General features: G+C 38.4%; 1 protein-coding gene across 3 annotated transcripts; it reads right to left on the bottom strand.

Moving 5' to 3' along the window:
- Positions 1-15,092: 15,092 nt before the first annotated feature.
- On the bottom strand, positions 15,093-106,433 carry GALNT1 (polypeptide N-acetylgalactosaminyltransferase 1). 3 transcript variants are annotated; one of them, XM_030810566.1, is made up of 12 exons: positions 106,415-106,433; positions 72,660-72,896; positions 63,670-63,844; positions 49,006-49,172; positions 43,244-43,451; positions 39,668-39,838; positions 37,553-37,670; positions 35,703-35,883; positions 34,578-34,717; positions 23,664-23,762; positions 23,012-23,146; positions 15,093-17,106 (listed from the first exon to the last, which is right to left on the bottom strand). In XM_030810566.1, the coding sequence occupies exons 2-12, from the start codon at positions 72,796-72,798 to the stop codon at positions 16,960-16,962; spliced, it is 1,680 nt and encodes a 559-aa protein (XP_030666426.1). In that variant the 5' UTR covers positions 72,799-72,896; positions 106,415-106,433; the 3' UTR covers positions 15,093-16,959. The 3 variants fall into 3 exon arrangements, with proteins under 3 accessions (XP_030666426.1, XP_030666425.1, XP_003261968.1); XM_030810565.1 differs by lacking the exon at positions 106,415-106,433 and adding an exon at positions 81,521-81,538; XM_003261920.3 differs by lacking the exon at positions 106,415-106,433 and adding an exon at positions 74,284-74,408.
- Positions 106,434-144,179: the final 37,746 nt, after the last annotated feature.

Below are 144,179 nucleotides of genomic sequence, written 5' to 3' on the forward strand. Positions count from 1 at the left end.
GAAGTGTTCATAATAATCTCTGAGGAGTTTTTCTTATTTCTGTGGGGTCAGTTGTAATGTCACCTTTGTCATTTCCAATTGTGCTTATTTGGATCTTCTCTTTTTTTCTTTGCTAATCTAGCTAGTAGTCTATCTTGTTTATTCTTTCAAAAAAACAACTTTTGCTTTCCTTGATCTTTTGTATGGATTTTTGCATCTAAATTTCTTTCAATTCTGCTCCGATTTTAGTTATTTCTTTTCTTCTGCTAGTTTTGGTGTTGGTTTTGTCTTGTTTATCTAATTCCTCTAGGTGTGGTGTTAGGTTGTTACTTTGAGATCTTTCCAACTTTTTGTTGCAGGCATTTGGCACTATAAACTTTCCTTTTAATGCTGCTTTAAGTGTATCCCAAAGATTCTACTATGTTGCATCGCTATTTCAATTAGTTTTAAATGATTTTTTTGATTTCTGCCTTAATTTCATTCTTTACCCAAAAGTCATTCAGGAGCAACTTGTTTAATTTCCATGTAATTGTGTAGTTTTGAGAGATCTTGGTATTGACTTCTATTTTTATTGCACTGTGGTCTGAGTCTGTGGTTGGTATGATTTCGATTTTTTTGAATTTATTGATACTTGCTTTATGGCATGTAGTCAGTCTTGGAGTATGTTCCATGTGCAGATGAGGAGAACGTATATTCTGTAGTTGTTGGATGGAGTATTCTCCAGATGTCTATTAGGTCCAACTGGTCAAGTATTGAGTTTAATTCCAGAATATCTTTATTAGTTTTCTGCCTCAATGATCTGTCTAATGCTGTCAGTGAGGCTTTGGGTTTCCCACTATTATTATGTGGCTAAGTCTCTTCATAGGTCTATAAGAATTTGTTATGAATCTAAGTGCTCCAATGTTGTGTGTGTATATATTTATGATAGTTAAGTACTGCTGTATTGAACCCTTTATCACTATGTAATGCCCTTATTTGTCCTTTTTTTTATCATTGCTGGCTTCAAGTCTGTTTTTCTGATATAAAAATAGAAACTTCTGCTCTTTTTTGTTTTCTGTTTGCATGATAGATCTTTCTCCATTCTTTTAATTTGAGCCTATGGGTGTTGTTACATGTGAGATGGGTCTCTTAAAGACAGCAGACACTTGGGTCTTTTTCTTTTATCCAACTTGCCACTCTATGCCTTTTAACTGGGGCATTTAGTCTGTTTACATTAAAGGTTAATATAGATATGTGAAGATTTGATCCTGTTATTGTTGTTAGCTTGTTGTTATATAGGCTTGCTTGTGTAGTTGCTTTATAATGTCTGTGGGCTATGTACTTAAGTGCGTTTTTGTGGTGGCAGGTATTGTTCTTTCATTTTCATGTTTAGCACTTCTTGACCTCTTGTAAGACAGGTCTAGCGATAATGAATTCCCTTAGCATTTGTGTGTCTGAAAATGGTTTTATTTCTCCTTCACTTAGGAAGCTTAGTTTGGTAAGATATGAAATTCTTGGTTGGAATTTCTTTTCTTTAAGGATGCTGAAAAGAGGCCCCCAACTCTTCTGGCCTGTAAGGTTTCTGCTGGAATGTCCACTGTTCACCTGAAGGGGGTCCCTTTGTAAGTGATCTGTTCCTTCTCTATAGCTGCCTGTAAGAATTTTTTCTGAGGTGTTGACCTTGGAGAATCTGATAACTATATATCTCAGGGCTGGTCATCTTATATAGTATCTCGCAGGGGTTCTCTAAATTTATTGAAGTTGCATGTTGACTTCTCTAGCAAGCTTAGGGAAGTTTTCATGGGCAATATCCTCAAACATGTGTTCCAAGTTGATTATTCTTTTTTCTCTTTCAGGAATGCCAATTAGTCGTAAGTTTGGTCCCTTTTTATAATCCTGTATTTCTCAGAGGTTTTGTTCATTTTTAAAAGTTCATTTTTTCTTTATTTTTGTCTACCTGAGTTTATTTGAAGGAGGAGTCTTTCAGCTGTGAGATTCTTTCCTCAGCTTCATCTATTCTGTTGTTAATGTTTCCAATTGTATTCTGAAATTCCTGTAGTCAATTTTTCAATTCCAGGAGTTCAGTTTGGTTCTTTCTTAAAAAGGTTATACCATCTTTCAACTCTTGTATTATTTTACTGTTCTCCTTGGATTAGGTTTCAACTTTCTCCTGTTTTTTTCTTTTTTCTTTCTCTTTTTAGCTTCAACTTTCTCTCCTTTTTTTTTTTTTTTTCTTTTAGCTTCCTTGCTATCTAGATTCTGAATTCTATGTCTGTCATTCCAGCCATTTCAATCTGGTTAAGAGCCACTGCTGGGGAGCTTGTGCAATTGTTTGGAGGTAAGAAAACACTGTGGCTTTTAGAATTGCCAGAGTCCTTGTGCTAGTTCCCTCTCATCTGTGAGGGCTGGTGTTCCTTTATCTTTTGAAGTTGCTGTCATTTGTATGGGGCTTTTAATGGTCTTTATTTCCCTTGAGGGTTTGACTGTAGTGTAAGTTGAGTATAGTTGATTGGCTTTGTTTCTGGATGCTTTCAGAGGGCCAAGGCTCTGTACAGGATTTTTATTTGTTGCTAGAATGCTGCATTGGGTTTCACAGGCAATGAAAGCAGGAAGAATTTTTTGGTGGTGTAATTCAGGCTGCAATCAGTAGATGATGCTTAAGAGTAAGGGCTTGTACATCCCCATCAAGCTACCAATGACTTTCTTCACAGAATTGGAAAAAAACTACTTTAAAGTTCATATGGAACCAAAAAAGAGCCCACATTGCCAAGACAATCCTAAGCAAAAAGAGCAAAGCTGGAGGCATCACGCTACCTGACTTCAAACTATATTACAAGGCTACAGTAACCAAAACAGCATGGTACTGGTACCAAAACAGAGATATAGATCAATGGAACAGAACAGAGCCCTCAGAAATAATACCACACACCTACAACCATCTGATCTTTGACAAACCTGACAAAAACAAGAAATGGGGAAATGATTCCCTATTTAATAAATGGTGCTGGGAAAACTGGCTAGCCATATGTAGAAAGCTGAAACTGGATCCCTTCCTTACATCTTATACAGAAGTTAATTCAAAAAGGATTAAATACTTAAATGTTAGACCTAAAACCATAAAAACCCTAGAATAAAGCCTAGGCAATACCATTCAGGACATAGGCATGGGCAAGGACTTCATGACTAAAACACCAAAAGCAATGGTAACAAAAGCCAAAATAGACAAATGGGATCTAATTGAACTAAAGAGCTTCTGCACAGCAAAAGAAACTACCATCAGAGTGAACAGGCAACCTACAGAATGGGAGAAAATTTTTGCATTCTACTCATCTGACAAAGGGCTAATATCCAGAATCTACAAAGAACTTATACAAACTTACAAGAGAAAATCAATCCCATCAAAAAGTGGGTGAAGGATATGAACAGACACTTCTCAAAAGAAGACATTTATGCAGCCAACAGACACATGAAAAAATGCTCATCATCACTGGCCATCAGAGAAATGCAAATCAAAACCACAATGAGATACCATCTCACACCAGTTAGAATGGCGATCATTAAAAGTCAGGAAACAACAGATGCTGGAGAGGATATGGAGAAATAGGAAGACTTTTACACTGTTGGTGGGACTGTAAACTAGTTCAACCATTGTGGAAGACAGTGTAGTGATTCCTCAAGGATCTAGAACTAGAAATACCATTTGACCCAGCAATCCCATTACTGGGTATATACCTAAAGGATTATAAATCATGCTACTATAAAGACACATGCACACGTATGTTTATTGCGGCACTATTCACAATAGCAAAGACTTGGAACCAACCTAAATGTCCAACAATGATAGACTGGATTAAGAAAACGTGGCACATATACACATGGAATAATATGCAACCATAAAAAACGACGAGTTCATGTCCTTTGTAGGGACATGGATGAAGCTAGAAACCATTATTCTGAGCAAACTATCGCAAGGACAGAAAATCAAACACCGCGTGTTCTCACTCATAGGCAGGAATTGAACAATGAGAACACTTGGACCCAAGGTGGGGAACATCACACACCAGGGCCCGTCGTGGGGTGGGGGGAAGAGGGGATAGCATTAGGAGAAATGCCTAATGTAAATGACGAGTCGATGGGTACAGCACACCAACATGGCACATGTATACATATGTAACAAACCTGCACGTTGTGCACGTGTACCCTAGAACTTAAAAGGTATAATAATAATAAAGAAAAACAAACAAAAAGAGTAAGGGCTTGTAGACAGACTCTAGCTGAGCCATGTGCCTCTCAATGTATTTCAATGCATTGGCAGCAGTGCTCTGTGGTGGGGCAGACAGGGTTGGGAGAGAGATGATCCCCTCACCAAGTCCATTCCTGGATCTTAAGGGAGCTCCCTCCAATCACTGGTGCCGTGCCTGCCTTTCCTTAGCTTCAAAGGCAGCTCTCGTGAGCTGTGCTCCTCCCTCCCTTTGAGGTGGTCCAAGCCAAAGATTAGGTCACCAGGAGACTCACAGCTCTCTGGAGGCCCACCGAGGTCCTCTGTGCTTGGCAGAGTAAGAGCAGGTTGTGGGGTATATCCGTGGGTGGTCTGTTGATGCAGTAGGTCAAGGGCGGGGCATCTGTGGGCAGGGCATTGTTGTTGTGGGTATGCAGCTGGTGTGGTGCCCATGCCTCAGGTTTTTTGCCAGCAGTCAGCTGTGGGACCTGCCCAGCTCCACCCTCAATAGGGTCTCCTGATGAGTGTCCCAGAATTTAGCCTGACCAGCTTTTGTCCCAAGCCTTTTGCATCCAGATTGCTGGGCTGTTAGGCATTCAGGGCCATGAGGCCCCCTGGGGAGAGGCTGTGGCTGCCAGACAGTCCACATCCCTCCCAGACTGGCCCAGCAGAAGCAGGCACACCCAGTTCCTGTGTCAGCCCACGAACCCATGCCTCACTCTTCCCAGCACTTTGAGAGTGAGGGTTCTTCCTTGACTTAAGTTCCATCCACAGATCTCAGCTCAGTACTCCTGGGCCTGCATGCTCTAACCCTGGGAGGTTAGGACTGGGTCCATGGCTTTGTCTTCTGGCCCCTCAAGGTTGAGCACCAGCCGTGCAGGGGCTGGGGGTGCTCAAAGTCCTCCCAGGACGCCAACAAAAATGCTCTAGTGGTAGTTGTTAGCAAAAGCACTCTGTTGGGGCAGTGTAGGCTGTGCTTTGTGCCCGCTCCTATGGGAGTGGCCAAAAAGGGAATCTGGGATCAGTCAGTGGACAGGTGGGTGCACAGGTCAGCTATGCCCTGCTCATGCAGGAAAGACAGCCCTGCTCTCTCCAGGTTCAGTAGTCAACAAAGGTTACAGCCTCATAGAGAAATATGTACAGGCTGGGATGAGCACCTATGGCCATGTTTTATTACAGCTGTCCCCATGCAAACCCCCCTGGGTTCCACAGAGGCTCAAACTCTATCTCTGCTGACTCTCCAGGCAGTTCTCCCTGCCAACTCTTATGTCCATGGGGGTCATAGGGTCTCCTGCAGCTAGGATCTTGGAGATCTGTAATGAGAATGGGCTGGTCTGCAGTTACTGCATCCATCCCTTTCTTAGGAGTTGTTCAGGGCCAGGAATACGTTTCAGAGCTTGGCAACCCCATGCAGCAACCCCAGCTTCCTCTCTCTTCAGCTCTGGTGTCTGCATCATCTCTCCATTGACTCTCAGTGCTTTCTCCCCAAAGATCTCTTCAAAGTATGATGGTTTACTCTATATTTTGGTCTCTCTTGGTGGAAGATGCTCTTCCTGGCTGCATCTAGTTGGCCATTTATCCCTCTCTTGTACTTTTTAATTAAATTTATTCCTAAATATTTTATTTTGACACTATTTTAAATGGAATTTTAAAAATTTTCATTTTTGAACTGTTCATTGATGGTGTATTTAAATACAACTGAGTTTTGTATTTGATCTTTTGTCCTGTAACCTTGCTGAACTCATTTATTAGTTCCGATAGTTTTTTAGTGGGTTCCCTGAGATTTTCTAGATACAAAATGATGTCATCTGCAAAAATAGTTTTATTTCTTCCTCTTCAATCTGGGTGCGTTTTCTTGACTAGTTGTTCTGGCTAGAACTTTCAGTACAATGCTGAATAGATGTGGCAAGAATAGACATCCTTGTCATGTTCCTGATCTTAGGGGAAAAGCGTCCAGTCTTTCACCATTAAATATGATGATAGCTGTGGACTTTTCATTGGGGCCCTTTATCAAATTGAGGAAGTTCCCTTTTAGTCCCAGTTTTGTTTGTTTTAACCATAAAAGGGTGTTGGATTTCCTATTCTTTATTAAGATGATCATGTGGCTTTTGTTCTTTATTCTATTAACATGGTGTATCATATGGATTGATTTTCAAATGTTAAAACAACTTTGCATCCATAGGATAAATACCACTTAATCATGTTGTATCATCCTTTTAATATGCTGCTGCATTTGATTTACTAGCATCCTGTAGAGGCTATTTGCATCTACAGGCACACCTCAGAGATATTGCAGGTTCAGTTCCAGACCACAGCAATAAAGTGAATATTGCAATAAAGTGCATCACACAATTTTTTGTTTCCCAGTGCATATAAAAGTTATGTTTACAGTATACTGTAGCCTACTAAGTGTGCAATACCATTATGTCTAAAAACAAATGTATATTCTTAATTAAAAATACTTTACTGCTAAAAAATGCTAGTGTTCACCTGAGTCTTTAGTGAGTCCCAATCTTTTTGCTAGTGGAGAGTCTTGCCTCAATGTTGATGGCTGTTGACTGATCAAGGTGGTGGTTGCTGAAGGTTGGGTGGTTGTAGAAATTTCTTAATATAAGACAACAATGAAATTTGCTACATCGATTGAGCCTTCCTTTCACAGAAGATTTTTCTGATGCTATATGATAGCATCTTACCCACAGCAGAAGTTCTTTCGAAATTGGAGTTGATTTTCTTAAACCCTGCCTCTGCTTTATCAACTAACTTTATGGAATATTACACATCTTTTGCTGTCATTTCTACTATGTTCACAGCATTTTCACCAGGAGGATTTCATCTCAAGAAAACATTTTCTTTGCTCATCCATAAGAAGCAACTCTTCATCAATTCAAGTTTTAGGATGAGATTTCAGTATTCAGACACATCTTCAGGATAATTCTAGTTCTCTTGCTATTTCTACATCTGCAGGTATTTCCTCTACTGAAGTTTTGGATCCCTCAAAGTCACCCATGAAGGTTTGAATCAACTTCTTCCAAACTCCTGTTTCTTGTTGTTATTTGACCCCCTCTCATGAATCATGAATGTTCTTAATGGAATTTAGAATAGTGGATCCTTTTCAGAAGGTTTTCGATTTACTTTGCCCAGGTCTATCAGAGAAATCACTATCCATGACAGCTATAGCCTTATGAAATCTTATGTCTTAAATAATAAGACTTGAAAGTCTGAATTAATCCTTGGTCATGGGCTGCAGAATGAATGTTGTGTTAGCAGGCCATGAAAATATTAATCTTGTTGTACATCTCCATCAGAGCTCTTTGGTAACTAGGTGCACTGTCAATGAGCAGTAATGTTTTGAAAGGAATCTTTTTTTCTGAGCAGTAGGCCTCAACAGTGGGCTTAAAATATTTAGTAAACCATGCTATAAACAGATATGCTGTCATCCAGGCTTTGTTGTTCTACTTGTAGAACACAGTCAGAGTAGATTTAGCATAATTCTTAAGGGCACAAAGATTTCTGGAATGGTGAATGAGCATTGGCTTCAACTTAAAGTCACCAACTGCAATAGCCCCTAACAAAAGAGTCAGTCTGTCCTTTGAAGACAGGTATTGACTTCTCCTCTCTACCCATTAAAGTCCTAGATGGCATCTTCTTCCATTTTAGGCTAGATGTCTAAAATCAACAGAAGGCTCTTTTGTCTACATTGAAAATCTGTTGTTTAGTGTAGCCACCTTCCTCAATGATCTTAGATTTTCTGGATAACTTGCTGCAGCTTCTGTATTAGCACTTGATGTTTCACCTTACACTTTTATGTTATGGAGATGTCTTCTTTCCTTATACCTCATGAACAACCTCTTATTTTCAAACTTTACTTCTGCAGCTTCCTCTCTGCTCTGTCTTCATAGAATTGGAGACAGCTATGGCTATGCTCTGAATTAGGATTTTGCTTAAGGAAATGTTGTAGTTGGTTTGATCTTCTATACAGACCATTAAAACTTTCTCCATATAAGCAATAAGGCTATTTTGCTTTCCTATCATGTGTGTGTTCACTGGAGCAGCATTTTAAATATCTTCCAGGCACTTTTCTTTTGCATTCACAACTTGACTAACTGGTGCAAGAAGCCTAGTTTTTGGACTATCTCAGCTTTCAACATGGCTTCCTCACTAAGCTTAATCATTTCTAGCTTTCAGTTTAAAATGAGAGATATGTGACTCTTCTTTTCACTCTAACACGTAAGAGACCAATGTAGGATTATTAATTGGCCTTATTTCAAAATTGTTGTGTCCCAGGGAATAAAGAGGGCTGAGGAGAGAGAGACAGCAGAAGGACCAATGAGTGTAACAGTCCACATGCACGCACACATGCATGCACACATACACAATTTATCACTTAAGTTCATCCTCTTATACGGGTATAGTTTGTGATGCCCCCAAACAATTACAATAGTATCATCAAATACCACTGAACCCTGTAACAGATATTCTAATAATAAAAAAGTTTGAAATATTGCAATAATTACCAAAATGTGACACAGAGACATGAAATTAGCACACACTGTTGGAAAAATGGCACTGTGAGACTTGCTTGATGCTGGGTTGTCACAAACCTTCAATTTATAAAAAACACAGTATCGGCAAAGTACAATAAGATGAGGTATACTTGTATATTCATCAGAAATATTGGTCTTTAGCTTGTTTTGTTTTCCCTTGTTATGTCTGTCTGGCTTTGGTATCAGGGTAATGCTGGCTTCATAGAATAAATTGAGAACTGTTCCCTCTTTTTGTAAGAGTTTGTGAATGATTGTTGTTAATTCTTCTTTAAACGTTTAGATGTATTAGGTTGAATAGTGTATCCGAATTTCATCTATTCAGAATATCAGCATGAGACTCAATTTAGAAATATGATTTATATTAATTTCCTGGGGCTGTTGTAACAAAGTAATATAAATTGAGTGGTTTAAACCACAATAATTTTTGACTGTTTTGGAGGCTAGATGCCTAAAATCAAGGTGTTGGCAGGGTTGGTTCTTTCTGAGGATTGTGAGGGGTTATCTGCTTCATGCCTCTCCTAGGTTGTGGTAGATTCAGACACCCTTTGGTTTGTGGATGGTGTTTCTCTGTATCTGCACATCATCTTCCTTCTCTATGTGTCTGTGTCATTTCCCCTTTTAATAAGGACATCAGTCATACTGGGCTAGCGTTCACTGTAATGATCTCATTTTAATTTGCTTACCTCTGTAAAGACCTGACTTTCAAATAATGTCACATTCTGATGTATTAGTGGGTAGGACTTAACATGTCTTTCTTACCAGTGGACACAATTCGACTCATTGCAGAGTCTATGCAGATCCAGTTAAGATAAGGTCATAATGGATTAAAGTGGGCTATAAATTCAGTGTAACTAGTGTCCTTATAAGAGGAGGCAGAGAAGAAAGACACAAAAACATGCAGAGAGTAATGCCAAGTGAAGACAATGGCAGAGATTGGAGTGAGGCATCTGACAAGCCAAGAATTACCAGCAACCACAGAATGGAGAAAATAAGAGTCTCCTTCAGAGCCTCCACTCTCTATCTTCTCTCCTTCCAGGTCAATGCATGTATTTGATCAAGGCTGTTTTTTTTTTTTTTAATCCCTTTATCTTTTTTCTCTGTGGTTTAGTTTGGACATTTTTTATTGACCTGTGCTCAAGTTCACTGATCCTTTCTTGTGTGTGTCCAATTTGCTGTAAATCCCATTCAATGAATTTTTGATTTTAGATACTTTTTTGGTTTTAGGATTTTTTTTCCCCGTTTCCAGACCTCTTCTGAAACTTCCCATCGTTTTACTTATTATATCCACATTTCTCTGTATACCTTTTTAAAACACTGATACTTATTTTGAAGAATTTGTCTGCCAGTTCCAACATCTAGGTCACTAGTGGGTCTGCTTTTTATTATTTTCAAAAATAATCAATAAAATAGCCACTTTATTAGATGTGGTCGATTTCCATTTTGTAGTTGGCTCTAGAAACAGCCCTAAGGTCTTAGAAATGGTCTTAGTTTCTACACATGCCCTTAATTGTATTTCAACATAAAGTTAACAGTGTTTACCAAGCCCCTCCAAATTTGAACTTCGATCTCTGTGTTTGTGGTGCTGGGCAACTGCTGAGATCGCTGCTCAGATCTTTCTGCCTTCCGGTGGATGTTTTTCTCTGACCATCTTTGGAGTTTCATCCTGTGCACACTATTTAATCAGCCAACCATCTGAGGAAAGTTGGTATGTAGATTTGGGGACTTCTTTTTCTGACTCCTTGCAGTCTAGGATTTCCTTCCTCAATTTCCAGCCTCTGTTTGCTCTCAAATAAGATCTGACTCCTCAGCCTAATATTATTCGTCACCATCTGCATGAACTCTACCTTCAGTGTGCTGAGTGCATGGTGGACGCTCTCTGGGGAAAAGCTGAGATCTTACCCAGTGAACAGCTTTTTAACAGGAGTCAAATGCCCTACAGTTTCTGTTCACTCACCTGGGGCATCATTCTTTAAATAATATTTCGTTCCAAATTATTAAGTTACTAAGCTTTAGTCTGATACAAGCTAGTCTCACATTGCCAGAAGCTAGAATTAATTTTTGTTAATATTCACACATGATGGCTTACTTCCTCTTTTTGATAGTAATTTCGTATCTGAATTTAGTTAGTGGGAGTATGGGGGTGAGGATTGACAATTTTGTTTTTTTTTTTCCCCAAAGGACTTTATTCTTTTTTTTAGACAGTCTTGCTCTTTTGTCCAGGCTGGACTGCAGTGTCGTGATCTCGGCTCACTGCAACCTCCACCTCCCAGATCCAAGTAATTCTCATGCCTCAGCCCCCGAAGTAGATAGGACTACGGGTGGGCACTACCACACTGGATAATTTTTGTATTTTAGTAGAGATGGAATTTTGCCATGTTAGCCAGGCTGGTCTCAAACCCTGGCCACAAGTGATCTACTCACCTTGGCCTCCCAAAGTGCTGGGATTAAAGGTGTGAGCCACTGTGCCCTGCCAAGACTTGTTTTATTCTGACGGTTTTCAGGAAGTGGTATAAATCTAAGACTCACTTTATTTTCTCGATCTGCAGACTTCATGAATGTGGCATTAAATCCCTGATCTCTGTAAAAGGAGGCCTATGATTACAGAGGCAGCACCATCATCTCATTTACTACCTGGAAAAGGGGCAGAGTCAGTCAGATTACCCTTTGGTTTCCTTTTCAAGGGCTGACTTCCCTATCCACCCTTCACTTGTAGGTGTTAACACCTATTAATATTCCAACTGAAGATGCAGAGATTTTTGGTTGTTTTTGTTGAGACAGAGTCTCACTCTGTCGCCCAGGCTGTAGTGTAGTGGTGTGGTCTCGACTCACTGCAACCTCCGCCTACAACCTCTGCCTCCTGGTTCAAGCGATTCTCCTGTCTCAGCCTCCTGAGTAGCTGGGATTATGGGCGTGCGCCACCACGCCCAGCTAATTTTTGTATTTTTAGTAGAAATGGGGTTTCACCATGTTGGCCAGGTGAAATTCTAATGCCTGACCTCAGGTGATCTACACACCTCGGCCTCCCAAACTGCTGGAATTACAAGCATGAGCCGCCATACCCAGCTGTTATATTTGGTTTAATTCCCCAACTTTGTTCAGGCCCAAGGCCTGAGCTCCCGTTCCCCAAACTCCAGGCATTATACTTTGTTCTTAGAAGAGGAAGGGCTTTCGTATATGAGTTACAATTATCACCCAAGTTCATGTTTATCATTTTTCAAATTTGGCATTTAGGAATTTTTCGTATTTTCTGCTGAGTTCAGCATTCCACTTTAAAGTATATTTGTGGTAACTTATTCAGCCTTTGGGTGTTTTGCAGCAGTGCAGGACTTTTCAGAAAACCTTGATGCCAGCAGGGTGAATACCTTCATCACTTTCCCCAGCACTTTATTGAGGCATAATTTACATATAGTAAAATGCATATACCCCAAGTATACAGCTCACTATATTTTAAAATATATACACACATACATATATATGTATATGTTACCACTACTGCAATCGAGATACAGAACATTCCATCATTCCAGAAAGTTCTCCTATGCTCTTCTTCAGTCTATACTCACCCCCAGAGATAGACACTCCATATTTGTTTTTGAGCTTCATATAAATGGAGTATGTCTAGCTTCTTTTGTTCAACAATGTTTTTAAAACTTATCTACATTGTTTTGCCAGTATGTCATTATTATTTTTAGAGACAAGGTCTGTCACTTAGGCTGGAGTGCAGTGGCATGATCACAACTCATTGCAGCCTTGAACTCTTGGGCTCAAGGGATCCTCCCACTTCAGCCTGCTGAGTAGGTGGGACTACAGGCGTGCACCACCATGTTCAGCTGATTTTTAAATTTTTCTGTCGAGATGGTGTCTTGCCATCTTGCCCAGGATGGTCTTGAACTCCTGGGCTCAAGTGATCCTGCCTTGGCCTCCCAAATTGTTAGGATCACAGGTGTTAGCCATTAAGCCCAGCCCATTCTTTCAATTGCAGACTAGTATCCAATGTATAAACATACCATTACTTGATTATTAGCTTGTGGGTGGATATTTGGGTAGTTTTCAGATTGGGAATATTATAAATAAAATTGCTATTCTTGTACAAGTCTTATTGTAAAAACACACCCTCATTTATCTTGGGTAGATCTTTAGAAGTGGAATCACTAAGTCACAGGGTAGGCATTATGTTTATCTTTATAAGCAACCAGCAAACTGTTTCCTGAGGTGATTAAACCATCTTGGACTTCTATCAGTTGTTCCACATTCTCACCATTTGGCGGGTATGCAGTGGTATTTCCTTGTGGTTTCATTCTACATTCCCTGATGGCTGTTTGAGTGCCATTTCCTATGCTACTCCTGCATCTGGAGAGCTTCTGTGAAGTATGTATTCAACTCACTCATTGTTAAACTGGGTCGCTGTTATAATGGTTTTAAAATGTTCTTTGCTTTCCTTTGTTAGTTCTGTGTATTGTGAATATTTTCTCTTAGGCCGTGGCTTCCCTTTTCACTTTAAAAGTATCTTTTTGATGAGAAGTATCTAATTTTGATGAAATCTGTCAGTTTTTTTGTTTAACCTTCCTATCTTCCCCTAAGATATCCTTGTCTACCCCAATGCCATGAAGATAGTCTGTGTTTCCTTTTACAAGATTTGCTGTTTTGCCATTCACATTTAGTTCTATAATCCATTTTGAATAAATTGTGCACGGTATGAAGAAGGCATTAACATTGCTTTTTTCCCAGACATCCAGTTACTTCAACTCCAACTGAAAAATCTTCCCTTTTTCTATTGAATAGTTTGTTTTTGTTGAAAAGCCAATAACCATATACATGTGGGTCTATTTCTGGACATGTCTATTTCTATCTGTTGTTTATCCTAACTCTAGTACCATACTCTCTTAACTGTTGTAGCTTTAGAGCAAGTCTTGACATTGGGTAGTACAAGTGCTCCAATTTTATTTTTCTTCTTCAAAATTATCTTGGCTACTTAGAATCTGTTGCATTTTCATATATGTATTTGCCAATTTCTACAAGACAGCCTTGTGGGATTTTGATTTCATTGAATCTAGATAACAAGTTATGGGGAACTGACATTTTACCATTATGCAGTCTTTCAATCCATAAGCATAGAATATCTATTTATTTTGGTACTCTGTAATTCTTCCCAGCACTGTTCTGTAGTTTTCACAGTAGAGGTCTTGTTGTTAACTTTCTTCCTACTTAGAAGTTTGACTTACTTGATGCTATTACAAATGGCATATTTTAACATTGAATTTTCAAGTGTTTGTTGCTAAGGTATAGATACACAACTGAATTTCATATATTTGCCTCATATTCCGCAAAATTATCAGACCTGTTAGATTATCAAGCAAATGCTTGGCAATCTTAAAGAAATCAGAGAATGAAGAAAATGTCATCTAATTAGAAACAGATCTAATTTTCCAAATGGCTTAAAAAGTGATTCATTCTTTGTATACAACCCCTCACAGTTATGACCTCAGAAACACTACCTTCTAAGTAAGTTTCTTTTTCCTTTGAAGAACAGGTAACTACAGAGTTAAATTTGCTCTTGGTATACTTCTTGGAAGATGAGAAGAGCATCAAATCCTTACAAAGAGGAACCTCTGTTTCTCAGCTAAATGTAGAAGGGGAGCAATGAGGACATGGCCTGCACGATGTCCTCCATCTGCAGAATGGATGAATATTCCCAACGTTCAATGGCAGCACTATTTCTCAAGAATGCCAATTAAGATAGAGAGATCCATTAAAATAGACTGGGACTGGGGTGGGGCGAATAGATTTGTGAGATTCAAATTATCCTTGTCACATTTATGAATTCTTCACTGGTTAAATAATAATCCCACTTTTTCATCCTTCATTTTCTTTTTCTTTTCTTTTTTTTTTTTTTTAGATACATGGTTTCTTCTCTGTTGCCCAGGCTGGAGTGCAGTGGCACCATCATAGCTCACTGCAACCTCAAACTCCTGCCCTCAAGTGGTCCTACCGTCTCACCTTCCCAAAATGCTAAAATTACAGGTATGAGCCAGTACCCAGCCATTGTTTTTTCATTCTTTTCTTCCCAATTTGATTTATAATAGAGTGATAAGCATCTGCCTAATTACAAATAATTATGATAAACAGGAATCCACTCTAACTTCAAATAAAACCAATGTAAGGCACAACTATCCAGGAATATTTTGTATTTTCAAAGTATTTAGGAATTCTTTAATTAGAAAAATAAAGGCAATGGGATTATCTATCAGGTTCTAAAAGTACCCATGAATTAAATCACTTACATCTCCCACTTAAAAAAACAAAACAAAACCTTAAATCACATTGCTGTTAAGCTTTCATACAGTAAGAAATAAGACCAAGCTATGCTGGAGTACAAAAACCTGAAATTCTGAGCATGAAAATAATTTATTGATTAGACATCTTGCTTATTCAAGCATTAGGCCTACTGGAGATAGAATAACACAGCTCATGGAAAAGGAAAAAAATTCCATTCAGCACCTGCTTCCTTTCAAATTTCCTGGGGACATGGTTTATACAATTTGTACTATAGGCTCACCCTAAAGCATCCCCATGTGCTTGATGTTGATTAACTTGAACAGGATATGAGAAACTTTGTGTGCACTCAACTTGGCAAGTATCATTAGCGATGCGACTTTTGGAAACATTCTTAGGTACAAGAAATAGCACTGCCTGCAGTGAAAGTCCTTGATAATCAAAGAAAAGAATTCCATTAAATATAATTTTACAAATATGAAAGAAAATATATGCATTTTTGCCAACAGACTGCTCTACATATCAGGAAAAATGTCTTAATGAGATTCCTCCTATGAGATTAAAAGGTTACCTTTTAATTGACAACTTTCAATTGACATTCAGGTGATTGTGGTATTAAAAAAAAATCAGAAAAATAAAACTGATTTAGCCTAAATAAGAGTTAGGAAAAGAAATGCAAGCCTATTAATATGGAATAATAGCTGCACTTCTTTGGCTAAGTCATTAAAAAATGCCAATAAAACATTTTCAGTCAAATTTTATTTAAAAAAAGCAGCAGATAAACATTACAATTCAATAATCTAATCTAAATATGCACTTGACAATGAAGCATATCTGAGTATGGAGTGAAAACGGTTTTCCAAAAAACCATCAAATATATTATCTCCAAATACCCAAATAATAAATCACTTCTGCAGGCCTTTTGTTAAGTGGAATCATAAACAAAGAACTGAAGATTTATTGCTGTGAAAACAAATCTGTGGTACAGTAGCATGAATCTTGGGTATTTCGCATAATCAGTTAGGTCAAGTGAAGAAGTTGAAAATGTGATAAGAAATTTGTGTGTGTGTGCACGTGTAAATCTATAAGCCAGTTGACCCAAGAGCAACTGAAACATCTAATTTGTTCAGTTGAGATCAGACATTGTTAAATTTCCATTTTTTAGAAGGCAATTAAAAATTACAATTCCAACAGCCCACAAACCAAACAAAAAAAACTGTAGAGAGAAATTAAAACTATATTCAAAGAGCCTTGTTTTTTCAGCTCAATTTCAGCACCCCAAGGAAAATAAAAGCATCCATGACTATCACAGATGGAAACAAAATGAATGTCATTGGAATCAGTTATTTTTCCCCACTGAGGTATAAAATCTATATAGAAATTTGATACTATACTATAACAAATTGTACTTCTCATAGTTCTGTTTTAATTTCCTTTAAACCCTGTTTAATATAGTTTTTTTGTTGTTGTTGTAAAAATGTTGTTTTCATGATTCTGAATCTGGTTCCAGTTCTTTTATTTTTATATCAATATTTAATATACTGGCTACCAGTTCTAATCAGGAAAAAAAATCTTGGAAATCTCTTCATTATGACAGCACGTTCAGCAGAAATTACTGATGTGCAAGCAAACCGTAAAAGGTACAGTTCTCCAGAAAGCATATTTTGTTGATTTTTTTCATTGTCTCAGTATTCTTTACCATGATTTTCGGAGAAAGACTCTTTCAATCTTGTAAACATCAGTGTGCACAGTCTCATTACTATGCAGTTTCACGTCCATGGACAGGAAGGCTGGTTCACAGCTAGTGAAAAGCTAGAGAAGTCTAAGTTTTAATGGCTGATAAACCTTACATCCTGCAGAGGAGGAAAGCACTTTTCCTTTTTTGCTACTTAAGAATGTGGCAGAAATGTATGCTGAGGTAGCCCAGTCAATTCTTATTTTTTTTGTTTTCTTGTAAATTTGGTCTCAGAATATTTCTGGCAGGGTGACGTTTCGAAGAAGCCACTGCTGGGACCGACTTCCATTGCAGTCTCTAATGCTGGGCACCTGGCTATCCTCTTCTGTGGCTTTATCCAGGCACTGATTACTGTTCACATGCTGAAGGGTTAATTTCTGAAATAGAAAAAATCTTAACATGAGAGTGGAAGAAAACAAAACACCTCAAGCATCAGTTTTGGTGATTATTAAGTTCCTCTGTAGAAAAGGTGTGTTTTTTGTAATACACATTATTTAAAAGACGATGGAGAAAAGGTAGGTAGGTGGATGGATGGATGGATCGATAGAGAAACAGAGATAGAGAGAGATAAGTAGGTAGATAGGTAGGTCGATAAAGAGGTATGAGGGAGGGAGAAAGGCACTGGGGTCCAGTAGGGTACACTTGACTTGCTGCAAGATGACCTAAATTCTAAGTCCTAATTCTGGCATAAGCTCTGTAACACTATGAGAAGCTTCTCTTTTTTGTGCTTCAGTTTCCTAAACAACAAAAAAAGACCAGATTAGTGGTTCCTAATTTAGGATCCTCAACCTATTTTCAAACAGCTATTTCAAAATTGTTTCATTTCTCTATGATAAGGCTGTTCAAGTTAATTCTGTGATTCCAAAGCTCAAGTTTTTAGAAACTCAGGTCTCTCTGATAACTCAAAATCATAAGAATGTTGGGACAGCTGATATTTAGTAAAATCAATCTTATGCCTATGTCCATAGCAAACCCAGAGGCTATCCTGATGGTTAAAGGAGATGGTGTGGTACAGAAAGAAAAGCACAGGAATGTGGAGTTGAGTTCACAGCCTGGGTAGCTTGAGGTTTCTCATTTTAAAAATTAGGATCGATCACATTACATATTTTGAGCAGATTTTGGGAAACTACATAGATAATGAAGATAAAGTACATAGTGCCTCACCTACAAAAGAGATTCTTAATAAATGGTTAACAGACATAGCTATATATTTTATCTACTTATTTAAGTTCTAGATTTGATGCGGCAACATGTTATTAGGATAATTCTGAAAGGGCAGGGCAGGTAAGAATTAACAGATAGATAGATAGTTAACAATGATCCACACCAATGATTGTGATAATACAGCTCTGGTCATGTTAAGGACTTCAAAGTAGTTAGTTGTATACAGGAATGTGCATTAAGCATTACTCTACAAATGTAAATTAACTCGAAGGAAATGTAAAATGTTTAACACATAGTTATCTGATTCTTTTACTCATGGCTCTATTTTAATGTAGTTCTTTTATCTGAAACATTTCATTTTCATGAGGCCTTTTTTGCACCTATTAGAACTTAAAATCTAATAATTGTATACAACTACTCAGGCTTCCAGTCATTTATTATTCTTCCGTGTTGTGGTCAAAGTAGGACCTGGCAGATGACAGTCTACCTTTGCAGATGTCACTATTGATACCGTCTTTAGGTTCAGGATTCTATCTTTAATGCTTCCAAATGTAAGACTAGAACCTAGAAGAGAGTCAGCATGGCTGTGGGAATTTTTTTTTCTTTTTTCTTTTTTTTAATGCAGACTTTGTGTAGTTTATTGAGAGGAGGGGCTTTGCAGTCAGATACTCCTGGGGTGATTTCCAGATTTGTCACACACCAACTATATGCTTCTGAGCAAAAACCTAAACTCTTTGAGATCCAGTTTCCTCATCTATAAAATGGGGACAAAAATACCTCACCGGATTTTTATGAGGAAACACTGAGATAATGTACATAAAGTGCTGTCTATCCCAGAGTAAATGCTTGATAAATGGTACAATGACATTTACATACAATGGTAATTTGCATTTATACAGTAATGCTTATTATTGGAAAACACAACATCCTGAGCAGTCATGGACACAATCCAGCAGCCAGAGCGCTGCGGCTCAGCGTGCACATTGCTGCCAATGGCTTCAGTCTCGGGAAAGACCAAAACAAGAGAACCTCTCAAACATTCCTGGAGTTCCCGCAAAGCTTATCCCAGTGGCCTCCCTCATCAGGCCCATGGTCACTATTACTAAAAACAAAAAACCCCCAACCAAGCACAACAAAAAATTTAGTTGGGAGAGTTGGTCTCTCTCAACCCAGTTTCTAAAAATGTGCATTTCACTCATCTAGATTCATTAAACCCAGCACAAAGACACAGGTTATTGCTCTGTGCTGAGTATTTAACTGTTCCACATCAGGACAGAATCCCCATAACTTGGAAGGTGAGCAGCACCCCCAGGGAGCCTAGACTGTGGTAGAGAACCCTGTTCTAGATACAACTCTGGCTGCTGACAGCAGGCACAGAGCCTTGTGGCTTGGAACCTTGTAGGTAGGATGCTGTCATCACAGCACTCCTCAGAGGACTCAGGCAACACCAACTCGTCTCTATTCATAGAGAGCTGGACTAAGGCATCAGGACAAGCAGGTGACAAGCATCTAACTAACCTTTGAAGGAGAGGATAAAAGCTATAATTAATCATTGAGTAAAGTCTACCTGCATCCTAGAAAAAATAATTTGCCAACCTCCTTCTCCTAATCTCTAGATGTAACTAGGTCTAAAATCTGCATTTTATTCCAGAAAGGACAGATACAAGTAGTCAAAGCAAAAGAACCCAGTGCCTTATTATAAATTTTATGTAATATGTAATATAAGCAAGACTCAAAACTATTAATCAAAAATAGCATGGTACTGTGCAAAGAAACCTGGATTGAGAATCAAGAATTCCAGATTTGAGATCTAGTCATACTATCTGGCTGCTCGGGGACCTTGGGAAATTAATTCTGAGTTTCAATTTCTACTTGTATAAAAAGTACCCTGGGTTTAATTTCTAGAGTTCCTTTGAAATCTACGAATTCATGATTTTAGATTACAGATAATTGACATAAGTATTCTGTTATTTTTCTAGACTCCTATGTTTTCAATGGATGGAGGCAGGACGATTCTGATGGGCTGTTCCCCTCCAGTGCTTTCCCTGTAGTCTGCTCAGGCTGTTGGACCTGCATTGCAACTCAACTTCTCCCTCTGCCCAGGGAGAGGGAGGTATTTGTTTTACAGGTATTGACCCCAAAAGTGCTCCCTAATAAACATCCTGAATGCTCAACTTTATCTTGGAGTCTACTTCTGGGAGAAATCAATCCCCAGCATTAATGTTTTATCTCAGCGGGAAAAAACCTTGCAAAGTGATCTAGAACTTTTAAAACTTCACACTCATAACTGGCTCTTTTTTTTTACTTTAATTTTTTGAGATGGAGTCTCACTCTGTCGCCCAGGCTGGAGTGCAGTGGCGCAATATTGGCTCACTGCAAACTCCGCCTCCTGGGTTCATGCCATTCTCCTGCCTCAGCCTCCTGAGTAGCTGGGACTACAGATGCCCGCCACCACGCTCAGCCAATTTTTTGTATTTTTAGTAGAGACGAGGTTTCACTGTGGTCTCAATCTCCTGACCTCGTGATCCGCCCGCCTCGGCCTCCCAAAGTGCTGGGATTACAGGCTTGAGCCACCGCACCCGGCCAGCTCTTTCTAAATACTCTATCTCCAGCTTCTTACCTGTTTCATCAAACATTTACTTTTGGAATACTGTTGTGGTAGACTGTGTAGGTTGGCTAGCCAACAGTCCTTCCCAATCCCTGTATCTCTTGGCCATCTCACACTCTTAACGACTAGAAAACCAAAGACTTGCTTTCCCAGCTTCCTTTGCAACTGGGGGTCACCATGGGATGTTCTGGTCCATAAGACATAAGCAGAGTCTGCTAAGGGGGTTCCAGAAAAACCTTTTGCTTTGCTAATAAAGAGCAACACATGTGGCAGTGTACCATTCCCCTTTCCCTTTTCTTTCTGCCTGGAGTTGGGATGTGATAGAGCTGCAGCAACCATCTTGTGGCCACAAGGAAAAGCTAAGAATATTACAACAACGTTATCCCTGACATCACTATGCCACTGAATTTACTTGTTTTAGCTATAATAAATAGGTTTCTAAAAATACTGCCTAATTAATATACTGTCATTTTCCAATAAACTTACTTAAGAGGTTTTTCATTTTTAAAATTTTGTGGTTGTCACAATGGCTATGGGGTGCCACTAGCACTTAATATCTGGAGCCAGAGATGCTACACACCCTGCAATGCATGGAGCAGTCACACCCAAAATGGCAGTAGCACATACCATGGGAAATCCTGGAACAGAACATTCAGGCCATTTCCAATGGCCATATTAACTGAGCTATTATTATAGGTAATATCATTTTTTCTATAGCCTGACATTGTGAAAGGAGACCCAGGATTTATAAAAGATGATCTCTGTCCTCTAGGATCTAACAATCTAATAGTGGAGAAAAGATTGCTAGATAAATAACTACAAACAAGTACAGCTTTTACAGAAGTCAGAGATGACTGTAATTAAGATTGACACAGTTAATTTCAGGTTAGGATTCATGGAAGTGATGTCAAAGCTGGGTTCTTAAGAATGGGTAAGGTGTGTCAGGCAGAGGGAAACATATTATCTTAGATGTGAACTAGGAAAGTACAAGGTATGTTCAGAGAACAGCATATTGATGATTAAAGTAGACCATGGTTGGTGTATGACTGACACAGTATAGGGAGGAAAGATGGCCAAAGTCAGTAACTTTGGACAACATTTCCATTTAAGGAGTAGGATGAAGAAGGAGAGAGAGCCAGGCCAACAAAAGGAACAGAGAAAAAACTAAGAGAATAACCTAAACAGTAGTGCATCTTATGGTCAAGGCATAAGAGGATATGAAAATATCAGGCCAGGCTGGGTGCAGTGGCTCATGCCTGTAATCCCAGCACTTTGGGAGGCTGAGGCGGGCAGATCACCTGAGATCAGGAGTTCAAGACCAGCCTGGCCAACATGGCGAAACTGTCTCTACTAAAAGTACAAAAATTAGCCAGGCATGGTGGCGGGCGCCTGTAATCCCAGCTACTCAGGAGGCTGAGGCAGGAGAATAGCTTGAACCAGGGAGGCGGAGGTTGCATGAGCCGAGATCGCACCACTGCACTCCAGCCTGGGCGATAAGAGCGAGACTCCACCTCAAAAAAATAAATAAATAATAAATAAAAATAGAAAATATCAGGCCAGGCATGATGGCTCATGCCTGTAATCCCAGCACTTTCAGAGGCTGAGGCAGGTGGATCGCTTGAGTCTAAGAGCTCAAGACAGCCTGGACAACATGGTGAAACTCCGTCTCCACAAAATTACAAAAATTAGCCGGGCATGATGGCATGTGCCTGTGGTCCCAGCTCCTCTAGAGGCTGAGGTGGGAGGATAGCTTGAGCCTGGGAGGTGGAGTTTGTGTGAGCTGTGATTGTACCACTGCACTCTAGCCTGGGTGACAGAGCAAGACCCTGCCTCAAAAAAAAAAAAAAAAATCTCTTTAGTGGCACTAAATGCCTTCAAGAAGTTAAGCCAAATTAAAAAGAACCAGAGAAGGAGATATTGAAGATGTTGGTGCTGGTCCCAGAACCTGGCAAAAGCACAAGTTGAAAAATTAGGCAAATAGGTGGAAAGAGGTTTACCATGGATGCTTTAATTTAACTAATACCTTTTAAGTACTTCCATGTGGGCCCATTTGATGGTGGTGGAGAGAAAGGTTCCAGACAAAAGGAAAGATAAATATGAAAGGTTCTGTTATATATGTCACTGAGAAATCATCACAAGCCAGAGAACTTTATTAAAACTTATATTTTACTTAAGTGTTTAATTAAGTAATTTTAAAAGCCTACTTTCTGCCTCATTTCTCCCAAACTACACTATAGAACTTGAAGACATACAGAAGGAACGGTGGCTGCTCAGTAAACAAGGACCCAGGGATTGGAGGCAACTGTGATTTTATAAGACTAAAATTTAATTATTAGGGAGATTAAAACACGTTTATTTTACTTATTTTTCCCACCTGTCAATATTTAGTGTATAAGACAAGTTTGATCCATATTCAAGGTCCACGAGAATTCATTCCTTTAGATATAAAGTATATAAATATACCCAGTGACACACATAATTCTATTACTATAGGCAACTGCATAACTTACCACTGGGTCATACTCCCAGAGTTGGTTGCCTTTTAGGTGGTGGCATTTGAGCATTGTAACTGGGCCATTAAGTTTGGAAACATCCAAGCAAAGGTCATCTGTTCTAATTTCTTTGTTGGCAGTATAAGAGAAAACCTGGAAATAAAAAAATGCACACACATAAACAGAAAAAATAAATTAGCCAGCATTTTAAATGCCCAATTAGCTGTCAGGGAAAATACAAGTATTTCAAGGCACATGATTTATGTACTTTATTAAAGTAATGAAGAATAAAGTGACGCAGAAAAGCTACCACTAATTTACACTGATGTTATGTTACTCATTTTCTTGCTTACAAGGTGAAGCAAAAATGACCTTGAGCTCTCTGTATACACTGAATGTATTGTCAAGGGTTGTCATCTGTTTGAATAAAAAGGGCAAAATAAATTTTGTGCTCAGCAATGTAAATACAGTTCTCACAATGGGCCTTTCACAAACGTTTCATTAAAAAAAAAAAAAATCACTGGATTGAAAGCTTCCTTCACCTAAAAGTCTTTATTATTTTCTCTTTAAAGGAAGGAAAACATTTCCTGAACGATGTCATGGTATAAAAAAGGCAAAGTAAAAACAAATCTGAAAATTATCCCTTTTAAGAGTTTTCTAAGATACTCACCTGATTACCCCCCATACCATGGCAATTAAAAATTCCAACTTTTTCATTCTCTTTTCTAGCCATGTTATCTAGACACTGATTTGTTTCCACATTTCGTATCTATGGGACAATAAATAATGAAAATATCAGGAGTTGGAGAAGTTAATTAGACAAACACACACACAGATACACTAAAAACCAACCTAAACTTTCCCTGGCACTACTCTGAAATGGCCTATTGGCCTATCACTGTCTAGGTATCTAAAATTCATTGGTCTAGAAAGGTCTTACAAACTGTTTATGTAATTTCTGTGTTTATGAGGGAAGATCCTTACAATTTCTTTTTTCATTTTTTTCAAGTTATTCCTTTCAAATTTGTATTGAGTTCAACAAACTCTACTTTGGTTAATGATTTAAAAAATTAACTCCCTGAGGACACTATTATCAATCAAGACAAGAACATTAATTCTGGTAACTACTCTGATGACTTAGGAGAGACTAAGATGACTCTAGTCAAAGAGCTTGGAACTTGTCTTACCTGGAAGCTTAAGCACAGTGTGGTACAAACTCTACCCTTTCACTAGACATTTGTGGATTACATAAAAGGAATTTAAGTCAGTCATCAGAATTAGGAGGAATATTTTAGGTAATGCCCCTTAATATTCTGTTTCCTCTAAACTGTTGCAGTTTTAAAAGCATATGGTAAATTAACAGACATTTGAAAGTCTTAAATCTATTCCCATGTATGGTACTGTCAGCAGGTTAAGCCAGAAGAGAAACTACATCTGTCATGTCATGTAGACTTTTTTAAAAAGGTAACTAATTTTGTGTGATAAAGTGGGGGTAAACTTAAAACCACAAAAAAGCCAGTTACTTCTATAAACAAATACACAGTCTGCATAAAGGGTGACATATTATTCCAATATTCCCAAGCAGCCAGGAATAAAAACTAGGGTTCTGACATAACAGACTCAGGTTTAAATACAAGTTACCTAAACCTTTTGAGATCAGGAACTTGGGGGTAATGTCAGTTCTATGCTGATGCTATGTAAGACAACGTATCCAGGCACCTAATTCAGAGTCCAGCACGAGCAGGCTCAGAGACAGTAATAATCTGCACTGTCACTTTACCACTAGTCACATCCATCTTGCTATTTCACCAAAATCTCAAACTCAGTTCATTCAAAACAGAATTTTTCAATTTTCTAATATGAACACTTAATCATCTTCACATTTTAATATGTCCCCACCCCATCCCCTCTTGAGAATTGCTACCTGAAACAAACCTCATTACCATTCCTCCAAAAATTTCCCGTTTTCCTGATATCCCTATTTTTATTAATATTCCCACAACTTGTCCAATTATTCAAGCTAGAAACTTCAAAATGTTTTTTTCTCAGGGTCCAATACATCATATCAGTTTCCAAGAGTTCTTTTACCACATAATTTACATCATCATTTTTTATCCATTATTTTAATTGTGAAACCTATTACCTCATAAATAGGTTGTATAAAAGATTTTATGGTTAAATATCGATTTGCATAAGGCACACCTTCCTTCATCCTGGTAGGTGATCAGTTAATACCAGATGATGATGGCTATCTCCCTTGAAAAAGAATTTAGTTCAGATTGGGCCAATCACAGTGACCCACATCTATAACCCGAGCACTTTAAGAGGCCAAGACAGTAGGATCGCCTGAGCCTAGGAGTTCGAGACCAGCCTGGGCAACATAGCAAGACTCTGTCCCTACAAAAAATAAAAATAAAAATCTTAGGCATGGTGGCTCACGCCTATAGTCCCAGTTATTCAGGAGGCTGAGGTGGGAGGATCACTTGAGCCCAAGAGTTCAAGGCTGCAGTGAGCTATAATTGTGCCACTGCACTTCAACTTAAGTGACAGAGCAAGGCCCTGTCTCTTAAAAAAAAAAATAGTTCATATTGTGATAAAGATGAGTCTTTATCTCATATATTCAAATAAAATATTTCCTTATACTTTTGATAAAAATTATAAACTCTCCAATCCTGTTTTCCTCTATTTCTTCCCCCAAATGCAGATGTAAAGGTTGCTAAAGAAAGATGATAAATGCCACAGGAATTATTCAATTAACACCAATGTTACCTTCAGCTTCTCTCGCTCTCATATGGAATGGCCATTTGCTTAAATAATTGCCTATCTTTTACCAAAACTCAAAACAAATTAAAAAATGCAATTCTTGGCGGGGCGTGGTGGCTCATGCATGTCGAATCCTAGCATTTTGGGAAGCCAAGGCAGGAGGATCCCTTGAGCTCCAGAGTTTGGGACCTGCCTGGCCAACATGATGAGACCCTGCCTCTATTTTTTAAGAGATTTGTACATAACAGCTTATACCATCCTTACAACTAATTCCTGACATGCAGGATCTGGGCCTCTATCCCTTGGGGTTACTACTAACCATTAGATGTTGAAAGTGGAGTTTCTCCAAGGACTGGAAACCATTGCTTCCCATTAGCTGTTAGAGTGAGGAGCAACTAAACTGCATCAACAACATGTGGTCAGTGAGGCCCAGGTGAGGTGGGTGGCGTGGTCAGAGACCCAGATTCAGGCTCCTGGTGGGGCCTGGAGGCACTCCTCCAATGTAAAGGGGAGAAACTGGAGATTACACTTCTGAAAGAGCACAGCTATGATGTTTTGAGTTCCTAAGTGAATTTCATATTAGAGGACAGAGGATTCTGTTTGGCTCAACAAATATGTGGCTTCTTTGTAGCTGAAGGGAAGGGACATCTGCTCTCCAGGTGGGTCCCTCTAAATATCACCTGGCTAGAGAATATAGAGTTTTCAGAGAATATTCTTCTTTTCTGTGTAGTGATACATGTGGACTACCTCATCTATGGGGTGTGTAAGATGCTTTTCTCAAGGACATGGAAAATTAGGATGACTATGGGTTAAGTTTTGTCCACTAGGATTCTAGGAGGGAGAGGACCACCTAATAGGTTTGTTTGCTGGGAGTTAAGTTTGAAGAGCCTTTGGAGAAGGAGAAAGTGAGGAACAAACATTTTCTAGGGATGCTGAATCAAATGTTCAAAATTGTAATTCCATATAGCTTTAGGACTATATAACCAATTACCAGCTTTCTAATGAGATGTGGAGGGCAGAAAGGGTGACAACACATACTTGTTTCAAGTTTATACTGGGAAGAAAACAGGTATTTGGGTTGGTTATTCAAAATCTGACATTTGAAAAAAGAATTTTAAAACAGCAGAATTTGGAAAATACAGAAGGAAGAGAAAATACATTCAAGAATTGAGGACTAGCTTTTAAGGATGTTCTACGCAAATGTCTTATTTGTTGGACTTCTAAAAATAGTGAGAACCTTCTGATAAGCAGTATTTTGAAGTTCAATCTAAGGAACGAATGGGCTAGATTCTTTCTGGAGTCTCCCACTCTTCAGAGGATTTTATCTCATTTCTTGGTGTACACACAGTCTACAGCTAACTGCTCAGTGGTCTTATTACACTACCAATTCCTTTTAGTTCACTCTTTTCAAGTCACCTCTTGACTATCTTGGAAAGAGAAAAGCAAGAGGTGAGCCTTGTTTGGTAACATATTCAGTAGTCATTAGGACATCTAACAGCAACTGAGATTCTAAATTATCAGGAACCCTTAAATAAAAGGCAGATTTGATATGGGAAAAGAAGGGAGCTTTTTGGCCAGGTGCGGTGACTCACGCCTGTAATCCCAGCACTTTGGGAGGCTGAGGCAGGCGGATCACGAGGTCAGGAGATCAAGACCATCCTGGCTAACATGGTGAAACCCCGTCTCTACTAAAAATACAAAAAATTAGCCGGGCGAGGTGGCGGGCGCCTGTAGTCCCAGCTACTCGGGAGGCTGAGGCAGGAGAATGGCGTGAACCCTGGGGGGCGGAGCCTGCAGTGAGCCGAAATCGCGCCACTGCACTCCAGCCTGGGCGACAGCGAGACTCCGTCTCAAAAAAAAAAAAAGGAGCTTTTCTTGGTTGAAGTATGAAGTAGATACTCCTGAATATCAATATGGTCCTGATATTCTCCTTAACCAAGTAGGAAGGTATCTACTGACAGGGTGGCTTGGGAATTTGATATGGTACATCCCTATGAATTATGATAATTCCAAATTATTTCAGAGTAGAGAGAATTAGAGGGGGGATACATTAGTTATAAGATTTGAAAACAATAGATTTGACATGACAAATACGGCCACTTCAACTTAGGACCTGGGAAGGAGAAATGAGTGAAATGATAGGGTAGCAGTACATGATACAGACAGATGGGTAACCTCCTGTGTTTGGCTTATTTTATTTTATTTTTGAGACAGAGTCTCACTCTGTTGCCCAGGCTGCAGTGCAATGGTGTGACATCGGCTCACTGCAACCTCTGCCTCCCGGGTTCAAGCAATTCTCTGCCTCAGCCTCCCGAGTAGCTGGGATTACAGGAGCCTGCCACCATGCCCGGCTAATTTTTTGTATTTTTTTTTTTTTTTTTTAAGTAGAGACGGGATTTCACCATCTTGGCCAGGCTGGTCTTGAAATTCTGACATCATGATCCACCCACCTCGGCCTCCTAAAGTGCTGGGATTACAGGCATGAGCCACCGGTGCCTGGCCGTGTTGGCTATTTTAAAACAGCAGTTGTTAATCTCTCCAGCACCATCCAGTAGAACTTTCTGAGATGATGGAAATGTCTATATTTGTGCTAATATGGTAGCAGCCACTAGTCATGTGTGGCTATTGAGCACTTCAAATGTGGCTATTGTGACTGAAAAACCAGGCTTTAAATTCTATTTACTTTTAATTAAATTTATTTTCATTTATTTTATTTTTTGAGACTCTCTTGCTCTGTCACCCAGGCTGGAATGCAGTGGCATGATCTTGGCTCACTGCAACCTCTACCCCCAAGGTTCAAGCAATTCTCGTGCCTCAGCCTCCCGAGTAGCTGGGACGACAGATGCGGGCCACCATGCCCAGCTAATTTTTCGTATTTTTAGTAGAGACGGGGTTTCAGCATGTTGGCCAGGCTGGTCTCGAACTCCTGATCTCAAGTGATCCACCCACCTCAGCTTCCCAAAGTACTGGCATTACAGGCGTGAGCCACCAGGCGTGGCCTAATTTTAATTAAATTCAGTGTAGCCAACACGTCGGATGTGCAGATCTAGATGCTGACACATTGGAGAAAATCTCACCATTTGTGAGGAGCTACTTGTCAATGATGGAAAAAGTTGTACAACATGCTAATAAACCCAAGTTCTCACACCCTTGGCCACCCTATGAAAGTCATGTGGAAAGTGCCCAAGTTTGGTTTGTACTTTCTGAAACAGTGTAAATCCTAGGAGATCTAAGTTATTTCAAGGGGAAAGATCAGTGGGTTAATGGTCCTCTTCATAGGAATTGTTTATGGCTGATTAACACATCTTTCCTTACGTGGCCAGGCACGCCACTGAGTCAAGCCAAAACAATCTAGAAACGACGTACAAACTGAGAGTATCATAAAGGGTGAGGAGCTGTTAGAAACAAACTTTTCTACTTGAATCATAGCAGTGTCTGACTTACAGTGTGTGAATATCCACACTTTCAAAGTGTCTGTAGGGCTGAGAGTTTAGGTTTTGGGGACATGCAGATGGGGCTTCATTCCTGACTAGCCATGAGACTTTGGGCAGGTTATTTACTCTAAGACTGATTCCAAAAACCACAATCTGAACCTTGCAAGGTGCCCCACTAAAAAAGGTGTTTTACGATCAGATATGTTTGGGAAATACTAGTTAAATAAATTTAAATAGGTTTCTTTGTTGAAGGACTTCTCATAGCCTTTTAATATACCATGACTGTTGGTAGGACCGGGGAATGGTGGTACAGATGGATGTAAGATGTAAAATAGTATTGCCCAAACATATTTGACCTGAAAATCTACCTTCTTCTCCCCAGTACCTCGCCTTTCTAATTGAGCACCTTGGGGACATCAGACATCAATATTATTTACAACACAGAATTAAAAACACTGCTATAAGAACCCTTTCTCATTGGTAAAGCAGGGATAAATCTCTCTCTCAGGTTTGTTAAGTGCTCTAAATGAGATAATACATACAGAGGCTCTAGCAGGGACAGACACACAGTAGGCACACAGTAACTTGGTTTTCTTTCCTTTATCCACAGACCCAGCAACTCTTCAACCCCCCTTTGGAAGCAGCAATTTAGCTGTACCTGACTGCCACTTTAAAAATACTATTTTTGACATTAGGAATTGAAAATAATTGTGAATGCACCCATTCTTATGAAACCACGCAAGAGGTTAGAGCTTAAGTTTCTTTGTTTCTACTATTAGTCTCCTCCAGAATCAGTATCTCCATTAGGGTGGACAATGTAAGAGCTTTGTTAAAGCATTTTTATAATCTAGTATTAGTGAATCTGGATTCACTTTTCTACTCTCTGCCGCAAGGGAAATATTGGTTAGATTTGAGAAAGAATACGGACATTAGGGGTTAACAGCACAGGCTCTCAAACCAGATGGTTATGAGTTTAGCCGTGTTTTTTAAACCATTTATTTGTTTCTCAATTTACTTATCTGTGAAGTGGGAATAACAGCACAATCCTATAGTGTTGTGCTATAATATTCAGAAAGCATTCAGATTTGTGCTTGACATAAGGTACATGCTCAGTAAATGTTAAGATTATTAGATCTGCCTGGAAAAGCAATTGGTCAGCCCCTAAAACTGACTAAACCAGTAAAGGTCTAGATTGTTTACTTTTTGTTGTTTAGAATACACAGCTCCTGGGTTAACAACTGTCAGATACCACAATGAAACACATTTATTCAGGTCCTACAGCAACTATGAAAGTCGGCGTTAGCTGAAGCCAGATGCTCTAAATTATATCTATTACCATAGTCATATTTACATTTTCTGATTTCCCTTTCTGCTCAAAAATCCTATGATTTCAGGTTTCCCTGGACCCTTGAAGCATGACAAGAGATCTATGAAAGGCTAAATTACTGTTGCTAGCAAAGGAAGGCTCACATGGGTGAAGCTGTGATCAGAAGCATAAGATCCCTGGCTGAACTATGGTGGGTACTCTTAAGAATGACCTCCAATCTAGAAATGACACCTTTAACCTGTAGGATGTGGCCTGGTATTAAGGGCGTACAAGGCTTAAGACCAGCTGCTAAGTTAATAAGGTGATAACAAGCAGGCCACAGAGGGTAAATGCTATGACTTGCCCAGAAGCCAGCTGGCAAGAGGCAGGTAAGACACAAGCTTGCCTTGGCAGTCATCTACCATGGAGCAGACAAGTGTTTCTTTGTCACACGCCCAAACTCTGGCCCAGCTAACAATGCCTAGGCGTTGTCCAAAATTGGGTCAGCTCAAAAAAACAAAAAACAAAAAACAAAAAAATCCTCATTTTTGGTTCTAAAGACAAGCTGCAGAGTGACTGCTAGAAATCTTTCCCTAGCGCACCACTCACCCTGGGCCTTCTTTGACCAGTACGAGGTCACAGCAAAGGAAAACACATTCCCATTAATGAGGCATTAGTGAGAATGAAAGGCTCAAGAAACTCAAAGTAGCCCTCACTTGTTTGAAAACAAATTCCTTAAATCACAACAAAGTTCAGAGGCAGGGAGCTCCAGTCAACCCTGAAGTAGCCTTAGTAATTGTTAGGATAAATGTGGAAGTCTGTGCCTGCCCTGGCAGTGGAGAAAACACCAGGCCAGATGGCTTCACCAGCTCTCCACTATCTAGCTTCCTTCGGTGATCTACTTGCTTTCCCTTATCTTACATTTCTATTTTACATCCTTTTCTCTTTCCCCAATTCCCCCTCACCAACACCTTCTTCACTCTCAGCCCATAATCTTGTGTTCAACCGAGGAAACAAGCCACCAGAAGAGAAGGTCCTCACACTTCCACCACAAACTGCCAGTTTCCACCTCCAAACCTACAGCTGCCCTGCACTTGTTCCCATTCCCCTACCTTCCTTCCTATGACAAGAGATGACCTCTCTTCTTCCCACCCCCAACCAACACCCTCTACTTGTGTACAGATTTCACCTCCTATCCACCCAAATACATGACTCCTATAACAACAGACCCCTTCTTTCTTTTTATTCTGGTATAGAAACACATAACATAAAATTTACCATCTAAATTGTTTTCAAGTGTACAGTTTGGTAGTGTTAAGTATATTCATGCTGTTGTGAAACAAATCTCCAGAACTTCTTCATCTTGCAAATGTGCAACTCTATACCCATGAAGTAACTCTTTTTTATGCCCTTCCTTCAGCCCTGGTAACCGCCATTCTACTTTCTGTTTCTATGAGTTTGACTATTCTAGCTGCCTTATATATAAGGGGAATCATACAGTATTTCTCTTTTGGTGACTGTCTTATTATGCTTAACATAATGTCCTCAAGGTTCATCCATGTTGTAGCATGTATCAGAATTTCCTTCCTGTTTAAGACTGAATAATATTCCATTATATGTTGTCTCAAGATTTATAGCAGTCACTCTGTAGCTTGTCTTTAGAACCAAGAAGGAGGAGTTTTTTCCTTTGAACTGACCCAATTTTGGACAATGCCTAGGCATTGCTAGCTGGACCAGAGTGAACGGACATGTGGGGTGCTTCCACTTCTTGGCTATTGTGAATAGTGCTGTTATAAACATATAAGTAAAAATAACTCTTCAGACCCTGTGTTCATTTCCTTTGGATACACACCCTGAGGTGGAATTGCTGGATAATATCGTAGTTCTCTTTTTTCAGCATTTTTTTGAGAAACCTCCATACTGTTTTTAAATAGCAGTTGTACCATTTTACATTCACACCAACAATGCACAAGGGTTCCAATTTTTCAGTATTCTTGCCAACATGTGTCATTCTCTGTTTTTTTGATAGTGGCCATTCTAATGGGTGTTACATTGGCTCTTTCTTTTGCATCTTTAAATTTTCTCTTTTGGGTTGCTCATATCAGCACAGTTTTATCTTAATAAAGAAATAAAATCCCCTTTAAGCCCATATTTTCCTCCAGCTACCACCCATTTATCTTCTTTTACAAGAAAATTCCTTGCAAGACTTGTACACGTTCATCTATGTTGCTTCTTCCCTTCTCTCTTCAAAACAGGGTTTTCAACAACTTCCATGGGAAACTCTCTCAACACTGTGAGACAGGCTACTGATAACATGTCCCTCGCCAAATGCAATAACCAATTCTAAGTACTCATCTTCCTTAACTTCTCTGCAGTATTCGATACAACTGATCACTTCCTCTTTCCTGAAACACGTCTTTCCCTTAGTCTTGGAGACACCACTCTCTAGGTTCTCCTATTTCACTGCCTACTCCTTCTCAATCTTTTTTGCTGATTCCTTCTCATCTCCATGATTTCTAAACTGTGGTGTTCCCTCTGGCATTGTCCTCGGTCTTCTCTCTCATACTTAACATTTTCTCCACCTCAGGTGACCTCATACAGTTTTGTGGCTTTAAAAACCATCCTATATGCTGACAACCTAAGTTTACATCTGTATCACAACCTCTCCCCCAGATATTCTTAAATGTAAAGACCTATTCATATCTTCACTTGGATCTCAAATTTAGTGCGTCCCAAACTACACTGTTGATTCCCTTGAGCATCTGCTCTTCCTGTAGGTTTTCCCATCTCAGTAATGGCAACTCTACAGTCAGTGTCTCAAGCTTGATAGAAACCTGACATAATCCTTTACTCTCTTCCTTTCAACAATACACCAGCTCTCCTCCTGTTTCCATATAGTTTTTCTCCACATAGCATACAATGTGATCCTTTTCTAGTGGAAGTTTGCTGGTATTTCTCGATAGCATCCATTTGATTCAGAATAAAATGCAAAATGCAAAGTTCTCACTATAACCTAAAAGCTTTATATGATTTGACCCTCACTATGTCTTTGACCTTATCTTCTACTACTCTCCACCTTGTTCACTCTATTCCAGACAACTGGTCTCCCTGCTTTTTCTGGAATGCACTAAGTACACTGTCATCTTAGAAACCTTTATACTTGTTCTTCCCTGTGCCCAGAATACTCTTTCCCTAAAAATTCATATGACCTGCCCATTCACTTTCTTCAGATCTCTGCTCAAAATCACCTTCACAGGACTCTTTCAACTTCCTTACATAAAACAGTACTACTACCCACGCTCAGTTGTCAGTCATTCTCTAACCCTTCTGCCTTTATCACCATGTGACATACTGTGTGCCTTTCATAATCTGTCTTACTCATGGACTGTAAGATCAACAAGAGCAGGATCTCTGCTTTACTTATTGCTGTATTCCTAGTACTTAAAATAGTTCTTGTCATATACTAGCTACTCAAATATTTGTTGAATGAATGGAAGGACTGAAGAAGTGACAACCTTCTTCAGTGTGGGAGGCCACTTTTCCTGAGATTTAATCCTGGGATAGGCCTGGTTGTGGCCTGTCTACACATATCATCATTTGCTGCTGTGACTTATAAAAGGAAATCTTGTCCTTCTATTGATTTCTATCACAAAAAGGTTGGATTTCTTTCCCTACTTGGTTTCATATTTTTTTATAAAAGCCATCTTGCAATTACAAGTTCACAAAGACCTGCAAATAAGTCTTTTTTTTAAAAATATATATACAGATTTTACAGATCCACAATTGCAGATGGTGCAGTCTGTTTAGGAAACACATCACTATAGACAGAATAGGGAAAAACAGACTCCACAGTACACAGCTTATCTCCAGGTGCATCAACTCAGTGGAAATCAACTTTTAGGGAGGAGGAATGGGAAAAAAAGAATATTGTTTAGACTTACGGGGTAAGAAGGAGGAAGAAAGCAAGAGACGTTAAACGTTAATATGAAGGTACTTTCCTTATTGGAAGTTTAACTTCTATTTTTGTTTTATAAAAAAGTAAGAACATAATAACCACACAGAATATATACATATTTCTTACCTCTCCCAATGAGAAGTAGTGACGAGGAATTTGAGAATCAGGATATATATTCTCTAGATACCAAGAAAAAGGTTTGCATTGTAGTTTGTGTCTTAGACCAACTCTTGATGATATATCTCCATAATCTACCTTTGTAACACCTGTTGAAAGAAATAATTGACTCAATTATTAGTGTTGTTTTAGGTAACACATGTTTATATATTGAATCTAATAAACCAGATGAATGAGAACAGTGGTATCAGCTGGGTGATATGTGACTATACAAGCGAGACACCATGAATCTACCAAAAGTATAAAGCAAGGAAAAGACATTAAAATGTGTTTTAATTTTTCAGAGAAAAATTACATTTATGTGAGAATGAAATACAAGTGTTATGGGATCAGTAAACTTCAATATACGTTAAGGCACAAACAAAAAAATCAAGGTCTATTTTGCTCAAATATTAAACAGAGCAATTGTTTGCAGTCAAGCTTCTCTCATGCAACTCACTGAATTGTGCACCCTGCCACTTGACAGTCTTGCAGTAACTAAAAAATAAGGATGGACTAGTAACAATGTCAGGCTGACTTATAGCTGATGGAACAACTGTTCCTACAAAACTCTGAAAAGCAAAGTTCCCGGAAAGAAGGCCCTGTGGCATGTTTTGGGCTCTCAATGGCCTTGTGATACTTGACGAAAGCCTCCTACAACAGCATCGAGGGCCTGCTTATAGAGAATGTTCATGACCCACTGCAAAAACAGTGGTTTTGTTATGCTGAATGAAACCTCCAAGAATCAAGAAAAACTCATATAAGCTAAAAAAATGGCTGAAAATTCAACAAGATGAAACTTCACAGGAATAAATACTAAATGTTGCAGTTAGGTTTTTAGAAAAATAGAACATCTGTAACACCTGGGCTAGCAACACTGACCTGGATAATTTATTACTGTTAATTATATATTATTCTAGGCATTCTGCCAAGCACTTTCTATACTGTGTGTGATTTCATTCATTCCTTACAATGACCTTATGAGGTAGGTGTTCACCTCTGCTCAAAGCTTCACTTCTACCCTTCTTACCTCTCCTCCAGGATCAGGGTCAAGAAAGGTATAGTCTTGTATTTCTAATGTAAAACAATGCTAACCTGGAGAAATTATATAGAAGAAATTCTTGAATTCATCCATCCACACTTCTGCAAGTCGTCTGTTATTTTTATTGATAATCTGCCCTGTGCCTCCTGGAAACGTGTAAGGTGTAGCTTTCCGAAACACATGTCCAACATGTGAGCATGTAACAATTTCCAAAGTTCCTCCACACTGCCAAATCTGAAAACAGCAGAGATGACCATGTAACATGTAGCTGAGTAATAAGGAAATGTTCACCTTAGTTTTCCCATAGTATTTTTCTTTTCAATTAAATAGGGGTTTGGCTTTTGTTTAAACTTAAATGGAACATATTGTAGTTACTGGTAAAAAGCTTCCAAAGTACCTCCATACTACCAAATCTGAAAATAACAGCAAAGACCATATAGGACATTGATAGTTTTTTAAAAAGTATTGACATCTATTGGGTTCCACAGTTGGAATTTCGCAAAATCAGCGGCACATGGTGGGCTCCAGCTGTACGGTTAGGTTACAAAGCCAGTGCTTCCTCAAGAGAAACGTTTCTCTAATTTGGGTTCTGATCAAACCAAAAGTTGAAGATTAAAATAAAGAAAACATAGGTTAAAGGCTAAATACAGAAAAGATATGAGATCTAGAGCAGTATTTTTCTAACTGCAGGCCATTATTGCTAAGAGAATCATAAATTCAAATTGATGAATTGTAAGCTGTACTTGTTAACAAGGACATACTGTTTCATAAAATGTTTAAATTTTATGTTTTGTGTGTGCAGAGCATATAATGTATTTACTAATGTGGTTCATGGTTAAAAACAACAACCAAACAAAACCTGACCATGGAGTAGCCAGCCAGCTGCGTCACGGCTTGTACATGAAACAGAACCTAGGAATCTAAACTAGATCCATTGTAAGTTCTTCAGTGAGACAGTAAAAGCATGTTTTGTTGTCTTTGTTATAACAATAAAAACAAAAAAAGTGGCAAAAGAAAGATAAGTATGGGCTTACATCCTTAATTTAATGAAATCCTTCTGTTTCTTTCAAAATACATTCCCCCCACCAAGTTAAAAATCTCGTTAACTCTTTATAATTAAAATAACATTTTGGAAAGTTCTGATTTTGTTAAATATTCAGTGTTCCTACCTTCAAGTTTTCCCAGGATTTTAAGTGTTAAAGCTGGATAGGATCTCCAAAATGATCTAGAGTCCAACCCTCTCTTTGATAAGAAGGCAAAGTGATTCACTGGGAACAAAGTGAGCTCGCTGGTTCAGAATACAGTACACGTCAGTGTGATTTCCACTATAATAAGCTATGTGTCTAAAGTTGGTTATTTTCAAAAATATGCAATGCATTTAAATGATATGTTGATTCTAGTGAACATGAAATGCAAAGACTTTATATGTAGACTGGGTTAAATTAATTTAGAGTCATTTTAGAATTCTTTTGTGTTTTTATTGAAAAATATAAAGCTGGTACAGTGACTAGGTTTTATATAAAAAAAATTTTCACACTAAAATAAAAAGCATATTATAAAATGTGAAATTTATGTTTTTGAGAGTAAAGTACCAAAGTAGCATATTCAAACTATATATTAGTTTTTAGAGCTTAAATTACTTCCTTGGAAATAATAAAAATTAAAAACAACTAGGGAATCTTGTGTAACTTTTATAGCTGGACTTCAAAGGTAACTAAATTATTTGCTTCAATAGTTTATAATGAACCCTTAATATGAGTCCTTTTTATGGACCGAAGGCTCTGAAGTTACATAAACTTGTATTAAATTCAATTTTTATTTTTTATGTAGAGATACATGAATAATCAAAGCACATCTATACTTGAGGTTAAATAAAAGATTAATTTTTTTGAAGGGAACTTACCCTAAAGGAAATTTCTAGGTTTTCTCCTCCCCAAATATCCATTCCAGCATCATATGTTCCAATTTCCTGAAAGTAATCTCTGTCTATTGAAAAAAGGCCTCCTGCCATGGTAGGTGTCCTGAAATTCAATAACGCTATACCATTAGCAATTTAAAATTTACTATCAGTTTTTGTTTTTAAAAGCTGTTTCATAACTATTTATAACTACTGAGTAAGTACTTCTTCTCACACTCTTCATAAACTTTCATAGGCCCCAGGGGCTTTCTGTGTTATATGCTGCGTTATTTGGTCTTCAGACATGATCTTCAGACCATGGTCATGCTGACTGCTAGACTTTGTCATGCTTCTGCCCAGACATCCCTCTCTCACAGTCCTAAGAGTATTTTCTATCTTTAGAAAGATAGTACTTTCTATCTTTCTTGGTCCTCAGGTCCTAACTGGGTTTAGATCTCAAACTCCTTAAATTCAAGCTATTCCTCACAATCCTCTCCATCTGATTGTGCACCCACTCCATGGATCCTAGCAACTTCAAGGCAGTTGACTATATTAACCAAGTAGATTGAGGTTAGAGTTACCATGCCAAGTTCTAAAGAGTGGCAAATAGTATAAACACATAAGATAAACTGGATGGAAACAATGAGGCCTTTTCCCAATACCCACTAGAGATCTTTAAGGAGAGGAGACAAAATATAGAATAAAATCAGTATGTTCCTTCCTGACTGTATGGCATATTTTCTGCAAAAGAGGAGTCTAATTCATCAAAATAGGGCTCAGGTATGCAAAGGGAATGGGAACATGTGAAATTAAGCAGAGAAATGATTAAGAAATGAAGGAAGATTTAAATAAATGAATATCAGCCCATTTGATTTTTATAAAGAACAAGTATGGAGAAAAAGTAAACTCCAACCAGGAGAAAAAAAAAATTAAGTTACAAGGACCAAAGATACCATGAAGTTTATATTTTAAGATGAACCCTAAAATGTACTCATTGCCTTTCCAGAGGAAATAGTTGTTTCCAAAAAAGGTTTGGACTTACTTTGATTTTAGAAGAAAAAAAGAATGAGAAAAGGATTTAAAAGAAACAGCCCAAAATTCAAAATTATCATTTAATACAGGGTTTTCTTGACCTGAGTTTTTTGTGTGCTAAATCTTCTGTATGTACATGTGCATTTTTCTCCATTAGAGAAGACCCATAGTTTTCACCAGATTTCCAAAAAAGTTTGTCATTTTTGAAATGTTTAGGAACCCGATTTAGATAGTGAATTGCACTAACAGCTAAAGAGAAGAAAAGTCCCTTGCACTACTAAGAACTCAGGCTAAGGAAAATAGCACACAGTCAGTGGAAAATCTCTTCAGTGTTGCCAGAACTGGACTTGAATTCAAGGGAAGGCAGATGCAGGAGGCCCAAAAACAGAAAAGCTGAAGCCTGGTTCTGAAGGAACTCTTAATACAGAAGTAGCAGGTCGATACAATTGGGATAAATTCTAGGATGGCTCAGAAGAGCTCAAAGGTCTCAATTTCATGTTCTAAAAAGAGCATGAATATTTTTATTCCATCCTGAAAAAAAAAATCTATATATGACCAAGTATAGAAAAAAAATCAGAAAATAAATGGATTAATGAATTTTTTTTATACTTTGTGTCAATTCTAGCTATTTTTATGTTTGATACAAGCTTTTCTAACTTTACCAGTCAATAACTGTCATCCAGATGGTACAAGTCTGAATTTAAAATCGTCCATTTTAATGCAAGTACCCAGTTTTAGGTAATATTTTCACATACTGACACAATCAATTAAGTATTATTATCCTTAATTGAATTAAAGTACAGATCTGACTTACACATTTGCAAAATGTTCATAAAGGAATGAAAAAACATGCATGTCATCATTTCTCATGTGCACTAGATTTATAGAATAAGCAAAAATTTCTAATTTTATTAGAGGAGAAATCCTTCTTTAAAATACTCAAATATGTGAAAGACGGCTCTTAACTACCATAAGGTATACGAATGCTTCATGTTTCTCAAAATATACTTATCCATTTGATATGATTCCCAAAGCTCCACAACCTTCTGCCAGTAACACTTTAGGGAAAATGTTTGACAAATTAATTACCTGACAGGAAGAGTCCGATCACCTTTCCTTCTGTCCATTTCTCTTTGGGGAACAGGATACCAGCGAAAATTGAGCTTCCAGTTGAACCCACCATAGGTCATATCAGAGCCCGCCATGTACTCAAAAGTATCATCGCTGATCACATCGATGATAGGACACACCACTGTTCTCCTGATGTCATAAAAGCAAGTTAAGAAATCTTTCAAAACATTCCTGTTTAATGCCAACTATAGAACAATTGTAAGTGTTTTTACTTTTTTTTTTTCCCTTGCGACAGGGTATCACTCTGTCACCCAGGCCAGAATGCAGTAGTGCAATCAGGGGCCACTGCAGCCTCGACCTCCTCAAGTGATCTTCCCGCCTCAGCTTCCTGAGTAGCTGGGACCACAGCTGGGATCACATAACACCACACTCAATTAATTTAAAAAAAATTTTTTTTATATTTAAGACTTTAATCCTCAAGGGACTGATTTTAACTATGACATACAGTAAGTATCCAACTTCATTTATTTCTTCTATGGATAACCAATTGTTCCACCACCTCTTATGTAATGGTCCCTTTTTCTTCTGCTGTAACTAATTGTGCCTGCTCTGTCATAAATCAAGATTACATACAAAAATGAGCTGGTTTCTAGATCCTACCCTGTTTCACTAGTCTATTTGTGAATTCCTGCACCAATATACCACTGCCGTAATTAACACAGCTTTAAAATAAGTCTTGATGCCTCGTAGGGCAAGCCCCCTTAGATCTGATTCTTCTTCAGAAGCATCCCAACTAATTTTTTTTCTTTTTACAGTTCCATATCAATGCTAGAATTGGCCTGTACAGTCTCTCAAAGAAAATTCTGTGGAGATTTCAATTGGAAATGCACTGAATTTATATATGAATTTGGGTAGAATTGATACTCTTATGATACTGACTTTCCTATCCATCTCTCTCTCAAGATTTTTTTGTGAATTTCAGTAAATATTTTGATAAACATATTCCTATATGTAGTCTATGACTTCCATTGCTATTACAAATGGTATCTTTTCTTCTTACATGATATTTTCTAAGTATTCCTTGTTGGTGTGAAATAAACTTTTCTTTCTTTTTTTGGAGTTGGAGTCTCACTCCTGTTGCCCAGGCTAGAGGGCAGTGGTGCACTCTTGGCTCACTGCAGCCTTGACTTCCTGAGTTCAAGTGATCCTCCCGCCTCAGCCTCCCAAGTAGTTGGGACTACAGGCATGCACCACCATGACTGGCTAATTTTTTGTATTTTTAGCAGAGATGGGGTTTTGCCATGTTGGCCAGGCTGGTCTCAAACTCCTGGGTTCAGGTGATCTGCCTGCCTTGGTCTCCCTAAGAGCTGGGATTACAGGCGTGAGCCACTGCTCTAGCCTGAACTTTTCTATAGTAATCTTGTGTTTGGCAACACTGCTAAATTCTTATTGTTTCTATTATTTTATGTATAGATTCGTTTTCTTCACAAACACATACACAATTGACAACAATGCTTTTCCTTTTTCCAATAAATAAATGTTCTTTATTTATTGTAGTACTGCAAAACCTAAGAAAGACTTCTAATAATACTAACTGGTGATTGAGGGCATTAACATCTTGTTCCACATCTTTTAAAAAACTGCTTTCAACATTTCTCCATTAACATGATTTCTGCTTGCAAAGGCTTTTTTTTTTTTTTTTTAAGCTGTCCTTTCTTGGATTAGTAAACTTCCACAGTATAATAGTTTGCTAAGTATTTTCTAATAATAAATTCATGTTAAATTTCAGTGAACCCTTTTTCAGTATCTATGGGAGTGATCAGAGGTGTTTAGTAAGTTTGTAATCACAGTTTTAAAAATACATTAATGGGATGTATTAAATGAATTACTTTTGTAATATTACGCTAAACCAAGCAGTCACGATATCATGATATGTTTCTTACGCGCACGCGCGCGCGTGTGTGTGTATACTGCTGGTTCAGTTTGCTGGTATTGTGAGATTTTTGTACTAGCATTCATGAACAGGTTTGCACTGTAATTTTCCTTGTAGTACTTTTCTGGTTTTCATATCACAGTTATACCAGCCTCATAAAAAGAGTTTGGTTTGTTCCCTCTTTTTCTATATTGTTTACAAATTCTTAGGGGAGATTTGTTTCCCCTCTGCCACCACATACCAAGGTTGAGACGGCAAGTTTTCTCTGATGTGGGATTTATTTTTCATTCTTGCTTTATACTAAGATACAGATTTCAAGATCCCAGCTTTATACAGGTGTTTGCTATTAACCTTCTCACCTGAGGCAGGACCTAGGTTTTGTCTCCTATCCTTCCATCTTATTTATCTCTCAAGGCAGAAGCTTAGTGACCCCAAGGTTCAGCAGAAACCCTACCATCGAAAGCTGGCTTTAGTGTTTGGACTGCACATTTGCTCTCACTTCTTTTCAAGATTTGCAAATTTCTTACTTTTGCACCAACTCAATGATAAAATTTAAAATTTGTTTTGCCTTTTATCCAGCTTTTTCAGTTGGAAAAGTTATTCAGAATATCGAATCCACCATACAGCCCAAACTGGAAGTCACTGTGGTTGCTATTTCAGCTGACTCCCTTCCATACTTCTGTCATCACCTCACCTTGCTTTCTCTCTATAGGTTACGTGTTATCTTCAGGCAAGCAAATATTCCCTAAAACAGTAATCTATTATTTAAAGAAAAGAATTTACAAAGATATCCTATTCTTTTGATTCTTCAGGGCAATGTTCTTTTTTCTAAAGCTGCTCTACTTTCCCATTGATTGGCCCAATGCTGTTTTCCTATTTATTCATCTTTGAAAGGGAAAAAATGTAGATCCAGCATTTGCTATCAAACAGAATAGATGCTGTGACTTTAGCTCCCACCGTGTTCCACTTGATTAGTAAAAGTTCACTCCACTAAAATCTAAACTTAAATGTTAACATGGACAGTCTCTACCTCAAATTACAATGACAAGCAGAAATTCAACCAACATAGGTCTAGCAGACTGAAGTCAGGTTCTCTCCTGATGCACAAGAACTAAGCCTGAAATAGGGCATTCTTTGAAAAATGTGTAACATGAAAAACTATAACCATAGGTGTTCATTACACCACTGTTCTTCCTGTATTATCTAAGATTATGGTGCTTTCCATATAAAATTAAGCATTTCAGGACACAATGTGCTTCTCTCCATTCTCTTCTACTTCTGGCTGCACTATAAGCTGAGAGGATCTGTCTGTTCCAGTATTAGCTTTAGAGAGCAAGGACAAGTGAAGGATTTTATGCTGTCTTCCCTGAGTTCACCAACTATCTGTTCTGCTCCAGCTTGGTAAACACAGCATATAGTATACATTCCAACGACATGCTTCCTAATCACTCCTCATTAGCACAACAGTTTGCAAACATTCCTGCCATGCTTCAGAATGTGGTCTTCTGGATATTTTCTTTAGAGTCCTCTTCACGGATATTTTAAAGCAAACTTGGGAGGAAATTACTTTTATATTTATTTAAAAAATATAGAATGTGGCAACTCACCATATAGTTTAGGACAAATGTACTAAAAACAAACTTAAGACACCAGAAAATTACCTGTCATGTTTGATCCTGGCCAAGAGAGGCTCCAGCCATCCCACTGTACACTCACAATGGGCATCCAGGAAGGTGATCACTTGGCCTTTAGACACAGCAGCTCCTTTTAATCTAGCTCTGATCAATCCAGAACGTTGTTCCATTCGAATTACATGAACTGGTACTTTCAGTTTTTTCACATAACTCTCTAAAGGCCTTTTCAAAAAGTCTGGAAAATGAACAAAACAAAACATGAAAACCAGTGTGGCCTGGCACTATTCAGATTAAAGTAATTTTGATTTGGAAAATTTATTCAATATACCCTTACTGAACACTCTCAGCAAGGCTCCCTGACTCACAAACCCATTTTGCTAAAGGAAGCCTTTATACTCCCCAAGAGAATGGACTAGAGCTGCCTCTATTTTATTACATGCAGAATTAGGAGAGTGCCTTTGGGCTTAGACTTAACCAAGGATAGGAATACTCCTCCTATGTTTTGCTAAGTAACTCGGTCAGACTCAATTCTTTTTCTAATCATGCTTAAGGATCAGCAATACAAAGAAAGCATTAAACCCAGACCTCAACAGAGAGAAGACACAGAATATGTAACAGCTGTAGAGTTCAGAAAACTGTGAAATTTCCTGAAAAGCAGAAACAAATTGTCTTGTTGATTACCACGGTCTTTGACTATACTTTATTTTTTTTGATCAGGAGGCAGAAAGTGAGGTCACACTTGGAAAAGAAATGCTGTACTGTTAACTGCAAAGCCAAATAGAGATCCTTAAACTGACAATCAGGTGTAAGAAAAAAAGTTTAAAAAGGAAAGGGCAATTGAAGAAGAAAAGAGAAAAAGCGGGCAAAAGGGGAAAGGGAGAGTATGTGGGTGTATGAAATCAATAGCTATCCTGGAGAGTTCAGATAAGAGGTTATGCTCCTCAGGACACAGGCAAGCATATAGGATAAGACAAACCTTACCTCCAAAGTTCACAACTGACTTTAAAAAGCAGAAAAGGTGCAACTTCCTCAAAGCAAAGAGAAAATATTTTTCAGATCAGGTTGGTTTACAGAATTTATGCTAGAGAAGCTATTGGTGGTAATATGGCCAAATGCCTTTCCAACTAGTTACTTATTATTTGAGATGGAACTACTGGGACCCCTAGAGACATTATCCTCATATCTATTAATTAAATACTAAAAGTAGAGATCCAAAAGGCTTCCTATATAGTGAGGTGGAAAAGACAAATGGGAGTACAACGATTCTTGCCTATTTGACTCAACAAGACAAAATGACTCAATAATGAAATAATTAGGGATATAAAAGCTGTAAAAGAGAAAGGCCTATGTGTCCCACTACACCAAAACACTGATCTTTCCCATTTCTGCTAATATATTTTCTAATATTTGAGCTAAAAAGTTATCTGAAAGATATCACTGTGATTTTATGAACCAAGTCCTAGGGTCAGAAGAATCTAACTTGATTCTGAGTAAAAAGGTAAGGGTAGTGCCAATCCCAGAGAAGAGCAACATTTTGTAGTAACTGTTAACATTTTGTGTCTGTTTAGCACAATGCTAACATATGTAATGCTAGTCTCATTATATATTTTATCTCATTTAATGCTCACAACGACCCTATGAAGTTAAGTGTTATTATGCATACTTTAGAAATGAAAATCTAAGGCTCAGCATATTACATGAATTTGATTAAGGTGATACAGCTTAAGGGATGGATCCAAGATTCAAACCCAGGTCTGCCTGACTTTAAAGCCCATCTTTTTATCTACAACAGGAGAATCCTAGAAGGGAACTCCATAGACAGAACAATTCAGGTCTGTGGAAACACCTGATCAAGCACAAATTTAAAATACTTTGTATCCAGAATTTGACAGAATTTCATGCAGTAGGGTATAAGATGCATTCTAGTACCTTAGATCAATCGAGACTGGATGTGTCATAAACAATGTGTCTCCCAACAAGTTTTTCCAAAAATATTAGTTTAAAATGTTTCTTCAGAACTAAAGCAATCTAATCCCCAAGTCCCGTGTGTCTTTGAAAGCTATAGTGTCTTGTTTATGAACCAAATTTTTTAAAAAATGCATGATTCTGTGGTCTGGTAACTCATAAAATCTGCTCTTCCACAAATTTTCTTGGCATCTTTGTTTGACATCTTTGTTGCTTTCACACAATAACATTAGGATATAGGTGTCTTCAGTCGATACAGAATTACGGACTCAGGGCTGGGTGGGGGATTAGGAACTATCCAAGTCTCATTTTACAAAAATGAAGCCATGAGTTAAGAGATTATAGTTAGAAGCTACTATTACATCTAAAAACAAGAGAGAATCTTATAAGGACATCTTTATAACTATTGGTCTATAAATGGATCCCTATGCATTTCTCAGAGTGTGAGGTTGTCAGAGAGTGTGAACATCAGGGAAAAATTTCACTATTCACAGCAATGTCTCAGAAATATTAGCCAAAACTCTAAAGAGTAGTAGGGAAGAATAAGGAATTCAGAATCTAATAAATCTAACTCCTAACCTCTACTAAATATAAACCTCTGCTTTTTGTATAAAATGAAAAAATAATAGTCTTCTCAGATTAGAAACATTACATAAATTCTAAGTCTTAAGATAACTTTCTGAGATGAAAATTACATAACTTCTGACATAAACTAGGGATTCGTCCAAATTCTGACTTTATTACAGATCCTGTAACAGTAAAGTTGCACCAGAAGCAATCAGAAGTGAGGTACACAGCAGTTAAGACGTGAGGCTCTGGATTTATACAGGGTTTGGATACTCCTCTACCATGCTAAGCCTCATTTTCCTCATCAATAAAACAGGAATAATTATAGCACCTACTTCATACTTCTTTAATAAATAGAGTTACTCAGCAGGTTAACTTGAAATCAAGTATTCAGAGGCCATGGGCACACTATCTATGCTACACAACCCAATTAGGAAGTTTGCACAGAGAAGTAAATGTGAAGATTAAATGTACCAGTGTATATTATTCTTTCACCCATTCATTATATAATTCTAGACTGTTCTTATACAACGGGCACTGTGGGAACTGAGGAGATAATGGTGAGCAAACAGACCTGACAAAGTATACAGTCTACTGGGGGAAGGTACCTATTAAACAGACAAATAAATAATTCAAACCCTGGTTAGAGCTGCAGAGGAGTAGAGTGTTATGAGATGTTTTCAGAGGGATGTGACAGGTCTGGAGAGGTCAAGAAAGGCCTCTCTAAATACATCACATCTGAGCTGAACTCTGATGGATGATTCAATGTTAACAATGCTGGGGGGATGGTGGAGACAAATGTTCCCTAGAGAACAATGTTCCAGGGAGAGGGAACAGAATCAGTGCAAATGAAGGCCCTGAGATAGGAAGAAGGATGATAACTCTTTAACAAACTGAAAGAAGAAAATTGGACAGAGTGAAGGAGTATGGGAATGGTTCGAGATGTGACTGGAGATGCCAGGTGGGGCCAGGTCATACAGGCCTTAGTGGAGGGGTTTTAATCATAGAAGCAAAATGATCAGATTTGCATGCTTTAAAAAAGCTCACTCTGGAGGCACCATGGTGAACAGATGGGAGGGGGTAAGAGTATGTGGGGACATTAGTTAGTCTATTTCCATATCCAGGTGAGAAATGATGGTGCCTTGGATGCGTCTCATGAATAGGAAAAAAAGCAGATGTAAAGAGTTACATAAAAACAAAGAGCTTGCTCTGGTTTCTGGGTCTAACAACTATGACTTAAACAATGGAGCCAAAGAAAAATACATTAGATGATTCTCAACCTGGAAAGCAAGACTGCAAATTATAACCACAAAAACAAAGATCTCGTGTCTCCCAGATATCAGAAATGGTAACCCGGATATTTGAGGCTTCCAAGGCAGGAAGATAAAGGAGAATCAGACCCCTGAGCAGGGACTCTGGAGCGGCACTCCAGGACCCTGCCTAGAGACTAAGCCTCAGGTGGAGCAGTGAGGTAGACACCTGCTCACACCAGTTTCCTCTCACAGATGTACACAGATTGGGGTGTTAGGTGAGGTCTGCATGAGGGAAAGGAAAGAGAGAACTGGTATAGGTGAGTTTCTCTGTCACTTGTTGTGGGACCCTGCACCTTTTAAATTAGGCCATATCCTACAAAAACTTATTATTCTACACAGCCTTCTTGGGCATTCACCAAACGAGAGAAAAACAAAGGAGGAAATGAAAAAATAATTCATTTTATCTCAGGTTAAGTATCTCTTCTGGAAGAATATATTTAATCTGGCAAATATTAACATATAAGTAAACCAAGCACAAGTCATTTGCAAGATAAATGTTTGTATATATTCCTCCTTATATTAACTTAGGTTAATTTTCTTACAGAGGGATTAACTCCTAGCAAATAGATTATCCACATGAGGTTTATACTTCTGTTGTCAACAATTATTTCTTTACGTGTGGTATTCTTAACAGCTCTCATTTCTTTTGACATGTAATTATATAATGTATTATACTATTTAAATGTCTTGTGTGATTATAAACTAGCTCTTTGATTAAAAAGGTAAGATATAAGTTACTTTAAAAGGTAGGATTTATCTTATTCTTCATTTGCACCTGTATAATCTGGCAAAGTAATAAGATTTAAATTGTTTTTATTGCATTAATTACTCCAAATAATTGATATTTGATGTGAATAAACTTAATTTCGGTTAAATGCATGTATTCAGTGTGGGCACGGGAAGGAGAAAGTATGATACTTAACTGAATCATAGCAGATGCAATGGAAGAATAGGCAAGAAAGTTGAAGATACTAGCAAAAGAGGTTAAAATGGTAGATCATTTAAGGCTGATGAAGGAAGAAAAGAAGTAGGAAATTATTTTCTGTAGCTCTAAATTTTTCTCATACGAACACAGGAACATTGGTGGAACACAAGACATCAATGATTCCTAAACAGATGAAATGAATAAGAAAATTAGGAAATACTGGGTATCTAAGTTAAGCAAGTTTCTTTACTGATGGACTAAGCGGAGCCTTTTCTATATGGTACTCTGTAATGTGAAATCTCTAGTAAGGATTCAGAATAAATAATATTGACCAAGCCACCTTTAATTAATATGTCCTTTCCCAAAGAGTATTTCATGAAACTGTTTGGGAGATTTTAAGCTTGTGAAAAATTCTGAGACTCCTAGAATGACATGTGGGCAAGAGTCTGTACAGATTTATTATGAGAGTCATATTACATCCTACCTTTTCATCCTTCCTAATCCTTTTATGCACCTAGCTATAGATCATTTCTGAAACTTAGAAATGGAGAAAATAGGGAAACCTAAGAAAAATCTGGAGAACAAAGGTTCACCCAGCTAAAGCTCCATTCTACTGTCAGAGATATTTCCTACTAAACATGGGACTACATTTCTCCATTCATGGATGTAAGCAGAATCCATTCGCTCTCTACTGACTCAATCCTGCAGCTTCTCACAGAGAAAATCCTAACAAAATGATGAGAGTTTTTTCACTGTCCTGCATAATAGTTTATGTTATAGAGCATTATTTCTTTTTGAAACAAGGTGAAGATGCAACACACATTAAATGCTAATTAAAGTAATATTTTAAGTCTCACAAGGGTATACTTTTTTACATATGTGAATGAATCCAAATGCCATATTTTGGGGATAAATTAGAATTTTGTATATAATTATTAGGTTAAAAATTATAGCAACTAGTTTTAACCATTAGTGACAAAAGGTGTAGCAAATTATTGGCATTAAAATTTAAAATTTACCTCTTTCACTGGCATCATCTACTAGAACAATTTCTTCTATCATGTGTCTTGGTGAGCGATTAATGACACTATGGACAGTTCGCAGAAGTGTGCTCCAAGCCTCATTGTGGAAAACAATCACCACACTTGTTGTAGGAAGATTATCTGGATACACCTTTGTTTTACACCTAGAGACAAAGCAAATGCCTTTATAAAAAGTGATTGTTAAGATTGCATAATAAAGGAATCTGGACTAGAAGGGTGATAGAACAATAAAAGCAGTTTGCTCTAGTGGTGGGATCCTTGGTACCTTTTCATTTAAGTTTTGGTTAATGTTACGTGTTTAATAAATAGCACCTATTTAAAGTGATATATTTAGATTAAAATTATTTGAAAGATGTCATTTATATTCTTAAAATTAGGTACCTCCTTCTGATGAATGTTTTCAGGTGATTCATTTTAATGGAGAATGAAATAAAGCTATATTATCTACCCAAAACTGAATGTCTTTCAAACACCCTATTAGACAAAAAACCAGAACCACTGGAGTTTACGTAGTTTAATAATCTAAACAAAAATACACCTTTCACAAAAGAAGAGAAATATTTAGTGAGTACCTATCATGTACCAGGCTCTTAATCTTCCTAGTCATTCTGTAAGATGGATGCTTGGAGCCACATTTTGCAGATGAGAAACAGGGCAGGGATAGCGAGGAGGCAGCAGAACCTGACTGAAGACTCCACAGCCCATGCCCTACTGCTCCAACTCTTGATGCTGCCACCTCCATAATTAAATATCAACATGTATCTCGTTCACTAAAGACTATGCCTAAGCATGCAATAATCAGAAATACCAAACACACTCAACAGATATGCACACAAAATCCACATAACAATTGTATGTTTCTAGCACTTTGTTAGGCAACAGGGTCTCTTCTTTCAACCTTGTTAGCTAGATGAAATTACTAGATAACAGCCTATCAGAGAACAGTAACAGCAGTAGGTAACCTGAGATCAAGGGATGTGCTTTAGAACATAAGCCCCCCCCACCAAACAGTGCATATATAATTCTCTCCCAGGTATCCCCAGTTCTAACAGTTGCTCCACCCTCCTCTTTCTTCCTTTATTCCCTGCTCTCTCTCAAGCTCCTCAAACTTTCCACTCCCCAGTCTCAACTGTAATCGCCTGTCAGTGGGAGTGGAAAAAGGGAAGGATGGGGAGGAAATGAAGAAAACACAAACAAGACTCCTCTTCTGAAGCTGCTGAAAGAACTCTTCTTATCGAACACTCTACCCTAGGGCTGCCAGTTGGCAGTTGGAAGAAAAGGAAAAGGGAAGGGTAAAAAGATGACAAGGTAAAAGGGTTGAAAGAAGTTACCGTAGGGGCCCCATCAGCCCCTGTCCTTTCTTTCTGCCAGGAGACAAGGAGCAACAAGTAGCTGTCCCTGTCCTTTGATATATTCCACTGCAGCCCCTCTCTCCCTCTTCACCATTCCCAAGACCCCTTTCACAGGATGGTCTCCATCTCCTACTACCAGTAACCTCCCCTCTATCCACTGATCCACAAAACCCACAGCCTCATTTCCACTTCACTGCCTGCTCCCTATGTTCACTCTAACAACCACAAGAAGGCCCACACAGCCTGCCACCCTGTCTGCAGCTCCCTCCTTCTAAGTCTAGGCTAAAGAGGTGGGGCCCAAAAGACTAGATTAGAGGGGGAAAAGATGTGTCCTCAGCAGTCCTAATAATACTTCTGAAAATAGTTTCCCATCAAAACTCTGTTATAAATGGTGGCTAGAATATTTATGTATATAATTAGTACTAGTTTCAGGTACATCATAGCTGAGCAAGCTGTATCGCGAATGCCTGATGCATAGACTCCTGGAATAAGACTCTGAAGTCAGGAATGGCCTATGTATGGGTAAAAGGGGTTCAGAAAAAGTGTTTCTTAGATTATTTAGCTGAATCTTATTATGCCACACATATAATCTCTTTTCCCAAGTGAATCCTACTTTTTATTATTGTAGAATTGGGAAGCGGGAAACAGCCAAGGTGGCTATATAGCTGCTACCTTACCAAAATAAAATAAAATAATAAAATCAAGTGATGCATGAAAGATGTACAGTGTACAAATGGTACTGTTAGCCATGTCTATGGCTAGGAAACAGAAAGGAAGACAGAAAAATATGGAGACAGCAGATTCTGCAGAAGAGAAGTGATAACCCAAATTTACTACTTGTATAATGTGTTAAAGAATAAAATTCTAAAACTGTATGGAAAGGAAGTAAGATTATAAGAACAACAGAAAGAAACTGGATGGAAGAATCAGAGAGAGAAGCAATATTAGGATCCAGAAGAACAGATGATAAAAAGGAAATAATTTTTTAAATCAAATAGTTAATCAGAGACCAAATTCATAAGTTAATGTTCTCTCAAAGCAAATGAGGAAACATAGAGAAAATATTAAACAACCATAATTAACCTCAGAACAGGTACAAACACACATAAACACACACCCCTAACCTGGAAGAGCCACAAGGCACTTGAGAAGAACCAAACAGCCCGTTAGCATTCTAGCTAAGCTTTTCCAATCAAGAAACCACCTGTCCTTTCGTGTTTTGGGGTTTGAAGTGGGTAGGGGGATGGGTTCATACAACACAGAGCTGAGGATGAGCAGAAAGGCCACAGGCCATGTTCAGGAAGCAGCTTTCTTCCACACTTGCCCAAGTGAGACTTTTATCCTCCGTTATGAAAACTAGCCAGTGTAAGTTTATGCTAATTTCTTTTTTTTTTTTTTGCGATCTCGGCTCACTGTAAGCTCCGCCTCCCAGGTTCATGCCATTCTCCTGCCTCAGCTTCCCCAGTAGCTGGTCCTACAGGTGCCCACCACCATGCCCGGCTAATTTTTTGTATTTTTAGTAAAGACGGGGTTTCACCGTGTTAGCCAGGATGGTCTCAATCTCCTGACCTTGTGATCTGCCTGCCTTGGCCTCCCAAAGTGCTGGGATTATAGGCATGAGCAACCGTGCCCTGCCAGTTTATGCTAATTTCTAAAAGTTACATACAGGTTTAACAGCAAAGTATAGGTTAGGAAGAAAGGGAAGAGTCTTAACTTTCTATTGAAATATATACATACAAAAAGTTCACAAATCATAAGTGTAGAGCTGAATGAATTTCCACAGTGAAAGCATCAAGTAGTCAGCACCCAGATGAAGAAACAGACCATTACCAATACCCCAGAGGCTTCCTTTGTGTCCCTGTCCAAGGTAACCACTTTACAGGACTTGCAGTACTACTGCTGAGTTTTGCCTGATTTTTTGAACATTACTTAAAGGGAACAATATAAAGCAACAGTTCTCAAACTTTTTGACTTATAATCCCTTTACACACTTAGAAACTGAGGACCCCAAAGGGCTTTTCTTTTTTTTTTTTTTTTTTTTTTTTTTTTGAGACGGAGTCTCGCTCTGTCGCCCAGGCTGGAGTGCAGTGGCGCGATCTCGGCTCACTGCAAGCTCCACCTCCCGGGTTCACGCCATTCTCCTGCCTCAGCCTCTCCGAGTAGCTGGGACTACAGGCGCCCGCCACCACGCCCGGCTAATTTTTTGTATTTTTAGTAGAGACGGGGTTTCACCGTGGTCTCGACCTCCTGACCTCGTGATCCGCCCGCCTCAGCCTCCCAAAGTGCTGGGATTACAAGCGTGAGCCACCGCGCCCGGCCAGGGCTTTTCTTTATGTGGATTATGGCTATTAACGTTTACCATCATAAATTAAAACAATTTTTAAAACTCAAGTATCCACAAACACATAATACATTAGCTCTTGGAGATGACTCATCATTGCCATGTAGTGTACCCATTATCAATTTATTGCCTCTTAGTTCCAAATATACCTTTTATTACCTGCACTGTGATAATGAAACTGGCCCCTATAAGCATTTCTCCTTTGCAGTATGCATGATGCATGCATAAGCTCTGTAGGTAGAAGGTACTGCAGGGACAATGCAGGAGGAAGAAACTTCCCTCCCCGGTTCCAGTGTGCTTCCATTTGTTTTCCTCTCCCTCATACTGTGCGGTTGCCAGTGGAAGGTGGTGGATACCCAGGGCATTCACCCCGTTGAGCTTCAATAGCACCCCCACAACAACAGACCACATATATGATGGTAGTCCCATATTATTATAATGGAGCTGAAAAATACCTATGGCCTAGCGTCACTGTAGCCACCATCAACATACTAGCATAATTACTTAATCTTCAAAATACATTTAGAAGAGCCTAAGTGTGCAGTGTTGATAAAGTCTACAGTAGTGTATACAGTAATGTCTTAGGCCTTCACATTCACTCAGTACTCACTCACTCACCCAGAGCAAGTTCCACTTCTGCAAGCTCCATTCATGGTAAGTGCCCTATACAGGTGTACCATTTTTCATCTTTTATACCATATTTATACTGTATCTTTTCTATGTTTAGATACACAAACACTATTGTACTACAGTTGCCTACAGTATTCAGTATAGAAATATACTATGCAGGTTAACAGACTGGGAGTAATAGGCTATACCATACAGCCTAGGTGTGTAGTAGGCTGTACCATCTAGGTTCGTGTAAGTACACTCTATAGTTTACACAATGACAAAATTGTCTAATGACCTATTTCTCAGAACATACCCCAGTCATTAAATAACACATGACTGTACCTAACAATTCAGAAATATAGAACTACAGAAGTCGCTTGGTATTTACTATTACTAATATTTTTCAATTGTTATAGTCCTACTCTGGCTGGACACAGTGGCTCACGTCTGCAATCCAGCACTTTGCAAGGCTGTAGCAGGAAGATCACTTGAGCCCAGGAGTTTGAGACCAGCCTGGGCAACAAAGTGAGACCCCATCTCTAAAAAAGTCCTATTCTATTTATCCTATCTCAGGGCACTGGCCTGAAAAGGTCCTGCTGACTTTTTATTAAGTTCCTGAAACTGCATTAAGAGGTTTAAATATATTATCTCATGTATGCTTATAACAACCCTAAGACAGAGGAATTACTCTCCAAATTTTACAGATGAGGAAACTGAGGCTTAAAGTAATAAAGTAGATTGCTCATGATAGCAGCTAGTAAGTAACACAACTACAAGTTGAATCTACAACTTATGATAAAACTTACACTGCTTATCAATCATCCATATATATGTCAAGAACTACAGTATGAAAGAAGAGCCAAGAAAAGAAGAATTTTCAAGAAATTTCCACATCAAGGTGACTATGCATGTATAATCCAATGCTCTCCTCCATGTCCTTTCAAGCTGTGATTTTCAATGAACTCTTTTTCTCCCATTAAATTTCATCTGTCACTAGCATTTATCAATGACAACTCAATATTTCATAAGACGTCTGGCTACCTGCCAGGCAGTATTTGGCAATGTTACAAAATTTCTCCTCTGTATACTCTCATTCAGAGAAGATCAACTAAGATCTAATCATAAAAGTAAGGGCAAAACACAGTGATTCAGAGCACATATTTTGTCCCTGAGACCTAGGTTCAAATTTCACTTGCCTCACTTACTAACTATACTTTGGACAAATCATTTAATTTCCCTAAGTCCAAGTTTCCCCATTTGTAAACTGAGCACATTACTACTACTTTGCCCAACTGTTTGAATATGACAATGTGTATAATACTGGTATATAATAAAGCATTCAATAAATGCTATTAAAATTACTTTTTAAATATCTAAGACTAACTATATAGGATGCATTTGGCTTACTAAATGATTTGGAATCTGTCTTACACTTGCTTCCCTAAGATCACACATTAGAAAAGTTATTCAGGGACTGTTACTTCTATTTAACTCTTCTGAACAGTGTAATAATGTCATTCTTCCTTCCAGTTTCCTTCAGGAAACGTGCCCTTAGAGACTGTACAAGGCAGTAGAAGTTATTGGCAGACAGGATGATCTGGACACAGCCAGCTACACACCAGTTAAGCCCATGTCTTAGAACATAAGCAAGGTTTCCTGGGTTCCAAAAGGTGGTGAAAAAGCTGCACTCCAGGGGCCATCCCACACCATTCTTCCTTCCACCTCGGGGAGCAGGAATGGAAAGTAGCTGACTACCTCTGTCCAGCACAGCTGAGGCTTAAGAAAATACTATCTAATATTTACCACTTGGTATTTCATTGTGAATCTGCTTTGGAAGTCAGGAAATGAGTAGAAAAATAAAGAAAAAAAAGTGGAGATGGAAAAGTCCCTTTGGAGTCAGCTTCTCCTGAGAATCAAACAGGGACCTGGAGCTCACTCCTTGAACAGAGGCCTTCTCTGTATCCTAGATTCCAGGAAGTGTGCAAAGCACTTTACAAATCCTCACAACCACCCCTGTAATTCTCCTTATCTTAGAGATAAGGACCTGAGGTATAGAAAAGTCAGGCAACTTGTCCTAAAGCACATAGCCAGTAAATGGCAGAGCCAGACTTGGACTTTGCCACTATCAAGATACTAATGAGAAATTTACCTAGAGACAATTTGAAAAGGAACAAACAGAGAAAAAATAAGAGTATAGATTGAGAAGCTCTAGTATATGCATATAAGTAGCTCCAAAAGAACAGATTGGAGGAAATAGTGAAGCAGCAGTATTTGAGATTACAGCTAGGAATGTCCCACAATTGAAGAATAATATCAGTGCTCACATCAAAAGTACACTATGTGCACTGAACATGTAGGTACATAAAGATAAATCTACACCTTGATAATTACAATATACCTAGGTCTTACTAATAAAGGAAAAGTATACGGCTTCCAAACCAAGAGACAGAAAAACATGAATACTAAAACTTTGCCAGTTGAAACTGTATCACTTAGAAAAGCAGGAAAGGAAGAAAATGAAAAAGATACTAAACAGAAAGCAAGATTTATTAAGTCAAACTTTATGAAATTATCATTTTCATAGGTCAAAAGTGGTTGAATATCAATTTCATGATTCAACCTAAAAGAAGTTCAAATATATCAAGTCATAATACACGTAGATCAAGTAATAACATACACAAAAGTCATCTATTAAAAACCAAAGATTAAATCCAAAATACAGAGTCCCAGCCCGGGAAACGTGTCGTGAGACCCTCATTTCTACAAAACATTTAAAAAATTAGCCAAGTGTAGTGGTATGTACCTGTAGTCCTTGTTACTCAGGAGGCTGAGGTGGGATGACTGTTTGAGCCCAGGGGGTTGAGGCTGCAATCAGCTGTGACTGCGCCACTGCACTCCAGCCTGGGCAACAGAGGAAGACCCTGTCTCTCAAAAATATGTATGTGTGTATATACAGAGTTAGAGTCCATTCAATTGTAGGCTGCCTATGAACATGAGCACGAGAGAAGCAAAAAATTAAATACAAAAATGGTAGGCTGTCATTTAAAAGAAAAAAAAGTCCAACCATCTAGTAGAAATACACCTAAAACAAAGTCCTTTCCTACCCCAAGATCATAAAGATATTTTCTCCTATGTGATCTTTTAGGGCTTTGCTGGTTTGCCTTCACATTTATTTCAGGTAATACATATAAAATTGATTTTTCTGTATGATGTGCGGTAAAGATGCAGTTTTTTTGTCTTGAATTATATCAAGTTGACCCAGCATCATTCATTTGTTCATTTTTTAGATCATCCTTCTACTGCCACATAGTGCCACCTTTGTCCTAAACCAAGTGTTCAAGTATGTACGGGACTGGTCATGAACTTGCTATTGTGTTCCACTGATCTGCTTGTCTATCCTTGCAACAATACCACATTATCTTAATTATTACAGTTTTCTAAGAAATCTTAATAATTCTATAAGAATGTCTAGCTCTTCCAGGTCTTTGCATTTCCAGTCACATTTGAGAATCAACTTGTCAAATTACACATGCATATGTGGTTATGATTGGGACTCCATCAAATCTACTAATGAATGTAGAAAGAACCAACATCTTTATAATATTAAGGAGTCTGACCCCATGAATGTGGGATAGTTCTCCATTTATTTAGGTATTTAATTTTTCTTTGCTTTAGAATTTACTCTGAAGAGCCTTTCTTGGATATTTGATATTTTCAGATTGCATTATAAGTAATATTTAAAATTGTTTTATTTTCTAGCTTTTGTAAGAAAACAACATATAGAAATGCAATGTATTTTTCTTTTTAATATTGACCTTAAAACCTTCAACCTTGCTGAATATGCTTTTTTTTTTTTTTTTGAGACAGAGTCTCACACTGTTGCCGAGGCTGGAGTGCAGTGTGGCGTAATCATGGCTCACTGCAATCTCGAACTCCTGAGCTCAAGATATCCTTCTGCCTCAGCCTCCTGAGTAGCTGGGACTACAGACATGCACCACTGTGTCCAGCTAATTATTTTTTTGTAGAGATGGGTTCTCATCATGTTGCTCAGGCTGGTCTTGAATTCCTGGACTCAAGCAATCTTCCTGCTTCAGGTGCCCAAAATGCTAGGGTTACAGGTGTGAGTCACTGTGCCCGGTCTCTAAACACTTTTTATTCTAATCCTCTAATTCTTTTGGATTTTTGTTATACACAATCATGTTAACCGCAAATAATAAAATTTTAATGAACTTCTTAATAAATTTTAATAAATTTTAATTCCTCTCTTCCAATCCTTATAACAGTTACTTCTTTTGCTTGCCTCCTTACACTGGCTAAGACCTCCAGTATGATGCTGAACAGAAGTGGTGTTAACAGGCATCTGTGTCATGTTCCAGATCTCAAAGGGAAAGCTTTCAACATTACTATTAAATATAGATATTTGCTGGGAGGGTTTTATTTTTCTAGAAATCTTTTGTCAGATTAAAGAAGTTCCCTTCTATTCCTAGTTTGCTAAGGGGTTTTATCATGACAGTGACAAATTTTATCAAATGTTTTTCCTGTATCTAATGAAATGATCACATAACTTATCACCTGTTTTCCTATAAATGTGGTGAATCTAAATGATCTTCAAATCTTAAAACAACTTCACATGCCTGGAATAAACCAATTTATTTTTAATGAATTATTTATTCTATATAGTGTTGGATTTCACTTATAAATCTGCATCTATGTCGAGATTACTGGTCTGTAATATTTCTTTGTTGTAATAACCTTGTCGGATTTTCATATCAAGATCATGCTGATTTCATGAAATAAGATAGATATGTTGCTTCCTTTCCATTGGCAAAGCCATCTATGCCTGGAAGTCTGTGTTTATGTCTGACTGTGTGAGTGTCTGTGTGTAAAGATTTTTTTTTTTTTCTTTGAGATAGAGTCTCTGTTGCCCAGGCTGGAATGCAGTGGCGTGATCTGGGCTCACTACAAGCTCTGCCTCCCCAGCTCACGCCATTCTTCTGCCTCAGCCTTCTGAGTAGCTGAGACTACAGGTGCATGCCACCACACCCGGCTAATTTTTTGTAGTTTTAGTAGAGACGGAGTTTCACCATGCTAGCCAGGATGGTCTTGATCTCCTGACCTCATGATCTGCCTGCCTCGGCCTCCCAAAGTGCTGGGATTACAGGCGTGAGCCACCATGCCCGGCTGTGTGTAATGATTTTAAATAATTAATTCTACTTAATAGCTATAGAACTTGTATTTTCTTTTCTCTGATGTCAATTTTACTAAGTTATATTTTTCTAGGAACTACTAATTTCATCTAAATTTTAAAAAATTGGGATGTTATTTATAATATTCACTTATAATCTTATCTTTATGTCATTGTGGTAACACTTACCATGAGATCTACCCTTTTAATAGATTTTTAAGGGTACAATGCAGTATTGTTATCTACAGGCACAATACTGTATAGCAGATATCTAGTCCTTATTCATCTTGCATAACTGAAACTTTATGCCCACTAATCAGCATCTCCTCATTTCTCCCCTGCCACCAGACCCTGGCAACTACTATTCTACACCCTGCCTCTATGAGTTTGACTATTTTAAAAAACCTCATATAATCTACGTATAATCTTTCAAATGTCTGCAAGACGTGTAGGGATGCTGTCATTTTCATACCATTATTTGCTATTTAGGAGAGTGTTTTTTGATTTTGTTGATTTTTTTCCAAAGAACTTTCGGCTTTGTTGAGCCTCTATACTCGATGTTTGTATGCTACTTTATAATTTCTCATCTTTGTGATATATTATCTTTTAAGGTCTGGATCTGTAATGACACCACCTTTCACTTCTTTTATGGATTTGTGACTCTCATTTTCTTGATTAGTCAATTTTATCATTTTTTCCCATGAACTTTTGACTTTGCTGTTCCTCTACTGTACATTATTTCCTAAGTTTCCAAGCTTTAAGTTTCCATTCTTCCTTCTACTTATTCTCTTTAATGTGTTCCTTTTCTAATTTCTTAAGATGGTTAGTTGAGTAATTTTCCATCTTCTCTTTTAAAAAGTCATATGCATTTAAAGGTATATATTATCACCTAAGCATGGAATAGCTACATTTCATAAGTTTTGATATGCAGCATTCACATTATCAACTTTGATAACATATTTTCTTCCTCAATGCACTTAATGCCTAGCTAACAGGAACTACAAAAAGAGAAAATGGACAAATGAAACATGTAATGAACCTGTCCAATAACAATGCATATTATGGGCCAGATCTTACACCTTTAATACCACAAGCACACAATTTTACTAGACTTTAAGGATATTGGTACAATATGCCTTTAGGTCTAACTACCAATTCACAGGACAGGGAACTGAAGAACATGTTCAAATGACACCACAGTGATGCAGTCAGCAAAATGTAGGCTGAGAAAAGATGTAAGGCATTCTACCTGGATTCTTCAAATAATAAACTGCAAGGAAAAAAGATAGAGAAGGAACCTACAGACTAAAAGAGACTTGAGAATATCCACCAGCTGTAATTTTGATCCTGACAGCTACACTATAAAAAAAGAAATATATATGTTATAACTAGGGAAGTTTGAATATTAACTGGGTATTTTGTGATATGAAGGGATCATTGTTTATGTTATTTTTCGGGGTGAAAATGGTATAATGATTTTTATTTTTCTTTTCTATGAGTCCTTATCTTTCAGAGATACATACTGAAATATTTAGAAATGTTTTGTCTTTGCTTGGGGCTGGAGAATATGCTTCTAATCTTACTTACCTGGCTGTTCACAAAAAGCCATAAACCACACAGTTGTTGACATAGGGCTGCTCCTATTGTGTCAGGGGCTTATTCCAGAGCAAATGATCACAGCAAGAGTAAAAGACCAACATGGAAGCCACAGCATATCTGATAACATAATATGAAGGAGATACTCCATTTTACTTGCACCATGTTCTATTGCTCACACAGACCAATCTTAGTGCAACATGGAGACTACAAAGAGGTGTGAATACCAAGAGGCAAAGATTGTTGGGGGACATCTCAGAGGGTATAAGAATTCATAGGACAAAACCATTAGGAATTGTTGAAGCTGGGTGGTAAATACATGAGGGTTCATCACATTATTATCTCTATTTTTGTATACATTTGAAATTTTCCATAATAAAAAGTCTTCTAAAACTTTTTTTTTAAAAAAGGGTATCAGTCCAGAGATGGAGTGAAGATATAAAAAGGCTACTCAGTGGTGGTAGTGACTCTGCACTACCTCCTAGGCAGCCCAGTCCCACAGAGACCCAGCGGTTGGCCAGGAGTGTGTACTGGCAGCTTTCACAAAAGTGGACTTCGTCAAGTCTGAAGAGTCTTCATCAAGTATGAAACTTGGTGCACAAGCATTTGTATCATACCATTTCAACACTGCTCCTAATACCACAAAGCTGTTCAATGTCCAAAAACTGGTGACTTACAATGCACTTAAAAGGTACTCATTAATAAAAGTATCTTCAAAAACCACATAAAGACAAAAAGACATAAATGTTTAATAAAATGTGTTGAGAGTGATGATATACTTAGGGGGGTTATTAAAATGACAAAAACAATTCTACCAGAAACAATAATATTTGATTGAGGCTCGAAGTAAGTGTAAGGTTGTTTACAATATAGGCATCGTTTTAACTGTAGACTGTGGTGAGTCTATAGTTTTCTTCAACGATGTTTAAATTTTCAGGAAAGCAAACGGTTTGTGAAAAATCTTTACAAATTAAGCTTCTCTTGACTGATCTCCACTTAATCAACTTGCTGGATAAAGAGATACTCTTCATCTCCTTGGTTTAATTTTTACATGCACAATATTCAACAGTTATCTTATTATGACTTATTCATGGCTAAGCCATATAGTAGTAAACTATGATTACTTTTGTTTTCTCTGAACAATTTTTTTAAAGTTTTCCCTGAAGGTAATGCTCATTTAATTTTTTTCTTACTATGGTTTTCTATGTATTTCAATCCTAAACTTCCTATCAATTGTCTAAATCTACTCTAGACATTCAGCCATATCAGGTGTAACTTCAATGGCATCTTCTTGAAGTCTCTCTGGAATTTTCTCACTGGCTCCATCTGGGCTGGTCGCCTCTGCCTGTGCAACTCTCACTCAGGCTCTCCCTTCATCATCTTCTGGTCATTCCCACCATTTCTCACACAAGCTGAATCTTCTGTTTTTTACATTCTATGTTTTTCTTGTCCTTGTTTTATTTAAAACCAAGGTTTTAAATGGTAGTGTCCTATCTCTAGTAACTTCCTGAGAATGGATGCTTGGCAGTTCAATGTTCTGAGATCTTGCATGTCCAGACATATCCTTATTTAACCTGTGCACTTTATTGCAAGTTTGGCTGAATATAACATTTAGATTGGAAATTATTTTCTTTTAGAGTTTTGTTCCTTTGTTTCTAGAGTTGCTGAGAAGTCTGAAGGCATTCTGATTAATAACCCTTTGACTGTGACCTGCTTTCGCCTCTTAAGAAACCTGTAAAAGGTCTTTTTTTCCCCCTTGGGGGTTGAAATCCTCACTGTTCTGAAAGTCACAATGTCTTGGAGTGCAATCTATTTTCACCTATTGTCCCAAAAAGTTGGTGGGCTCTTTCAATTTGAAAATTTCTGCAGTTCAGTTATGGAAAATTTTGTGGATAAATTTTCTCCTCCCTATTTTTAAAATTCTTTTTGAGACTCCTATTATTAAAATATTGGATTTCTTGATTGTCATTTCAATGTTCATATAATTTTACTGTTGTCCATCTCTTTGGTGCATTTTTATTTTTATTTTTTTATTTTCAAAAGCTCTTTCTGGTTCTCTCAGTGTATCTTTTGAATAGTATCCTATTCCCATTTTATGGTTGTAATATATTCTTTATTTTGTTGAGGTTATTAGTTATTTCTCTTTATGTGTTCTACCTTAATAGTTTTTGTTTCCTCAAAGTTGCTTTCCTCTGTTTGTTGAGGGTTTCCTGAGATGTCTAGTATTCCTTGCTTACCTATTTGTTATTGAGAATGGAAGCCCAAGAGGCTGAATATGAGGCCTAAACACATGAGTAGGACTCACTGACTATGAGTTTCCATAAGGGTGATTAGGCTGTGCCATTAAGTTGGAAACTTTCCCAAGTCAATCAGCACTAAAGTGCAATTTGTTGGAAATTCAGAACATACTTTTCATTCACATACTATCAGGACCACACTAGGTACTTACCCTTCTCTCTAGGGCTATCCAATTCTGATGAGAAAGACCTTCCAGTCTCTTCTCTGGAGGAGGTAAGCTTGGCTGCCAGCATCAATGGGAGCAAGGAGTTTAGGGGGCCTCAGCACAGAATGTACATGTTCATTTCCTCTACCTATTTTCTGTACAGTTTGCTTGCTTTTAACTGGGTCTACTGTACTCTAGTACCTTGTATTTACCTTCTTATTATGGAGCAACTAGACATCTAATTAATATGTTGCTGATAGGAATGTAAATTGGTATAAACATTCTGGGAAAATGTTTCGTAGCACATGCTAATGCTATATAAATGCATAACCTATTCCTTTCTCTAGTACATAGCATACAGTAATGCGCACTTAAGTCCTCCAAAAGACATGAACAAGAATGGCACAATAGCTTTATTTATAGTGGTCAAAAAGTAGAAATAATCCAAAGATCTATCAATGTATAAATAAATGATGGCATATTCATATTACAAATCACTATTTGCTGTAGAAAAGAATAAAATTCTGATACATGCAACAATATGAATCTTAAAGGCACAAAAAATGGTGTGGATCCATCATAAAAAGTTCAAAAAGAGACAAAACTAATCTATGTTTAGAGAGGTCAATATAATGGCTGCCTCTGGGGATGTAAGTACTGACTACAAAAAACATAAGGAGACTTTCAGGGGTGATGGGATCATTCTATGTCTTGATTTGGCTGATGGTTACACAGGTGTATACATAGCAAAAAATTCAGTGAGCTGTATACTTACGACTGTGTATTTCACTGTTTCAAGTTACATAAAACTTAAAATATTTTTGTAAAAAGTTGAGTATGTGAGTATTTTGGTAATAATAAAGTTTAAAATCCCCTTCTAATCCATTAAGATAAATAATTATCTTCCAATGCCTGAAATACATAGTGCTAATAATGAGTAGAAGCTTGAGATATTATTTCTATCAGCATTTAATGATTTTCTAAGTGGGGTAAGTAGTAACATAGTGATATAACATTTGCCTTAAGAACAATCAGCACTCAAGTGCAATTTACTGAAAAATCAGAATATACTTTTCATTCACATACTATCAGGACCACAATAGGTACTTACCCTTCTAACCTAACATCTGGTAAAGATCTGTTGAGTGCAATCATCTCACTTGCCATTAAATTGAACTGATTGATTTTAAACATCTCTTTCATCTTTTCTTGATCCTCTTTAGGAATGACGACTGGTTTCCCCATTTCTCCAGGACCTTCATGAGGCTTTTGTACTGGCTCTAGAACTAAGAATAGGAGGAAACTTAACTAACATTAATTTTATAGCAATTGATTGATTCGTGATTCTATTTAATAACATTTGTGTTTGAACTGTGCCCTCAACAACCAGACCCCTTTCTGAGCCTACCCTCTCCTAGGCTAACTGTTACCCTTCCAAGGGGCTGTCTTGTCCTCCACCTCCACATCAGTGTCCTGACTCAAGAATTCCTCACCTTGCCCCACTCACCTGAGTGACTGCATGGTGTTGGCTCCCAACACAAAAACTACTGCCACACTGACCTCCCTAAAGTGCAGCCTTCATTGTTATTCCTACGGCCTCCTAGAGTCCAGCTTGTATAATGTGGAATTGAGCCTAATTTTCCAAAACTATCACCTGCTAGACCTTCTCCTCCCACCCCACAGTACTTCATCTTCCAGTCAAACAGCCACCCACTGCCTTCCTTCCAACATGCCTCACATTCTCCTGCTTCCATGCCTTTGCTCACATCCCCTCACGGCTTCCATCGCTGCAACACCAAATCCCTATTTGCCTTCCCGTGCCCAACTAAAATGGCTTCTCTTGCTTGTAGCTTTTCTGAATCTCTCTATAGTGGTTATTTACTACTCTTGACTATCACATTACTTCATCCAGGGTTCTTATGTCTCTAACCAACTGCTATCTCTCATTATAATGATTGTCAAACCTGTCTTATGTACCCCTCCCATTAGAACAAGAATTCTCATCAAAAGTAATGTTATCTCTTGATATAGACATAAAAAGAGCAATGTGCCTGATCAGCACTTCCCAAACTTTCTTCCTTATGTTTTTGAGATGTTAATAAATGTCCAAGAAAAACAGGTTCTGGGATACATTAAATTTGGAAGGTGCTATGTTAAACTTCTCATCTATAAGAGATGGCTAAAGGATGAGGTGAGGTCAAAAATGGGATGAAAATATATTTTATGCATTACTTATTTTAAAATCTAAAGTTTTATTCTCTTGTAGATTGTTTTTAGGCATCCTCAAAACATTTCTAAACAAAAATAGTGGCATCAAGGCAGCAGAAAAGCCATCTCTCTTCAGTCAGGCTTCATCTGTACAAGAACGGGACGAGCTAGTAAAGCTGACTTTAGGGTGATTGTTTCAGCCAGTGGTACAAAGCCACCTACCAATACCAGAGCTGCAGGATATGAAACTATTCATTGTGTCCTCAACCACATCCAGAATTTAAAAATAGATTTCAGAGAATGATGATGAAAAAAGTGTGCATTAGTTTTCCCCTGTTCTCAGGATAAATTGTGATTTTATGTGGAACATTAAAATAGTAGAAAATTACTTCAAAAATTATAGGAAACTCAAGTAACATAGTTTTTAAAAACAAGTCCTGCCTAATGTTTGCCCAGTAAGTAAGCTCCTTAAATATAAGAGTTGGTAGAATTTTTAAAAATTCTCAATGACAAAAATCATCAACAAGTATAGTAAAAACTAGAAGTACAGAAGTGTAATACTCCATATAAAATAAGCCTTTAAAGCTTTAAAAATCAAAAATTGTAAAACTCGTATAGTCATTTCTACTTGCCAGTCTCTGAAAGTAAAGAACAACCAAAAGATTTTGGGACTGGTACATCAGTGGTCAAAAGGAACCAGCAGAGTTCTGAAGGTGACAAAGATCTTTTGTGGATGGCACAGATAACATAAAGAGTAGGTGGGAGACATCTAGTGGCCCTGATTATAAATATCCTTCTGTTACCCATGCTCTATTTTAGTATAAAATGCTTTATAGAAAAATCAAAATAGAAATGTTTTCATGCTGCTCAGTTTTTAAATGAAAAGTATTAATGTATACATATACCATCTGTGTTTTTACTAGGGGGAAAAAGATCCTCAACCTGATCAAGCCTCTAGACCTAATTCACAGGAAATATACGGGCCAAAGGGACATGGCATGCACCATTAAAGGGATGTAAATCCGGACTGCAGGAAACTGGAAAAGAGAAATACCTCAATTTCTTCTTCAACAACAAACAAAATAGGTCAGAGGGAGACAAAGAGAAGAGGTATCCATGCCACTAAACTAGCCATGAGTTGACAACTCTTGAAGCCAGATGATGGATACATGAGAGTTTAATTTTTTTTTATTTATTTTTTTGAGACAGTCTCGCTCTGTCACCCAGACTAGAATGCAGTGGTGCAATCTTGGCTCACTGCAACCTTTGTCTCCCAGATTCAAGTGATTCTCCTGTCTCAGCCTCTGCAGTAGCTGGGATTACAGATGCGCGCCACCGTATCTGGCTAATTTTTGTATTTTCAGTAGAAACGGGGTTTCACCATGTTGGCCAGGCTGGTCTTGAACTTCTGACCTCAGGTGATCTGCCCACCTCGGCCTCCCAAAGTGCTGGGATTACAGGTGTGAGCCACTGTGCCCAGCCATAATTTTATATTCTCTCTACTTTTGTTTCTGTTTGAGAATTTCCATGGTGGAGGGGGGCATTAAGGAGGACTGGAGAAATTATTACTATAAGTACTACAAAATATAAACTTAATTGACCAGAAACTTAAAGTTGGTCTTGATATCTTAAAGAATCAGGCAAAAATGTACAGCATATACAATCCTGCTGATGCAATATTTTGCACATTTCATCACCTGATATTTATTAATCTGAAAATCTACATAGTGCCTGCATTATGTACTCTAACCTACTGTTACATATGAAATTTCAGAGCCACATTTAAAATTACCATTAATCAAAAGTTATATGTCTACTGAATGATTCAGAGAATGCACCACAATACTCTAATTATTAATAAGAAATTACAATATCCTACAGAATTAAATGGACTATTAAATTAATTTTCTTGGCAAACGAGTTTGGATGAAATGCATGTGGTTAGTGAATATATGTTACTATTAATGCATTTACAGTATTAGAAAGCAACTAAAAAGATGGTAAGTATAAACTTTCCATGTTCTCTACTGCCAGTCTTCTATGTGTATTAAAAGTTGGTTCTGTGAAAATTTTATTAGAAAGAAACTGAAATGAGTTTGGATGTCATTTCATGAACTAAAGAAAATATTTTTGCATAAAATTCTACATGCAGCTCATTTCTAAGAATCAAATCACTTTAACAAGGGAGGGACAAAGGTGTTATTCCGAAGTATTATGTGAGAACAAATATATTTTATTATATACTTCAGTTAAGTTTCATTTACATGACACTGTAGATAAGTATCATGTTTTAGAAAAGGTATTTACCAAGAAAACTACAGGTTCACTCTGAAAGCCCCCAAATAAGATTAACATACACAAACCACTGGCATGCCTTTGAATACACTTTAAGGTATTTTTCAAATTTCTTATATGTGTTTCTCTCATGAAAGTAGAATAAAGAGGTATAAAGTTATATGACTTCTTTTGGGGTAAATATACTAATAAAAGGCTAAAATCATTTCTCCCAAACTATTTTCTGATCTTACTACACAATTAACATTTTTACTGTCCTTATGCACTATATTTCACTATTTCAAAATGTTTCCTCCTACATTTTAACATTTCTGAAATTGGAATGTGGCTCAGAATGGTAACTGGAATGTGATCACTTTTACAGTGGTATACAGAATATTCTATAAACAAAGGTATGTAAGATGCAATAAAATGCAGCACACTATCTGATTTTTTAAACATCAAAATATCATCTATAACTTAACTCACTGGTAACTTTCTGCTACTTCAACATCCTTGTCAATTTCCAATTTCATGTTCAATTTACCTGTGCTGCATATATAAAAGTCAACACTTAAAAATTTGTTATAAAGTTATTATAGCCTTTACTAGTAATATTTTAAAGTTTTTAATCATTGGAAGTTTTTTCTATAAACCATGTTCTCCACGGCTTCCTAATGTTCAACAGTTGAAATAATTCCAGCATAAGTACATGAAAAGTTAAATCATTAATATTTTAACGATCTGAAAATGCAGTACTGACATAAAGAATCAATTACTACTTGAAACTGCATCTTTAAAAATACTGAACACTCTATATAACACCCAAATCCATAAAGTGGATAAATGATAAATGAGCTAATTCTGGAAAGCAGAAGAGTGTAAAAATATTCCTAAGCCATAACCCCCACTACCCATATTCTTCCAAGGGAGCCCAATCTAACTCTAGCAACAGCAGAACTCTGCTATTTTCAGATAGCCTCAGGTATAAAATACAAGTATAGACTTAAGAGAACTACTCAGAAAAAACAAACCCCTCTGGAATCACCAAAGACTGGCCCACTATTTCTTGAAGCAGGCAAGTAACAAATAAATAGAAGAATCTTAGAAAACTCTTAAGTACAGCATATCAATAACAATGTTACAGGAAGTCTTCAGCATTATCACAATGACATCAATCCATTCTATTCAAACCTAGGAAACCTTTTTTCACAGCAGAGACAGTAGAATTTGCTAAATTTCACCGAAATCAGAGCTGTAAAGTAGAACGTTCAGAAATTAGGTGCTTCCAGTATTGAAACGGTCACTCTGGAGTGTCATACTGCTCAATGTTTTTTGTTGTTTTGTTTTAGTTGTTCATTTTAAAACAAAAATCCAGGAGGCCCTATGTGTTCTATCAAGAGAGACTTCAATCCCAGGCACCATGGCTCACACCTGTAATCCCAGCACTTTGGGAGGCTGAAACAGGCAGATCACCTGAGGTCAGGAGTTCAAACCAGCCTGGCCAACATGGAGAAACCCTGTCTCTACTAAAAATACAAAAATTAGCTGGGCATGGTGGCGGGTGCCTGTAATCCCAGCAACTTGGGAGGCTGAGACAGAAGAATCGCTTGAACCCAGGAGACGGAGGTTGCAGTGAGCTGAGACCACACCATTGCACTACAGCCTGGGTGACAGAGTAAGACTTTGTCTTTAAAAAAAAAAAAAAAAAGAGAAACTTTGAGGTCATGTAATGTACATGCTAATTCCACTAGAAAGTTGGCATCCTTGGTGCCATCACCCATCCCCTCTCCCTGATCCTCTTTAGTAAACATCTCTTCAAATGCACCACAGCAATTTGTCACTAGCAGAACCTTAATAACTTCTGGGCTCTGAAAAGACTTAAGACCTCTCAGCACCTACTGCACTGAAACTTCGTATCAAAGCAGATTTTTCAAACTGTTGCTTATTAGCATCAACTGTGCTCTTCCCCTAATCATTTCTCCCCTTAAGACTACCAGGGACCTCAAAGATTATCTCCCCTTAGCTATGTACTTCCCCTCCGGCCTACTGCTCAGCCCTTCCCTCACGCTCGGAGGTCCTTCTCAGTCTGTACCCTGAACACCCTGAAACCCCCAGGCTGTTGTAAAGCCTCTCCACTGTCTGGTCTCCACAATACACAGGCTCCATCCACAGACTTAACTGAAGTCTAGCTCTCCTCCAGAGTCCATTAACCTCACAACTGTTTCTGGGAGAATGATTCATTCTCCTTTCCTCCAGAGGCAAGGAGGCCATCTCATACCTCCGTTACTTTCAGACTTTTGCTCCTTTAGCTTGTAGTTTTGTACAAAACCCAGTCTTTTTCTTTGAAACTTATGCCACTAGTGTCAAAACTATAATAAACTGTGGATGTTCTTTGAGGAGAATCCTTTTCACGGTTCTAATACCCCATCTGCTGAGAATTTGTTCTTTCAAATATTCCTCCTTTCCCCTATAGTTTAAACCTCTTCCTGAACATATATAAATAATAATAAATACATAGAAAACCAACTTCGGCTCCATCTATCTCTTGTAACTGCTGTATACTACATGCTTCCCTTCATGCTGAAGCTTCCTAAAGAACAGCCACATCCCTACTGTTTCTCTTGTATATTGAATCCAGAATCCACTGACTTCCACAGTTACCATTCCCTGAAATGACACTTGTCACGGTCACAAGAAGCCCCATACCAAACATATCAGAAACACTTTATCTTAGGTAAAACCTCTGAGCAAACACCACCCTTGGCTGGGCTTCTATGACCTACTCCTTGGGGCTTTTCATTCTACTCTGACTTCCTGGGAAGCCTTCTCTTCCTTCAGTGACCCTCCAGAAGGGGCTCTCCAACAGGGAGTCTGTGTCTTCCAACTCTACACATACCGTGCACAGCCTCAGGTATAGAAAAGGCTTAAATTACCATCTATTTTCTCCATCTTGACCATTCTCTACTGCAGAACATCTCTACCAGTTCCTCAAAGTTAAATATTCCAAACTCAGGTTGGGTGCAATTGTTCACACCTGTAATCCCAGCCCATTGGGAGTCTGAGGCAGGTGGATCACCTGAGGGCAGGAGTTCGAGAATAGCCTGGCAACATGGTGAAACCCCATCTCTGCTAAAAATACAAAAATTAACTGGGTGTGGTGGCGTGTGCCTGTAACCCCAGGTACTCAAGAGGCTGAGGCAGGAGAATTGCTTGAATCCAGGAGGCAGAGGTTGCAGTGAGCTGAGATCGTGCCACTGCACTCCAGCCTTGGTGACAGAGCGACACTCCATCTCATTCATAAATAAATAAATAAGAAAAATGAAAAAAATATTCCAAACTCAACTTCATGCATCCACCTTTTCATCAAAGCTGCTCCTCTTCTGAGGAGCATCAATTCGTCCAACCATGGAGACATGAAAGCCACCTTAGACTTTTCTCTTTCTCTTATTCCCTACAATCGATGGCTCCCCAGGTTATGTAAATTCCACTACTTAAATATTTTTCATATATACTCATTTCCTCTCCATCTCCAGTGTCATTTTAGTGTCTGTTCCAAGCTCTTTTCCAAAGTCTCACAACAGTCTCAGACTGGTATCTGCTACCTGCCTCGTTCTCTTCCAGTCCACCAGTTACATGACCACCAAAGCATTCTTCCAGAAGTCCAGGTCCAATCAGGCCTTACTCCCTTGTTTAAAGTGCTTCAGCGCCATGCCGCTGTCTACAGATGAAGTCCAAAATCCCCAGCATGCCATAAAAGGCCTTGTGTGACATGGCCTCTGCCACCTCCTGTGCTCTTGTTCTCCTATCAACTCTGTTCTCACTTTCTAATCTTGCACATACTTCTTTCCTTTGCTTGGAAGGTCTTCCCCTCTCCTAACAAACAGCTGCTCAAGCTGATACTCAGCTGGAACACACTTCCTTAGTGCAGCTTCTCAGACACCCCAAGGCGTTCCTTCCTTTCTACTCCTGTGCACATTCCTAAAGTGATATTTATTATACTGATATTTACTATTGTTATTTCTCTTCCATTAGACTGTGAGTTCCCTGAAGGGAGGAATTTTGTCTTTTTTTTTGTTCAGCTGTGTATCAACAGCACCTAGTACCTTGCCCAGCACATATAAAAGTCAAAAAAACATTCAAGTGAATCTTCACATGCTATAGAGCCTATTCTTTCTCACTGTCAAGCCTTTACATTTAAGATAGAACATCATGAGCTTATTACAAATGGCAATGAATTAAGGTAGGGTAAGGGGAAATTTATTCCATTCTATCTGGGAAAAGAATACTCAAGTTTCTGACTGATGAATGGTAATACCTGTTCTTTGATTTAAACAAAGACAGTATGAATACAGCTCTAGAAACAATTAAGGAGGCAACATTTTGTCACCCAACAAAGATATTAAACAGCAGAGCTATAAAGTAAATATTATGCAAACTAATAGGCTGACTTTGGATGAAAAATGTATTAAAACATTTGGAAAAAGTGAAAATTTAAGTTAGGAATTAGCCTAGGCATTACTGGAATTCAGTGCTAGCAACTAAGCCTAATTTTAGGCAGATTTCCCAAGAAGATATAAATAGAACCAGTTATGTAAGCCCACATATAACAATTACAGTTAAGTTGGTACAGTTAACAATACAAATCAATATTTTTTTTTCTATTGTAAATTTTGGGGGACCAAAGGCCCTTCTCATCATAAAAGTGCAAAAAATTTTAATGTGGCTATATGCTTAAAGAAAACATGTTTAAAGAGTAATTATTTGTATATAATTTCTAAAAATAGTAGAATGCTGTATAGCCATGTATTCTATAACTAATCACAGAGTTCAGAGCCCAGAACAACTGGATTACTGACTCTTGCAATGCAGTCATTTTCATTATGGTTAAAAAAAAAAAAAAAAAAAGAATTTTTTTAAAAAGGGCAACATTTGTTTGTTGAATAAAAAGGAGTTTAAAACTGAATTTTCCAATGTCCTCTGCCAAAAATATCAGTACTACCTATTACCTCCCTTCTTTATATTTGTATATTTCTTTCCTTTCCATACTAGATATTGCAATGATCTCACTGCAGCCTCTATTCTATCACCCAGTCTTTTCAAAAGTTCTCCCTAAAAGGGCTAACTGGAGCTATCTACAACATTAACAACAACAACAAAAACCTCTACAGATCACATCTGTCTATAAAAATTTCTTCCCCTTAGGACTGATATGGGAGAGGAGGAGTAATCTCTTTTGATACCTTATAATGCAATTTTAATGCTCCACTCAGCATTTTGGCATTAGACTAATCTTCTGTACAATTTTGATATTCCCCAACTATGAGATACCCACATTATTTAGTAACATCAAGTAACTTACAGGTTAACTTATAGGAAACTAACTACACTGAATATTGAACACAAAAGTCGAATTTAGCAATTCTATACATGATACTTTAATGCTTTTAACTGTTGGATGAACCCATTGGAGAACTATCAATATGATCATCTAATCTCCTACAGGAAGTCAGGGACTACTGTTAATCTAAAAAAGTCAAAATTTTATATTATCCAAATTAGTTAGTAAAAACCAGTGATATATTAACTAAAACAGCTGTATTATAAAATGTCACTCACCATCCCCAGCAGGAAGTCCTCTCTCCTTTTTTTCATCACATTTGTTGCATTCACTGAAGTAAAGCAGCAGGAACATATCCAAGAGTACCCAAATCAAGGAGGTGGCTAGGACCACCTTGCAGTATGCAAATTTTCTCATGGCACTTTAAGTCAAATGCAAAATTTAAAAATATATATATAAATATACAAAGATGAAAATTATTCCAATCCGGTTTCATCAGAAATCACGTTCATACCCTATAGAGAAAGAAAGGAAAAAAGATTAACTTAAAAATTCAGAATGTCAAAAGTGAATTATAAAATTAATTTAATATTATAAACATTAAATAAGTTATTAATTTCATTAAGAATAAAAAATTTCACTATGAAGACTATGTTTGAAAATCAGACTTGGAAAAATGCTTATAAAATATATAAAGAGTATCAGGACTATATAAATAATTCCTACAAATCAATATACAACAATCCAACAGGAAAATAGGTAAAGGACATAAACAGGTACTTTGTAGAACGGAAACCCAAATAGCCAATAAACATGTAGAAAAGTGCTCAATTCCCTACAATTAGGAAATGCAAATTAAAACAACAGTGAGCTACTATTTCTTTTTTTTTTTTTTTTGAGACGGAGCTTCACTCTGTCACTCAGGCTCTGGAGTGCAGTGGCACAAACTCGGCTCACTGTAAGCTCTGCCTCCTGGGTTCATGCCATTCTCCTGCCTCAGCCTCCCGAGTAGCTGGACTACAGGTACCTGCCACCACGCCCGGTGAATTTTTTTTGTATTTTTAGTAGAGACGGGGTTTCACTGTGTTAGCCAGGATGGTCTCAATCTCCTGACCTCATGATCCACCCACACACTCATCAAACACCTGGGTCTTAACTACCTTTCTACTCAACTGCTGTATTATGTGTTAAGGTAAAAGTTAAGCTATTAATTACCATAGGGGGTTAGGCAACTAGTGATTCCCAGTGCATTTCAACTGTCCACATTCAGTACCCAGGCTCAAGAATTAATAGAGTTCTCCTTGTAGCCTGCACTACAGCAGCTTCCTGAGCTAACTCTCATTCCTCTTTCACACTGAATCCCATTCTAAAACTGCAACAGTCACCAATTATTCAGGAAACAGAGTCGTGGAAAGTATAATGGAAAAGTGTATGTCATAAAATCTGACATTTAGTCTTGGCTCTGACAATAATTTTATACACTTCCCATTTCCCACCCTGCTACTTCTCTTTATTATGTTATACCATGATGAGAAAATGACTAGAGGAACGGTTACCAATTTTGAAAAGTCACTTGGGATAGTTTGGGCATAGGTGTCTTAAGCATAAGGAATTCATCTTGGAGCATGCTGAAGCAGCCTGAGAGACCTCAGAGAGATACAGAATTTCCCGCTCAGCAGCCGACTCTGAGGCTCAAAGCCTGTGTCACTGAAGACCAGGAGAAATATAAACCAAGTGCGTTCCTATGCAGTGGAGTGAGGAAAACAGAGTCTGCACTGTGTCCATGCTGAAAGCTACAAATGCAGACGCCCTGGAAGGACCAGAATGTGGGCAAGGTAACAGCTTCTTATAAGGGCAATTTTATGCAACAAGTTCCATGGTGGCCAACTGAGATGCACTTACCTGAACAATTCAGGGCAGGCCTGTAGTTTATCCATGAAATATATACAGCAGTTCTTGCCTACTTCACAAGGTTGCTAGAGAGCAACTTGAGAAAACACTAAGTGATACTTATAAATGTAAAGTTATTATTTATGCTCATCTCTCTAGGGGCTTTGATCTCTTGCCTATATTCCTCCTTTCACCAAACCAATACTCCCTGACTGCAAGATGAAAACAAGGATGCTACTGTCATGTTCGTACCTCAAAATCATGCTTACTGAATACCTGATACTGGGTCACCTGTAGTGAGCAACTACTGATAACTATGGTAACTGAGGTGAGGGGAGAACCTAAAGCATTAGAGTGCACAATGTCATGGAACAAAAGTTCTCACCAGATAAACTATATACATGTATTTATATTTTGTGTTATTTCATATGAAAAGCTGCCTCTTTTGATCACTGGCAAAGCAGTCTGATTGCTGGTGCAACATCTGAATTTCAAATGTGGTTTTACGGTCTCTAAAATCCTATTTAAAAAAATGCCTGCAGAATAGTTAAATGTAAATATAACTTTTCATCTCCTTCTACTTAAGTTTTGCAAGGGTGCACAATTAGCTTTTAAGATTGAAGGTGAAGTGCAGTGAAGGGTGAGTGTTTGGGAGAAGAGGGGTGTGTGGCACACCCTACATGGGGTATGGGGAGAAAGGAAGATAAAGGAGAGGCAAAAAATGATTCCCAGATTTAAGGCCAAGGTAACTAGCTAGATAGATGATGGTAATGCAATAATGAAAGGAAATACGGACTAAATCATGAGTTGAGTTAGTTCACACTGAATGTGAGGGGCCTCATGTCGAGGTGTCAATAGGCAGTCAGGGGAGTAACTGGGTCTGATGTGAAAAGGCAGGTTTGTTAGGCATACATACACAAGCAGCAACTGGAGTCGGCAGAGGGAACGAGGAGGCCGATGAAGAAGGCAGAGAGAAAAAAGGGGGCTGAAACTCCAGGACACCCATCACCTCCCACATACTGCAGAAAACAGGCCCCTTTGAGAGAGGCATGAGAAGTCAGAGGAAGGAAGGAGCATGGATAAACAATGTTAGACCCTCTATGAGGCTGAGATAACAAAGAAAGAATGTCCACAGGGTTTGGCTCTTAGGATGAGGCCACTGGTGATTTGGCGTTTCTATTACTGTTCCCCGCAAGGGAATGAGGTCACAGAAGGCTTGCTCATCTCTATAAGCTTCAGAGAAAACTCTTAGAAAATGTCTTCTAAATGAAGAAGGAAAGAAAAAGACAAAATGGCACAAGAGATGTTTCTTTGAGATCATAACTGTACCAGGAAGAAATCTGGTGAAGAGCAAATAACATGTAAGGAACTTGATTTTTTTACTCTGTTGTTTATGTTCAAGAAAAAAAATAAGGCTACTTATGTCTTTAGAAAATTGAAGATAAAGTTCCAAGTATGTTGCCACCAATGTTTCCTATTGTCATCAAATATATAAGATGCAAAAGAATGAAAAAACATTTATTTAAATATGGCAGATAATTTTTCTTTCTAAAGAGTTGTTTAAAAGATTTAATTTGCACGACGCACTGCAGGTAAGATTCTAGTTTTCATATGTAATTAAATAATTATTATTTCAATTTGTTTAATGAAAGCTAGTACAATGTAATGAAAGAGTTGCTACCTTTATTGCCACCATTGTTGTAAAGTTATTCCTTATTCTCCACTTACTAAGCAACTTTTGTGTGTCCTTCACTGTCCTTGAAATGAAGGATACAAAGAAAACCAAGTCCTTTTTCCAAAAGGCACACAAAGTTCAGTCGAAGAACAAATCAGCAGGTGGGGAAAAGAGTCAGAGCTGAAGACAACTGTCCAACAACAAATTTCAGTCCTTTAAGAGACTACAGGACATCAAACCCCAAAGTAATATAGTAAAAATGTCTTCAGACTTCATTATTTGATCCAAGAAATTCAAGGCCAATTTTATATTTTTGATACAACATTTTTCATTACTAGAAAAAATTAATATATTACAAAATCAGACTTTTAAAATTACATTTTGAAGTTTTTTTCCTCAAGGTAAAGGGGTGGGGGCAGTTTCTTTATAAAAATAGTTATGGTGCAAAATTATGAATGCATTAAGTCATAAATCATATTTTTAGGTTCATGATAGCCATTAATAATTAATATTAACATGATCTCCTCATTCAGAAAGATTAGCTATAATCTAGGAAGCCTTGAAAAGGAATTTCACATTTGGCCCAGAGACCTTTAATAAGGTTCAGGAAACAAAAGAAGTTTTGTTGCAGGAAGTCAGGGACCCCGAACGGAGGGACCGGCAGAAGCCATGGCAGAAGAATATAAATTGTGAAGATTTCATGGACATTTATTAGTTCCCCAAATTAATACTTTTATGATTTCTTACGCCTGTCTTTACTGCAATCTCTGAACATAAATTGTGAAGATTTCATGGACACTTATCAATTCTCCAATCAATACTCTTGTGATTTCCTATGCCTGTCTTTGCTTTAATATCTTAATCCCATCATCTTTGTACGCTGAGAATGAATGTCGCCTCAGGACCCTGTGGTGATTGCGTTAACTGCACAAATTGTTTAAACAATATGAAATCTGGGCACCTTGAAAAAAGAACAGGAGAACAGCGATGTTCAGGGAACAAGGGAGATAACCTTAAAGTCTGGCTGCCTGTGGGCCAGGCGGAACAGAGCCGTATTTCTCTTCTTTCAAAAGCAAATAGGAGAAATATCGCTGAATTCTTTTTCTCTGCAAGGAACATCCCTGAGAAAGAGAATGCTTTCCCAAGAGGTCTCTGAAATGGCCGCTTTAGAACGTTTGTCTTTTACAGTTGTAGATAAGGGATGAAATAAGCCCCCGTCTCCCGTAGGGCTCCCAGGCTTATTAGGACGAGGAAATTCCCGCCTAATAAATTTTGATCAGACTGGTTGTCTGCTCTCAAACCCTATCTCCTGATAAGATGTTATCAATGACAATGTGTGCCCAAAACTTCATTAGCAATTTTAATTTCGCCCCGGTCCTGTGATCTCGCCCTGCCTCCATTTGCCTTATATTTTATTACCTTGTGAAGCATGTGATCTCTGTGACCTACACCCTATTCGTACACTCCCTCCCCTTTTGAAAATCACTAATAAAAACTTGCTGGTTTTACGGCTCGGGGGCATCACGGAACCTGCTGACATGTGATGTCTTCCCCAGACTCCTAGCTTTAAAATTTCTCTTTTGTACTCTTTCCATTTATTTCTCAGACCGGAGGACACTTAGGGAAAATAGAAAAGGGCCCACGTGAATGGGCTGTGTTCCCCCAATAAAGTAAGAAAGAACATTCCACATTTTCCAGAGACTGCTGGTGTTGCCTTCACCTGAGCAATTTCCCACTCTTCCAAGAGGATAAGACTGACAACGTCATCTGGGAATCTTCGGCACAGCAAAAGCACTGTCTGTCACAACAGACAACATTATTGGTGACAAGAGTGCACCAGTGAGTGCTAACCTTAGCACTAAGCCAAGCCCTGCTCTCTACAAAAGACCCACACATACACAGTCCATGGTTACGGAGAAAGAATAGTTTTTTCAACGGTCCCAGAACAATTAGATATCCATATACAATAAAAACACAAATACTGGCCCATATCCTATACCACATACAAATATTAACTCAAATTTTTGAACTAGATCTGGAATAAAACATAGAATAAAATCTTTTGAGACCTTGAGATCTTAGGCAAAGATTCCCTAGATAGAACAAAAAAGCACAAACCATTAAAAAAAATAAAATGGACTTCCTAATTCATCTTCAAAAGACACCATTCAGAAAAATACCTGTTTATACGCAGGTGATACACCTTTATTGATTAAGTTAAAACTTCCAATTTTTCTTTGAAAGAAAATAAAAAGCAAGTCACAAATTTGGGAGAAAATATTTATAAATTACATATCTGATAGATGACTTGTATCCAGAATATATAAAAAACTTTCAAAACACAATAAGAAAATAAAGAATCCAATAAAATGGGCAAAAGGTCTGAACTGTCACTTTACCAAAAAAGCCAAACACTTTTTTCAGATAGCAAATGAGTACATGAAAAGAAGTTCAACATTAAATTATAACCACAATGAAACATCACTATGAATTGAAGAAAACAGCTAAAAGAAAAATAACAAGTGCTGGAAAGGAATTGGCGTAACTGGAACTCTAATACAGTGCCAGTGGGAATGCAAAATGGTACAGCCTCTCTGGAAAACAGCTGAGTTTCTCCCCATAAGAATCTGTAATCCCATTCCTATTTATTCAGGAGAAAGGAAAACATATCCGCACAAAGCCCTGTATGCAAATCTTTATAGCAGCTTACTTATAATCATCAATATCTGGAAACAATCCAAATGTCAATCATCTGATAAACGGATAAACAAATTGCACTATATTTATACAATGAAACACCACCCAGCAACCAGCAATAAATCAGATCAATGGCTGCCAAGGGCTGAAAAAGGAATAGGGGATTGCCCATAAATGAATCTGCGGCAATGAAAACATTCCATAACTTTCTTGGGGTGGTGGTCATACAACTGTGTCCACTGTACAAACTTATAAAACTGAACCTAAAATGATGAATTTTACTGTACATAAATTCAATCTCAATCGACTTAAAAACAGATAAACATGGGGGAGAGGATATCTCAAAGAAACAATGCCAGTTTTACAAAGAGAGAAATTGTTTTATGTTTTCTCAAAAGACGCATACCAGAATTCATTTTGGAAGTAACTAAAAGTTGCTTATTTTGTCCCAATCACAGTCAGTTAAAACCTTCCATTTGAAATGCATTTAACTACTTATTTTTAAAGTTATATAAAATTAGAGTTAATATCAAAGTATAGTGATTAATTACAGATGCTTCTCAACTTATGATGGGGTAATGTAGCAATAAACCCATCATAAGTTGAAAACATCTTAAGTCGAAAGTCGAAAATGCCTTTAATACAACTAACCAACAGAACATTATAGCTTAGCCTAGCCTACCTTAAATGTGCTCAGAACACTTGCATTAGCCTATAGTTGTGCAAAATCATCTAACACAAAGCTTATTTTACAATAAAGTGTTGAATATCTTAAGCAATTTACTGAATACCATACATTACATATAAATTGTGATGGTTTTACGCTCTCATAAAGTCAAAAAATCTTAAGTCAGGGCACATTTGCATATCAGTAAACTTCTGATCCAATCCTCCCTCCCTCCCTCCCTTTCTTCCTTCCTTCCCTCCTTCCCTCCCTCCCTTCCTCCCTTCCTTCTCCCTTTCTCTCCTTCTCTCCTTCCCTCCTTCTCTCCCCCCCTTCCTCCCTTCCTTTTTCTTCTTCTTCTCTCTCTTTTTTTTTTTTTTTTGACATGTTCTCACTTTATACCCAGCTTGGTCTTGAATTCCTGGTCTCAAGTGATCCACCCACCTCGGCCTCCCAAACTGCTGGGATTATAGGCATGCACCACCACGCCTAACCCTGATCCTATTCTTAATATCATATGCCAAATTTTCCCAAAGATTAATCAGTATTTTCTAGGGCTGAATGATTTTCTCCTACCCCTCATATTTCTAACCAAAGCTCTCCAGAAAGTTTCAGAGAATCTCAGCTCAATAGTAACTTTCCGAGAAAACAAAGCTTCATTCTCTTGGATCCAAGCTTTACTCCTCTCTCCTGAGAACACAGCACTCTCCCAGCCACCCAGAGCCAGGATCACTAGTTTTACATCATACTAACCAGACACAGGTATTACATATGAGACCCTTCAACAAATCTATTTATTTAATTAACAGCTAGAGTTCCTGCCAAGAAAACTAAAAGACTTAAAAAGACAAGTGTTATCCTCTAATACAATAAAGAGAGCCTAGATTATTTTATTAATTTTATATTCTATTTGCTCTATTTCTCAAACAGAACTATAACCAAACAATGTATTAATTCACTTATTAACTCATTCAATCACCCAAACAGTACATGTAGGGAATGTGTCAAATGCAGGGAATACAAGGGTGAACAAAATTCACACACTCCCTGACTTTATGAAGTTCAGAGTTGGCTCCAGGGAAGCTGACATTAATAATCATATAAATGTGAAATTCCAATTGTGATAATTGCTTTGAAAGAAGGTACACAGCTCTACACACATCTATGATAGATTTGACTTTGTCAAAAAGGCTTCCCTAAGAAAGACATGGTTTGAGGGAAAATAAGCATTACAGGCAGTGAATAGTAAAGCCTCCATAGCAGAAAGGAGCCCAACACTGAAAAGCTAGTGAACTGAAGAAAAAGAAAAGGAAACTGTGATGTGAGATGAAGCTGGAGATGATAAAAGTAGGAAGATTCAAGAGATACGATGGGACAAACTCAATCCTAGCTTGTACAACTGGATAGAGAAAGGTGTCAATCATGGAAACGGGGACCAGTGAAAATGGACCAATTTTTGGAGGGGAGGAGAAGATGGGAAGAAACATTAAGTGTGATTTTGGACATGTTGAGTATGAGGTACCTTTGAACCTTCAATGAGAGATGCTACCATGGCTGTTTGGATATACACAGGGCTCAAAAGAGAGGCCTGAGGTAAAGATATCCAGACAGAAGCCCTTGACTTATGCTACTCTGTAGGGCAGACAGACTAAAAGAAACACACAAAATAGTTTTTGTGTCATTTAACTTCCTCCTAGAGTGTGGGCTGGACTTGCTTCTAAGCAACAGAATATGATGGAAGTGAAGACTGAGTCATTAAATACTCGATGGCCTCCCCCAGCTCGCTCTCTGATCACACTCTGGGGAAAGTCAGTGCCATGTCAGAAGGATGCTTAAGCATTCCTATGCAAAGGTCCACATAGTAAGAAACTGAAGCCTCCTGCTTACAACCAACATTATGCTGCCAGGCATGAAAGTGAGACACCCTTGAAAGCAGCCCCAGGCAAGCCTTCAGATGACGGCAGCTCCAGCTGACATCTTGAGTACAACCTCATGAAAGATCCTGAGCCAATTATCCTGCCAAGCTGCTTGATATAGTTTGGCTCTGTGTCCCCACCCAAATCTCATGTTGAATTGTAATCCCCAGTATTGGGGGAGGAACCTGGTGGGAGGTAACTGGATCATGGGGGCAGATTTCCCCCTTGCTGTTCTGGGGATAATGAGTGAGTTCTTAGGAGATCTGATGGTTTACAAATGTGTGGGACTTCCCCCACCTCTTTCTCTCTCCTGCTCCTCCATGGTAAGACATGCTTGCTTCCCCTTCACCTTCTGCCATGATTTTAAGTTTCCTGAGGCCTCCTAGTCATGCTTCCTGGTAAGCCTGTGGAACTGTGAGTCAATTAAACCTCTTTTCTTCATAAATTATCCAGTCTCAGGTATTTCTTCATAGCAGTGTAAAAATGAATATACTGCTCTTCCATTCCTGACCCAAAGAAAATATGAGATACTTCATTGCTTAAAGCCATTAAACTTTTAGGTAATTCATTACTCAGCAATAGAAAACTTCAACAGCAAACTAGAACTAGAAAGGGAATTCTTTAATCTACAGTAAACATATTTAATGATGGAGCTTCAGTTAAAACAAGGCAAGTTATGTATCCTCACTTCAGTCCGACACTGTACTGAAGGTCCAAGCAACAGACAAGAAAATGAATTAAGGATTAGGGGGGAAAAAACCAAAATTATCATCTGCAAATGATATGATTTCCACATAAAAGTTATTTAAGAATCAACAGATAAACCATTAGAGCTAATTATTGATTTCATAAGGTGGATGATTACAGATGAACATATAACATCAGTCGTGCTCCTATATGGTAGTAATAACTAATTAGAATATACAAAATAAACTGGCCAGGCACGGTGGCTCACGCCTGTAATCCCAGCACTTTGGGAGGCTGCGGGCGGATCACGAGGTCAACAGATCGGGACCATCCTGGCTAACACGGTGAAACCCCGTCTCTGCTAAAAATACAAAAAATTAGCCGGGCATGGTGGTGGGTGCCTGTAGTCCCAGCTACTTGGGAGGGAGGCTGAGGCAGGAGAATGGTGTGACCCAGGAGGTGGAGCTTGCACTGAGCTGAGACTGCGCCACTGCACTCCAGCCTGGGCGACAGAGCAAGACTCCATCTCAAACAAACAAACAAACAAAAAAAAACACATTCAAAATAGCTATAGAAACCCAATAGGTGCAAGAAGTGAAGAAAACTGTGGAGCTTTATTGAAGAATACAAAAGAACAACTAACTAATGAATAGATGAGAAAACGAATACCAGGTTATTCCCAAAATTAATCTACAAATTCAATATAATTCTTATCAAAACCCAAATGAGGCTTTGGGGAATGGATTTATTTATTCATTTACTTATTTATTTATTTTGAGACAGAGTCTTGCTCTGTCACCCAGGCTGGAGTGCCGTGGTGTGATCCTGGGTCACTGCAACCTTTGCCTCCCGGGTTCAAGCAATTATCCTGCCTTAGCCTCCCAAGTAGCTGGGTTTACAGGCGCATGCCACCATGCCCAGCTAATTTTTGTATTTTTAGTAGAGATGAGGTTTCACCATGTTGACCAGGCTGGTCTTGAATGCCTCACCTGAAGTGATACGCCTGCCTCAGCCTCCCAAAGTGCTGGGATTACTGGTGTGAGTCACCACGCCTGGCCTGGACTGGATTTAATTATAAAGCAGACATATTTAAAACCATGTGGTACCCTAAAACAAATCCATACAAGTGTGAAAAACTAAAAAGATGCTACTACAAAGAAAATTGGTGCAGGGACAAGTGGCTTTCCATATAATTAAAAAATAAACTTGGATCCTACCTTATAGCAATATAAAAGTGAATATGTGGAAAGATAACTGAAGCCAAAATTGTCAAAACCAAGTAGCAGCTATTCTGGCCTACCCCTAGTAGCCAGAGTACGGCTCCAGTCTCGCAGGCTTCAATTTGTATTCCCAGCTTCCTATAAAGTGTTCAGGCCAATACTTCTGCCACAGTTTTTGAGCTGTCAAGTGATTACTCATCAAAATTTAGCACTGAGAAGCCTTATTCACTGGCCAAAGAAAAAGGAGAACCAATTTTCAGGTCTTAGAGCCTTCTTATTCAACGTAAGTATTTAACAAAAATTAGCAAATAATCAATCCAAAATTCCTGCCCAGATTGATGTTCACATTCCATTAAAACCTGGATATTCTCTTTCTGTAGTTATTTCCCAGGTGTTACCTCAAGTTTAGAGGTCAGAAGAACAAGCTTATCATTTGGGGTAGTCATGATGTAAATAAACTCCTATAAAATTTATTGGCTCAAATGTTTCAAATTAGAGAATACAGTGTTTAGTGTCTTGAGTGGAATTATAAACTGACTTACAGGACTACCTTTAAAAGTTTATATTTTTCCTGTTTGTAAAGTAATGTATGTTCAAAGCAAAGAATCTGGCAAACAGAAAAGCAAAAGAGACAAACTACCTACAAATTTGCATCCCAATTAAACACCAATGGGTTAAATGCCCTTCCAGTCATTCAGAATAGTAGATATGTGTTATTATTTTTTTTTTTTTGAGACGGAGTCTTGCTCTGTTGCCCAGGCTGGAGTGTAGTGGCGCGATCTCGGCTCACTGCAAGCTCCACCTCCTGGGTTCACACCATTCTCCTGCCTCAGCCTCCTGAGTAGCTGGGACTACAGGCACCCGCCACCACGCCCGGCTAATTTTTTGTATTTGTAGAGACGGGGTTTCACCATGGTAGCCAGGATGGTCTCGATCTCCTGACCTCGTGATCTGCCTGCCTCGGCCTCCCAAAGTGCTGGGATTAAAGGCGTGAGCCACTGCGCCCAGCCAGATATGTGTTATGTTTTAAACCAAGTTTGTAACATTTATTTAGACTCAAGTACTTAATGCCTTAAATGTCCTTATGGGAAGAAGGGAAGGAGACGGGTGTGACTATAAAGTGGCAGGAGAGCTGATCATGCTGTATTTTGATTTTTAACAGGTAATATGCTCAACAGACATTTCTAACCCCTCTTCCCACCTCAGCCATGTCTCAGTGCCATGTCTTAGGCAACATCTTAGTGTTAACGTCAAAACAGCCCTGATATCCACACAAAGGTGTGACAAAATGCCACACATATTGCTTTACAATTAATACATATGTAACCGTTACAAACAAAAGTGGCTGCCTGGCTCATGATTCTGACCCTTAACCTCTCCTCCCCTCCTTGAAGGGTTTCTTCTGGTAACAGATCCAGTTGCCTGGCCACAGTATGACCTAGCCAGGCTAACCACAGGACCTGACTCCTTGGCATCTTGAGTCACAGATCTGGAAGGCTGTGCTCTAGGACTGCACTCAGTCACACTGCCCCCAACATGGAGAAGGCCACTTGCAGCTAAAGAGAATGTGGCCAAGCAGAGACATACAGATGAGAGGCAGAGCGCCCTGACAGTGACCAAGTCCCTGACTCTTCCTTGGCTTCAGTGACCCACCGAGGAATCCTCCTATTAGTCCCCTTTTCTGCTTAAGAAAATCTGAATTGGGTTCCTGACACAACCAGAATGCTTGGGGAACCAGGGGAGAGGGGACTATAGGTAAAAAGCAGCTTCTAGTCTGCTGATGAGCTTCCCCTCTGTGGGTCATAATTATATATTATGAGACAGACTTTACTATTTGAAAAGATACTTTTTAATGCCCCAGATCACAAAAACATAAAATATCAAAAGAGTACGTATAAAACGTGTCACAGAAATAAATGATCACAACACAACACACATCTCCACTACCTGGTTTAACAATAAGAACATGACTTTTAAAGTTCCCTCTCAAATCCCATCTCTTCCCCAACTCTTCAAAGGCAATCCCTATTCTTAACTTATGGTCCTTCCTTGTCTTGATAATTTAACCTCACGAGTATTTTTAACAATGCCTTGTTTATACCTGACTGTTTCTGAACTGCTTATAAGTGGAAAAACCTGACTTGCTTTTTTCTAACACTGTTTCTGAGATTCATCCATATGCTAAGAGATTCATCCATATGCTTGGATCCATCCATGCATCCAATTCCATTTCACTACTGAATAGTATTCCACTGGCTTAGCAAACCTATTTCTCCACCCTACTCTTAATGGACATTTGGGTTCTTTCTAGGTTTCCGTTATTACAAGCAATACTGCTAAGACCATTCCTGAACATGTTTACTAGTACGCATGTGCAAGAGTATTTATTTGGAGAAGAGGTCAGTAAATATTTTCTGCAAAGGGCCAGATGATAAAGATTTTAGGCTTTTTGAGCCATGCAGTGTCTGTTGCAACAACTTAACTCTAGTGTTGTACCATGAAAGCATCTGTAAGAGGTATGTAAATGAGTGTGACAATATTCCAAGCTTATTTTTGGACACCAAAATTTGAATTTCACATAATTTTCACATTATAAATTACAAAATATTTTTTTTTCAACCACTTAAAAATGTTAAAAACCATTCTTAACTCATGAGTCATCACACCGACCACTGATCTAAAGTATATACATATGGTTGTTAGGTCGCATAGTATGCATATTTTCAATATGATCAGATATCACCAATTTGTTTTCCCAGGTGGCTGAAACCACCCACCAGATGTGAACTGTTATATCACTGGATGTGGTGGATGTGTTACATCGTTGACAACACTTATTATTGTCAGACATTTTTATTTTTGACAATCTGATGTAATTGGTATCTTAATATAGTTTCAATTTGCATTTCCCCACCATCTCTGACATTACTGATCATTCCATTTCCTCTTCTCTAATGTGCCTACTGAAGTTTGGTCCACTGCTCTACTAGATGTGTTGTTTTGTGTTTTTCTTGTTAGTTTGTGAAGATCCTAATGTAGCCTTGTGTGAGTTAAATGTACTGCAATATCTTTTCCTAGGGTTTTGGAGACAGGGTCTCCCTCTGTTGCCCAGGTTTGAATGCAGTGGCACAATCATGGCTCACTGAAGCCTCAACCTCCTGGGCTCAATGAATCCTTCCCACTTCAGCCTCCCGAGCTAGGACTACAGGCACACGCCATCATGCCCACCTAATTTTTGTACTTTTTTTTGTAGAGAGAGGGTTTCACCATATTGGCCAGGCTGCTCTCATACTCCTGGGCTCAGGCAATCCTCCCGCCTAAGCCTCCCAAAGTGCTGGAATTATAGGTATGAGCCCCTGTCCCCAGCCCTTTTCCCAATGTTCTTACTAAAAAGCATTTTTGTCTAGGTATGGTGGCTAATGCCTATAATCCCAACATTTTGGGAAGCCAAGGTGGGAGGATTGCTTGAGGCCAGAAGTTCAAGACCAACTTAGGCAACATAGCAAGACCCCCATCTCTAAAACAAAAAAAAGTGGCATCTTTTATGGCTCATATTTTCTATGTTTTAAGAAAATCTTCTCTATCTAGAAATCATTACAATGTTTTAATATCTAAAAATGTTAAAGGTTTGCTTTTCCCATTTAAGCAGGGATTCAATGTCATTCCCTCCTATGTGGATAACCAGTTGTCCAAGAGCTATTTATGGAAAGCTGTCTCTAAAGGAGTGCAATACCAACTTTCTCACAAGCCAAGTTTCTGGGTTTCCACATTCTCTTCTATTGATCTATCTCTCCCTATACCGTACTGTTGTCTTAACTTTTATAGCTTTATACTAATTCTTCATATATGGTAAAACAAGTCTTCTCAACTATCACAACTTCTTTAGGAGTGTCTTGGTTACTCTTGACCTGTTAAGTCTTCCTCAAAAATTTTAGAATCAACTTCTTAACCCAAAAAGAAAAGTTGACATGATTCTGACTAGAATCATATTTTCTATGTTTTAAGAAAATCTTCTCTATAAATAAATCTATAAATAACTGGAGAGATCTGCTACCTTTCCAAAAGCATCTTTAAATCTATAAAAATATTCTCTCTCTCCATTCATTTAGACCTTTCTTAACATCTTCCAATAAAATTTTATAGTTTTCTTTTAAAGGTTTAACACAAATTTTGTTAGAAAATACTTGTTAGATACTTTATATTTTTTCCTACCTGAAATGGTATCATTTTGCTTACTGCTGATTTACAGAAATGCACCTGTATTTTTATTGATTTTAAATTCGGCTACCTTGTGAAGGTTTCTAGTATTAATAACATATTGAAAAAGGAAGATAACAACAGGCATCCTTGTGTTATTCCTGATCTTAAGGGGTAGGTTTTAATAAGGCAAAAAAAGAATGTAGTAGCTATGATTGATCATTTAATTACTTAAAATAATATTCCAAATACTGCAAAAGAAATCTAGTGTTAAGGCCGGACACGGTGGCTCACGCCTGTAATCCCAGCACTTTGGGAGGCCAAGGTGGGTGGAACACTTGAGGTCAGGAGTTTGAGACCAGCCTGGCCAACATGGTGAAACCCTGTCTCTACTTAAAATACAAAAAGTACCTGAGTGTGGTGGCAGGTGCCTGTAATCACAGCTACTCGGGAGGCTGAGGCAGGAGAATTGCTTGAACCCGGGAGGTGGAGGTTGCAGTGAGCCGAGATCGCACCATTGCACTCCACCCTGGGGGACAAAAGCAAGACTTCGTCTGACCAAAAAAAAAAAAAGAAATCTAGTAGTTAAAAGTATTTAAATGTTTATGGTGGAACAATTCTACAAATCAAACAAGCATAAAGATCACAAAAAATAAGTTAATGTTGATGGGAAAAAGAGCCAAACTCAAGAGAAGTCTAGGAGAAGTCTAAAATAAAATTCCAAAAATGTTTCTCAAAATGATATCATTACTAAAATAAATGCATAGCACCTACTTTTATGTCTACTATATTGTTGTTCCTTAAAAAAAATGAAGGTTCACTACAGTTATACCTCAGAGATACTGCAGGTTTGGTTCCTGACTACCAAAATAAAGCAAATATCCAGTAAAATGAGTCATAAATATTTTGGATTCCCAGTACAAATAAAAGTTACGTTGATACTATAGTGTGTACACAACAGCATTGTCTTTAAAAGTAACGTGTACACCTTAATTTAAAAATTTTACTGCTAAAAAATACTATCAATCATCTCTGCCTTCAGTGAATCATATTTTTTTTGCTGGTGGAGGGTCTTGCCTCAGTGTTGATGGCTGCTGACTGTTCAGGGTGGTGGCTGCTGGAGTGGCTGTCACAATTTCTTAAAATAAGATAAAAATGAAGTTTGACACATCAACTCTTCCTTCCATGAAAGATTTCTCGATAGCATGCAATGCTGTTTGATGGCATCTTACCCAGAGTAGAACTTTTTTCGAAATTGAGGTCAATCCTCTCAAACCCCTTGCCACTGCCTTATCAACTAGGTTTATGGGTTATTCTAAATCTTTTGTTGCCATTTCAACTGTGTTCATAGCATCCTCACAAGAAGTAGAGTCTGTCTCAAGAAAATACTTTCTTTCCCCATCCATAAGAAGTAACTACTCATCCATTCAAGTTTTATCTTAAGATTGCAGCAATTCAGCCATATCTTCAGGCTCCACTTCTAATTCTAGTTCTCTTGTTATTGCCACCACATCTGCAGTTGAACTCAACTTCTTCCAAACTCCTGTCAATGTTTTGACCTCCTCCCATGAATCAGAAATGTTCTTAATGGCATCTAGAATGGTGAAACTCTTTTCTGTTACTTTGCTCAGATCCACCAGAGGAATCACTGTCTACGGCAGCTATGTGTAGGAGATTGGTCAATGTGGTGGGAAAAATTGTAGAAAGATGCAAACCTTCTTGGAAGGCCGGGAGATTTTACAAAAGCTTCGGAAAAGGATTTGGCTGAAGGCAGCCAGATTCTCTTATCCTGTGCCTGAAAGCTTAGGTTAGATAACAAGGAGATGTAAAGAAACTGATCTAGGTAACTTAGTTTACTTAGGCCTTGGAACCTGGCCTTTAATCATCTGAGTGCAGGACTGCTGGGGAGTGGGGTGGGGGTGGGGGGGAGGCATCATGTTAATTACCCACAAGTGTGTTGACTCAAGGCCTTTGTCATTAAATCTGTATAAATAAATGCCTGCAGCACCAGCTTGTCAGGGCCACAGCTGCCACAACTCTTTACAACACCATCCTTGGGGTCCATGAGCAGCCCGGTCCCCTAGCCCACTCTTTCACTGGATACCTGTCTGAGTGCATTTGTTCATCCATTGCTTGGTCAGGGTCTGTGTGTCAGACCCGGCAACTATGGCTTTATGAAATGTATTTCTTAAATAAGACTTGACAGTCGGAATTACTCTTTGATTCATGGGCTGCAGAATAAATGTTGTATTTGCAGGCATGAAAACATTAATCTCATCACACATCTCCATCACGGCTCTTGGGTAACTAGGTGCATTCTCAATGAAAAGTAATATTTTGAAAGGAATCTTTTTTATTAAGCAGCAAGTCTGAACAGTGGAATTATTCAATAAACCATGTTGTAAACAGATGTGCTGTCATCCAGCCTCTGTTGTTCCATGTATAGTGCAGAGGCAGAATAGATTTAGTGTAATTCTTAAGGGCCCTAGAATTTTCAGAATGGTAACTGAACACTGGCTTCAACTTAAAGTTACCAGCTGCACTATCACCTACTAAGAAAGTCAGTCTGTTCTTTGACACTTTAAAGTCAGGCACTGACTTCTCCTCTCTACCTATGAAAGTCTTAGCTGGCATCTTCTTCCAATAAAAGGCTGTTCTGTCTGCATTGAAAGCCTGTTTGTTAGCGTAGCCACCTTCATCAACGGTCTTAGCTAGATCTGGATAACTTGCTGCAGCTTCTACAACAACACTCATTTTTACGTTGTGGAGATGGCTTCTCTCCTTAAACCTCCTGAACCAATCTCCGCTAGCTTCAAACTTTTCTTCTGCAGCTTCCTCACCTCTCTCAGCCTTCACAGCATTGACGAGTTAGGGCCTTGCTCTTGATTAGGCTTGGCTTAAGGGAACGTTGAGGTTGGTTTGATCTATGCAGACTACTAAAACTGTCTTACCAGCAATAAAGCTGTTCTGCTTTCTTATCATTTGTGTGTTCAGTGGAGTAGCTTCCTTCAAGAACTCTTCCTTGCCATTCAGAATTTTTCAAATTATATGGCTCAAGAAGCCCAGCTTTTGGCCCATCTCTGCTTTAGACATGCCTTCCTCACTAAGCGTAATCTTTTCTAGCTTTTGATTTAAGTGAGAGACACATGACTCTTCCTTTCACTTGAATGCTTAGAGGACACTGTAGGGTTATTAATTTGCATCCTTTCAATACTGTTGCTCAGCAGAGTGTGGTGGTATATGTGTTGTATCTTAGGTAACAGGGAGACCCGGGGAGAGGGAGAGAGACAGGGAAACGGCTGTTCCGTGGAGCAGTCAGAAAAGACACATTTATTGATTAAACTTGCCATCTTGTATGGGCACAAGTTTGTGGCACCTCAAAACAATTACAATAATAACAACAAAGATCACTAATCAAAAATCACCACAACAGATATAATCATGAAAACCTCTGAAATACTCTAAGAATTACCAAAATGTGACATAAGGACACAAAGTGAGCAGATGCTGTTGGAAAAATTGTGCCTATAGACTTTTTCAGTGTAGGATTGCCACAAACTTTCCATCTGTTGAAAAAAAAAAAAAAACAAAGTAGTATCCGTGAAGTACAATGAAACAAAGTACAATAACAGGGACATGCCTGTATTTTTGAGTCACAACTCATTTCATGCTCTCTGGATATTTATTAAGTCTTGGCCAATGAGGGTGGAGCCAAGATGGCCGAATAGGAACAGCTCCGGTCTCCAGCTCCCAGCCCCAGCGACACAGAAGACGGGTGATTTCTGCATTTCTGCTTGAGGTACTGGTTTCATCTCACTAGGGAGTGCCTAACAGTGGGTGCAGGACAGTCGGTGAAGCGCACTGTGCGCGAGCCGAAGCAGGGCGAGGTATTGACTCACTCGGGAAGCGCAAGGGGTCAGGGAGTTCCCTTTCCTAGTCAAAGAAAGGGGAAGCAGACGGCACCTGGAATATCGGGTCAGTCCCACCCTAACTGCGCTTTTCCAACGGGCCTGGAAAACGGCACACTAGGAGATTGTGTCCCGCACCTGGCTCGGAGGGTCCTATGCCCACGGAGTCTCGCTGATTGCTAGCACAGCAGTCTGAGATCAAGCTGCGAGGCGGCAGCGAGGCTGGGGGAGGGGCGCCCGCCATTGCCCAGGCTTGCTTAGGTAAACAAAGCAGCCAGGAAGCTCGAACTGGGTGGAGCCCACCACAGCTCAAGGAGGCCTGCCTGCCTCTGTAGGCTCCACCTCTGGGGGCAGGGCACAGACAAACAAAAACTCTGCAAGAACTTCCACAGACTTAAATGTCCCTGTCTGACTGACAGCTTTGAAGAGAGTAGTGGTTCTCCCAGCACGCAGCTGGAGATCTGAGAACGGTCAGACTGCCTCCTAAAGTGGGTCCCTCACCCCTGAGCAGCCTAACTGGGAGGCACCCCCCCAGTAGGGACAGACTGACACCTCATTCAACCCGGTACTTCTCTGAGACAAAACTTTCAGAGGAACTATCAGACAGCTGAATTTGTGGTCTCACGAAAATCTGCTGTTCTGCAGCCACCGCTGCTGACACCCAGCCAAACAGGGTCTGGAGTGCACCTCTAGTAAACTCCAACAGACCTGCAGCTGAGGGTCCTGTCTGGTAGAAGGAAAACTAACAAACAGAAAGGACATCCACACCAAAAACCCATCTGTACATCACCATCATCAAAGACAAAAAGTAGATAAAACCACAAAGATGGGGAAAAAACAGACCAAAAAAACTGGAAACTCTAAAAAACAGAGCACCTCTCCTCCTCCAAAGGAACGCAGTTCCTCACCAGCAACGGAACAAAGCTGGATGGAGGATGACTTTGATGAGTTGAGAGAAGAAGGCTTCAGACGATCAAACTACTCTGAGCTACGAGAGGAAATTCAAAACAACAGCAAAGAAGTTAAAAACTTTGAAAAAAAATTAGAAGAATGGATAACTAGAATAACCAATGGAGAGAAGGGCTTCAAGGAGCCGATGGAGCTGAAAGCCAAGTTTCGAGAACTACGCGAAGATTGCAGAAGCCTCAGTAGCAGATGCGATCAACTGGAAGAAAGGGTATCGCTGATGGAAGATGAAATGAATGAAATGAAAAGAGAAGGGAAGTTTAGAGAAAAAAGGATAAAAAGAAATGAACAAAGCCTCCAAGAAATTTGGGACTATGTGAAAAGACCAAACCTACGTCTGATTGGTGTACCTGAAAATGATGGGGAGAATGGAACCAAGTTGGAAAACACTCTGCAAGATATTATCCAGGAGAACTTCCCCAATCTAGCAAGGCAGGCCAGCATTCAGATTCAGGAAATACAGAGAACGCCACAAAGATACTCCTCGAGAAGGGCAACTCCAAGACACATTATTGTCAGATTCACCAAAGTTGAAATGAAAGAAAAAATGTTAAGGGCAGCCAGAGAGAAAGGTCGGGTTACCCACAAAGGGAAGCCCATCAGACTAACAGCTGATCTCTCAGCAGAAACTCTACAAGCCAGAAGAGAGTGGGGGCCGATATTCAACATTCTTAAAGAAAAGAATTTTCAACCCAGAATCTCCTATCCCGCCAAACTAAGCTTCATAAGTGAAGGAGAAATAAAACACTTTACAGACAAGCAAACGCTGAGTGATTTTGTCACCACCAGGCCTGCCCTAAAAGAGCTCCTGAAGGAAGCACTAAACATGGAAAGGAACAACCGGTACCAGCCACTGCAAAAACATGCCAAATTGTAAAGACCATCGAGACTAGGAAGAAACTATAGCAACTAACGAGTAAAATAACCAACTAACATCATAATGACAGGATCAGATTCACACATAACAATATTAACGTTAAATGTAAATGGGCTAAATGCTCCAATCAAAAGACACAGACTGGCAAACTGGATAAGGAGTCAGGACCCATCAGTGTGCTGTATTCAGGAAACCCATCTCACATGCAGAGACACACATAGACTCAAAATAAAGGGATGGAGGAAGATCTATCAAGCAACTGGAAAACAAAAAAAGGCAGGGGTTGCAATCCTAGTCTCTGATAAAATAGACTTTAAACCAACAAAGATCAAAAGAGACAAAGAAGGCCATTACATAATGGTAAAGGAATCAATTCATCAAGAAGAGCTAACTATCCTAAATATATATGCACCCAACACAGGAGCACCCAGATTCATAAAGCAAGTCCTGAGTGACCTACTAAGGGACTTAAACTCCCACACAATAATAATGGCAGATTTTAACACCCCACTGTCAGCATTAGACAGATCAACGAGACAGAAAGTTAACAAGGATATCCACGAATTGAACTCAGCTCTACATAAAGTGGACCTAATAGACATCTACAGAACTCTCCACCCCAAGTCAACAGAATATACATTTTTTTCAGCACCACACCACACCTATTCCAAAATTGACCACATAGTTGGAAGTAAAGCTCTCCTCAGCAAATGTACAAGAACAGAAATTATAACAAACTGTCTCTCAGACCACAGTGCAATCAAACTAGAACTCAGGATTAAGAAACTCACTCAAAACCGCTCTACTACATGGAAACTGAACAACCTGCTCCTGAATGACTATTGGGTACATAATGAAATGAAGGCAGAAATAAAGATGTTCTTTGAAACCAACGAGAACAAAGACACAACATACCAGAATCTCTGGGACACATTCAAAGCAGTGTGTAGAGGGAAATTTATAGCACTAAATGCCCACAAGAGAAAGCAGGAAAGATCCAAAATTGACTCCCTAACATCACAATTAAAAGAACTAGAAAAGCAAGAGCAAACCCATTCAAAAGCTAGCAGAAGGCTAGAAATAACTAAAATCAGAGCAGAACTGAAGGAAATAGAGACACAAAAAACCCTTCAAAAAATTAATGAATCCAGGAGCTGGTTTTTTGAAAAGATCAACAAAATTGATGGACCGCTAGCAAGACTAATAAAGAAGAAAAGAGAGAAGAATCAAATAGATGCAATAAAAAACGAAAAAGGGGATATCACCACTGATCCCACAGAAATACAATCTACCATCAGAGAATACTACAAACACCTCTATGCAAATAAACTAGAAAATCTAGAAGAAATGGATAAATTCCTCGACAAATACACCCTCCCAAGACTAAACCAGGAAGAAGTTGAATCTCTGAATAGACCAATAACAGGTTCTGAAATTGTGGCAATAATCAATAGCTTACCAACCAAAAAGAGTCCAGGACCTGATGGATTCACAGCCGAATTCTACCAGAGGTACAAGGAGGAACTGGTACCATTCCTTCTGAAACTATTCCAATCGATAGAAAAAGAGGGAATCCTCCCTAACACATTTTATGAAGCCAGCATCGTCCTGATACCAAAACCTGGCAGAGACATAACCAAAAAAGAGAATTTCAGACCAATATCCTTGATGAACATTGATGCAAAAATCCTCAATAAAATACTGGCAAACCGAATCCAGCAGCACATCAAAAAGCTTATCCACCATGATCAAGTGGGCTTCATCCCTGGGATGCAAGGCTGGTTCAACATACGCAAATCAATAAATGTAATCCAACATATAAACAGAACCAAAGACAAAAACCACATGATTATCTCAATAGATGCAGAAAAGGCCTTTGACAAAATTCAACAACTCTTCATGCTAAAAACTCTCAATAAATTAGGTATTGATGGGACGTATCTCAAAATAATAAGAGCTATCTACGACAAACCCACAGCCAATATCATACTGAATGGGCAAAAACTGGAAGCATTCCCTCTGAAAACTGGCACAAGACAGGGATGCCCTCTCTCACCGCTCCTGTTCAACATAGTGCTGGAAGTTCTGGCCAGAGCAATCAGGCAGGAGAAGGAAATAAAAGGTATTCAATTAGGAAAAGAGGAAGTCAAATTGTCCCTGTTTGCAGATGACATGATTGTATATCTAGAAAACCCCATTGTCTCAGCCCAAAATCTCCTTAAGCTGATTAGCAACTTCAGCAAGTCTCAGGATACAAAATTAATGTACAAAAATCACAAGCATTCTTGTACACCAATAACAGACAAACAGAGAGCCAAATCATGAGTGAACTCCCATTCACAATTGCTTCAAAGAGAATAAAATACCTAGGAATCCAACTTACAAGGGATGTGAAGGACCTCTTCAAGGAGAACTACAAACCACTGCTCAATGAAATAAAAGAGGATACAAATGGAAGAACATTCCATGCTCATGGGTTGGAAGAATCAATATCGTGAAAATGGCCATACTGCCCAAGGTAATTTATAGATTCAATGCCATCCCCATCAAGCTACCAATGACTTTCTTCACAGAATTGGAAAAAACTACTTTAAAGTTCATATGGAACCAAAAAAGAGCCCGCATCGCCAAGTCAATCCTAAGCCAAAAGAACAAAGCTGGAGGCATCACGCTACCTGACTTTAAACTATACTACAAGGCTACAGTAACCAAAACAGCATGGTACTGGTACCACAACAGAGACATAGATCAATGGAACAGAACAGAGCCCTCAGAAATGATGCCGCATAGCTACAACTATCTGATCTTTGACAAACCTGACAAAAACAAGAAATGGGGAAAGGATTCCCTATTTAATAAATGGTGCTGGGAAAACTGGCTAGCCATATGTAGAAAGCTGCAACTGGATCCCTTCCTTACACCTTACACAAAAATTAATTCAAGATGGATTAAAGACTTATATGTTAGACCTAAAACCATTAAAATCCTACAAGAAAACCTAGGCAATACCATTCAGGACATAGGCATGGGCAAGGACTTCATGTCTAAAACACCAAAAGCAATGGCAACAAAAGCCAAAATCGACAAATGGGATCTCATTAAACTAAAGAGCTTCTGCACAGCAAAAGAAACTATCATCAGAATTAACAGGCAACCTACAGAATGGGAGAAAATTTTTGCAACCTACTCATCTGACAAAGGGCTAATATCCAGAATCTATAATGAACTCAAACAAATTTACAAGAAAAAAACAAACAACCCCATCAAAAAGTGGGCAGAGGACATGAACAGACACTTCTCAAAAGAAGACATTTATGCAGCCAGAAAACACATGAAGAAATGCTCATCATCACTGGCCATCAGAGAAATGCAAATCAAAACCACAGTGAGATACCATCTCACACCAGTTAGAATGGCCATCATTAAAAAATCAGGAAACAACAGGTGCTGGAGAGGATGTGGAGAAATAGGAACACTTTTACACTGTTGGTGGGACTGTAAACTAGTTCAACCATTGAGGAAGTCAGTGTGGCGATTCCTCAGGGATCTCGAACTAGAAATACCATTTGACCCAGCCATCCCATTACTGGGTATATACCCAAAGGACTATAAATCATGCTGCTATAAAGACACATGCACACGTATGTTTATTGCGGCACTATTCACAATAGCAAAGAGTTGGAACCAACCCAAATGTCCAACAACGATAGACTGGATTAAGAAAATGTGGCACATATACACCATGGAATACTATGCAGCCATAAAAAATGATGAGTTCGTGTCCTTTGTAGGGACATGGATGAAACTGGAAAACATCATTCTCAGTAAACTATCACAAGGACAAAAAACCAAACACCGCATGTTCTCACTCATAGGTGGGAATTGAACAATGAGAACTCATGGACAGAGGAAGGGGAACATCACACTCCGGGGACTGTTGTGGGGTGGGGGGAGGGGGGAGGGACAGCATTAGGAGATACACCTAATGCTAAATGACGAGTTAATGGGTGCAGGAAATCAACATGGCACATGGATACATATGTAACAAACCTGCACATTGTGCACATGTACCCTAAAACCCTAAAGTATAATAAAAAAAAAAAAAAAAAAAAAAAAAGTTTTACTGAAAAAAAAAAAAAAAAAAAAAAAAAAGTCTTGGCCAATGATGTTCTTGATACTGTGTCAGGTACTATAGGTGGTACAAGCATGAAGGTAATGACCCACATCTAATCACATTGTTGAACACCAATCTAAGAGACATGCCATTCACATTACAAAAGAGAAATATCAATTAAGGAAACCTGACAGGCAAAGAAACATCAAGATAGGGAAGTTTCTGAACAGGTTTTATGAGAACGCAGCATATGATACAAGGTTTTGTTTAAGTTTTTTCTACAGTTGTTTTGTTTCTGTCTCTCTTTGACCTAAAACCCTCTAATGGCCTTTCCCTGTCCTTAAGACAGTCTTTCCCTCTGGTCCATTTTGTTCTAAAGAACACTGTTATTGCAGGACCAGTAACTGAGACAGTCCTCACTAAAGAGATTCCAGAGTCAAGTAATTCGAGGAAACAGTTTATACTCTATTTGTCCTGGTAGATTCACATTGCATATTATCCTACTAAAGGGTCTGTAAAGTTCTGCAATAAGGAAAAATATGGGAATCTATTTAACTATGTTAACTCAGAATGTTCCATTTTTAAGCATGGGACTGTCACCATCCATTTTGTTGTTTCTGTATAACATAAAGCAGGTTTCAACTAGCAATAAATAAAGCAGCAAAGATTGATTCCATATCCTGGAATCAGACATTCTTTTTTAAAAAAACTACGGCTGATGTGCTTTCTGCAAAACCGATTATTTCCGCGATTCTGCAAATTCTGTAAAAAAAAAAAAAGGATCCCATTGTGTTATAAAGCCAATCACAAGACCTTCACAAAGTGAAGGTTAATTTTAAAATAACTGTCTTTAAGTTAATATTTTTGTATTACTGTTTAACATAACACATATCATTATATAATACAAATAGCTGTGGACAAAAACAGGAAATCTAAAAGTCACCCTAAAAGAAAACAATCTATGAAACCCTAATTTAAAAAAAAATCTACAAACTTCTCAGAGAAACAAAATTGGTCAGCTATTTTGCCATCAATTATTGTTTCTACGTTTAGAATATCATACTCTAAAGACTGTATCTAGCATTAAATATTGCATTCAACATTTCCAACAGTATTTCAACTGTGTGAATCGAGTTAACACAGCAGGTCCGTTTTACTTAGGTCGTGCTAATCTCTAGGGGATGGATTCCTGGAGTCAAGGCAATGACCCTAGCCAAATTCTGAGAACTATGTTCCTGGATTGTTCACAGTCACTTGTTAACGATCTTTTTGTGTATGCTCCAGGCAGTGAGACAGGATGTACCAGGCTGTCAGCATTGTTTTAAAGTAATCATTAAGATTTATTATGTGTACCTGGTATCTGGTGTGGGGTCCCAAGTTTCAGTTACCAGAGCTGGTCATATGGTAGGAATGTGCTTATGTGACTAGCTCCCTGTAAGAACTCTGGACTGTAACACTTGTGTGCTTCTCTGGCTAGAGACATCGTGCATGTGTCTCTATCACTCACTGCTGGAGAGAAAAGCATGTCCCTGTGATTCTCACTGAAAGAGGACCTGGAAGCCTATGCCTACCCACTCTACCATTTACCTTCTTCTGCATTGTATCCTTTGCTGTAATAAACCTGAGCCATAAGTACAGCTTTATGTTGTGTGCATCCTTCCAGAAAATCAGCGGCAACTGGGACCTCTCCACCCTCCACAAAACAGATTCCATTAGATAATTTAGTTTGCCATAATGTCTACTTTTCTTATTACTTGTCAAAAGCTGAATGATAATAATCACAACTTCTTCAAATGAATAAATCAGTGTACAGGAAAAAAGTTAACAGGCCTAAGATTGCTATCCTTAGAAGGACTTGGTTGTAGAGACTGGCCCTTGGCTGGCATGTGGAAACTTAAATGGTGAATAGTTCCCTACATTGATATAAAACTTTCCCTAAATGATAAGCGTGATTCACTGTGCCTAAACTTTACAAATAACATTGTTTGTATAAACACCTGCTTTCCTTCTGGGAATCTGGAATTTTGGTATGTGCTAGGCAGGAGATGCCTACATGACCAGACTCAATAAAAATCTTGGGCACTGACTCTTTAATAAGGTTCTCTAGTAGACAACATTTCACACGTGTTGTCACAATTCATTGCTGGAGGAATTATGTACATCCTGTGTGACTCCACAGGGAGAGACTCTTGGAAGCTTGTGCCTGTTTGCCTCTGAACTTCACCCCATGCGCCTTTTTCCTGTACTGTAATAAATCTTAGCTGTTAGTACAACTGTATGCTGGACCGTGTGGGTCCTTCTCACCAATTGCTGAACCTGCCGGTGGGTCTTGGGAACCCCCACACAATCAGCATATTAAGACAGAAATAAGTGTCTATTAAACCAAATGCTGAAATTCAAATGAGTTTAAATTTCAGTTCCAACACTTATTAGTTATGTGACCCCTAGCAATGTTACAGTATTTGCAAAAACCTGAGCCTCTTTGTTCCTTTAAATGAGAAAAACATATCTTCCTTATAGTCCCATTGCACTAAACTAAATGAGAAAATGAACAAGACACTCATACATGACAGTACACACTTGGTAAATTTTAAATGGTATTATTTCTAGAGGCACCTTCTCAGATTAAACAAACAATGGAGAGCCTTTCTCATGTACACTTACACAACAAGAACTCAAATGGTCATTTGGAATACTGCAAAGCAAAGCTCACAGACAAACTTTCATCCTGTATCTTCAACACTGGCTCTGGGAATGATTTCCAGATCACATGACAGGATTACTGGGTTAAGTTCAAGCGGGTTAAATCCTATATAACAAGTATCTTTCAGTTTCTGAACCTGGTCCTTATTTAGCCTTCAGATTGACCTCCCTAATCAGAAGTGAGTATACTAATTAATTAGTATTGGGACTATGCTTTATTGTTACATTTCTCAAATTACTAAACTGGGATTTTAGTACAAACCATTCTCTTGTTTGTATATGAAGCATAAAGTCCAATCAACATAATTTTTTTATTATTATTATACTGTAAGTTCTAGGGTACATGTGCACAACGTGCAGGTTTGTTACATATGTATACATGTGCCATGTTGGTGTGCTGCACCTATTAACTCGTCATTTACATTAGGTATATCTTCTAATGCTATCCTTACCCCAGCGCCCACCCCACAACAGGCCCCGGTGTGTGATGTCCCTGTTCCTGTGTCCAAGCGTTCTCATTGTTCAATTCCCACCTATGAGTGAGAACATACGGTGTTTGGTTTTTTGTCCTTGCGATAGTTTGCTGAGAATGATGGTTTCCACCTTCATCCATGTCCCTACAAAAGACATGAACTCATCATTTTTTACGGTTGCATAGTATTCCACGGTGTATATGTGTCACATTTTCTTAATCCAGTATATCACTGTTGGACATCTGGGTTGGTTCCAGGTCTTTGCTATTGTGAATTGTGCCACAATAAACATATGTGTGCATGTGTCTTTATAGCAGCATGATTTATATTCCTTTGGGTACATAACCAGTAATGGGATGGCTGGCTCAAATGCTATTTCTAGTTCTAGATCCCTGAGGAATCGCCACACTGTCTTCCACAATGGTTGAACTACTTTAGAGTCCCACCAACAGTGTAAAAGTGTTCCTATTTCTCCACATCCTCTCCAGCACCTGTTGTTTCCTAACTTTTTAATGATCACCATTCTAACTAGTGTGAGATGGTATCTCATTGTGGTTTTGATTTGCATTTCTCTGATGGCCAGTGATGATGAGCATTTTTTCATGTGTCTTTTGGCTGCATAAATGTCTTCTTTTGAGAAGTGTCTGTTCATATCCTTCGCCCACTTGTTGATGGGGTTGTTTTCTTCTTGTAAATCTGTTTGAGTTCATTGTAGATCCTGGGTATTACCCCTTTGTCAGATGAGTAGATTGCAAAAATTTTCTCCCATTCTGTAGGCTGCCTGTTCACTCTGATGGTAGTTTCTTTTGCTGTGCAGAAGCTCTTTAGTTTAATTAGATCCCATTTGTCAATTTTGGCTTTTGTTGCCATTGCTTTTGGTGTTTTAGATATGAAGTCCTTGCCCATGCCTATGTCCTGAATGGTATTGCATAGCTTTTCTTCTAGGGTATTTATGGTTTTAGGTCTAACATGTAAGTCTTTAATCCATCTTGAATTAATTTTTGTATAAGGTGTAAGGAAGGGATCCAGTTTCAGCTTTCTACATACGGCTAGACAGTTTTCCCAGCACCATTGGTTAAACAGGGAATCCTTTTCCCATTTCTTGTTTTTGTTAGGTTTGTCAAAGATCAGATAGTTGTAGATGTGTGGTATTATTTCTGAGGGCTCTGTTCTGTTCTATTGGTCTATATCTCAGTCTTGGTACCAGTACCATGCTGTTTTGGTTACTGTAGCCTTGTAGTATAGTTTGAAGTCAGGTAGCATGATGCCTCCAGCTTTGTTCTTTTCGCTTAGGATTGACTTGGCAATGCGGGCTCTTTTTGGTTCCATATGAACTTCAGAGTAGTTTTTTCCAATTCTGTGAAGAAAGTCATTGGTAGCTTGATGGGGATGGCATTGAATCTATAAATTACCTTGGGCAGTATGGCCATTTTCACAATATTGATTCTTCCTATCCATGAGCATGGAATGTTCTTCCATTTGTTTGTATCCTCTTATTTCGTTGAGCCGTGGTTTGTAGTTCTCCTTGAAGAGGTCCTTCACATCCCTTGTAAGTTGGATTCCTAGGTATTTTATTCTCTTTGAAGCAATTGTGAATGGGAGTTCACTCATGATTTGGCTCTGTTTGTCTGTTATTGGTGTGTAGGAATGCTTGTGATTTTTGCACATTGATTTTGTATCCTGAGACTTTGCTGAAGTTACTTATCAGCTTAAGGAGATTTTGGGCTGAGACGATGGGGTTTTCTAGATATACAATCATGTCATCTGCAAACAGGGACAATTTGACTTCCTCTTTTCCTAATTGAATACCCTTTATTTCTTTCTCCTGCCTGATTGCCCTGGCCAGAACTTCCAACAAAATGTTGAACAGGAGTGGTGAGACAGGGCATCCCTGTCTTGTGCCAGTTTTCAAAAGGAATGCGTCCAGTTTTTTCCCATTCACTATGATATTGGCTGGGGGTTTGTCATAGATAGCTCTTATTATTTTGAGATACGTCCCATCAATACCTAATTTATTGAGAGTTTTTCGCATGAAGGGCTGTTGAATTTTGTCAAAGGCCTTTTCTGCATCTATTGAGATAATCATGTGGTTTTTGTCATTGGTTCTGTTTATATGCTGGATTACATTTACTGATTTGCATATGTTGAACCAGCCTTGCATCCCAGGGATGAAGCCCAGTTGATCATGGTGGATAAGCTTTTTGATGTGTTGCTGGATTTGGTTTGCCAGTATTTTATTGAGGATTTTTGCATCGATGTTCATGAGGGATATTGGTCTAAAATTCTCTTTTTTTGTTGTGTCTCTGCCAGGCTTTGGTATCAGGATGATGCTGGCCTCATAAAATGAGTTAGGGAGAATTCCCTCTTTTTCTACTGATTGGAATAGTTTCAGAAGGAATGGTACCAGCTCCTCCTTATACTGCTGGGTAGAATTCGGCTGTGAATCCATCTGGTCCTGGACTTTTTTTGGGTGGTAAACTATTAATTATTGCCTCAATTTCAGAGCCTGTTATTGGTCTATTCAGAGATTCAACTTCTTCCTGGTTTAGTCTTGGGAGAGTGTATGTGTTGAGGAATTTATCCATTTCTTCTAGATTTTTTAGTTTACTTGCGAAGAGGTGTTTATAGTATTCTCTGATGGTAGTTTGTATTTCTGTGGGATTGGTGGTGATAACCCCTTTATCATTTTTTATTGCATCTATTGGACTCTTCTCTCTTTTTTTCTTTATTAGTCTTGCTAGCGATCTATCAATTTTGTTGATCTTTTCAAAAAACCAGCTCCTGGATTTATTGATTTTTTGAAGGGTTTTCTGTGTCTCTATTTCCTTCAGTTCTGATCTATTTCTTGCTTTCTGGTGGCTTTTGAATGTGTTTGCTCTTGCTTCTCTAGTTCTTTTAATTGTGATGTTAGGGTGTCAATTTTAGATCTTTCCTGCTTTCTCTTTTTATAGCATTTAGTGCTATAAATTTCCCTCTACACACTGCTTTGAATGTGTCCCAGAGATTCTGGTATGTTGGGTCTTTGTTCTCGTTGGTTTCAAAGAACATCTTTATTTCTCTCTTCATTTCGTTATGTGCCCAGTAGTCATTCAGGAGCAGGTTGTTCAGTTTCCATGTAGTTGGGCGGTTCTGAGTGAGTTTCTTAATCCTGAGTTCTATTTTGATTGCACTGTGGTCTGAGAGACAGTTTGTTATAATTTCTGTTCTTTTACATTTGCTGAGGAGTGCTTTACTTCCAAGTATGTGATCAATTTTGGAGTAACTGTGGTGTGGTGCTGAGAAGAATGTATATTCTGTTGATTTGGGGTGGAGGGTTCTGTAGATGTCTATCAGGTCCACTTGGCGCAGAGCTGAGTTCAATTCCTGGATATCCTTTTTAACTTTCTGTCTAGTTGATCTGTCTAATGTTGACAGTGGGGTGTTAAAGTGTCCCATTATTATTGTGTGGGAATCTAAGTCTCTTTGTAGGTCTCTAAGGACTTGCTTTATGAATCTAGGTGCTCCCGTACTGGGTGCATATATATTTAAGATAGTTAGCTCTTCTTGTTGAATTGATCCCTTTACCATTATGTAATGGCCTTCTTTGTCTCTTTTGATCTTTGTTGGTTTAAAGTCTGATTTATCAGAGACTAGGATTGCAACCCCTGCCTTTTTTTGTTTTCCATTTGCTTGGTGGATCTTCCTCCATCCCTTTATTTTGAGCCTATGTGTGTCTCTGCACATGAGATGGGTTTCCTGAATACAGCACACTGATGGGTCTTGATTCTTTATCCAATTTGCCAGTCTGTGTCTTTTAATTTAGCCCATTTACATTTAAGGTTAATATTGTTATGTGTGAATCTGATCCTGTCATTATGATGTTAGCTGGTTATTTTGCTTGTTAGTTGATGCAGTTTCTTCCTAGCCTTGATGGTCTTTACAATTTGACACATTTTTGCAGTGGATGGTATCGGTTGTTTCTTTCCATGTTTAGTGCTTCCTTTAGGAACTCTTTTAGGGCAGGCCTGGTGGTGACAAAATCTCTCAGCATTTGCTTGTCTGTAAAGTATTTCATTTCTCCTTCACTTATGAAGCTTAGTTTGGCTGGATATGAAATTCTGGGTTGAAAATTCTTTTCTTTAAGAATGCTGAATATTGCCCCCCACTCTCTTCTGGCTTGTAGAGTTTCTGCTGAGAGATCAGCTGTTAGTCTGATGGGCTTCCCTTTGTGGGTAACCTGACCTTTCTCTCTGGCTGCCCTTAACATTTTTTCCTTCATTTCAACTTTGATGAATCTGACAATTATGTGTCTTAGAGTTGCTCTTTTCGAGGAGTATCTTTGTGGCATTCTCTGTATTTCCTTAATCTGAATGTTGGCCTGCCTTGCTAGGTTGGGGAAGTTCTCCTGGATAATATCCTGCAGAGTGTTTTCCAAATTGGTTCCATTCTCCGTCACTTTCTGGTACACCAATCAGACGTAGATTTGGTCTTTTCACATAGTCCCATATTTCTTGGAGGCTTTGTTCGTTTCTTTTTATTGTTTTTCCTCTAAACTTCTCTTCTCGCTTCATTTCATTCATTGGATCTTCCATTACCAATACCCTTTCTTCCAGTTGATCGAATTGGCTACTGAAGCTTGTGCATTCATCACGTAGTTCTCCCGTCATGGTTTTCAGCTCCATCAGGTCCTTTAAGGACTTCTCCGCATTGGTTATTCTAGTTAGCCATTCGTCTAATCTTTTTTCAAGGTTTTTAACTTCTTTGCCATGGGTTCGAACTTCCTCCTTTAGCTCAGAGAAGTCTGATCATCTGTAGCCTTCTTCTCTCAACTCGTCAAAGTCATTCTCCGTCCAGCTTTGTTCTGTTGCTGGTGAGGAGCTACGTTCCTTTGGAGGAGGAGAGGCGCTCTGATTTTTAGAATTTTCAGTTTTTCTGCTCTGTTTTTCCCCCATCTTTGGTCTTTGATGATAGTGATGTACAGATGGGGTTTTGGTGTGGATGTCCTTTCTGTTTGTTAGTTTTCCTTCTAACAGTCAGGACCCTCAGCTGCAGGTCTGTTGGAGTTTGCTGGAGGCCCACTCCAGACCCTGTCTGCCTGGGTATCAGCAGCAGAGGCGGCAGAACAGTTAAAGTTGGTCAACAGCAAATGTTGCTGCCTGATTGTTCCTCTGGAAGTTTCAGCTCAGAGGGGTACCCAGCCATGTGAGGTGTCAGTCTGCCCCTACTGGGGGGTGCCTCCCAGTTAGCCTACTAGGGGGTCAGCGACCCACTTGAGGAGGCAGTCTGTCTGTTCTCAAATCTCAAGCTTTGTGCTGGGAGAGCCACTACTCTCTTCCAAGCTGTCAGACAGGGACATTTAAGTCTGCAGACGTTTCTGCTGCCTTTTGTTCGACTATGCCCTGCCCCCAGAGGTGGAGTCTACAGAGGCAGGCAGGCCTCCTTGAGCTGCGGTGGGTTCCACCCAGTTCAAGCTTCCCGGCCGCTCTGTTTACCTACTCAAGCCTCAGCAATGGCGGGTGCCCCTCCCCCAGCCTCACTGCCGCATTGTAGTTCAATCTCAGACTGCTGCGCTAGCAATGAGCGAGGCTCCGTGGGCATAGGACGCTCCGAGCCAGGCGCGGGATATCATCTCCTGGTGTGCAGTTTGCTAGGACCGTCGGAAAAACGCGGTATTAGGGTGGGAGTGACCTGATGTTCCAGGTGCCATTTGTCTGCCCTTCCCTTGGCTAGGAAAGGGAATTCCCTGACCCCTTGCGCTTCCCAGGTGAGGTGATGCCTCGCCCTGCTTTGGCTCACGCTTGGTGTGCTGCACCCACTGTACTGCACCCACTGTCTGACAATCCCCAGTGAGATGAACCCGGTACCTCAGTTGGAAATGCAGAAATCACCCGTCTTCTGCGTCGCTCATGCTGGGAGCTGTAGACTAGAGCTGTTCCTATTTGGCCATCTTGGAACCACCCCCCCAAATCAACATAATTTTTAAAACCTAAGAAGCTAGCTGTAAGATCAAACCCCAATGTAAGAGAAGTAGAGCCCTAAAGTCATTCACTCCCAACTATCAACTTACCCCAAAGTGGTTTTTCAAATGAATTCATATCCCAAATCCACATGTCCCACATCTCCTGTTGAAAAATAAATGTCCTAAAATCAGTTTATTTCAGAATAACTCTATTCTCTCCCCTTAGCCACCCTGTTCCACTTAACTGTAGGCAGCTACCACCTGAGTGCCAGGCTCATGCCTTATTCAGCTACTTCCTCAATACTGAGCATAGTACGTGGCACAAAATGTGTTCAGTTAATGTCTATTACATGAATTAGTGAGTTAATAAACAGATCCAACACGAAGCTCAGTGGAAACACAAAATTATCTCTCTCCCTCTTAGAAAACTGTGAGGATCTTAACTTTCCAGGTGGGAAGGCCAAAGACACCTACACAGTACTGTGGAAGACACTGTTTGTTCCTTATCCCACCTTGACATTTTTCATTGCATTGGACCTCCAACTGAATTCAAGTGACCATTCTCTGCTAGGCCACCTATTCCTGATTGGTCCAAGCCAACCACGGTCATTCTATTCCTCTAGCTAATACAAGTGACCAAATCCTGACTAACGGGACCAAAAGGGAGGTCTGCTGGGAAGCATTCAGAAACAGTTAAATCCCTCATACAGATGTTGAAGGAGAAACTACACTTTTCAACCTTTGGATATTGTTGGAGAGTATAAAAGTAGTGTATGCTTAGAAGTAATGTAACCATCTTGAGGCCATGAGGGAAGCCATCATCAACATGCCATCAATGACATGCTGAGGATGACAAATTGGAAACGTGGAGAGCAGGCAGGACCCTCGTGATTTCATGGAGCCAGAACAACCCTAAGACCAGACCTCCCGATGTCTGAACTTCTTGTTACGCAAGATGATAAACCCCTCACTGATTTAACTGGGTATTCTGCTACTACAGTGAAAAGCATCCTGATACACCAATCTGCAACCTATAATTATTGATTTATATAGGTATATATCCTGTCAAGAAAAAAATGAAGATACAAATCAGTGGAGGATCTAAATTAAGGACTCTACTTTTACAGGAGACTGTAAAGAAGCAGAACTTCAATATAAACTTTAAGAGCTACAAACTAGAACCTGGTATATGACCTGCTCATCTTAGACATGGCGTTACTTAGTCTATCACAGAATCACATATCCCTAATTCACTCAAACTTTCTCAAGTATGTGCAAAACACTACACTAAGCAGTCTGATGCACACAAACATGAAAAATCTTCAGTCCCTATCCTCAACGAGCTTGCAATATAGAAGGAGAGACAACAAAGTGAGTTTGCATGTCATTTCACAATTTAAGTCTTTGCAAAAGATGCCAAGAGTTGTGACGGGCTATAGCACACAAAAAAGAGAAACTGGTGGGGAGAATGACTAGAGAATTGGTATGAGTTAGGAAAAGGCAAACTAATATCTCAAGTGGACAAAACAGTGTGAGTTAAAATAGGGAGGCAAGAAATTGCAGGGAATGTCTGGGAACAGGAAACAGAAGAATTAATTGGGAGATAGGAGTAAAGGGATGTGTTCAGAAGCTTTAACTATCATGCTAAGGAGTCTGAAGAGCAAAGGCCAGGTAAGTCACTAATTTCTTCCCATACTTTAATTTTTAATCACACGAAGATGAATGCTAGATCATTACAACAGAACCCTGTGTTGGAGTTTCAGAAAAATATGCATCTTTCTCCCCACTATGAACTCAGACACAGGAAAATACATCGCCCACCAGGGGAGCAGTTTCTGGGAAGTAAAGGATCCAGCAGGAACTTCCTCCAGGCCAGGGGCCCATGTTATTTTCTGGTCATGGAATCCCCCAAATCTCTAAGATTTTCTACATGTTTTTGCTACAACACCAACCTCTCCAATTATCATTCTATTTGTTCTTCCTTCCTTTACCATCTTCTGCACAAGAAATCTTTATTCTCTATCCCTAAGGCAAGTCTTCACTTCAGTGAAACCATCTGTTAATCAAGTAACCGTAATGTCCTACCTAGCAACACAAGTCTCTTTCTCAGCTTCATTCTACTTGATATCTTAGCCATCTTAAATTATTTTTAGAATAGGCAGGCTATAAATAAAGCCTCTTCTCTTGGCTTTCAGGGTCATTTCTTATTCTCCTACTTTTCTGACAATGCTTTGAAGTCTTCTTTATTGGCTCCCCACTCTTCTCCGTATCTGTTCTCAAGCCCCCTGACACTATACACATCCTCCCTGGGAAGTTAATCAGTGGCACAGATTCACCCACCATGTGCCAGTGGCTTCCATATATGTATCTTTTCCCCGGGACTCTTTGGTTAGACTGTGAACATCCCCAGCATGGGAATTATGTTTTTCATACTTGAGCCCTAAAGATGTTATGAAATGTCTGAAGAGAGCAGAAACTAATCTACAAGACAGCATCTCCACCCCCAATGTTATTCTTTATCTTTTCCTAATGCATTACTTTCCACTGTAGCACCACGTACTAATTTACATCATAATACATCATAATCTATCTTAATTAATTTATTAATTATCTTGTAAGCTCCAAAACGACAGGAACTTTATGTGGTTTAATGTTATTACTACATCATCTGGAACAGTACTTGGCACAAGGTAGAAGAGTTCAATAATTATTTAGTAAATAAATAAAAATGCCAGAAAACGGTATCATGTGAGAAGGAAGAAAGACAATTGAAATTAAAGCATTTTAAGGTCGTTGTGTTTAGGGATAGGGTAGAAAAATTAATTTTAGCTTTTTTAAGAGAAAATATGTTGAGAATTAAAAGGTAACAACTAATTAAATAAAAACAGAATGTGTAAGTTAAAAATCAAAGTTGAAAAAGGAGGAAATAGAAAATCAATCACTTTAAAATAAAATGAGAAAGGAATTTAAACTAATAGAGAAACCACACCTATAGACAGCACAAAATGGTAGAAATAAATCCCATTACATCAGTTATTAAAATTAAGACAAAATGACTAAATATATCTAAATTGTCAAATTGGATTTTTTTTAAAAAGTAAAAGCTAAATGCTATTTACGAGACATACACCAAAACATAAGGATTCAGAAAAGCTGAAAGTGAAAGCATGAGAGACTCACACACAGAAAAGTAGAGGAGCTTATTCTAGACTAATCTACTCACAAATAACGGCAGTTACCAGCCTACACTGTGCAGAGTTACTGAAACTCAAGAAGGAAGTCACAATCATATTGGCTTGAAGCATCAAAGGATGAGGTTTGGAACTAGCAGGCAACTGGAAAGTGAGGCAGGAAATACTAGAAAAGTGAGAACCCTAAAATAGGTATGTAAACTTAATTACCATCTTTAGTTGAACCTTGAATCATATAACACAGGGCAGACTCCAGAGGCTCCAAAGAAAAGCGACATTTAGATGGCTGAAAGAACTGAACAGAGATATCAACGATGTTGCCCAATGCCAGGGAGGCAGAGTTTGGAGTTTAAATCTAGCCAGCAAGGGATCAATATTCATTAAGAAAAGAGAGAACTGAGGGTCAAAAAAACATATTATCCACAATATCCAGTATACAATAAAAAATTACAAGACATGAAAATAAACAGAAAAGTTGAGTCAAGAAAATAAGCAGTCAATGGATATTGAACAGAAGATGACGCAGACATGGAAATCAGTTGGCAAGGACTATAACGTACCTACTATAAATATGTTCAAGAAATTAATAATAACTGAACAGAGGAAACTCTTATCAAACAAATTAAAACTATAAAAAAGAACCACACAGAATCATGTAAAACACAAAAACATGAAGTCTGAAATGGGAAATTCACTTGATGGGATTACAGCAGATTATAGACAACAGAATACGGGGTTAGTCAATTTAAAGGCAGATCAAAAGAAATTATCCCATCTGAAGAGGAAAGAAAAATCTTTAATGAACAGCCTCAGTGAGCTGTGATATAGCATAAAATTTAACATATGTGAAATCAGAGCTGCAAAAGGGGAGAACAGAGGAAACAGGATAAAAAAAATACATGAAAAAAAAACCCTGAAAATGGCCACATTTGGGGAAGAACAAAATTGCAAATTTAAGTCCAGTGAAACCTAAGCAGATGAATACAAAGAAAACCACAACCACAGCACATCTTGCTTAAACTGCTGAAAACAAAAGATAAAGAGAAAATATTGAAAGCATCCACAAGGAAAAAAATATATGTACAGGGAAGAAAAAGGATGACTTCTCATTACATGTAACAAAGACATTTTCAAGTAAAGAAATGTCAAAACAAATTAAGAAATGCTAAAGGAAGTTCTTCAGGTAAAAGGGAAATGACACCAGATGGAAACTCAGATCTGTCAGAAGGAATGAAGAACACCAGAAAAGGTAAATATATGAATAAATATAAAAGCCTGATTTCTTCCCTCTTAATTTCTTAAAAGATGTATAACCAATTAAAACAAAAGTTATAACTCTGTGTTGTACAACTTATTAATATGAAGATGTGATAGATGACAAGATTAGAACAAAGAATGGAGGTGTGGGTAAGAGGAAACAACTTATATATTATTTAAAATAGTAAAACTCAGCACTCCTTTATGACACTTAAAACAAAGAACTCATGGAAAACTAGAAATAAGAATTTGGTTAACCTGACAAAAGATATCTGCCCTAAATCTACAGTTAAAAAAACAACTCACTTAAAGTTGGGAAAAAGACAAAGATAAATGTCTTCTATTACTTCTTCCTGTCAACAATGTACTAGAGATCCTATCTAGCACAGTACAACAAAAAGGAAAAAAAAAAGATTTAGAATCAGAAAGAAGAAAACGAACAAAAAATAATAGAAAATCCAAGGAAATAAAGACAATTAGAACAAGAACTTTCAGCAAGGTTGCTGGATACAAGATGAACATACAAAATTCAGTTGAAGTCTTCTGTACTAACAACAACTAGAAAATTGCTAAGCCAGGTGCTTTGGCTCATGCTTGTAATCCTAACACTTCGGAGGCTGAGTCAAGAGTATTGTTTGGTCCTGGAGTTCGAGACCAGCCTGGTCAGCATAGGGAGACCCTGCCTCTACAAAAAAATACGGAAGTTAGCCAGGCACGGTGGCACGTGCTTGTAGTCCCAGCTACTTGGGAAGTTGAGGTGGGAAAATTGCTTGAGCCTGGGAAGTTGAAGCTGCAGTGAGCTGTGACTATGCCACTGCACTCCAGCCTCTGGGACAGAGTGAGACCCTGTCTCTTAATGAAAAATAATAATAATAAAAGAAAAAGAAAAAAATTGCTTAGAAAGATCTACAAAAAAATTAAGGAATACTATCCTTATGTGTGGGAGGTTTTCTATAATAAAGAAAAAAATTATCTTTATATTAATCTGTGTACTTACTATAGTTCCAATCAAAATCTCAATATTGCTTTTTAAATAGAACTTTAAAAGTGGATCCTAAAGTTACATGGAAGAGCAAAGCCAAGAAAGCCATTACAATTTTGAACAACAAGGTGAGCGAACTCTGTCTACCATATATCAAAATATGGTAACTAATTCGGTGTGATACACAGGCAGACACAGATGAAAAGACCAATGAAACAGAAGACGGCCCAGAATCAGACCCACATGAATATGCAAACTTCATATATGACAGAGATGGCACTATAAATCTGTGTGAAAGGGATGGGCTATTCAATAAATGTTCATTCATAAGTGAAAATAAAATTCCTACCTCATATCATACAAAAAAACATTAAAGGCTTAAAGGCATAAATATCTAACACTCTAAACTATAGGCAACTACTGTCATGTCATTAGATCAGGAAGAATTTCTTAAGCAATATTCAAAAAGCACAAACCACAAAAGAATGAATAATTTTCTACTACATAAAAATTAAAATTTTTGATATAACCAAAGACATCATAAGATATAAGAAAGCCTGGGAAGAAATATTCTCAATACAGATAATGAACAAAAGATTGGTATCAGAATGTATTAAAAACTTCTACAAACCAAAACAAACAACAGGCCAATTGCGGTGATTCGCGCCTATAATCCCAGCATTGTAGGAGGCCAAGGCAGGAGGATCACTTGAACCCAGAAGTTCAAGACCAGCCTGGGCAACACAGGAAGACCCCATCTCTACGAAAAGCAAAAAGTAAAAAAAAAAAAAAAAAATTAGCCAGGTGTGTTGACACACACCTGCAGTCCCAGCTACTTGGGAGGCTGAGCTGGGGGGATCACTTGGGCCTAGAAGGCTGAGGCTGCAGTGAGCTGTGATCCCACTACTGCACTCCAGCCTAGGCAACAGAGCGAGACCTTGTCTCTAAAAACAAAATACATAAAACAAACAAACAACAAAAACACACACAATTGAAAAATGGCCAAAAGATATGAATGGGCAAATCACAAAGAATCATAAACATGGAACATATAAGACAACATAAAAATATGCTCAATCTCCGTAGTACTCAGGAATATGAATCTGACCTCATCAAACTGGCAAAAACACAACTAGTAAGAAATAAGGAAATGGGACACTCACACACTGTTGTTCCAAGTGTAATTTGGCACAGCCACTTTGGAGAGCAATCTGGCAATAAGTATCTCATAAAGCCGAAGAAAGCACTACCCTATCACTCACTAATTTCACTTCTAGGTACAGTCCCTGGAGAAACTCTTACACATGAGTATAAAGAGACATGATTGCAAGACTGTTTATAATGGCAAAAAAAAAAAAGTAACAACCTAAATATACACAGGAACTATATAATAGACTACTATATAGCAGGAAAAACGAATAAACTAGAATTATGTGCATCACTATCCGTATACAACATTGAATAAGACAAAAGCAATTTGCAGAATATGTACAATATGTTCCATTAATATACAGCTTTAAAACATATTAAAATAAAACAGACTGCTTATGGACACAAACACTGTAGAGAATAATATGCATGAGGATAATACACCAAATTCTTACTAATGGTTGTTTCTGAGGGAGGGAGGGAAGCGCTTCAACTATATCAGAAATTATTTTATATAAAATATCTAAATTATGGCAGACTGCTAGTTGTTCATTCAATAGTTTCCTCTTCTTTTTTTACAAATCAAACTGCTGTATTACTAAAAGTGGCAATTTACATCTTCTGGCCTGCCTTGAAGATTAGGGTGGCCAATATCAGAAATCAGTGGGTGGGAATATGGGAAAGATTTTTAAAGGGACCAACTTCACGGAGAGAAAGGCCATTTTGCCCTCACCCCTCCTCGATTCCGCTGCCTGAAAAACAAACACAACGGATGGAGCTGCAAGGACCTTCTCTGCAACCAGGAGATAACCTTGAGAAGGAAAGTCATAAGCTAAAGACTGCAACACAGAAAGTTAAGACGAGCTGGGTCTTTGCTGACCACATAGCTGCCATATCCTGAGAGGAAAAAACCTCTATCTTGTTGAAAGCACCTTTTTGTGGGGGAAGAGGGAATACAGGGACCTTTTCGATGCTGCCAAACCTAATGCTAACAAACACAGAAGGAAATCAGTCAAAATAGAAAAATAAGACAAGACATAGGGGAGAGGTGGCTTCATGGCTTGTTCTATCTTCTGCTAACTGTACTTTTGTATAGGCTTTACATTTTTTATTTAAAAAAACCTTTTACTTCCAAGACTTTAAACAGAGATTCTCAAATGTTACCCACAAACAACTGTTGGTCCATAGATCAAGTTAAAACGCAAAGACAACATGTATACTCTATGAGGTGGCCCCCAGAGTGGATAAAGAATTCACTAGAAGCTTGCCAATGACACTACTGAGCGCAGACAGTTACTACACTGTTGTGATCAGTACTGCCACTGCCAGTTTGGATAACAAACAAGACTGTATGATCCCACAGTCTCTTGGCGCTGGACTACGGATGAGAAAGACCAAAAACAATTTGCAGACTAAATGGAAATCTCTGTTGTCACTCCCTTTTCCCAGTTTTTTTTTTTCCATGCATTCCCCAGAGCTCAGTGCCATACTTTTCCACCTCCATAACTGGATCATCTGTGAGGAGAAAAAGAAGACAAAAAATCTCAAAGGACAGTAGTACCCTTAGATGAAATTTTTTTTTTTTACATTTGTAAGCATGAAGGTTCTTTTGAGAACTGCTTTCCTTAATACACTGTCTGATGTTACTTGGTTACTAACTTAAGTGACCTTTTGAGATCTAAAAAGTTTTTGGATTTGCTCAACAGACCAAATAAAAACCAAAACTTGAGTTAGGGGTAGATTTTAGATTTTTGGCCCTAATAATAGCCTGAAATATTTAGTTACCATTGAAAAAACAAAACAAAACAAAAAACCTTTTCATTTATTAGCACGTTACAGAAAGACAGTGTTCTGGTTAGTCACAAATTCGACCTTACAGATTTATCGCAGGTACCACACACTGCAAAACAACCATACCCTTCCTTTTTTCCTTAACTAATCAGTAATTTGGTATATCAGTTTTTAAGTTACTGTTTTTTCTAACTTGGTTTCTCTCTTACTAGTCTCTCCCTAATGTCATTTAACTTCTCTTAGTTTATAGCGTTAGTGATTGTTCTGCATTCTTGCCTGCTGATTTTCCTGTGAAAAGCTATTCTCTGCCTCCCTCCCTCAATTCGGTCTGCCTTGTAGTCTCAGACTGCTTCTGCATTGTTATCAGTTAAGATCCATTCTAGGGGATGACCTCAAGTGCCTTTTCTTAATATTTGTTTCAGCTCTTTGGAGGGCTGATTATAGGATTTGCTTCCTGCTCTCAGAACAAACAAACAAACAAAAACAGTGCAGTACAATTAAGTTGGCATTTTACTTAACAATGTAATAGGAAAGTTAAGTAAATTGTTGGAAAAAAAAAAAACTCTGAAATAAACCTGCTATTTAATTCACATCAATAACTCAAACATTTCTTCTGTATTATTTTTTTAAATTCTAATTCTCAAAACTGTATTCTACTAAACCCTCTAATCACTTGGGTTATCGCTCCTTTCCTTTTAAATACACTAAACAGTTACACGTTTGTCTTTATTACCCATAATGTAACTAAAAGATAAATTTTTTGCAGATGTCATTTCTCCACTTGAGCTTTAGAGAATTTAAGAATTAAGTTCATCCATGAGTAGTCTTTTTCAAACACACATTACAGTCTAGTCTCAAGCTTCCTTCTAGAGACCCTAACCATAAATTCAAGAGGAATAACTAAAATTTTTTAAAGATATATTTAAACTATTTAAACATACCAAAGAACATATACTTTTTAATGAATACAAGATTATTTTACAGGTTTAGACTACATTTAATGTAAATAATGTAAAATTATTATGAATGAAAATGATGTAAAATTATTTTCCTAATGGTACTGCACATAATGCTATCTCATTGCACAAGAAAAATTAGAGAACAGTTAACAGTTTTGCATTTTGCTGTGCTGTTAACTGCAGTAGCGCTCTCTATACATGTTAAGTGCTTGGCTATCAAAAAAAAAAAAAAAAAAGAACAGCAAAGCAGTCTTAAAAGATGAAACCTTTATCTGCTAGAGCAGTTTATGGTTTCATTATGAAGAACCCTAATCTAAAGAGTTATCAAAAAGAAAAGAAGAAGAGAAAAGGAGAGAAATAATTTTTAAAATAGGTATTGTTTTATTTCTTTTTAAGGAAAGCTTTTTAAAAAAAACTAAATGTACTATGTTGGTCTTGTTTGAGTTTTGAATATACAAATCAACTTAAAAAGACACTTTAGGGACCACTGAGGAAATATGATTATGAACTGGGTTACAGACGCTACTAAGAAATCACTGTTAATTAGGAATGATAACAGCATTGTGGTCACATTCAAAATGTTCTCATTTTAGGGCCGAGTGCGGTGGCTCACGCCTGTAATCCCAGCACTTTGGGAGGCCAAGGCGGGCGGATCACGAGGTCAGGAGATTAAGACCATCCTGGCTAACACAGTGAAACCCCGTCTCTACTAAAAATACAAAAAATTAGCCGGGCGAGGTGGCGGGTGGCTGTAGTCCCAGCCACTCAGGAGGCTGAGGCAGGAGAATGGCGTGAACTCCGGGGACGGAGCCTGCAGTGAGCCGAGATCGCGCCACTGCACTCCAGCCTGGGTGACAGCGAGACTCTGTCTCAAAAAAAAAAAAAAAAAAAAAGTTCTCATTTTAAAGGATCTATACTGAAGAATGTTAGAGGTAAAATGACATGATGTCTTCTATTGCTTTAAAATACTTGGGCTTAAGAGCAGGGGAGTGAGGTTAGATTGAGAGGTGGAACACAAGTGGGAAAATGTGTTTGCTGAATCTGGAGGATGGATACAGGTTTAAGGGGACTCGTTTCACTGTTCTGTCTACTTTTACATATGTTAGAATTTCTCGAAATATGATGTTAAAACAAGTAACTTTTAAACGTGTTTCAGATAGCTAAACGCTAAATTAGGATTTAACATCTTACTTTGGATTTAACATCTTACTTTGGCAGGCCAAATACTGCATACACTGCTGTTCTGTGAACAAAAGCAAGGCATATAGTAGACATTTGTTCACTTAACAAATTTGTTAACTGCCCTACTATATGCCAAGCATTTTACCAGACCATATGAGAACAAAGATGAGTTAGACAACATCACTGTCCTTAGGGAGGAAATGGTCAATATAAACACCTGTAATAAATGATTCTTGGTGGTGTGAGAGAAGAGCCTAGAGAACAGTAGCCACAGACAGGAAATGGAGGGGGGAGCTGTCTGAATGCCTGCAGTGTGCCGCTTGCCTTACATTCACCCATCACTGCTGCTCAAATGGGGAAGGAACTACTCATAAAGTTTTGTTTCATACCACACCTCACACCGGCATAAATGAGTCAGGGTCTATGGCTACAGGATTCCTCAGTGGCTTAGGCATTAGAGAGATAATTTTATCCTAATAACAACCCTTTCAAGTGGGTTTGATCTTTAGCCTTTGCGGGCCATACAGTCTCTGTAAAGGCCAACAACTTTGATGTCGTAGTGCAAAAGCTGCTGTAAACCATACATAAATGAATGAGAGTGGCTGCATTCCCATAAAATTTTATTTACAAAAATACTAGTTTGCCAACCCTTGCTCTGTGACACCAAAGTTAGTGAACTACAACAATATGGATGAGTCTTAAAAACATAATGTTGGATTTAAAAGGTAGCAGAAGAATACATTATAATATGAGGAATGGTCATTCCTTAGAGTGGAATGTTCATAGAAAGATGGCTTCCTATAAACATATCAATTAATCTGTCTTTAATATATGAATTTATTGCTATTTTTAAAAAAACACCCAGCAGGGTATGGTTTTGTTTTTGTGGAATTTGACCAGTTAATTCTAAAATTTATTTGGAAATACAAAGGGTCAAGAATGGCTAAGACATTCCTGAAGCAAGTACTTGTCTTACAAGACTTTAAGACAGTGTAAAACTTAATATAGGTGGCTTTTTTTTCACTATTGAGAAATATTTTTATTACATTTATTATTGTATGCTGCTAGTTTAGAGTAATAGAACTGACTTTACCATATTGATCTTCTTGTTGATTAATTGGCATTCGTTGCAGATTCTGGATGTTAGTCCTTAAATTTTACTATATCAATCATATATTCAGCAACTTAATATTAACTCCTGAATTTTCTATGAAGGTACTTACATTCACTCTAAGGAATGACCATTCTGTTATATTATACTGAAATATAATATTTCAGCTGAGGAAGCCAAAGAGTCAGAAGTTTGAGGGGTGGACCATACTAGAGGACTGGAAGGTCTGAGAAGTCACAGAATTTGAAGAGTGGTGCCAGTACAAAGGAAGACAGAGCTCTGAAAAAGGAGTCCAGGACGATGCTAACTGCCACAGAGAAAGATTACGTGACACTGGAAGCTGTTTCTGCCAAGTATTCAGCAAGCTACCATGAATGTGGAGATTTAAACACAACACTAAAACACTAGAAGGTTTTACAACCTGTGCTAAGCAAAAGAAATCAAACATCCCTCAAGACTTCAGGTGAGGATATTTCAAGCCTTAGTACTTCTCATTAGCCATATGCAATGCAGGTCAGATAAAAAAAAAAACCAGTGTCCAAAGCAATAACGGCTATATTTCTTTTAATAGAGATATAAATTAAAGAGGAGAATAAAAGCATAACAACAATTACCAAGCACTTACTGTGTGCTGAGCACTTTGATGGGCACTGTATAACAATCCTCCCGACAACCCAGTAAGCCAGGTACTATTATGCGCACCATCTTACAGATAGGAAAACTGACACTTTAAAAAGTTAGGTAATTTGGCCAGCATCACATAGACTATAAATGTCAAGGCCAGAATTCAAAATTAGTGAGGTCCCAGCAACTACGATGAAACCCACAAACCTGTATCCTTTACCTTGTCTACCTCTGCAATTTACATAAATTAAATCATATTATAATGTATTCTTCTGCTACCTTTTAAATCCAACATTATGTTTTTAAGACTCATCCATATTGATGTAGTTCACTAACTTTGATGTCATAGAGCAAGGGTTGGCAAACTAGTATTTTTGTAAATAAAATTTTATGGGAATGTAGCCACTCTCATTCATTTATGTATGGTTTACAGCTGCTTTTGCACTACAACATCAAAGTTATTGGCCTTTACAGAGACTGTATGGCCCGCAAAGGCTAAAATACTTACTATCTGGCCCTTTACAGAAAAGTTTGCCAACCTCTGCCATGGAGTAGTGCAGTGGTATACTTGACAATGTCCAACTTTTACAATTTTGTCAATGTAGCTTTAATTTGTATTTCCCTGAAAACAACTGTTTACTGGCTATTCATTTTTCTCCTAAGAACAACTGTTTACTGGCTATTCATTTTTCTCCTAAGAAACAGCTCTTGCTTTCTTCTGCCGTTAACTGTTTTCACACTTACGTATGTATGCGTACTGACATATGGGTGTGTGCATTACTGTGATTCTAAAAATCCTTGTCCTTTGTATGAGAAATATATTCTACTTGTGTATTTGTGACTAGTCTTTACACTCTCCTTTTCATGTACACAAAACCCAAGAGATCTTAATTTCAGTACAGCCAAATAAATAAACCTTTTCCTTCAACAATTGTGCTTTTGGCTTCCAAAGCCTGAGGTCTAAAATACTCTCTAATACTTTATTCTGAAGGCTTAAGTTTTGCCTTTCACAATCTAGTCTTTAATCCATCTGAAATTTTTTTTAATATAGTGTTAGGTAAAAACCATTTTTTAAAATGTGGCTAAGAATCCCAACACCATTTAAAAAGTATTCCATTTCCTTGATTTGTAACATTAGCTCTGTCATGTATTAGTTTTCCACATACTTAGAGTTTTGGGTTTTGCCTTAATTTCCTTCCATTATCTATTTATCTATGCTTGTTCAAATATTATATCATCTCAATGATTAAAGTTTTACACTGTCTTAAAATCTTGTAAGACAAGTACTTGCTTCAGGAATGTCTTAGCCATTCTTGACCCTTTGTATTTCCAAATAAATTTTAGAATTAACTGGTCAAATTCCACAAAAACAAAACCATACCCTGCTGGGTGTTTTTTTTTAAATAGCAATAAATTCATATATTAAAGACAGATTAATTGATATGTTTATAGGAAACCATCTTTCTCTCTATGAACATGGTATGTCGTCACATTTATTTAGGTCTTCTTAATGTCTTTCGATATATTTCTATACCTTTCTATTTAAAGATCTTGCCCTCTCTTTTTCTATTTATTCCTAGGTGGCTTTTTTTTTCACTATTGAGAAATATTTTTATTACATTTATTATTGTATGCTGCTAGTTTAGAGTAATAGAACTGACTTTACCATATTGATCTTCTTGTTGATTAATTGGCATTCCTTGCAGATTCTGGATGTTAGTCCTTACATTTTACTATATCAATCATATATTCAGCAACTTAATAAACTCCTGAATTTTCTATGAAGGTACTTACATTCACTCTAAGGAATGACCATTCTGTTCATTCCTCATAGCCTTGTAGCTCTTTGTTGCTTTACTGCACTAACTCATATCTCCAGTGCAATCATGAAGAGGCAGGGTAACAGTGGGCATCTTTATATCGCTGCTGTTTTTGAGAGGAATACCATTAATGTTTCTCTATCAAATACTATGTTTGCTGTAGGTTTTTCACAGATGCCCTTTGTCAGGTTACAGAATTTCCCTTCTGTTCTTAGTTTGTTATGAGTTTTTACCATAAAAGAGAGATGAATTCTAATAAATTCTTTTTCTGTATATTTTAGGATGATATGGTTTTTTTAACTTTAAACTGCTTGTGTCGATAATCACATTAATAGTCCTTCTAATGCAGAACCAAGCTCGCCTTCCTGGAATAAACCCTTTGTTCAATATCCAGTATTTCCTTTACACATTGCTGAATTCAACTTGCCTAATTATTTTTGATAGTCTTTTGCTCTTTAGCCATATTTTTATACTCTCTAAACATACTAAGCATTTATCTTATATTCCATATCTGACAACTACAATATCTGCAATGTTTGAATGCCTGATTACATGGTCTCCTTGCTCTGCTGATTAACTCATGGTTTATATAAAGTATTTTTGGTTTTTTAAATTGTGAATGCATTTCTAGGAAGAAACTTTACCTGTGTCAATTCTCTGAGGCCTGTGTTCCTGTATTTCTCCAGTGAGGATTTCATTTGATTCTCAGTCCTGAGACCTGAGACTACTTTTCACTAAATTCTTGGCTTGCTGGTTTTTTTTTTTTTCCCCACCATTAAGGTAGTATGAACTTCAACCCCAAATCCAGTTAGAGTGGAACTGCAGTTATAATTTTTTGGGGAAGGTTATTTTACCCTTCCAGTGAAAAGCTGAAACAGGCAACCTTGTTCCTATTCTCCCTACCCTATACTTTTCCAACCCTTGAGGGATAGGTTTTTTGCTTTTTCCTAGTTTACCCACTGACACCTTTCAGGGAGCTTCAGCTTTACACAAAGGTCTCTGGATCTTACTTAGCAAATGCTTGATCCCTAGACACCGTCTGGTACCCTATGGCCACCCTGCAAAAGCCAAAGTTCTGGGTTTCGAAGGACTTACAAATACCAGAACTCTCAGCACGGGAGCCAGTATCACTACTATCTTACCTCCCTGGATTCAAGATTTCTTGTTCTGGGCCTCTGGAAAGTTTCCTTACTTCTTGTCAGCTGAACAATGCATTTAAAAGATATTTTGAATATTAAGTCCAGTATTTTTAACATTTCATAATGTGGGACCTTTTTTTTAACCTCTACTCTGCCATGCTGCCAGAAACAGAAGCCTCTTAAAGTTTTGAATAGGCTGCTGAGTATTTTTCCCCAAAAGAAATGTACGTCCACTTCTAGAAGCCAAAGGAAAAACAATTCATTGAATTAACAAATATATTCTAGGCACTCAGTACGTATCAGTAAACTAAACAAAGATAAGTGCATTCAAAGCACTTCTGTAGGAGGAGAGTAGGAGACAGGAAATAATAAACATAAGTAAACTAGATTATAGCACAGAAGATATTGCAATGGAAAGAAAGAAAAATTGAGTAGTCAGGTAGGGAGGACCATGAGTGCCTGGTGGAGAGGAACTGCGATCTTAAACAAGGTAGCTATTACTAAAACATTTCTTACTTCCCTATAACATACCACTGATTAATTTTTATTAAACATAAAATTTTAAGAAACTATGGGTACTTTCCTCCTCTCCTGGTGTGAGGTATGATGGAGAGCTGCCTACAGCTTTTTTTTTTTTTGAGACAGAGTTTCACTCTTGTTGCCCAGGCTGGAGTGCAATGGTGCGATATCAGCTCCCTGCAACCTCCACCTCCTGGGTTCAAGCAATTCTCCTGCCTCAGCCTCTTGAAGAGCTGGGATTACAGGCACCTGCCACCACGCCCAGCTAATTTTTTGTATTTTTAGTAGAGACAGAGTTTCATCACGTTGGCCAGGCTGGTCTTGAATGCCTGACATCTGGTGATCCATGCCTCGGCCTCCCAAAGTGCTGGGATTACAGGTGTGAGCCACTGTGCCCGGCCTAGATAGGTTAATACTACATGACTCCATCTACTTCAAAGAAATTGGGGCACACTTTAATATTAATGGGAAATGCTACAAGATTTATGATGCTATTTATTCAAAAAATTAAAGAAATATAAAAATAAACACGATAGGCTTAGAGTGAAGCCTTTACTGAAAAAATGGTCAAATTAGCAGAATTATCTTTCACATTTCTAAAGATAATTAGAATTTAATTAGTATCACTATTAGGCAGTTCTTTTGAATTTTAAACCTAATCCAGAAGGCAAATTGTCCAATTATATCTCCTTCTATCTTTTATGGAGATGTACCCTATTTTTAACTCATTAAACAGGTTTGTTCTCTTTTCATAAGAATCATGTGTGAAGTTATTAAATCACATCTTAAAAATATTTAAATCCAAACCTAAGACAGTATTTTGCAGCCTTGTAATTATTTTCATTACTTTTCTCTTTATCTCTCAATTTTTCCTTCTCTTAAAATGTAGACAACGAAGCTAGAGCTCGCGTTTTATATAAACACTGTGATATAATTACATACAATAAATGATGTCTTTTTTAATGATACAGGTAATAAATAATGATGGTAATGAGGATACTTTATATTGCCCGTCAGATAAAACTCCCAAAGGGCAAGGCCTACAAATCCAGAGACAGGATTTTTGTGTAAAAACAGAAGCTTTGTGGGAAACTTTTGTCAGGATCCTTTTTTCAAGACAAAAAAGATTAGAAACAGTTTCACACAGAAACAAAATAGACTGAGTTGAGAATGTTTCCCAAGGCAGTCATACACTGCATTTATCACAACAATGTATTACCATTAGCTGATGGTGGTGCTGCCTAACACACGGTCCAAGCTCTAGGCAGCCTCTGGCCAACTGCCATTCCCTCCACTCTCAAGACCATGAGAATTCCTCCTGCATTTGGCACATACAATTAGATTACCAATTCCCAATATTAAACTTCCTCCACATCCTTACTTTTGTCTGATTACGTATTGGACCTTGATTGAATTTTATTTTACATACTCTCAGATGTATAAAGAAAGCAAATTGTTAAAAACCTGAGTTAGATAATATTCGATTATATAAATATTTCTCTAAGGTTGCTGCAAATTACAGCAAATTTTCTTACTGACTTGTATAAAATATTAAAAAGCTATTAAATAAAATACCTGAAAGTTAAACTATGGCACAGGGTGGAAAGTCTCTGCAGTATGTTCAACTGCCTCACTTTCTCTCACACAGTATTCCTGCCATAAAGGTATCAATCTCTTGGCCAATTTAGTAGCTCAGCCAAAAAATGAGAAAGAAAGGGAAAGCATGGCTCCAGGGACCTTCCCGTGCTCCCGAATCTGTACTCCCACCACATATGCACTTTAACCAAAACAGCTCCACCTATATCTGTTCTATGCATTGGAACTTGTTAGGAGATATTTGAAAATATACTCCTGCTACTAAAAAGTTTGATAATCATCCACCTACAGCAGTGGTTCTGAAAATGTAGTACAAAGACCCCCACCCTATCCAACTCAAGGGATCATCAAGACCCTTTCAAGGGGTCTGCAAGGTCAAGACTATTTTTATACTATGCCAAGTCACCATTTGCCTGTTTACTGTCATTCCCTCCTAAGTATGTGGCTGAGGTCCAGAGGCTACATGATATGCAGTATCAATAGACTGAATGGAAAAAAGAGGGTATGAGAATCCAGCTACGAGAAGCCAGACATTAATGGGATTTGCACAAATGTCAGATAATGCCACACTTCTCACTTTTTTTGTTTTGGAAAAGTTATTTTTCATAAAAATGTTTATATTAACATATCACAAGTCTATTATTTCAAATAAATTATTTTTAAATGTCTAGGTTATCTTTAATTTGGTAAATATCAATACATATAAACCCACAAAACAAACTCTTTGGGGTCTTCAGTAATTTCTAAAAGTGTAAAAGGGTTTAGAGAAGTACTGGATTGAGAACAATTAACCCACAGAAGAAAATTCAAAATCCATAATAAAAAAAATCCACTTATATTCACATCACAAACATTTATTAAATGCCAGTTTTATGCTGGGCTCTAGACCTACGGCAATAAACAGGACAGACAAGATCCTGGTCTCATGGAACTGCAGTAAAGCACTAGGACACAGACAATAAACAGAAAGTGACAGCCAGTAAGGAACGCTCCATAAACAAACAAAAAGAGGAGCTGGCTTGTTGCAAGTGACTGGATGGCTACTTTATCCTAGGTGATCAGGAAAGGCTTCTCTGAGGCAGGGCAATGAGAAGGAGCCTGGAAGAGTAGGGAGCCAGACACAGGAAAATCCTGCAGAAGGGCCTTCTAGGCAGAGGCCTCGGAACTCTGCCCATCACAGCTGCGACCACACCCTGGTTCCACTCTGCACCTCTTTCCCATGCCCTGCTCTTCATTCACATCCAACCACTCCCAGCTGCCCAATTATGTCATGCTTTCTCTGGCTTCCATGTCTGCACAGGTGTTGCTTTCTCTGTCTAAAATGGCCTCACAAATTATATAGCTGTTCTATTCCTTGAAATTTGAACACTCTGTGATCCATAAAAGTGTATCTTCATGGTTCCAGGCATAATAAAAACAAAAAAATTGAAATGATCTGTGTTCCATTCATTTCAGAAAAATGACTTTCAGAACTATTTTCCACCTCGATCTGAAAGAATCAAATGTATACTGAAGAATAACCAAATCCTAGGGACTAACTTCATTTTTAAATAATAAAAACATTAATTATTATTTGGGATGTCAGTGTTAAAACCTATGTCTTCAATGTAAAGAAGATACTAAGCAAAGAGTGGGCAGTTGATTACAATCAATTATTTTTTAAATTCACTCTGTCTCCTGGTCACTGTTTTCTCCCAAATGCTTCTGATGAAATGTTGTGCCCATCTTCCATTAAAAAATAATTATCTTATAGGAAAACTTCCTTTTTTGGACCGCCCAACAACATCTATGATGCCAAGACAGTGAAGAATTAAAACACAAAATTTAGAGCTACAATTAATCTAAGTAAACTATCATGTATAGCAGTGCTTTCAATTCCTACATTTACCACATACTATGACAGCACACACAGAAGAGGCTCAAGGGCAGCAAGGCGCTCCAGGCAAAATTATCCAAGAGCAAACACCATCTCAAACAAGAGGTCTGAAAAGCAAAGCTATTTCCACATCCCAAGAGATGGGCTGCAGGAACAATGCTCTGTTAATCTCATGTTATCCCATATATTCTGCATAAAATGACAGAGATTTAATTGACCTGAATTTTTTTTGTATTAAAATTCCATTTCAATCAAAGCTTAGCATAGTTATCCTCTAAAGTACCACTAATATCAATCAAAGACCAACTTTCTAAAGACAAAGGCAGAAAAACAGTTAAGAGGGATAAGATTTAAAGTAAAACACACCACCAGTGGCAAGCTGGGTCAATAAACACAGACTGCTATTTTAAAAATGCCAAAAGAAATCTTAGTCTGACAAAACTGGGTAACTGGATTTCTGGAAAACTGGGTTTGTAATGAGAAAAGTTTTCTATAACATAAAGCATTATACATATGTGATTGTTCTTTACTGTGGTAGGTTTAGGGATTTGTTTAGAGAAAGCGTTTACTCTGTTCACTAATAAGGAAGAACTGGAAAGCTCCTGTAAGAAAGAACACCTGCATTTGGACTTACAGTGCCCCTATGATGGCTAGTGCTTAGTTATGTCCTGTGTCTTGAAGAAATAAGAGAGCTGGAAGATGCAGAAAACTAGTCCTTCTTTTCTGTCATTTTATTAGTATATGTATACTTTATACCTTGAATATTGATCTTTATTACTGTATTTATCATACTATATTATTTTTACTTATTCATTTGTCTCTGCCAAACTGTGAGCTCCTTGAGGGAAAAGATCACATATTTCATTTTCGTGTCTTTCTTTTGTCTACAATATCTAGTACCACACCTAGAGTACATAATAGACACTAACGTTTATTAGAAACAAAGTGAATCTTTGTTTAGTTTGGCTGAAACAATCAGTACAGCAGAAACCCAGGTACAAATAGGCATTAAATCAAACAAGAAGATTCTGAGTGGTGTTTTACACTCTTTTCACACCAAGGCACAGAGGTGGCCTCAAGCAACAGGGAGTTTACTTTTAAGATACAGGAAGCATGGGAGAAATAAAACTACCTCTATTTATAAATTACATGGTTATTTATTGGCAAAATTCTTAGAAATCTAAAAAAACATTAAATTTAATAAGCATGCAAAGTAAAAGATCAACATAATCTAATCAATTGCATTTCTACAGATTAGCAGCAAACAATTAGAAATGCAACTTAAAACATACTTTTATAATAGCACAAAACCCACAACGTTTTAGGAATAAACTTAGCAGTAAGACAACTTCATTGAAAAATAAAAAATATTACTGAGAAAAATTTTAAAATATCTAACTAAATAGAGAGGGATCTAAGAAATAGCTATTAGATGATTTGATACTGTTAAAATATAAAAACTGCTGTATAGATTCAAGGTAATTCCCCCCAAATCCCTATTTTTAAAATAAAAATTGGCAATTACCCTAAATTTATATCAAAAAATTTTTATACATGAAGCACACTGTAAGACATCCCCCAATATTCATGTCCCTTTCAGCAGTTACAGAACCCCCAATTTTTGCTAGGTACATGGATCACCAGAATAAAGATATATTTCCAAGTTACCCTTGGAGTGACTAGTTGGAGGTTCTAGTTGATATATGAGAGGAAGCCTTGAGTGTAACTTCACACAGGTGTCTAAAAAGGACTGTAGCATGACCCTCCTTTGACCCTTCCTCCATCCTACTGCGTGGAATGTGAATATGACAGCTGAAGTTTCATTTGAGACCATGAGGATGAAGATCAGCCCGAGTCAGCAAATAAGAAAGTTAGAACAACTAAGATCCCAGAAAACCATGGAGCCACCATACCAGTCCCCAGCCTCATACATGAGCTGTATAAGTCCAGATTTAGACATGAGAGAGAAGTACCTCTTCCTTGCTTCAGCTACTCTTACACTAAGCCTCTGTATGTAACTAGTACCAACACCCAATCCTATCCTACAGCACGCATGCAAGGAACCCAGGAATCCCAAGCCAAACAGGGCAGAAACAACCAGAGTAAGGCATCACAGAAGGAAGCAAAAATGCAATGGCTCTGGCAGAACACAAGGCCCCACCAAGGACCCCAGCAGAAGGATTAGTGTCTCTCAAGGACTCCATGAGGACAACACACCAAGAGCCTCTTCCTTCTCTTTTCATCCCCAATCCTGCTCTCTCTTTTTTCTCCACCCTCACTTTCTCTGATTTCCTCAAACTGCCTACGAGTGATAATGGCTTTTTTACTCTCCCATGGCACTGTGTTAGACTCAGAGCCTCTGTCTTAGACTGGGAAGTTAAATTCTCAGGAAGAGGGCAGAGTGGCCAGCCTACTTATCTTTTCAAGCCAGGTCATATCACAGCAGGTGCTACTGACTTGGCTGCCTTGAGTCTGGTGCTCACTTCTGAGGGGTACAAAATATGACCAACTAAGAGCACCTTTGAGCAGGAACTGTGGGGGTCAGGCAGTTTCCTCTGGAATGTGATATAAATATGGCCAGTGCTATGACTATGTCTCTCACAGTGGATGGTCACAATCTATAAATCCCAGCCTCCAAAACACAGACACACACACACACACACACACACACACACACACAAAACATCAACAAGAGATCTGATCTGGAATCCCAAACCCCACTTGAAACATCCAAGAGTCTGACCTGGCATTTTATCCATGTCACAACTGAAATCAAAATCCTACTTTAAAAAGGAAGAGGGACAGTGATGGGCAAGGTCTTCCTATAATGAGAAGAAGCTACACCTATTCTGCCCCTTCTCTGGTATACTGACTGTATCACCTTAGAGAAGGGAAAAGTCTGTATCTCCTAGAAAGAATTTGAGATCCAATCTAGAAATTGGTATTCCTTCTCTGAGGACTTCTAATTAACTAGTCTAAAAGTGGCTTTAAAATAACAGCTAAGAAAATAATGAGGGTAACTTTAATACTATTACCTACACTTGTCGCATGAGGGTAAACAATTCTTGAAGCCTTAGCTGTCATACATCAAGTTGAAAGGTGAAATTTTCTATTTCTGACAATACTGTGATAGTCATTAGTGTTGCCTACCAAACATTTCTGGTTCTTTTCACCAATACATGATGAGTTTGCACTTTTCCATCCCCTAGAAATATAGGTTAGTCACGTGACTTGTTTTGGCCAAGTGTGAGCAGAAATGCCATGACTCACTTCCAGGCGGAAGCTTTATGAGACTGCACACAATTTGCCCTGCTCTCTTTCCTTCTACAATGGTGCCGGCAACAATCAAGACAGTAACTGCTCTTTCAGCTTGGTTCCAGAGGGAGGGTGAGGCAGAACTGAGGCCCCAGTCAATCAGTCACAAGACCAACAAGTTTTGTTGTTTTAAGCCACTGAAGTTTTGGGATAGATTGCTAGCATAGTATAACTTATCCTACCTTGATATGTACAAATATGAATGCCTAAATATTCATATTTGTTTGGCCAGAACTGCTAATATAAAGACTAGTTTTCACAGTGCTATACCTTCTTATGATGCTAAAAAGAACAGTACCTTAAACAAACATGCAGGCAACTGAAACACTGAAGCAAGAGATGCCTAGCTTAGGTCTAGAGTTCAGCTGGAAAAAAGTCTCTATTTAGAAGAGTCAAATGCAAGCACTTTAAAGCTACTGATTTTAAGGCTGTCAAAATGTTGATAATTACTGAGGTTAGATGATGAGTATATAAGGGTTTATTAGACTATTCTCTATACTTCTATATATATTAGAAATTTTCCGCAATTAAAAAAAGGAAGAAAAAGGGAGGGAGGAAGATCTGAGAGTTTTAAAAAAGGAGGAAAAAGGGAGGGAGGGAGATCTGAGAGTTTTAAAAAATAAAAATACTGCTCGCTTTAAGCACCTGAGAGAAAAATAGTTTTTTCTTTTTCTTTTTTTTTTTGTGAGACAGAGTCTGGGCCCAGGCTGGAGTACAGTGGCGCAATCTTGGCTCACTGCAACCTCCGCCTCTTCAGTTCAAGTGATTTTCCTGCCTCAGCCTCCCGAATAGCTGAGATTTCAGATGCCCGCCATCACACCCGGCTAATTTTTGTATTTTTAGTAGAGACAGGGTTTCACCATGTTGGCCAGGCTGGTCTTGAATTCCAATCCACCTATCTTGGCCTCCCAAGGTGCTGGGATTACAGGCATGAGCCACCGTGCCAGGTCAGAAAAAAAGTTTCTAAAACACTGTTAAAAGACTTTGCCAGTGCCATTTACAGAGAAGTTGTAGAAACAGAACATCATACTAGACTATGAAACCATAATAAATATAGTAAAGATCTGAGATGCCTGTTCCGCAAAATCCTCACCTTCTTAACTCCTAATTAAATTTAACCAGATATTTTGTATGGGTTCCAAAATTAAAGAATATCTGAGATGAAAAGTAAATTATAGCTTATTCAGGGCAACCTCCTTGTTTTTACTGTTCAGGAAATTTAGGTCTACTGATACAGGTAGGGAAAGGCAAAGTAGAAACTAAAACCCAGGTGGGTCCTCTGAGTCCTAATTTATGCAGTTTCTGACATGCCAGGTTGAGGGACTAGCCTATTTAGCAATATCTTGGTGTTCAACTTATAAATACCAACATAAAAATCTTGTTATCAAATCAGCAAGCAAAAAACAAACAACCCTATTAAAAGATGGACAAAGGAACGTGAACAGACACTTCTCAAACGAAGACATACACACGGCCAATAAGCATATGAAAAAATGTTCAACATCTCTAATCATTGAGAAATGCAAATCAAAATCACAGTGAGATATCACCTCACACCAGTCAGAATGACTATTATTAAAAAGTCAAAAAATAACAGACGCTGGTGCAGCTGCAGGGAAATGGAAATGCTTATACGCTGGTGGTTGAAATGTAAATGTGGTCAGTCACTGTGGAAAGCAGTTTGGAGATTTCTCAAAAAACTTAGAACTACTTACTTGACCCAGCAATCCCATTACTGGGTATGTATTCAGAGGAATATAAATCATTCTACCATAAAGACACATGCACGTGTATGTTTATCACAGCACTACTCACAATAGCAAAGACATGAAATCAATCTAATGTTTATCACAGCACTAGTCACAATAGCAAAGACATGAAATCAATCTAGATGCCCATCATCAGCAGTAGAGTGGATAAAGAAAATGTGGTACATATACACCATGGAATACCACGCAGCCATTAAAAAGAACAAAATCATGTCCTTTGCAACAACATGAATGCAAATAGAGGCCATTATCCTAAGTGAATTAAAATAGGAATCAAAATACCACACGCTCTCATAAGTGGGAGCGAAACATTGAGTACACATGGACACAAAGAAGGGTAAAAATAGACACTGGGGCCTAGTTGAGGGTGAAGGGTGGGAGGAGGGTGAGGATCGAAAAACTATCTATCTAGTACTATGCTCACTACATGGGTGATGAAAGAATCTGCACACCAAACCCCAACGGCATGCAATATACCCATGTAACAAACCTGCACATGTACCCCCTGAACCTAAAAGTTGGAAAGAAAAAAATAAAGAAAAACTCTTATTTCCTTACATTCTAATTCTACATTACTACATCAGTTGGGATCCCTTTCGCTTTAAGAGATCAGAAATTCCACCTCAAACTGCCTAAACATGAGGAAATTTACTGGCTCACATAACTGTTAATTCCAGGGGAGGGTGAAGTTTAGAGCTGGCTTAATTGTAGAGGGATGGAGCTCCAGGGTCCACCAATGATTGCCACACAGTGGGGAAGAAGAGAACTCATGATTGGGAGATAATCACATGCCACTACGAGGACAGCCACGGTTTCCTAATCTGTATATAGTCCACAAGTCTTGGGAAGGTAAGGAATTGCCTCATTAACACTTTAAAACAAATTAATAAATTAACGTGTGTGTCACAGACACATGATGCTACCATTTAAAATATGTACAGAGGAAGTGATGTTACCAAAATTGCAGCAATCTGGCTTTACCCTCCTCTGCAGAAAACCAAAAACAAATATTCAGTCCCAAGAATATCACCAGCAATATCCCAGAACTTGAATCTGAGGCTAGTAAGATCTCCAGGGCCACTGAGAAGTGGAAAAACTCCAAGCAGACAGTAAGAGAAACAGACTTCTCTCTCCATGATACCCCTCCCCCAATCTGCTAGGCACTGCACATGGAAAATTCCTCCCTGTCTCACAATTTCTACACTGGAAAAAGTGAGATCAAGGTGAAAGGCCAGCTTCCCCACCAGCTTGGGTTCCCTGTTCTTGCCTCAACCCACAGAAAGCTTGTAAGCAGAAAAACCCTCCAACCCTCCCACCTCCATCTGGGACAGGCAGTGCTCTGAGTATTTGCAAGAGCCAAGGAAAACCTAGACTTAAGGCACCATGCAGTGCCAAAAAGGAGGCAGTGATCTAGGATAAATGAAAATTATAGTCAACTGCAAAGAACTTCTAAGCAAACATACTCTAGAAAGACAAGACATATAGAGAAGACTGGAATAAAAAACTAACCCTTCAATGTGAAGTCACAGACATACATCCACAAGAAACAGCAAACAGGGAATTACGGCTTCCCCAGAAGGATAAAGTGAGAAGCCAGAGACCAACCCTAAGTAGACAGCAATGTGTGAGCTCTCAGATCAAGAATTCAAAATAACAATTCTATGGAAAATCAGCAAGCTCCAAGATAACACAGAAAAACAATTCAGAAATTTATCAGAGAAATTTACCAAAGATTGAAATGTTTTTTAAAACATCAAATAGAAATTCTGGAACTGAGAAATACATTTGCTAAACTGAAAAATGTATTAGAAGGTCTCAACAGGAGAATGGATCAAGCAGAACAATACGAGCTCGAAGACAGGATATTGGAAAATACAGTCAGAGGAGGAAAAAAAAGAATAAAAAGGAACAAAGAACACCTACAAGATATACAGAATAACCTCAAACAGAAGATCTAAGAATCACTGGTGTTCAACTAGGAGTTGAGAAAGAGGGGGATAGAAAGCTTATTCAAATAAATAACAGAAACTTTCCAAACCTAGAGAAAGATATAAATACACAGATAGAGGAAGGTCAGAGATCACCAAACAATTCAACCCAAATAACACTACCCCAAGATATAATGATCAAACTCTCAAAGGTCAAGGACAAAAGAGGATCCTAAAAGCAGCAAGAAAAAAGAAGCAAATGACAGGCAAAGGAGCTCTAATTCATCTGGCAAGAGACTTCACTGCAAACTATGCAAGCCAAAAGGGAGTGCGACAACATATTCCAAGTGCTAAAGAAAAAAAATTACCAACCCAGACGACCCAGCAAAGCTTTCCTCCAGACAAACAATGAGAGATCAAGTATTTCCCAGACAAACAAAACTAAAGGTACTTACCACTGCTAGACCTGACTCATAACAAATGCTAAAGGGAGTTCTTCAGTCTGAAAGAAAAGGATGCTGATGTGCAAAAACAAAACATTTGAAGGTATAAAGCTCGCTGGTAAAAGTAAACAGACAAATTCAGAATACTCAATACTGTAATTGCAATGTGTAATCCATTCACATCACTAGAATGACGACTAAAAGACAAATCTATCAAAAACAGAAACTACGGCAACCTGTTAAGTCATAAGACAATATAAATTACACTAGACCAAAGGGACCTAACTCACATTTACAGAACATGTAACTGCTGCAGAATACATAGTCTTTTCATCAGCACATGGAACATTCTCCAGGACAGACCATCTGGCAGGCCACAAAACAAGTCTCAACAAATTAAAATCTGTCAAAATTATATCAAGTATCTTTTCTGACCATGATGAAGTAAAACCAGAAATCAATAATGAGGATACACAACATATCAAAATCTATGGGATATTTATAGTAATAAACATCTACATCAAAACAGTAGAAAGATTTCAAATAAACAACCTAACAATACTCCTCAAGTAACTAGAGAAACAAGAACAAAAATTCCAAATTAATAGAAGGAAAAAATAATAAAGAACAGGAAAAAAGTAAATTGAGACCAAAAAATATACAAGATCTATACAACAAAAAGTTGTTTTTTGAAAAGATTAATAAAATCAACAAACCCTTAGGTAAACTAAGAAAATAAGCAAAAAAGGGAGAGGACCTACATAAATAAAATCAAAACTGAAAAAGGAGACATTAACAAATGATACCATAGAAATACAGAGGATCATTAGAGACTATTAAGAACTATACACCAAAAAATTGGAAAACCTAGAAGGGATAAATTCCTGAACATATAAGACCTATCAAAATTAAAACATAAAGAAATAGAAAACCTGAACAGACCAATCAAAAGTAACAAGATTAAATCTGTAAATAAAAAGTCTCCCATCAAAGAAAAGCCCAGGACCTGATGGCTTCACTGCTGAATTCTACCAAACACTTAAAAGATGACCTAATACCAATTCTACTCAAACTATTCCAAAAAAGTAAAGAGAAGGAAGGAAACACTTCCAAACTCATTCTGTTAGGCCACCATTACTCATATACCAAAAACAGACAAGGACACAACAAAAAAAGAAAACTACAGACCAATATCCCTGATGAGCATAATATGCAAAAATCCTCAAGAAAATGCTAGCAAACCAACTTGAACAACATATTTAAAAAATCATTTACCATGATCAAGTGAGATTCTTCTCAGTGATGCAAGAATAGCTCAAAATATGCAAGTCAATAAATTTGATACATCACATTAATAGAATGTTAATGGTATAGAAGGATCATACCCCCCCACCCCGCAAAAATAAAGGCCATATGTGACAAACCCACAGCTAACATTGTACTGAATGGGAAAAAATTGAAGCCTTTCCTCTAAGATCTGGAACAAGACAAGGATGCTCATATTCACCATTTCTCTTCAAAACAGTACTGGAAGTCCTAGCCAGAGCAATTCGAAAAAAAAAAAGACATAAAGGGCCTCCAAATTGGAAAGAAAGTAGTCAAATTATCCTTGTTTGCAACAACATGGTATTATATTTAGAAAACCCTAAGACTCCATCAGCAAACTACTAGAACCAATAATCAAATCCAGTGAAATTGCAGAATACACAATCAACAACAAAAATCACTAACATTAATACACACCAACATCAAACAAAACGAAAAAGAAATTAAGAAAGCAATCCCATTTACAATAGCTATTAAATACAAAAAAAATAAAATACCTAGGAATAAAGTTAAACAAAGAAAGGAATGATCTCTACAAGGAAAACCATAAAACACTGATGAAAGAAATTAAAGAGGACATTGTAAAAATGGGAAAATATTCCATGCTCATGAATTGGAATAACTAATATTGTGAAAATGTCCATCCTACCTAACGTGATCTATAAATTCAGGGCATCCCTATCAAAATACCAAGGACATTCTTCACAGAAATAGAAAAGACAATCCTAAATTGGAACCACAAAAGACCCCAAATAGCCATAGCAATCCCAGGCAAAAAGAATAAAGCTGTAGGCATCACACTACCTGACTTCAAAATGTATTAGAAAGCCATAGTAACCAAAACAGCATGATACTAACATAAAAACAGACACAAAGATCAATGGAACAGAACACAGAACCCAGATAGAAATCCACACATTTACAGCCAACTCATTTTTTACAAAGGCACAAAGAATAATCACTGAGGAAAGGACAGTCTCTTCAATAAATCCAGCTGGGAAAAGTAGATGACCATACACAGAAGAATAAAGCTAGATCCCTATTTCTCATCATATACAGAAATCAACTCAAAATGGATTTAAAAGCTTAAATCTGGCTAGGCGTAATGGCTCACACCTGTAATCCCAGCACTTTGGGAGACCAAGGCGGGCAGACTGCTTGAGCTCAGGAGTTTGGGACCAGCCTGGTGAAACCAGGTCTTTATCCAAACTACAGAAAATTTGTCGGATGTGGCAGTGCATGTTTGTGGTCCCAGCTACTTAGGAGGCTGAGGTGGGAGGATCACTTGAGCCCAGGAGTTCAAGGCTGCAGAGCCGTGATTGTGCTATAATGCACTCCAGCTTGAATGACAGAGTGAGACCTTGTCTTAAAAAAAAAAAAAAAAAAAGATGTAAATCTCATACCTGAAACTATGAAACTACTAGAAGAAAACACTGGGAAAATGCCTCAGGATGTTGGTCTGGGCAAAAACTTTTTGGGTAGGACCTCAAAAACACAGGCAACAGAGGTAAATGTAGGCAAATGGGAGCACATCAAGCTAAAAAGCTTCTGCAGAGCAAAGGAAACAACAAAGTGAAGAGATAACCTGTATAATAGGAGAAAACATCTGTAAACTATCCATCCAATGAAGGATTAATAACCAGAATTACAAGGAACTCAAAAGCAACACAACAAATAATCCAATTGTAAAATGGGCTAAAGATCTCAATAGATATTTCTTAAAAGAAGACATACAAATAGCCAACACGTACATGAAAAAAAAAAAAAAAAAAAAACGCCTGGATACATCACCTGGAAAATGCAAATGAAAATCACAATGAGATATCATCTCACCCTAGTTAAAATAGCTTTTTACTACAAGGACAAGAAAATAACAGATGCAGGCAAGGATGCAGAGACAGGGGAGCTCTTATATGCTGTTAGTGGGAATGTAAATTAGTACAGCCATTATGGAAAACAGCATGGAGGTTCCCAAAAAACTAAAAACAGAAGTACCACATGATCCAGCAACCCCAGTGCTGGGTATATATCCAAAAGAAAGGAAATTAGTATATTGAAGAGATATCCACACTCCCATGTTTATTGCAGTACTATTTACAATAGCCAAAATAGCCAAAATAATGGAATCAACCTAAGCATCCGTCAACAGATGAATGGATAAAGAAAATGTGGTACATAGATACAATGGAATATTATTCAGCCATAAAAAATGAAATCCTATCATTTTCAACAACATGGATGGAACTGGAGGTCATTATGTTAAGTGAAATAAGCCAGGCACAAAAAGACAAATACCTTATGTTCTCACTCGTATGTGAGAACTAAGAAAGTGGACCTCACAGAGGTAGACAGTGAAATGATGGTTACCAGAGGCTGGGAAGGGTAGGGAGGAGAAGGGGATGAGAGACTGGCTACTGGGTACAAAAATACAGTTAGATTGTCTAGGCACAGTGGCTCACGCCTGTAATCCCAGTACTTTGGAAGGCCAAGGCAGGAAGATCACCTGAGGTCAGGAGTTCGAGACCAGCCTGGCCAACATGGTGAAACTTCATCTCTACTAAAAATACAAAAATTAGCCAGGGGTGGTGATGGGCACTGTAATCCCAGCTACTTGGGAGGCTGAGGCAGGAGAATCTCTTGAATCCAGAGGCTGCAGTGAATCGAGGTCACGCCACTGCACTCCAGCCTGGGCAGCAGAGCAAGACTCTGTTGAAAGAGAAGTGAAGGGAGGGGAGGGGACGGGAGGGGAGGGGATGAGAGTTAGATGAAAAGCTATTGTTCAACAGTACAGTCAGGTGACTATAGTTAACAATGATGTATTGTATAATTCAAAAAAGCTAGAAGTGAAGTCTTAGAATGTCCCCAGCATAAAGAATCACTGCATTTAATGCCGAATTTCAAGGCGTTTACATATATATGTTGAAAAGATGAACTTAAGTTGTGACTTAAAAGATGTAAACTGTTTTATTACATGAATTTGACTATTATTTTAAAAGTACAGATATGCTAATGACCGATGAATCCAAATTCATTTAAAAGTATTAACTAATTTATGATAAAGTTTTAAACCACATATAGGCAAGGTAGCCCAGATTGCTTGAGTTTGCACCCTGACTCCTGACACCTACTACCAGGTCAGTTCATACAAGTTGCCTGTATCACAAGACTGTTGAGATAATTAAAGGAGCGGCATGTAAAGGGCCAATATCAGACACAATATAAATTCTACTGAGAAAAGCACTAAATAAACTGCCATTATTTGTCTCATATAAGTAAACTACTAGAATGTAAAGAGTCATCAAGTTATTTAATGTTGACAAGGGGTCTGGAGGAAGTATTTCATTTTGGCTGCTCAGCATCCATCTCCCCACGTCCTAATTTCCTGTTGGAGAATTACCTGTCCTTGTATAACCCCAGTGAGAATGTAACTCCAGATGACTACCCACCCACTAATGGATGCCAAAGGGATTCCTGGAGGTTCTTGTAAATACTATAAATCCCTACTCTCACCACTGGTACACCCAGCATGACCTAGGTTTCACCAACTAGATGCTTTCTCCAAGACTCTTAAATCTTGGTTGGGCAAGTAACATTCAAGGATGAAAGAACAGACTGGGTTCAATCATCCCAGTGGTAATCTGTTGATCAGGTCACTCCTGCAATTCTGCTTCCTAGCCCCCAAGAGTTGCCTTAGTTTCCACTAACCTGTTCCCAAGGCTGGTTCTCTAGAATTCCATCAGTTCTGTGAGCTTCTAATTCCTTTCCAATAAATTACCTCCTGCTAAGTTAGGCAGTGGTGGATTCTACTGCCCACAACCGAAGAATCCAATTGAGTAGTGAATGAAGAACAGTCAATGGAGTACAGCATGAACATACTGTGCTGGGGCTCATGTTGGAACTGGAGGCTCTGCTGAGGATAAGAACAGCAAGTCTTGGAAAGATGTTCTAGTAAGTACAGTGAGAAAGCCAGAGGCTAAGATGTGATGAGCAATGGAGTAAGGTATGGAGACTTCCCCTAGAGATGTGAGGAACTATGGTGTGGAGTTGAGTTGCATGGGAGGAAGTGGGCCCAACTACATCTGACCTGAAATTTCTGCCCGGTGAAATTTTTATAAAGTCCCTTTCAAAGAGTTCTGTAAAAAACAACAACAACAACAACAACAACACTCACTCTCAGGTATCTACAAGTACACAAGGGTGGAGACCTTTCACAAAGAACCAAGTTTCTATGCCCTTCCCCCTAACTCCCACCTCTCTAGCTCAACACACTTTTTTAGAATACATAAGGTTCAAGTTCATAATGAAATTCTATTACAGTTCAATAGCATTTAAAGGCAAACATTCAGAAGTGAGAGAAGAATATAAAAGTTACCCAGCTGGCTTGCTTCAGGTTTAAAGCCTTCAACAATTTTTTCCAGGAATAGTATTATTCCTACCATAGCCTCCTAGGTCCCTGTCTACTTTGACTTGTCTACCTATTTCCACCTTTCTGACCCAATCTGAATCAAGCTACAGTTAGAGCTCCCATTTGAGGTCTCTGGGGAAAAGAGTTTTTTTAGTTCAGGGCTCAGATAAACCCCCATTGACTGTGAAAACCACTTTGTGCTTTTTTCTTCTCCAACATAATCTACCCTAATCTCTATATTTAAAGTCAGTTTCCTAAATTCTCTCCAAACTCTCTGCTGTTTTCCTTAGTTTCACAGCACCCTCTCTCTCCCAAATACACATTTCCTACCTCCTTCCGTTTCTCAAAATGCACCCCAAATTTAACTTTTTAAAAATGCCTACCATCATGTCACACCCAACTGGTAATTTCTTTCCCATCTAGCTTAGTTACCATACCTCTTCATAATATTCTAATTCAGAAAATAATTTTGAGGCAACTCTCATCTGGCCCAGAAATACTTATGACTTCCATTTACAATGTTAAGAAAATATTACTAGAATAGAACAGTTAGTTTTCACTGTATACTTTTTGATACTGTCAGGGTATTTTACTATGTAAACATGTTATTTTTTCTCTTAAAAAAAAACTGCCACTATTTAATAATGCAAAAAAAAATTATCTTATTGTCCCACTCTGCCAAGAGTATTTTTATGCAAAAACATGTTAACATTAGGTGAGAGAAAAGAGCATCCCTAAAGTCACAATGTTTCTGTTTAGCTTCGTTCGGAGGGCGGAGAGTGGACACGCAGCAGCTTGTTGCCACAGGTTTATGCTCTGGTTACTAAACAAATCAATGCTCTTCCACTGTTAAAAGTTTAAGGGAAATCTGAAGACTTTTTTCAAGTCAGTCATCCCTCAAAAAGTTGGTACTGCAAGTACTTTTAGGCTCCCAAGTGATGGTATGATTGGATCAGCCACTGTTACCTCCCACAAGTCTGGGAGTTGCTGAGTTGCTAGTAAATCAGAACAAATCAGGACAGGGCCAGCATCTCTGTGTGTGTGTCCCAGGCAGACTCCACCTCTCTTTCCTCTAAGCAAAATCTTTTCATATATCATTTCATTATGTAAATTATCTTATTATTAAATATTACATTACTTTTTTGTTATATATTAAGAGTATTTTACATGGGATATTTTCCATGCTATTGAAATATCATATTGTAACAGGAGAATTTGAATTCTGTATTTGTCAGAATCTTCATTTAGGCCCCATCCCAAAAAACATCCTCACACTGACACTGATCTTTAAGGCACCATCTAGCCTCCCCTAATGAGTGGATTTCAACACCAGATTTACCATCTTCCTCCCCATTTCCAAAGCTCACTTCAAACCTCTGTTAGCAGCAACACCCAAGCTTATAGTCCCCATTGGCCTCAATCCTGATTTGTCCTCTGTCTCGAGTCTCAACACCAACCCGCCTGTCTATACCTTAAACTACTTTTCAGCCAAAACCAAACCCAGACATAAAATACACCGCCATCACGATCTCTTGACCACTGGGGCTTAGGTTCCCTCACCCCTGCCAAACTTGTTCTTCTCTGTCTGCAGGAAGTTGCCTCCTAGTACACTTAACCAGCCTTCTAGTTTCACGTGCTCAGCTTCCAACACAGAAGTCATATTACCTTTGTAATAAGGTACTTTTTGACACACAAAAAAATCCCTCACTTCATTGGACCTTTCAGCCTTATATACAACCTCTAACCCTCGATAAGTTCTACTCTTCACTTTTTCTGCTTCAACTTCTAGGATAGTGGCATTAGAAAGTTCTGAAACACTGGCAGGGTCCCCTGTAAACCTACACTAACTAGCCAGACCAAGCCTTACTATTCTTTACAGCTCCTCTCCTGGACCCCCTCTCTCACCCTCTACCTTCCCTTGTGCACACCCTCACAGACCAGCCAACATAATCCTTGCCTCTCTACAGAGAAATCCCACCTCATCAGATGGGAGTTCCTTCCACCTCACTTTTACCTCACATTCCCTTGTTCGAGTTTTTTCTCCTTTTTAAGGATAATACTCTTTACTTTTACACTTAATTACATTCCTTTTCAAGGCCTTGGAAGCCTTGCTCCACAAATAACTTCTCTTCTCTTTCACATTCACCAACCAATGCCATCAGCCCTTTCTCCCAAGGTAACTTTCAGGCGAAGTTATGCCAGAGATGAGGGCTTTGTCCCCTATTCCTGTGCCCGCCCCCCGCCCAAAGAAAAGATGTAAAAACTGATTTAATTGCCAAAATCAGGACATTGCACTTGAAAAATCAAGATTTGTATTATAGGCTGGGCGCAATGACTCACTCCTGTAATCCCAACACTTTGGGAGGCCGAGGCGGGTAGCTCACCTGAGGTCAGGAGTTCGAGACCAGCCTGATCAACATGATGAAACCCCCGTCTCTACTAAAAATATAAAAATTAGCTGGGTGTGATGGCACGTGCCTGTAGTCCCAGCTACTCAGGAGGCAGAGACAGGAGAATAGCTTGAAACCCGAGAGGCGGAGGTTGCAGTGAGCCGAGATCGCGTCACTGCACCCCAGCCTGGGTGACAGAGCAAGATTCCATCTCAAAAAAAAAAAAAAAAAAAGACTTGTATTCTAGCTTCTCTGGTTTAAAAAAAAACAAAAAAAATTATCTGCCACCACTGAGTGAGCATACCCAAAGAGCAAAATCCTAGTAGGTGATCAGCTGCCCTCTTGCAATGGGGTGCTTGCCATCTCCAGTCACCACAGTTGACTTTCCATGTCCCCCGTCACCCCTCAGTGACTCTCATACACCTTACTACCCTGACTCAACATAACCTACTACCTACAAATAATAGGTTCTGCTCCTTCCTATCCTAAAAACCATTTGCCTCAACTACCCCGAATGCAAGCTACAATCTCCTCCTTTCTCCTCTCCCAAATACTTCCTCAAGGAATGGTCTACATTTGCTGTCACTCCTATCCCCTGGTAATAGATTTCTGCTCTTCCGCCTCTGCTAAAACTACAGAGAGCAGAGAAAGAATCTTTTCACCCTCCTGCCTGTTCAGCAGCACTGGACATCAGTAACTGTCTTCTTTGTAAGGCTTCCTCTATTGGCTTTCCTGACTCTGCCCTCTCTAATCCTCCTAATGAGGAAATCACGTAGACCTCCCTATGGTTCGACACCTGAAAACACCTCTGCGTGCCACATAAATTTCTTTGATGCTTCCTCCTCACAGGTCCCAGACATGCAGCATACTCCTTCTCCCATGGAACCCTGCCCACAGCCTCCCACGTCTTGCAACTCCTCTCAAGGAAAGACAACAACAACAACAACAACAGGAAAACAACCTCAGTATGAAGACAAGCACATTGATTTATTCAACATTTACTGATCACTTCTCAGGTGGTAGGCAGACCAGTAAGAGAAAGTCCTTACCCCTACCTAAGGGATTCACAGTCTAAAAGGGACAAGGATAAACAGAGAGGGGTAACATGATACATATGATGATAAAGAAAAACAAAGGTACTAAGGTGAAGGCCAGAAGAGCTTGCTGAGAGAAACACCAGAGCCTGATCCCCAGCCTCTGACATATCCACTACCACCATTTAGTCCAGGCCGCCTGCAAGAGCTTCCCAACTGATCTCCATGCCTCCCCTTTACCCATCCCACCCTCTCACCCAAATCCATTCTCCACACTGCAGCAGAGGTGATCTGCTTAAAATCAGAAGCAGAGCTTTCTCCTACTCAAAACCTTTCAACAGCACTGAGAATGAGGTCTTGCATCAGCTATACCATGCCAATTTTCCTACCTTCATCTCACCCCCCACATCCCTTGCACCAATGGCCCTTCAGCCACACTGGTATTTCAGTTCCTTAAACAGAATGAGTCCTCTTTGCTACACAGTCTCTGTGTACAGCGTTCTTTTTTACCAGAATCCTCTTGCCCATACTCTTTGTATTATTAAAATCTTTTTGACTTCTGGGTCTCAGCTGAAATGTCATTTCTCCCATTGTTTACTTAATTGTCTCTATTTTTATCTTCCTCATTAAATTGTATGACCAACAAAGACAGGATCTATGTCTGTTTAGTTCCCATTGTAGTCACGGTGCCTGGCACAAACAGATACTCAATAAATATTTGCCCAGTGAGGATGTAAAAGTCACTTTCCTCATCGCGGCCCGTAATTGTAAGTATCCCCTCAGGTTTATTCCTCAGCCCTTTCTACCACTCCCTGTTTTCATCATTTCAATGCTGATGATGCTCATCTGTACCTCCAGACCTGACCTCTCCCGACAAGATGCAGTGCTCCAACTATGAAGCCTACAGGACAGTTCCACCTGGAATCCTTCTCTGACACCTGCAACCGGACATGTACCAAGACACATTCATTAACTATTCTCAAACTTTGTTTTTTTCCATTGCTGTTAATGGTGACACCCCTTACAAATCAAGTGATTTACTTATTTTTCCTTCACCCATTGACGAGACCATCTGATTCCATTTCTAAAAATGCACCTGTATGCTCCTGCATACAAAGTCATGTGAAGTAGTGCATTAGCCTCATTTCCTACCTCTAGTCTTTTGAAATAGCAATCACTCACCTACATGTATGTTAAAGCTTAATTCTGATTATGTCAATCAATGCCCTCGTCAAAATCCTTCAACAGCTCCCTCCTGCATTCCAAAGAACATCCATACTGTTTTTGTTGGTATTCAAAGCCCCTCTCAATCTTTCCCAAACTATCCGAGCAAGGTAGTCTAGTTAGACAGTTAAGACCATAATCTCTGGAGCCAGACTGCCACATTAAATGCACAGACATGGGGACAGGTTTACCTGTCCAGCTTTATCACTTATCTTCTCAGTGCCATTTAATTTTGTTATAAAGAGCAAATGAATTAATATAAGTACAGCAGTTAGAATTGTGCTTGGTATATGGCCAAAGCTATTCTAAGTTGTGATTTATTTTGTTTTGCTTCCCCATCTCCAATTATCAATAGCCTACATTCACATCTGTCTGAACCAACTTACTATTACCACAGCATAGGGCAGGACCACAGCACAAGGACCAGCTGATAAGCTGCCAGTGTTGCATCCCCTCCTCAAAGCATTTCCAGTGAAAAGCTCCTGCCACAAAGGTCCTTTCTCTCCAGGAGTATGTATACATCTCATGCAATGAAATGCCCCAGAGGTTGCTCATCAAAGGATTTCCAGCCCTGTTCAAAGACTCTCAGTCTAAATTAACCACCCTTTTCTTCCCTCTACTTTCTCAAACCCCTCACAGGTTTCAGATCAGAGACTATGTTACCCTTATTTCCTATCCCCAGTGGCAGAGCTGTTTTAGTCATCTTTTGCCCCCAGTCTAAGTAAAAGTTGAAACTCTCATGGCTACTCTCCCTATATCAGTTCTATTACTTGAGATAGTGTTCCCTGTGCATGGAAACACTTAAAATAATTACAATTAATTCTGCAGTCCTAATACGAACAG

The sequence above is a fragment of the Nomascus leucogenys genome, chromosome 4, assembly GCF_006542625.1.
Source record: "Nomascus leucogenys isolate Asia chromosome 4, Asia_NLE_v1, whole genome shotgun sequence".
Classification (NCBI taxonomy): Eukaryota; Metazoa; Chordata; class Mammalia; order Primates; family Hylobatidae; genus Nomascus; species Nomascus leucogenys.

Excerpts from the sequence above, each read along its gene's own strand:
- GALNT1 (XM_030810566.1), bottom strand. The coding sequence starts at position 72,798 with ATGAGAAAATTTGCATACTGCAAGGTGGTCCTAGCCACCTCCTTGATT. Across the intron at positions 35,884-37,552 it reads ACCTAGAAATTTCCTTTAGG|ATTTGGCAGTGTGGAGGAAC; the intron begins GTAAGTTCCCTT and ends TGCTGTTTTCAG. Across the intron at positions 23,147-23,663 it reads ATGGTATGGGGGGTAATCAG|GTTTTCTCTTATACTGCCAA; the intron begins GTGAGTATCTTA and ends TTTTATTTCCAG.